This window comes from Phoenix dactylifera, chromosome 18, assembly GCF_051530095.1.
Source record: "Phoenix dactylifera cultivar Ajwa chromosome 18, Ajwa_hap1_PhDact_Kaust_v1.1, whole genome shotgun sequence".
In the NCBI taxonomy this organism is placed as follows: Eukaryota; Viridiplantae; Streptophyta; class Magnoliopsida; order Arecales; family Arecaceae; genus Phoenix; species Phoenix dactylifera.
This window is the reverse complement of record NC_143207.1, coordinates 8,188,301-8,324,483: the sequence shown is the minus strand read 5'-3', so window position 1 is coordinate 8,324,483 and position 136,183 is coordinate 8,188,301. Positions and strand designations below refer to the sequence as shown.

At 38.9% G+C, this 136,183-nt stretch overlaps 3 protein-coding genes and 2 pseudogenes across 6 annotated transcripts; 4 read left to right on the top strand and 1 right to left on the bottom strand.

Annotated features, from left to right (window-relative positions):
* Window positions 1-26,371: 26,371 nt before the first annotated feature.
* Window positions 26,372-27,064, top strand: LOC149750885 (uncharacterized). Its single transcript, XM_089928537.1, has one exon. The coding sequence runs from the start codon at window positions 26,372-26,374 to the stop codon at window positions 27,062-27,064; it is 693 nt and encodes a 230-aa protein (XP_089784663.1).
* An 8,259-nt stretch (window positions 27,065-35,323) lies between these two features.
* On the top strand, window positions 35,324-38,866 carry LOC103696375 (exocyst complex component SEC15A pseudogene; annotated as a pseudogene). The gene is made up of 2 exons (XR_015974662.2): window positions 35,324-35,616; window positions 36,298-38,866. The product of XR_015974662.2 is annotated as an exocyst complex component SEC15A pseudogene (transcript).
* A 150-nt stretch (window positions 38,867-39,016) lies between these two features.
* LOC148699484 (uncharacterized) lies at window positions 39,017-45,029 on the top strand. The gene is made up of 5 exons (XM_088714261.2): window positions 39,017-39,379; window positions 39,480-39,575; window positions 42,714-42,842; window positions 42,917-42,951; window positions 43,075-45,029. The coding sequence occupies exons 1-5, from the start codon at window positions 39,270-39,272 to the stop codon at window positions 43,155-43,157; spliced, it is 453 nt and encodes a 150-aa protein (XP_088570387.2). The 5' UTR covers window positions 39,017-39,269; the 3' UTR covers window positions 43,158-45,029.
* Window positions 45,030-54,347: 9,318 nt separating this feature from the next.
* On the top strand, window positions 54,348-80,743 carry LOC103696376 (E3 ubiquitin protein ligase DRIP2-like). 3 transcript variants are annotated; one of them, XM_088714048.2, is made up of 8 exons: window positions 54,357-54,877; window positions 58,221-58,320; window positions 60,506-60,830; window positions 60,988-61,421; window positions 61,523-61,573; window positions 65,108-65,180; window positions 65,395-65,444; window positions 80,371-80,537. In XM_088714048.2, exons 1-8 carry the CDS (start codon window positions 54,718-54,720, stop codon window positions 80,399-80,401), a joined length of 1,224 nt encoding a protein of 407 aa, XP_088570174.1. In that variant the 5' UTR covers window positions 54,357-54,717; the 3' UTR covers window positions 80,402-80,537. The 3 variants fall into 3 exon arrangements, with proteins under 3 accessions (XP_088570176.1, XP_088570174.1, XP_088570175.2); XM_088714050.2 differs by lacking the exon at window positions 65,395-65,444 and having other exon boundaries at window positions 54,348-54,877; window positions 80,371-80,743; XM_088714049.2 differs by lacking the exons at window positions 65,395-65,444; window positions 80,371-80,537 and adding an exon at window positions 65,304-65,358 and having other exon boundaries at window positions 54,358-54,877.
* Window positions 80,744-100,825: 20,082 nt separating this feature from the next.
* On the bottom strand, window positions 100,826-102,166 carry LOC120104807 (PRA1 family protein F4 pseudogene; annotated as a pseudogene).
* Window positions 102,167-136,183: the final 34,017 nt, after the last annotated feature.

Here is a 136,183-nt window from a genome sequence, read left to right as displayed (position 1 = left end):
TAATTAATCCTTCAATAATTACTTTAATTATTCTATAAGATAATTTGTCAATCAAATTGACCAAATTATCCCTGAATGATTCTTAATCATTCATCAGCTTTCTTGATCAATTAGGAATCTTCTATGCGTGTGACCTCATAGGTTCGAACCTAAGCCGGTAGTATAGGAACAATTTCCTACACTAATCGATGTGACCATCTAGCAATGGTACCCGACGTCCGCATAGGCCGAATATATGCGAAGCAAATATTCTGGAACCCTGAACTATGGTTACTATATAATTGAATCTCTTTGACCCTAATGCCAGGATGACTTAGAGCTTACTGTCAACCCTATAATTAGTACATCCATTATGTGATTAATTTTAGATATTCCGTGACTCCTCACTGGGATTACCCTGGCCAAGGTTTTGCTAAATTAATCAAAAGACATTATCTCCTATTTTCAGGAGGGGTTAATTCCATCTTGACTCACAACTGACTATGCAAGTACTTGACTGCACCCAGTGACCTTCAGTCACTGAATTAGAAATTCACGTAGTCCGGTACCAAAGTACAGTGAGTTGCTTGCTAGTCACAGGTTGCGGTCTCAGGTCAGAGGGCCAAATTTATACCCATATCCACTCGAAACATCTCTCGACAGTAGAGCATTCCGTAATTGGTCACGTTCAGTGAAATGTACTCCTACACTTCACCTATGTGGCATACCAGTGTCTCCACACTCTTTGGTTAAGAGGACAACCAACGTATATGTCACACAATGACCTAATCTCGATAATGCTGTCGTCCTAGTAACAACATATCATTTAGTCGCGAACAAGTTTAAGGACTCAAAGATAAATCCTCCTTTATCATAACATAAGTCCTAATGACTTCATCATATAAGAGTTCACTTGAAGATGAAATGATGAATAATGCCAAATAATACTTTATTAATTTGTCAATTCATTTACAAAATTCAATCATCAATATGCTGACGATTGACATTTAGGATACAAATTCCAAAAGGCATTAGCTTGTTCATGGTGAACATCATTCGGGTGAGTCTCTTGAGCCATGTACTGCCCTCTCGGGTTATTCACTGGTTAGCTTAGAAGCTTGCCCTAACTCGCTAGCTGCCCTAGCTGGATTTCTAATTTGGCAATAGACTGGGTGTGAGAGTGCAACAATTGTGTATTGGCTTCGAGTCCTTGAAGGGCAGTCAAAACTTTTTGCTCAAAAGCCATATCTCTTTAGGGTGCTGGAGGGGGGACATGTTGAAATTGTGAATAGTGAGTAGGAGGACGGTTCGGATGAACATTTTGGAATGGTTGAAAGTTTTGGGAATAAGGTTGGGAAGTATTGGAAGTCTGCTGCTTCCAAGAGAAATTTGAATGGTTACGCCATCCCGGGTTATATGTATTGGAAAATGGGTCATTATCCGGTCTGGACTGTGCTTGGGCAGCATTAACTTATTCTTGCACAAATTCAGGGAATTGAGCTGCCGAAGGGCATTCATGAATAGGGTGAGATGGGCTAGAACAAAGAGCACAAACTTGTGCTTGGGGAAAGTTTGGAAGCTGTTCTCTAGACATTAGCTGGTCCAATTTATGGGATAGTGCATCTACTTTGTCAGATAGACCTATGGATTGGCTAACTTCATACATGGTTCCTTTTCTTTGAGAACTCGGGGGTGCTTGACGAGCGGAGGAGGCATGGTGGAGGAAATTTTCATTGAGGTTTTCAAATAACTGCCATGCCTCATGCTCACTCTTAAGCATGAAAGTTCTCCCACAAGAAGTATCAACCATCTGACGGTTTCGTTCAGACAATCCGTCATAAAAGCATTGCACTAATTGCCATTTGGGTATTTGATGATGCGGGCATTTTTGGAGTAAGTCTCTAAATTTTTCCCATGTTTCATGAAATTCTTCTCCGTCAGATTGGGAGAAGCTCATGATCGTACGCATAAATTGGTTTGTTCTTCCTATGAAAAAATATTTTTTTAGAAATTCATGTTGCATTTGGGCCCATGAAAGAATGGAATTAGCTTCCAATGAATGGAGCCACTGCTTAGCTCTATCCTTAAGGGAGAAAGGGAACAACCTAAGTTTCAGAGCATCATCAGTGAAGTTCTGAATTTTGACAGTGATGCAGATCTCAAGGAACTCATCTAAATGTTTGTATGAGTCTTCATTGTTAAGTCCATAAAAAGAGGAAAGCATTTGGATGACACTAGACTTAATTTCAAATTGTACAGCAGCAGTGGTATCAGGTAGTCGGATACAAGATGAAGAGGTATAAATGAAAGGAGTAAAGTACTCCTTTAACAGCTTGGGTTGTTCTTCAGCCATCTCGACAGGTGGTGTAGATCCTATGGTTCTATAGGTGCGGATTTCAGCTCGAAGGGCCTTAATAGATCGCTCTATCTCAGAATCAAAAGGTACTAATTCAGGAGATCTGGAACGACACCCTAGCATACACTAATACTTTTCTAATCATTCAAGTGCGGTCAAGCATGCATTAAAAGAAAAACACATCAATTCCTTATGTTTGCCCTAAAATTACTAGACAGCTCCTAACTGGTTTGAAGAGGGCACCTAAGCCTCCAATCCGGTCTAATGACTGAGTTAACCAGGTAAGCTCCTAGGTAAGTGGGGGGGTCACGATGCGTTCGCAAAGGTCCCACTTAAAAACCACTTACCTTGAACAGATGAACTGTCTTCCCTAAAAGGACAAAGCTTGCCTAGACATCAACTGAGCCATAGAGCGAAATTGGTGCAACTTTCGGTGATCTTCGTCCTATTGAGCTCGAATGTCCCTAGGGGCCAACGTCTAATTGATTTTAATTAACGTGATGGCTATGTGAGACTTGATTCACCTAATTTGGGCAAGAATCTGGTGATGAAATTCAGTTCTTATCTTGTTGGGATGATTGCCCTTACTGTGTGCGGATTAATTGGTGTATGTGTATCAAGCATGCATTCACACTTTTGCTAAAATTAAAATTAAACAATCACCACAAATTTCAGGCTAATTGGGAATCAATTTAAATAAGAAAGGTTCAGATGTTACTAAAGAAAATTTCTCCAACAATTTTTTTATTTTAAAGCAAACCTCTACAACATTCCTTTTCCAGCAGTTCCTTTTTTGATCGTCCCAAATTTTCTCTTTGATTTCTGATCGAATAATACCAACAGAAAAATCAAAAATTAGTAAGAGAGAAGAAGGAGATAAGAAAAGTAAAAAAATAGAAAATATTTTTATTTTATTTTAGATATATATATATATATTTGAAATTTTATATATATATATATGAAAAGAAAAACAACTATACTAACAATCCCCGGCAACGGCGCTAAAAATTGATAGTCAACTTTAAAGACCACACAATAGCACGTATCTGGTAGGATAGTAATTACGGGTATCGATCCACATGGATTGGGGTACAGTTATTTTTCTTTAAGAATAAAAATATTTAAAAGAAAGAGTTTGCGAAGAAAATTTAACTATGGAATTAAATAAGAAAAAAATGCAATTAAAATGATATCAGTTTGGGGGATACCTAGGGCATGAAATTCATCACTAACATTGGAACAAGGGTTAATTGTATTTCAATTTATTCTTAGATTAACATGCAAATTGACTACAAGCCCAATAAGCATTCAAATAAAAATATCACAAAGATAATTTAGGAACATCCATCTTCGGTCGGCATGAAATGTCTATCCTAAACTAATATGGCAGGACACTGCATCTTCCCTAAGCATGGGTGATCTTCTATTAATTTAGTGATCATGAAGAATAGTTGTATAAACGTCATATTTAAAATCACAGAAATTAAATATGTGATGAAATAAAATATTCATTAAGAACAAAATAAGGTTTATACAATAAGAATAGAAATCAAAAATACAAAAACCTTAGCCTTTTGTTAGGGTTGCATCCGGCCCTAGAGAAGATTAGCCTTCATGGAGTCGTGGGCGACAGCAGCAGTGGCACAGCAGCGAGCTCCGATTTCTTCTTTTCTTCCTCCCTTCCCTGGATCTCTCCTTCCTTTTCTAGCAATTCATTATTTTTTTCTTTTGAGAAGGCATTCCCAAAAAGACCCAAACTTCTCTCCCTCCTCTGTTTCCCGTGGGACTCCACCTCCGAAGAGCTTGTTCCGAAGAGGAGAAATCTCCTCCTTTTATAGCCTCCCCAGCCCACTGTATCACCTCCTATGGCTGTTCCGAAGCAAGGGAGATAAGAACACGGGATTCATGCGAGAGCTGATCACGGAAAGTTAATATGTTGCTGGGATTAGCTGATCCTTGAATCACGGACGCGGGGGAGATGATCTCTGTTTTGGGATGTAGGGGATCCGGATGGCTCTGATTTGGATCCTTGAGGGGGTGGCTGGAGAAATTGGCTCGGTCCTTGGATGGAGATGACAATGTTCACGATTGAGAGAAGATGAGGATCACGGAAGAAGATGAGGATCAGGGAAACTGAAGCTTGGACGTGAGAGGATCTCGGAGGGATGAGATGGCTGGGAGCGAGCTGGGATGCGGACTAAGCTGGGAATCTGGTTGGATGATAAGGATAGATCATGAATCGGGAGAACAGAGGAAGCGGATGGGATGAAGTTTGGCTTGATTCGGAAGAGGAGATCCGGGAGATAATCTATGGAATCAATCTAGAATGCTGGGTGGAACGTTGGAATTGGATTCGGTCGGCTGGAATGAGCGTGAATAGGCTGATACTCTGTTCCGAAGCAGGGGATAATGCGTTTGGATTTGGTTGGGAAGAAGTGAAGAGCCGTGAGCTAGGATTTGATCTCGTCCGGAAGAGGAGTTCTATTTTGAGGCAAGGAATGATATGGATGAAGCTCACGGTTGAGAAGACCTGATCCTTTGATGCTGGAAAATTTGTGGGATTTGATTTTATCCCGTGGGTGGTGATCTAGCGGGAGAAGCTGGGAGATGTCCAGGATGTTGAAGTCACTCTGAAATGCTAGGAGGATTCCTTTGGCTGGGAATAGGGGACTCGTCCACCGATGGGCAGCTGGATGCGGATGAATTCTGTTCCGCTGGGAGAAAGGATTGGAAGCCACGACACGGTAGGGTTGCTTGATCTTATCCGTGGGAGATAGAGTCAATCTGCAAACGGGATGAAGGCTAGATAATCTGGGAAGTGATAAGCTGGGAGGTTTACCCGGGCTTCTGTTCTTTGGACATGGGGTTATGTCTGTAATGAAGAGGTTCATTTGGTTGGTTGACGTGGATGCAGAGGAGCTAATGTGTGAGAGGAATTTTAGGAAGGTTGGACACGTAGAAAGACTTGTTTATAGTGGGTGAACGTGTGAAGAAATTGAATACAAGTGACTGAGATGTGATATAGAGGAGTTGTGATATAGAGGAGTTAGGATGAATGGCTGAATCAGAATCTTAAAGGATCTGATTCACAGGGTGCATGTGATTTGGGTTCAGGGATCATCTCAAATACGTTCCACTCGACCTGCATCCATTAGATTGGACCAAAATTAATCAAGCTTGAATCACTTTTAATAATTTATTAAAATGCAATGATGTACGGAAACATATTTTCTTTAGTTAAATTTACAAAATATGTGAATTAAAATAATGATAAGTGCTATGAATTTATGCATTATTTAGCACTTATCAGCTACATGGCAGTGAAGCTGGATATAAAGAAAGTCTGCTACAGAGTCCGCTGGAGCTTCATCAGGTTCACATTGGAGAGTTTTGGTTTTCACGAGATCTGGATAGCCTAGGTGCTTGGCTATATGCAGAGGTCGTCCCTATCACATTTCTTTTGCTCCACTATCAGGCTTTTTCAAGGTTGCCCCTTGTCCCCATACTTGTTCATCATTTGTGCTAATGTGTTATCTTGTGCCCTGCGGGTTGCTTGTCGGAAGAAGGAGATGGATGCCTATGTGCCAACCCTCAGTGCCCGACTGATCTCCCATCTTCTATTTACAGACGACTGACTACTCCTAGTTAGGGTAAGGACGAGGACACGTTGGCCCTTAGAGGTGTCCTAGAGGATTACTGGGAGGCATCAGGTTATAGGGTGAACGTTCACAAGTCTAGAGGAGAAGGGGTCGTGGAGTTATTTAGGCATCTCCATAATGGGGAGGAGACTACAGGTGTCGAAGTGCCTCAGCAAGGTGCAGTGCATCCAGGAGTGGCTGAAGGTTAGAGACTGGCCTCATCATCCATGGTGGGAAGGCTGATGCTAGTGAGGTTGGTCCTGAGCTCCATGCTAGTATATCTCATGTTCAACACAGTCGTCCCAAAGACTATATTGATGAGGATTGAGTAGCTTCTCCGGATTCTTTTAGGGCTTTTATGGCAGGGGCCACGGGGTGCATCTACTAGCGTGGGAGATGGTTTGTCAGCTGACTCGCGAGGGAGGGCTGAGTGTCCAGTCGCTTCTTATAAGGAGGGAGGCGTTGATTGCTCTGCATGCAGCGAGAGTTGTACTTGAGCCGCAATGCTTCTAGACTCAGATGATGACTGATAAGTACTAAATAATGCATAAATTAATATCTTATTCATAGCACTTATCATTATTTTAATTCACATATTTTGTAAATTCAATTAAAAAATTGTATTACCTTCATCATTGCATTTTAATAAATTATTAAAGGTAATTCGAGTTTTACTTATTTACTGATTGAGCTTAATGTATGCAGGTCAAGTCACGCTTAATTAGGTAAAGCCTAAACTACACTACATCATTTCACAATTTTACATCCTCCAGAGTCGACTCCAAGAACTCTTCTCCAAAACCCAGTACTTAATTCTTGACTCTTCACACGTTCACCTAAATTTCTTCCCACTCGTTCCAACTCGTTTTCCACATGATCCAATTCTCCTATTTCAATAAAATCCCTTCAATTATTTATTTTTCAGATCTCGAAGCATACCATCTAGTTGCACGGATCCCAAAGCCTCATCCCATCTCAGCCATCATCTTGCATCCACGTCATCCAACTCCACGCTTCTCAAACCTATTATTTTTCCCATGCATTGAAACAAGAACAGAGCATCCCCGAATCGAGTTCATCCTTCCGAACTCCACCATCAGCGAATCCCTTGCATTTTCCTCCCCGTGTCCGAATCTAAACCCCCTCAAGAATCCAAACCAATATCCCTCCGAATCACGTTGATCCAGTCTTCATCTCAGCATTGGCCTCTTTCGGTTCCCAGCCAAATGAAGCATGCTCTTATCCCAGCTCACGAGTCCGTTGCTGCATCTCAACCTGCGACGGATTCCTTCCACGTTCCGTCCAAAACCAAGCTGTCAACCAAATCCCAGATTACATCCCAGCATTCCGGATTACGTTCTCCCAGTAGAACAAAGCCACATGGGATAAGCTCCAACTCCAACTTCATCCAAGATCATCCCCTGCTCCCATGTCCAAAAAGATAGTGCCAAATCCAAGCTTCCCACGCGTCTGGTTCACCTCCTCTGCTTCACCTCCACAGCCGTTCGTTAGTCCATATCAATCCTTCATTCCAAACTTCCTTAACTTTCCAGCCATTCCGCTCCCGTCCACAAACAAAGCCACGTCTTCTCCTTCCGAAGTATCTCCCAGCCGTTCCACTTTCCCTGTTCCATCATTATCCCATCTCCCCTTCCGGATTAACTCCCAGCTCATCTTTTCTTCTCCCAACGATCTCCTCCAGCCAAAACCGTTCCATCCATCTTCACGGGATAAACTCAAATCCCATTCCCTAGCCGTGAGCTTCTACCATGAAATCCAAGCTGCCGTGAGAATCAGATCAATCTAACCTTCTTCGGAATAAATCCCAGCTTGCAAAACAGAGCCAGCTCGTTCATTCCATCTTCCCCAACAAGAACCACTTGTGTCACAGCACGTATTCCATATTTTCTCTTCCAAATCCGAACCAGCTTGATCTCTAGCATCCACGGATTAGAACTCACCTTCCGGATTAACTTCCAGCCATCCCCTGTTTCGGAACCACCTCATCCCAACCGCATCGCCTGTTTTGGAACCACCTCATCCCAACCGCATCGTCTCCCGTTCCCGCAACCGTATGCGTCTTCTGGATTTCCTCCTAGCTGCAACCAGCCAATCTCCCGTGTCATAGCTTCCGATTCATCTTCCCAGATTTCACGGAAATAGAACAGAGCAAGGGAGCTTGATCTCTAGCATCTACGGGATAAACTCGCATCCAGCCCATCATTTCCTTCTCCGAATCCCCTGCATCCTCATCCCGTTCGCAAATCAAGCCAATCTTCTGCTGGATTAATCCCAAATTTCTTCCTCATATCCCGTTCGGATTAACTCTAGAATGGATCACATCCTTATCCCATCTCTGCATCTCCGATTTTCCCAGCATCTCCTGCTCAAGTGAATGAGCCCATGCGATGATTACATCTCCTGCATCCCAACAGAATAGAGGTTAACTTCTCCGAAAATCAAACATTTCATCCCGCGTTCATCTTCATCCTCCCAAGCTTCACGGCATCCGAGCTTATCCTCCCACCCACGTGAAGAAACAGAGGAGGATGGCGGCTTATAAAAGGGGAGACGTTTCCTTCTTCGGCATCAATCTCTTCTCAGGAGGGAATACCATGGAAATGAAAAAAAAGCAGAGGGGGAGAGGGGGCTGGGAAAGCTATAGGGCTCGTTTGGTTCGCGGGAAGCATTTTCCTTCCTAGGAATATGATTCCTGGGAAACAAATTTCTAGGAAGAGGATGCCTAGGAAAATACTTTTGGCATGTTTGGTTGACCATGGGAAAGTGACAAATTTCCAAGGTGCTTATGTTTGGTTGGCCATCCACTTTCCTAGGAAAGTTATATATAATTCCTATTATGCCCTTAATAAAAATTAGGTTTTTAATGCCTCTTTAATGCTTCTTTAATGCTGAAGGGACTTTTTGGAAAAAAGTAAAAATGGAGTGATTCCCACCTCATGGGAAAGTAACTTTCCCATGTTTCTCATGGGAAAGACTTTCCCATGAAATGTGGGAATCACATTCCCATGGAAATACAACTTTCCCTTCTCTCTCCTTTGAAAACTCCAACCAAACAAGAGGCATCTCATTACTTTCCCGTTGACCACACTTTCCCCCCTTCTTTTCCCGCGAACCAAACGAGCCCATAAAAGGAGGAGGCTTCACTTCGGTTCGGTTCAATCCCGCTGAGAGGAGTGCTCACGGGAAGAAGAGGAAAGGAGAGATAATACTTTTGGGTATTATGGAAATAACTCCCCGCGGAAAGAAAAAAAAATATATGAGGAAGGGAGTTTGATTTTTATTCAGTTCGTGTTGAGATTAGTCTGAGAGGGAAGACGAAGAAGGGAGGAGCCCAATTATGATGAAGGCCTTCTGCGTCGTTGCTGCTACCTCCCATACCATGGAAAGCTAATCTCTTCACTGGGGCCAGATGCAGCCCTAACAAAGGGACACGGATTTTATGTTTTTAATTTTCTATTCCTGGAGTTGTATAAACTTTATTTTGCTCCTAATGAATATTTTATTTCATCTCATATTTAATTTCTGTGATTTTAAGTATGACGTTTATACAACTGCTCTTCATGATCATTGAAGTAAAAATAAGATAGTTCATGCTTAAGAAAGATGCGGTATGCTGCCACCTTAGATTAGGGTAGACATTTCATGCTAACTAAAGATGGATTATGCCTAAATTACTTTTGTGAAATTTTATTCGAATGCTTATTAGGCTTGTAGCCAATTTGCATGTTAATCCAAGAATAAATTAAAATACAAATAACCCTTGTTCCGATGTTAGTGGTGAATTCCTTGCCCTAGGTTTTTTCCAAACTGATATCATTTTAATTGCATTTCTTATTAAATTGCTTAGTTTAATAGTCTTCACAAACTCTTCCTTTTAAATATTTTTATTTTTAAAGAAAAATAGTTGTACCCCAATCCCTGTAGATCGATACCCGTAATCACTATTCTACCAGATACGTGCTATTGCGTGGTCTTTAAAGTTGACTATCAATTTTTGGTGCCATTGTCGGGGATTGTTAGTATAGTTGTTTTTCTTTTCCTATATAAAAAAAACTTTAATAAATAAATATATATATATATATATATCTAAAATAAAATAAAAATATTTTCTATTTTTGTTACTTTAATTATCCCCTTTCTTCTTTCTTACTAATTCTTGATTTTTATTTTGGTATTATTTGATCAGGAATCGAAAAGAAAATCTGGGGCGATCAAAAAGGGAATTATTGGAAAAGGAATGCTGTAAAGGTTTGCTTTAAAAATTGCTGGAAAAATTCCTCTTGATAACATCTGAACCTTTCCTATTTAAATTGATTCCCAACTAGCCTGAAATTTTGTGGTGATTGTTTGATTTTAATTTCAGCAAAAGTGTGAATGCATGCTTGATACACATACACCAATTAATCCGCACATAGTAAGGGCAATCATCCCAACAAGATAAGAACTGGATTTCATCACCAGATTCTTGCCCAAATTAGGTGAATCAATTCTCACATAGTTACCATTTTAATTAAAATCAATTAGACGTTGGCCCCTAGGGATATTCGAGCTCAATAGGACGAAGATCACCGAAAGTTGCACCAATTTCACTCTGTGGCTCAGTTGATGTCTAGGCAAGCTTTGTCCCTTTAAGGGAGACAGTTCATCTGTTCGAGGCAAGTGGTTTTTAAGTGGGACCTTTGCAACGCATCGTGACTCCCCCACTTACTTGGGAGCTTACCTGGTCAACTCAGTCATTAGACCGGATTGGAGGCTTAGGTGCCCTCTTCAAACCAGTTAGGAGCTGTCTAGTGATTTTAGGGGAAACATAAGGAATTGATGTGTTTTTCTTTTAATGCATGCTTGACCGCACTTGACTGATTAGAAAAGCATTAGTGTATGCTAGGGTGTCGTTTCTGATCTCCTGAATTAGTACCTTTTGATTCTGAGATAGAGCGTTCTATTAGGGCCCTTCAAGCTGAAATCCACACCTATAGAACCATAGAATCTGCTCCAACTGTCGAGATGGCTGAAGAACAACCCAAACTCTTGAGGGAGTACTTTACTCCCACCATTTACACTTCTCCATCTTGCATTCGATTACCTGAGGTAGCAGCTGTACAATATGAAATAAAGTCTAGTGTGATCCAAATGCTCCCATCTTTTTATGGGCTCACCAACGAAGACCCATAAAAACACCTAGATGAATTCATTGAAATATGTACCACTGTCAAGATTTAAAACTTCTCTGATGATGCTTTGAAACTTAGATTATTCCCCTTCTCCCTTAAAGACAGAGCCAAGCAATGGCTGAATTCTTTAGAAGCTTATTCGATTCGTTCCTGGGATCAAATGCAACAAGAATTCCTCAAAAAATACTTTCCTATAGGAAGAACGAACCAGTTTAGACGTGCCATCACAAGCTTCTCCCAAACTAAGGAAGAAGAATTTCATGAAACCTGAGAGAGATTTCGGGATCTAATCCGTAAATGCCCGCATCATCAGATACCCAAGTGGCAATTAGTGCAATGCTTTTATGACGGATTGTCTGATCGAAACCGTCAGATGGTTGATGCTTCTTGTGGAGGAACTTTCATGCTTAAGAGTTAGCATGAGGCATGGCAGATGTTTGAAAATCTTAATAAAAATTCCCTCCACCATGCCTCCTCCGCTCGTCAAGCACCCCCAAGTTCTCAAAGAAAAGGGACCATATATGAAGTTAACCAATCCATTGGTCTATCCGATAAAGTTGATGCACTGTCCTGCAAACTGGACCAGCTAATGTCTAGAGAACAACTTCCAAACTTTCCGCAAGCACAAGTTTGTGCTCTTTGTTCTAGCCCGTCTCACCCTATTCATGAATGCCCTTCAGCAGCTCAATTTTCTGAATTTGTGCAAGAACAAGTTAATGCTGCCCAAGCACAGTCTCGACCGGGTAATGATCCATATTCTACCACATATAACCCGGGATGGCGGAATCATCCAAACTTTTCTTGGAAGCAGCAAGCATCGAATACTGCCCAACCTTACTCCCACAATTTTCAAAACCTTCAGAATTTTTAAACCCCACAAAATATTCATCCCTACCATTCTTCGACTCAATTTCAACACACTCCTCCTCCACCCTATAGAAACACAGCCTTTGAGGAGAAAGTGTTGACCTCCCTTCAAGGTTTGGAAACCATTACACAATTGGTGCACTCTCACACGCAATCTATTGCCAAGCTAGAATCCCAAATGGGGCAACTAGCTAATGCACTGAACAAGCGAGAGGAAGGAAAGCTTCCAAGCCAACCAGTGAGTAATCCTAGGGGACAATACATAGCTTAAGAAAATCAACTAAATACAATTCATCATGAACAAGCCAATGCATTGACTACCCTAAGGAGTAGACGTGTAGTAGACAATAAGATTGGGAAGGATAACAATAAGGAAGGTAAAGAAGAGGATAGAAATGTATCACATAAAAATCCAAAACCTTCTTCAGCTAGTCCACCTTCTGCCAAAACTCACATTCCAAAAGTCTCATTTTCTAAAGCTCTTAATTCACCCTCTTCCTTTGGCAAAAAGGGAACTTCACTAGAGGAGATGATGGAGGTTTTCAAACAAGTTAAAATCAACCTCCCACTTCTTGATGCTATTAGACAAGTTCCCTCCTATGCCAAATTTCTCAAAGACCTTTGTACCCAAAAGCGAAAATTTAGGACACATATGCCTAAAAAGGTCTTCCTAACTGAGCAAGTGAGTTCTATTCTCCAACACAACACCCCTCCGAAATTCAAAGATCCTGGTGCTCCCACCATCTTCTGTGTCTTAAGAAATAATTTCATTGATCGAGCACTCTTAGATCTAGGGGCAAGTGTCAACCTTTTACCTTACTCAGTTTATGAGAAACTTGGGTTAGGTGAGTTAAAACCAACCTCGGTATCCCTTCAATTGGCTGAACGATCTGTAAAAACACCACGTGGGATAATTGAAGATGTTCTTGTCAAGGTAGACAAATTCTATTTTTCAGTAGATTTTATCGTCCTTGATATGGAACATGAGCCTAATCCTAAGAAACAAATCTCCGTGATCCTTGGGCGCCCCTTTTTAGCTACAGCCAATGCGAGTATAAATTGTAGAATTGGGGTGATGAATATATCCTTTGGGAATATGAAGGTCAAGTTAAATATATTTCGTGCCTCTGATCAACCCGCAAGGAAAGTTGAGTGCTTCCTAATAGACAAAATGGATGATCTTGTAGAAAAAATCTTTCCCTATATTTTAGAAGATGACCCTCTGAAAACATACTTGGCCCATTTTGACTTTGATATAGACAAGGCCATAGAAGCAGTCGACTCCTTGCCTGACAATCAGTTTCCCACAAATTTTCTTCCTTGAAGAACTCGGCATGAACTCGGTATGATTTGATAAGGATGCGCTGCGTCTGGCTGAAGACGTTAAACTTAGCGCTTGTTGGGAGGCAACCCAATTCTCGTAGGTTATTTTTGCATTTTTCTTATTGCATTTTTCAATGTTTAACAGGATCCCTCATATTACTAATGCAACTACGGTAAAATGCTTCTATCCTTCATATGCATCATATTTTCGTCCAAAATAAAAATAATAAAAAAAAATAAAAATAAAAAAATAAAAATAACAACATAATATTATAAAAAATAAAAATAAAAAAAAACATTGAGGACAATGTTTGGTCTAGGTTGGGGGGTATAGGATTCAAATTTTTGAAGAAATTTTTCGTATTTTTAAATATTTCATCTCAAAAAAAAAACTAATTTCTATGCTTTAGTGCTGAAATGATAAACATACAAAGTATATAAAATCTAAAAAAGCCCAATAACTATTCAGAAGTAAGTCAATTTGAGTTCTTTTTATTAAAAGTTCTTTTAGTGAGTTGTAAGATAATTTTTACTTTGGAATTTCACAACACACATGGTCTGCACTTTTAAGGGTTAGGTTCAACATTATGTTGTTAAGTCTGGCAGCAACCTTGAGTCCTGATGAATCATACCTATCTAATTCACTATTATCCCATATTTATTTAAAAAAAGAGAGTGAATTTAGTCAGGTACATCGAAAAAGGCTACCAATTATCAAAGGTCAGCGGGCTTGTATGAGGAACCCGAGCATAGGTCCGTAGAGGAATCTTGATGCCTAACACTTTATGCCATCTGGTGTGGGAGTTGCTGATTGAATGCTCGCTACACAAAGGAATCATTACAAGAGTAAAAGTGCATAATAACAAATAAAAAAATAATAATAAATAAATAAAAGGAGAGAAAATAATATTGACCTTGAAAAAGACGATAGTGTGAAAGCCGTCGTTGTAAAAAAAATTCGAGTAAACTGGAATATTACAGATAAAGCCCATGAGGTATTAAAGTAAACATCCACAACTCTCCTGCAAGATAGGATAATTTTGAATCAGTGATTAGGTCTTATCTGACCAATTCTTAGAAACTACTAGCTTTAGCAATATTTTGGGGAATCTTAAGCCTTAGCTTGTGTATGGTGCAGATTTCACCGAGCACCCAAGTATAAAAAGTCTTACAACTCCCTAACGGAAACTTAATGATTTCAACTTGAATTGCATCTTGACCTAGGATTTGGGCTAACTTAGTAATTAAAACTTTGTGTGCTTTTGAAATTTTTGGCACTTATGCATTTGAAATTAGATTTTATAAAACGATAAAATAAATTCTTTGGGTTGAGACAGCAGTTTGTGGGTATCTGAGTCGGAAATCCTTACGAGACAAAACTCGTCCACTAGGGCCACCTAGGGGTTTAAAGCCTTATTGCATACGGTAAATGCAATCGCGATTCCTGCGAAAGTGAGTTAGTTTTTTTTTATTTTGTTCGAGGACTAGCAAAATGTAGGTTGGGGGGTGTGATAAGTACTAAATAATGCATAAATTAATATCTTATTCATAGCACTTATCATTATTTTAATTCACATATTTTGTAAATTCAATTAAAAAATTGTGTTACCTTCATCATTGCATTTTAATAAATTATTAAAGGTAATTCGAGTTTTACTTATTTACTGCTTGAGCTTAATGTATGTAGGTCAAGTCACGCTTAATTAGGTAAAGCCTAAACTACACTGCATCATTTCACAATTTTACATCCTCCAGAGTCGACTCCAAGAACTCTTCTCCAAAACCCAATACTTAATTCCTGACTCTTCACACGTTCACCTAAATTTCTTTCCACTCGTTCCAACTCTTTTTCCACATGATCCAATTTTCCTATTTTAATAAAATCCCTTCAATTATTTATTTTTCAGATCTCAAAGCATACCATCTAGTTGCATGGATCCCAAAGCCTCATCCCATCTCAGCCATCATCTTGCATCCACATCATCCAACTCCACGCTTCTCAAACCTATTGTTTTTCCCATGCATTGAAACAAGAACAGAGCATCCCCGAATCGAGTTCATCCTCCCGAACTCCACCATCAGCGAATCCCTTGCAATTTCCTCCCCGTGTCCGAATCTAAACCCCCTCAAGAATCCAAACCAATATCCCTCCAAATCACGTTGATCCGGTCTTCATCTCAGCATTGGCCTCTTCCGGTTCCCAGCCAAATGAAGCATGCTCTTATCCCAGCTCACGAGTCCGTTGCTTCATCCCAACCTGCGATAGATTCCTTCCACGTTCCGTCCAAAACCAAGCTGTCAACCAAATCCCAGATTACATCCCAGCGTTCCGGATTACGTTCTCCCTGCAGAACAAAGCCACACGGGATAAGCTCCAACTCCAACTTCATCCAAGATCATCCCCTGCTCCCATGTCCAAAAAGATAGAGCCAAATCCAAGCTTCCCACGCGTCTGGTTCACCTCCTCTGCTTCACCTCCACAGCCGTTCGTTAGTCCATATCAATCCTTCATTCCAAACTTCCTTAACTTCCCAGCCATTCCGCTCCCGTCCATGAACAAAGCCACGTCTTCTCCTTCCGAAGTATCTCCCAGCCGTTCCACTTTCCCTGTTCCATCATTATCCCATCTCCCCTTCCAGATTAACTCCCAGCTCATCTTTTCTTCTTCCAACGATCTCCTCCCAGCCAAAACCGTTCCATCCATCTTCACGGGATAAACTTAAATCCCATTCCCTAGCCGTGAGCTTCTACCACGAAATCCAAGCTGCCGTGAGAATCAGATCAAGCTAACCTTCTTCGGAATAAATCCCAGCTTGCAAAACAGAGCCAGCTCGTTCATTCCATCTTCCCCAACAAGAACCACTTGTGTCACAGCACGTATTCCATATTTTCTCTTCCAAATCCGAACCAGCTTGATCTCTAGCATCCACGGATTAGAACTCACCTTCCGGATTAACTTCCAGCCATCCCCTGTTTCGGAACCACCTCATCCCAACCGCATCGTCTCCTGTGCCCGCAACCGTATGCGTCTTCTGGATTTCCTCCTAGCTGCAACCAGCCAATCTCCCTTGTCATAGCTTCCGATCCATCTTCCCAGATTTCACGGAAATAGAACAGAGCAAGGGAGCTTGATCTCTAGCATCTACGGGATGAACTCGCATCCAGCCCATCATTTCCTCCTCCGAATCCCCTGCATCCTCATCCCGTTCGCAAATCAAGCCAATCTTCTGCTGGATTAATCCCAAATTTCTTCCTCATATCCCGTTCGGATTTACTCTAGAATGGATCACATCCTTATCCCATCTCTGCATCTCGGATTTTCTCAGCATCTCCCGCTCAAGTGAGTGAGTCCATGCAATGATTACATCTCCTGCATCCCAACAGAACAGAGGTTAACTTCTCCGAAAATCAAGCATTTCATCCCGCGTTCATCTTCATCCTCCCAAGCTTCACGGCATCCGAGCTTATCCTCCCACCCACATGAAGAAACAGAGGAGGATGGAGGGGGAGCTGGCGGCTTATAAAAGGGGAGACGTTTCCTTCTTCGGCATCAATCTCTTCTCAAGAGGGAATACCACGAAAATGAAAAAAAAGCAGAGGAGGAGAGGGGGCTGGGAAAGCTATAAAAGGAGGAGGCTTCACTTCGGTTCGGTTCAATCCCGCTGAGAGGAGTTCTCACGGAAGAAGAGGAAAGGAGAGATAATACTTTTGGGTATTATGGGAATAACTCCCCACGGAAAGAAAAAAATATATGAGGAAGGGAGTTTGATTTTTATTCAGTTCCTGTTGAGATTAGTCTGAGAGGGAAGACGAAGAAGGGAGGAACCCAGTCATGATGAAGGCCTTCTGCGTCGTTGCTGCTACCTCCCATACCATAGAAAGCTAATCTCTTCACTGGGGCCGGATGCAGCCCTAACAAAGGGACACGGGTTTTATGTTTTTAATTTTCTATTTCTGGAGTTGTATAAACTTTATTTTGCTCCTAATGAATATTTTATTTCATCTCATATTTAATTTCTGTGATTTTAAGTATGACGTTTATACAACTGCTCTTCATGATCATTGAAGTAAAAATAAGATAGTTCATGCTTAAGAAAGATGCGGTATGCTGCCACCTTAGATTAGGGTAGACATTTCATGCTAACTAAAGATGGATTATGCCTAAATTACTTTTGTGAAATTTTATTCGAATGCTTATTAGGCTTGTAGCCAATTTGCATGTTAATCCAAGAATAAATTAAAATACAAATAACCCTTGTTCCGATGTTAGTGGTGAATTCCTTGCCCTAGGTTTTTTCCAAACTGATATCATTTTAATTGCATTTCTTATTAAATTGCTTAGTTTAATAGTCTTCACAAACTCTTCCTTTTAAATATTTTTATTTTTAAAGAAAAATAGTTGTACCCCAATCCCTGTAGATCGATACCCGTAATCACTATTCTACCAGATACGTGCTATTGCGTGGTCTTTAAAGTTGACTATCAATGACTACCCCCTACAGACCGATGACTACCGATGGAGTTGCTTGGAGTGGCCGAAGGTGCTCCTTCCTCCAACGGAGATCTGTAGGTAAGTATCCAATGTCTTGACTAACATCGGGTGGCATATCGGTGATGGGTGCAGTATAGATGTGGTGGAGCATCCTTGGATGGACACTCTCTTGGTGAGGTTATGGTCAACCATGGTCAATATTGAGGCTGCGGACAGACTTTGGGTTCACAATCTTCTTCACCCTGAAGGGGCGGGGTGGGACACCAGCCGAATCAGCTATTTATTTGGAGAGCACCTTGCAGAGAGAGTCTGGTCGCTACCTATTCTAAAGAGTGCTAGTCCGATTGTGAGGGTTTGGTATACGTCCTGCAGCCCTAGAGTTAGAGTGAGAGACATCTATTGCCTCCTTCAGAGTGAGCAACACCCAAGGTAATACTACACCTAGATCTGGAGGTTCGGTCTTCATCCGAGGATTGTTGTATTTCCCTGAAAGGTGGCTTGGGGCCGGTTGCCAACGAGATCGGTGCTGAGCGGCGGGGGCTGGGCATCCAACCTCAGTGCCCTAGTTGCCAGATGGATGAGACTATAGATCATGCTCTATTTCAGTGTGAGCGAGCTAGGAGAGTCTGGAGGCTCATCAATATCCCGTCGGATGCTCGGTGCCAATCGGACTCCTTCACTCAGGCACTGAGATGGTGGTCCACTACCCCTCAGACCTAGCACATGGCCACTACGACGACTTATACGACTTAGCATATCTAGCCGGCCAGGAATGCCTTGATTTTTGGAGAGAGCATCCCTACACCTAGATTCGTCATGGAGTGGGCCCGAGAATAGGCGGTGAAGATCACCCATGTAGGTCCATCAGACATGCCTTTAATAGCTCGGGGCATCTGGGGCTCTACATCTACTCTTTTAGTGCCACGGACGATGTTCTTCACCTGGAAGCCCCCACTCTCGAGCTTCCTCAAAATTAATTTCGTCGGATGCTTGCTAAACCGTGGCAGGAGGGGTGATGCAGGCTTCGTCATCAGAGACCCGAAGTCTATGGTGGTTGTTGCTGGTGGGTGCCAGATCTTTGACATCTCTATTCTAGGGGCAGCTTGGGCTGGTCTGTATCAAGTCTAGCATGTTCTGTGGGCTAGCGCAGTCTTGCTCGAGGGTGACTAGGCAACGGTAATTGGCTGGATCTAGGAGGCACCAACGGCGTGGTTGGGTGCCACCCCTTACTCTGGGATATTCGAACCATGGTACGTAGAGATGTCACTTTTCAGGCCAAGCATATATATAGAGAGGCCAATGGAGCTATGGATTGGGTAGCCTCGTATGTGACTAACCGCTTTGGGGGGCTCTATGGGTTGGTGAGAGGGAGTTACCTAACCACTCCGTGACTTGTTATATTTTAACTTTTTTGGATAGATTCATACTAGAAATATATGAGTCATCCGTTGTACCAAAAAAAAAGCTAAACAGTACGCGCAATTTATATCAATAAAAATGTATTTGTTTTGCTAATAATGTTTGTTTAATATGAAAAAAAAGTGTCATGTCAATACAATTAAAATGTTGGAGGAAATTAGTTTATAAATCAGGCATAGAATAAGTAGTATACTGAAATTCAATCTTGATATACAAGTATTTTGATATTCCACACAAATTTTATTCATTCTACAACATAAATATATAGGTCTTGACACCAGATCTTAACTTATAATGGATGCCCAAAAGCTGGTTAGATAGCGGTTCTAGAAATTAATAATTAGAGGCTCTTGCCTCAGTAACGAAAAATACGCCAAGCATGTAGGTTTAATTTAACAGGATCAGGTTGGAGGCCATTAACGAGAAGTGTGGGATAAGACAACTTATATCATTCCCTTGTTAAAAAGATAGTTCTCAGCTTAAACAAATGTCACATGATCAAGTTTGGGGAAGAACGAAGCAATTAAAGGACAAACTAGGGAAGGACCGAGTAGGTCAATCGAGTTATAACGTGCCATCACATAAGAAGCCAAGCGACATTTAAAGGAGCTGGTTGAACTAGGTCAAGTGATTACTCTAGGTACAAGCCAATCCTAAAGAGGTTGTAGGCACAGGACGATTGTAGTATAGCCTATTGATTTGAAGGCCGATCATGTTCTACGCTGTTCATGCGGTTAAGTCATCGGCTTGATATAAAATGAAGATGCGGCGGCAGAATGTAAGGTGGTCATTAAAGGACTAGGGCATGGGAAGTGCGACATAGACCAATTTTGACTATGGCAGCCGTCAAGAAAAAGTAAAAGAGGTGATGGCAACAGAAAATGATGGGTGTCAATACGAGAGATGGGCAACTATTTGATGATTAATAAGGAAATTTCTATAAACAAAGTTGTAATTCAAAAAACAAGCCCTTCACCGATCAAAGAACCAGCATTTCTAATTTATTATCAATTACTTTTCTTTTTCTTAATTTATGTTTTAGTTCCTTGATCCTAGCATAGTACCGCAATTATCGCTTCCTTTTCTGAGGAGGCAGCACCTAGTAGCTAAAGTACTTGAAGGTCAAGGCTATAAGATCCACTATTTATCCTTTCTAGTTCAAACAATGGTGGCACGTCCACACGCATCAATGGCCCTTGAAGACCAAGTCCCGTAAATGGTCTTAGTGCAACCCTTAGCTGATCTTTGGCCCAAGATCATCTTGTAGCTTTGATTTCATATCGATGAGATACCGATACGATTTGTTGGAAGTAGTAACAAGTCAAATGGCCATTATATCGAGGCTATTTATTGAGAAGCAGGAGTTGCCCTCAGCTTTGATTGTGAAACAAGTTGACTTAAGCTGTTAATAAAATTGCATCAACCATTAGTTATTAATTGATAATTTTCAATATAAATGTTATGATCATTAAGTGAACTGTAAATGTTCTAGCTAACTAGTCATTTGCAACTGCTTTGGTTTTATGCATTAATGATGTTATTATGAAATGTTGATTAATTAAATTTTTATTGCTAACCAGTATATATATGTATATTAACCATTATAATGTGAAATCTTTTGATACAATCAATTAGCAAAAGTTTATATATTTTTTGAGAAAACAAATTATAATTATAAAATAAATGCTCAAGATGTGGATAACATATGGGTAATATATATATATTGAAAACGCTGCTAGGTTTTTGTGAGAAATGTTTACTATATAATATTAAGCATATATAAGCTGTTACACTAGAAAATAGTGGTTAATAATAAAAATAATTATATTACTTGATTATGTTATCAATCTCAAAATAAAAATATGCTATGTTAAACATTTCTATTATAAAAATTATTTTTATATGAAAACAAAAAATATTTTTTGTCAGATAAATGCTGAATCAATGGCTATATCTTACATTTCATATGTCCCAGTTGCTAATAGAAAAACTGCTAAATTAGGTAGTTACTAAAAATTGGACATTGTGATATGACATATTGAAAAGCCTATATTGATATTCCAAAAGCAATGGCTTTAGATGGATGCATATATTTCCATCACGACTTTGTAGTAAATCCAATAAATATCACCTTATTTTAGTCTTCTACTTTTATTTTCTTGGTCATTAATTAGAGAGTGAATGTAGACCTGCGTTTCATAATCTAACTCCGTATTGATGCCAAAGTATTTTTAGTTTAGCATGTGTAGTGCGTATTCAAGCTACCATGAACAATATGATTCATAGTCTCCAAATACAATAACGTAATAATTTATTATTTTGATAGAGACATCCAACTGCGGGATGTGCATTTCTATTTTTTCTTTTTGGTTATAAAGAAACGAATTGATGTCTGGGATTTATTTATTAAGGTTATGAGTGGTTATCAAATGGTTAGATCAACTATGCTTCACCGAGCCTTATTGACATAGTACAACTAGTTGGATTTGAAGCATGAGCTCACAAGACAACAAAAAAGATTTTTGCCAACTCTATATTATCGACGCTAGATAAAAGTGTCGGCAATTTTTTTCTTGCGACAGTGAATGCCAATGCTTTTAAAAAGCGTTGGAAAAAAAAAGGTTTCGTCAACGCTTTGTATAGCGTCAGCATCAGTAGCCCATTACCGATGCTTATAAGTGTCGGAAGATTTAAGCACCGACGCTTATAAGCGTCGTCGGACTTCATTCCTCCCCAAAACAAAACTCGATCGACCCCCTCCCTCCACAGTCCTAAATTCCTAACCCACGCCGACTGACCCCCTCCCTCCTCAGCCTTTTTCACTGATCTCAGCTATTCTCCTCCGCCAACCGACCCTAAATCGCATTCCTCCATCGCATCTCATTCCTCTCGTCTCCCTCTCCGTTGGCCTCCTCTCCATGGACAACTTTCTCCTCCTCTGTCGCAGAGCACTCACACGGCATTTGAAGTTTAGAACCGGTAAGGACAAGGACAAAGCCAAGTTTGGGATCTTTTTTTCTTGTTTGGATCTTTAAATTCTGGATGTTTTGGAATTTCTTTTGTTTTATAATCGGATTGTTTAGAAATTTTGTTCTAGTTTCTCTTGTTTCATGTCAAGCATGCATTGCATCATGCATGAGACATCAAACATCTCAATGAACCTGAGATCCGACACCCAAGCTTTCACATCGCATCATGTATGTGAATGAAACACGAGTATTTCCAGAACATGGTATTTTATCAGTCAGGTTACAGAGAAAACAAACCACAAGGAAAAGCATGCTTCTCTTTTTCAGATTTGCAGCAGTTAGGACACTGTATGAAAAGCAATAAAAGAAAAAAAAAATTATCTTCTCCAAGGCGACCAGCAACCAGATAATTTTGGCCAAAGAAAATATGCTTCCTCCATGATTCAACATCTTACAACAATTCCTAATGGAGAAAATTCTGTGAGGACTTAGGACTGCACCACAAAAAAAGAAAAATATTAGATCTATTGTTTAATTTTATACCAATAGGAATTTCTATGAACTTCAATAGCTCCAGAGGTAGAATCCTGTAGAGCTCGGGGTTAACCAGAGAAGCACTATTTGTGTGTACTGCAGAATGGTCCATGTAATGCGGATCAGGTGGTCCCTGTTAAATCATGAGCCCATGATGACCTCTCTTGTTGAATCCTGAACTGGAGAGGATGCCAAGTCTCATGATCCAGAGGAGCCATTGAATGCTTGTTAACATGGCACAACGGCAGCTATTAAGGCTGTTGTAATTGAATAAAACAAACAAACAAAAAAAAACTCTTACCTCTTCAATATATTATTGAAGTATTAAGGCTTGTGATTTAATATGGTACTAAAAAATCTTGTTCGTAATTATCTTCTTGCATAAAAAGTTTGTGACGAATATTTAAATGGAGTTTGTAATTTGCAGTTCAAGCAATATTTTAATAGAATGGACAAAAGTTGGATAAATAAATCGAGATCCAGTGACGAATATTTGAATGGAGTTCAAAATTTTATTAAATTTACTTTTGAAAAATCTAATATGAATAAAAAGATTTTTTGTCAATGTCGAAAATGTGTAAATACTTCTTCTCTCACTCTGAAAACTGTTGAAGAACATTTGGTGTGGAATGGTTTTACGATAGGTTATACTGAATGGATATTTCATAGAGAGTTCATATTGTCATCTCCATGTAACCAACCCTCGTATATAGAAGACATGGTATTAGAAATTTAACAAATTTTAGTGGAGGATAAGAAGCAACTGGAATAGGTGATGAGCATACAGTTACTGATTTTATGCATATTGAGGAACCTATACACTCTGATGATGACATAGCTCGGTATCATAACTTGCTGAAAGCTTGTGATGAAGAACTATATCCGGGTTGTAAGAATTATACGAAGATTTTTTTTCTTGTGCATTTATTCCATTTGAAGTATTTGAATGGGTGGTCTAGCAAGTCTTTTACTATACTTCTTCAATTATTAAAGGATGCATTTCCGAAAGGTGTTACTTTGTCATCATCTTCTTATGAAGCCAAAAAACTAGAAAAAGAATTGGATCTTGGATACAAGAAGATACGCAGTTATCCGAATGACTGTATTTTATTCCATGGTAAAAATATTAATGAAGAGTCGTGCCGAATATGTGGATCTTCACGATGGGAGAAAGCTAAAGACGAGCATAATTTGTTGAATAAAGTGGATGCTGCACGGACTAAGAAAAAATCGGCTAAAGTTTTGAGATATTTTTTTCTCGTACCTAGATTGAAAAGGATGTATGTATCATCGAAAACGGCTTCCTCGATGAGATGGCATGACGAAGGCCGTACAAAAGATGGAATGTTAAGACACCTAGCAGATAGTTTAGCATGGAAAGCATTGATGATAGGCATCACGAATTTGCTTCTGATGTCGCAGTGTTAGACTAGGTTTGGCTACTGATGGGTTTAATCCATTCCGAACGATGAGTTCTACATACAACACTTGGCTGGTTGTTTTGGTTCCATATAATTTGCTACCATGGATGTGTATGAAATAGTCTTCACTCATTCTGTCAATAGTTATTCCAGGTGATAAGGGCTCAGGCAATTATATTGATATTTTTTTGCAGCCTTTAATTGAGAAATTGAAACAATTATGGAAAGGTATTGATGCATTTGATGCTTTCGCTGGTCAAACATTCAAATTGCATGCAGCTCTTATATGGACTATTAATGATTTTCCTGCATATGCTAATTTATCTGGTTGGAGCAATAAGGGACGTATTGCATGTCCTTCTTGTGGAGATTCAACCCATTCGTATGGGTTAAAACATGGAGAAAGTTTTGTTATATGGGCCATCGTCGATGGTTAGAACCAAACCATCCATTTCGATTTCAGAATGATCTATTTGATGGTACCACAGAGTTGCATTCTACTCCTATTCTACCAACTGGTACTGAAGTTCTTAAACAAATGCATGGCACCAATTACATACCCAGTAAGATCTCCAAATATTCAAAGAAGAGGGGAAGGGAGGATGTTGGCAGCTCATTAAATGAAGGGTTAATATCAGAGGTTTTAGAGGATACTAACTTTTTTGAGAATGATGACAACATATATGGACAGAAAAATGACGATGACACAATGATAGCTTCTACACAGAAGCAGTTATGGAAAAAAGGAGTATTTTTTTCAATTTACCTTATTGGGGTATAATCTTCTTCGGCATAATCTTGATGTCATGCACATAGAGAAGAATGTTTGTGATAATTTGATTGGAACATTGCTAAATCTTGATGGAAAGACCAAAGACAACTTGAAAGTGCGTCTTGATTTGAAAGACATGGGCATATGACAAGAGCTTCATCCGAAAGAGCTTGCCAATGATAAATTTTTTATACCTCCTGCATGTTACATAATGTCTACTCAAGAGAATGATCTTTTTCTAATGGTTCTGAAAAATATGAAGGTTCCTGGTGGGTATGCATCGAATATTTCACGGTGCGTAAATTTTAAAAAGCGAAAACTTTCAAATCTTAAAAGTTACGACGGCCACATTTTGATGCAAGATATATTTTTATTGGCTTTAAGATCGTCAACGTCAAAACAAGTTCTTGTAATTATAATCTTAAAAGTCACGATTGGTAAAGCGTCGCTACATGCTAACGCTTCTGAAAGCGTCGGAAAATATTTTTTCTACTGTTACATTGGCGACACTTTATCGACGCTTTGGAAAGCGTCCAAAACTGTTTTACTGACATGTAAAGGTGTCGGTAATAGCAAAAAAAAAAAAGCGTCGCTAATGCCCCATTTTCTTATAGTGGATCATGAGCTAATATGGAGCCATGTTATGCATGCATATAATAATTTTGTTAATTTATATTTTACTATTAATTCTATACATAGTGATAATAATTAATTTATAACGTTACTTTATCATTATGGTCTGTTTTTATTGCCTCAAATAATCTACTGTAAATATTTTGTTATAGAGAAGAATAGCAAATGTGAGCAAAATAAACAAAAGGTGATTATTTATATGAACATGTACTTTATAAGGTCCTATGCAAATACTTAATCATGTATAAAAGAGTTTACTGAATAAATCAAGCTTATTCCCATTCATTATATTTTTTTTACATTCACTTAGTTTCAAATATCATGTAAAAAATTAATATTTTCATAAATCAAATAGTAATATATTATTATTTTTAAATAAATAATTATTTTATGTTTTATATGTGCAATGGATAGAAGTTATTTAATTCTCTGCATAGTACCAGAATTCTGCATCCAGATACGATATGTATGATATTTTCGTTCTAGCAAAAATAAAAAAAAGGAAAAGAAAAAGGGGACGTTGTTTCTCGAGCGAGCGCCTCCTACAAGCTGGTGTATTCTTTAAATCATGAGTCAATCAAATCAATGGATCAACTCTATCTCGCATAAATGATCTGTGGAGTCAGCTTGCTGGACTTGTCTCTAGCACAAAATTTTTACCATGCCATGCCCATAAATGCACGTTTCAGCCAGCTCTCAGCCTCCATCGGATCAGTCGTACCTTTAAATGCTGGGGGTGCGTATCTCTAAAAATCCAACAGACTGACTGGTGGGAGATGGAGAAAGGGAAGCTTGGTCCAGATGATGCCCCCTTCATTTGGGAAGAATTTAAAAAAGGTTTTCATGAGAAGTATTTTCCCCAGGGTATCCAATTCCAGAAATATAGGAAGTTTGACCGACTGGAGCAGGGTGATATGACAGTTGCCCAGTATGCAGCAAAGTTTGAAGAGATGTCCCGATATGCTCTGACCTTGATATCAGAGGATAGTGACCGAGCAAGAAAATTTGAAAATGGACTCAGGGGACGGATTCAACAACAAGTTGCTGCTTTTGAACTGTCTACTTATAAAGATGTGGTTAACAAAGCCCTGGTGATAGAAAAAGGGCTTGACAATGCCCAAGTTGCCAGAGAAAAGAATATGAAGAAAAGGTTTCGACCCACTGATTCTCCGAGCCAAAATAGTAGACCCTTCAAGTCGAAGGATCAGAGACCGAATCAAGTTGTCACCAGAGACAGAGGTCAAGCCCGAGGTGCCATTAGATGCTACAGATGTGGAGGACCTCATCTCAAGCGAGATTGCACTTGGGTTGGAGGGACATGTTTTTCTTGGGGACAAGAAGGGCATAAGGCTATTGTTTGTCCTAATGGGACCACAGAGGCGACAGGCACCACAGTCCTCTCAAAGAGTTCCTGTAAACCGAGCACCTCAGGAAAGACAACAGCAAGAGAGAGGGCAGCAGAGGCCTAGGACCCAGGGGCGGGTCTATGCACTCACAGAGCAGGATGCCAAGGCTTCTAATTCAGTGGTGACAGGTAATAAATCCATCCCTAATACTCTCTCTTGTTTGGCATGTCATAAATTTTGTTAGGTTATATATGTTTATGCATGTATGGTTAAAGATTGTGATTAGGTGCCTTGTTATTATCTTTACAAGAATGATTAGGTTATTGTCTAATGATGTGAATGTTTTATTTGACTCTGGTGCTACCCACTCATTCATATCGGCCAATTTTGTTAGAAAGAATACTGAAATATTACCTGTGCCATTAGAATTTGATCTCTGTGTCTCAACGCCAAGCGGAGATGTTATATTAGTTAATTCAGTTTGCAAGAACTGTATTTTGGGCATTGAGGACAGAAAAATGAATGCAGACTTGCTGGTCTTAGAGATGAATGATTTTGATTTGATCCTTGGTATGGATTGGTTGACAGCATGCCATGCTACTGTTGATTGTTTTGAGAAAACGATCAAGTTTCAGATCCCTAGTCAGCCAGTGTTTAGTTTGGTGGGTAGCAAGTTACCTCATCAAATGAAGTTAATCTCGGCTCTACAGGCTAACAAGCTTCTCGCAAAAGGTTGTGAAGGATTCTTAGCTGCTGTGTTAGACACCCAGAAAGTGGAGCCCAAGTTAGAGGATATCCCTGTGGTGACAGAATTTCCAGATGTGTTTCCAGATGAATTGCCAGAATTACCCCCTGATAGGGAGATTGAATTCTCCATCGACTTGATTCCGGCACTGGTCCAATTTCAAAAGCTCCATATCGAATGGCTCCAGCTGAATTGAAAGAGCTGAAGGAACAACTACAGGAGTTACTGGATAAGAATTTTATAAGGCCTAGTGTTTCTCCTTAGGGCGCTCCTGTATTATTTGTGAAAAAGAAAGACGGTAGCCTCCGACTCTGTATAGACTACCGAAAATTAAACAGGGTGACAGTACAGAATAAATACCCGCTACCAAGAATTGATAACTTGTTTGATCAGCTGCAAGGGGCTCAGGTTTTCTCAAAGATTGATCTTCGTTTTGGCTATCACCAATTGAAAATAAAGGCAGAGGATGTACCCAAGATCGCTTTCAGGATTAGATACGGGCATTATGAATTTTTGGTCATGCCTTTTGGTTTGACAAATGCACCGGCTGCCTTCATGGATCTTATGAATCGGATATTTAAACCTTATCTGGATCAGTTTGTAGTAGTGTTCATTGATGACATTTTGGTGTATTCAAAGAGCTCACAGGAACATGAAGAACATCTACGGATGGTATTGCAAACACTTAGAGAAAAGAAGCTTTATGCTAAGCTATCAAAGTGTGAGTTCTGGTTGGATAATATTTCCTTTCTTGGGCATGTAATCTCTAAGGAAGGTGTCTCTGTTGATCCAATGAAAGTGGAGGCAGTAGTTGGGTGGTGTAGACCTACCAATGTAACTGAAGTACGCAACTTCTTAGGATTGGCTGGATATTACAGAAGATTTGTTGAGGGATTCTCCCATATTGCCATGCCTTTAAGTCGCTTGACTCAGAAGCGAGTAAAGTTTGAATGGACAGATGACTGTGAATAGAGTTTCCAAGAGCTAAAAAAGCGTCTGGTGACAGCCCCAGTGCTAGCTATTCCATCTGTAACAGAAGGCTTCACCATCTACAGTGATGCATCTCGTAAGGGACTTGGGTGTGTTCGGATGCAGAATGGAAAGGTGATAACTTATGCCTCTAGATAGTTAAAGTCATATGAACAGAATTATCCTACACATGATTTGAAGTTGGCAGCGGTAGTTTTTGCTCTAAAGATATGGAGACATTACTTGTATGGAGAACACTGTGAGATTTTCACAGACCATTAGAGTTTGAAATATATCTTCACACAGAAGGAGTTGAATTTGAGGTAAAGAAGATGGCTAGAACTACTGAAGGATTATGACTTGACTATCAGTTACCATCCGGGGAAAGCAAATGTAGTGGCTGATGCTTTGAGCAAAAAATCCTCAAGTGGGCTGGCAGCATTGATTACTACACAGAAGTATATTTTATTAGATTTGGAGAGATCAGGGATCGAAATACGACTACATGATCCTAAGGTACAATTGGTTACCCTCACAGTGCAACCTACTCTGATTGAAAAGATCAAGATGTCTCAGAGAGAGGATCCAGAGTTACAGAAGATTAGAGAAACAGTAGAGTCATGTATGCAGTCAGAATTCCGAATGCATGAAGATGGCTCTTTAAGATTCGGAAACAGGGTATGTGTGCCGAAAGTAGCAAGAATGAAGAAAGAGATTCTTGATGAGGCCCATAACTCAGCTTATACAGTGCATCTACGAGGAACTAAAATGTACCGGGACTTGAAGGAAAATTTTTGGTGGAGTGGAATGAAGCGAGATATAGCTCAGTATGTTGCACAGTGCTTAGTGTGTTAACAAGTGAAAGCTGAGCATCAGAGGCCTGCAGGACCATTACAGTCTCTTCTCATACCTCAGTGGAAGTGGGAGCATATCACCATGGATTTTGTGACTGCCTTGCCTAAGACCCCTCGGGGTAATGATGCAGTTTAGGTGATTGTTGACCGACTGACCAAGTCAGCACATTTCTTGCCTTTTAGAGTTGGCTTTCCTCTAGAGAAATTGGCAAGTTTGTACATAGAGCAAATTATGAGGCTGCACAGGATTCCAGTTTCAACTGTGTCTGACAGAGATACTAGATTTGTGTCACAGTTTTGGAAGAGCCTTCATAAAGCTCTTGGTACAAGACTGAACTTCAGTATAGCTTTTCATCCACAAACTGATGGACAGTCGGAGCGCACTATTCAGATCTTGGAGGATATGTTAAGGGCTTGTGTCATGGATTTGGGTGGTGCTTGGGATAGTCATTTGTCGCTGGTTGAGTTTGCCTACAACAATAGTTATCAGGCCAGTATTCAGATGGCTCCTTTTGAGGCATTGTATGGCAGGAAATGCCGATCTCCAATTTGTTGGGATGATGTGGGAGAAAGAAAAGTATTGGGTCCAAAGATAGTACAGCAAACTGTGGATAAGATACAGGTGATTAGAGAACGACTCCTTATAGCTCAGAGTAGACAAAAGAGTTATGCTGACAATAGGAGAAGAGAACTAGAGTTTCAAGTTGGTGATCATGTTTTCTTGAAAGTATCTCCTACTAAAGTTGTGATGAGATTCGGGGTTCGTGGCAAATTGAGCCCTAGGTATGTTGGTCCGTTCGAGATCCTGGATAGAGTTGGAGAAGTGGCATACCGTTTGGCTCTACCACTAGCTTTATCAGGTGTGCATAATGTATTCCATATTTCAATGCTGAGAAAATATATTCCGAATCCGAACCATGTGGTAGATTTTGAGCCTGTAAGTCTGCATGAGGATCTAACTTATGAAGAGTACCAGGTACGGATTGTGGATAGAAAGAATCAAGTGCTGCGACATCGGACCATTCCTTATGTAAAGGTATAATGGAGCAATCACTCAGAAAGAGAGGCTACTTGGGAGCTCGAGGAAGAAATAAAAGCCAAACACCCTCAACTCCTTGGTATTCCAGGTACGTTAATTTCGCGGACGAATTTTTTTTTTTAGGAGGGGAGAATGTGAGAACAAAAAAAAAGGAAAGAGTGGATGGGCCGGCCCGAAAAGACCGAGCCTATCCCCCTTATTACGATCATGCCCTAGGCATGATCGTGGAAGAAGAGGGGTGAAGGGGCGGCGGTGGCGTTCGGGGGGGGGGGGGGGGTTGATCATCGAAGAGAAGACCAACCGTCGAGATTCGGCCGGCCGCGGAGGAAGCCCTAAGCCCCTTTCCTTCGGTGAAGATCCCCACAAGAAGAGATCTTGGAGCCGTGTGCGTTGATCCGGGTTGCTCACGGATTTTTTCCACCGATTCCTCGTCGGAAGGGTCGCCGGAGCACCCTGTCGGACCGAGGTACGCGTGGCTCCTTCTCTTGTGCTTTATTTTCTGGATTTGGGGCTGCTTTGGTTGGGGTTTTGGCTGGTGAAACCGTCGGAGAAGGATCCAAAACAGGGTACCCCTATTTCGGCCTCCCTCTTCTGGATTTCGTCGCCGCCGGCCGCCGGGTTGGCCGAGATCCATGGTAGTTGGGTTGAATCGGGACTGTGGGAGGTCGGAGAGGAATTTTCTAGGGTCTATTGGAGAAGAGGAGTGATGGATCCGAGGTCTTCTTCCTCGTGACTCCATCTCCTTCCTTTTCCCCTTTCCCTCTCGTCGGCGGCGACGACAGCTAGCCACCGGCGGCGACAACGACGGCGATGGCGGTTGTGGGCCACTGGGGTTGCCGTCGGGTGGGGGCCAACCACTGCCAGTGGGTCTTCGGTTGATGATGGAGGAAAGGGGGGGGACCCTTTCGGTTCTTAGGGGAAGAAGAAGAAGAGGGATCTCCTCTTCTCTCTTTCTTTTGGCCGGCCACCATCGCCGGCGACTGCAGCAGAGGCGGCCGGCGATGGTTTCGGCCAGTGGTGGCCGAGGGTCGGGAGGATGGTGGCCGAGGGTTGGGCAGGTGGCAGCTGCTGCCCTTGGACCAAGAAATGGGGAAGGGGAGATGTACTCCCATCCGTGAAGAGAGAAGGATCTTCTTCCCTTCTCTCTCGTTCATCCTCCTTTTGGTCTTTTCACCGAGACCGGCCATCGTCGCCGGCATGGCGGCGGCCATGGCTGGCGACGACATAGGCCAGTGGTACAAGGTGGGGAGTCGGGCCTCCCCGACTACCCCTAAATCTGGAGGGGTTGAGATGATTGGGGACCTGGTAATGGGCCCCAAAGTATATGTAAGTTATGGTTCAGAATATTTTAATATTAAATAATTTAGTTCGTGATTTATAATTGATGTTGTAGGGGAAGAGTCAGCAGTGCCAGGAGGTTTGGATCAGGGGACTCAGCACCCCAGCTCGTAGGTTGTGATTCGGATCCGTGTTTGTATCAGTCTACAATTCCTGTAAGAATCCCTACATCTAAGCACCTCTATGCATACATTTGATTTATCATTGGAATTATTTTATAATTATGTTGTTATTTGTTTATGAGCTGCTATGATACATATGAGGTGTGCATTTTGTTTATTATGAAAGTATTGAAATAATTAAATTGGAAAGGAATAATATATTTTTGAGAATTTATGAAAATATGTGATGTGATTGAAATGTGATTAAACATGTAAAACTAGACATGTAAAATGGGTTGGACTAACCTTGTCATGAGATAGCCTCTACAAGCTTATGCGTAGGATAGCTGCCACGAGCTGATGCGTGGGATAGCCTCCACGAGCTTATGCGTAGGATAGCCTCCACGGGCTTACGCATGGGATAACTGCCATGAGCTTATGCGTAGGATTTGTGCAGTCTTGGACTGGGACATAAACTTGGTTAGTCCAAAGCCAGAAGTGAAAAGTCTGAAAACTTGGGAATCAGAGTAATACGGGAATGGATCACATAACGTGAAAAAGCATTTATATATATGAAATGGTTATATATATTTGTTGTTTGTTGAGCCTTTGAAATGATGAAATGACATTTATTTGATGCTTTGATTATTTTATTATTATTACTGTGTGTGGCTGTTGGGATTCTTACTGGACTGGAAAAGCTCATACTACACTTACATTTTTTTTCAGAGGCACTGGATTCATAGAATCTGTCGGGTGGGACAAGAAGTGAGCTCGTCAGACTGCTAGATAGATAGAAGTTAATTTATCTTTTGCTTATGGACATTTGAATTTATGTAATCATTCAGTACATTTTAGTTGGTTTGGTTTAAATGCATTAATTATGGATTTATTGGAATTTTTGTTATCTTAGGCCTTGCATGATCCTTAGGGCACTGCTCTAGGGCTCATGCGGCCGGTCACGTACCAGACCCTGGTGATGGGTTCGGGGCGTGACAGAATGCACGGAGATGAAGGAGACTATCAGCCATATTCTTTTAGAATGTTCTCGAACTATGCAGGTCTGACAGCAGGCGCCTTTTCCTTTCCAATTTATTGAAATAATTAAATTGGAAAGGAATAACATATTTTTAAGAATTTATAAAAATATGTGATGTGATTGAAATGTGATTAAACATGTAAAACTCGACATGTATAATGGGTTGGACTAACCTTGTCATGAGATAGCCTCTACGAGCTTATGCGTAGGATAGCTGCCACGAGCTGATGCGTGGAATAGCCTCCACGAGCTTATGCGCTGGATAGCCTCCACGGGCTTACGCATGGGATAACTGCCACGAGCTTATGCGTAGGATTTGTGCAGTCTTGGACTGGGACATAAACTTGGTTAGTCCAAAGCCAGAAGTGAAAAGTCTGAAAACTTGGGAATCAGAGTAATACGGAAATGGATCACATAACGTGAAAAAGCATTTATGTATATGAAATGGTTATATATATTTGTTGTTTGTTGAGCCTTTGAAATGATGAAATGACATTTATTTGATGCTTTGATTATTTTATTATTATTACTGTGTGTGGCTGTTGGGATTCTTACTGGGCTGGAAAAGCTCATACTACACTTACATTTTTTTTCAGAGGCACTGGATTCGTAGAATTTGTCGGGTGGGACAAGAAGTGAGCTAGATATATCTTTTGCTAGATAGAAGTTAATTTATCTTTTGCTTATGGACATTTGAATTTATGTAATCATTCAGTACATTTTAGTTGGTTTGGTTTAAATACATTAATTATAGATTTATTGGAATTTTTGTTATCTTAGGCCTTGCATGATCCTTAGGGCACTGCTCTAGGGCTCATGCGGCCGGTCACGTACCGAACCCGGGTGATGGGTTCGGGGCGTGACAGAATGCACGGAGACAAAGGAGACTATTAGCCATATTCTTTTAGAATGTTCTCGAACTATGCAGGTCTGACAGCAGGCGCCTTTTCCCTTGCCGTAGGATGTGGTGTCAGCGGAAGACCTTCTGGACCACTTGAGGATGTTGGTTGGCACACCGGGTATAGTAGAGCGAGGCATCATATATGTCCATATGGCATATCACATTTAGTTGGACCGGAATGCTCGCACATTTGAGGACAAAAATCCTCGTCGAGGGTCGTGGTGGATAGAGCTACTTGTTCAGCGATTGAGGTCATTGCCACCACCCGGGCACTCCCACCGGGGTGGGCTAGGGATATATGGGGTTCCCACTTCGCTCTACAGCACCCCAAGTGACTCTTGTCTCTTGGGAACCCTCACCTCCTGGCTACCTCAAGGTAAACTTTGATGATAGCGCCTCGGCAGTTGGAGCTAAAGGAAGGATTGGGTTCATGATTTAAGATTATGAGTCCAGGCTAGTCGTGGCAGGGGGCGGCGTACCTGTGATATGACGGCTATTGGACCATAACTTAGAGCTACATAGGAGGGAGTCATCTATGCGAGGAGGATCTTAAGGGCAGACTGTATTATCCTGGAGGGAGACTTTACTATGGTGACTGAGTGGATTCGCGACATCGGGTGCCGGAGAGATGGCCACCCTATACTCAGGGACATACAGATGTTGGTGTCTGCCTACCGCTCGATTCAGGTTGTTCATGTGTTTCGGAAGGCGAATAGGGCTGTAAACTGGATCACATCCTTTGCTACTCATCATTTCAGAGAGGTTTTACGAACTGAGACTGAAGTTATCTTTTTACCTTTTTGTTGTTTTCTTTCTTTTGATGTTGAGGGCAGTGTTCATGCTCGTTTGACATGAATTACCGATGTACTAAAAAAAAAAAACTCGGCAGATGGATGAGCGGTTTACTCTTTAAAAATATAGTTACCAAGTTGTAAATAATTTTTTTATAAAATTTTTACTTCAAAAAATTTTATTTTAAAAAGCTCTATTTCTAAAAATTTTATTGTCAATATCTCGGCCAACTGGAGCCCTAGATCAAGTTAGAAGACACCCATACCATGCTATTCTTGTTCAAGCTTGAGTTCATCGATCATAGCACTACATTAAGCTAGATTCATCGCGTCGATCTTGACCAATCCTCCACCCGATCCATTTGCATGAGCCATTATTCTTAATAGTAAATACATGATTTGTGTCGAAAAAAGTTGTACAACTCTGGATGGACGCCAAATCATTCGATCACGAGTGACATAAAATATATAAAATATATCATATATTACAGCATATATTTGATAGCTATCTATTTTTATGATTGGATGATAGGGTGGTCATCTCTACAGTACTCGGCAGCGCAAATCATGCACCGTATACTCCAAACTCTCATTGGCATTACATTGGGTTTCTTTTTGGGTTTTCGAATGGGTGCCTATAGAAGTGGAGGGGAGAGGAAGCAGTCTAAAGAACTCATTAATGCGTCTCGCTAAAATCGGAGGAACAAAAGAGACGACAACGGAGAGACTGCAGAATATAATAATTTTTTAAATAAAAAGAAATAAAGCAGAGAGAGAAACTAGAACAGGGGTTGAAGGAGGCTCCTTTTTCTTAATTTCCCTACGCCCTTAAGAAGAAGAGCAAGATTCTCTCGCTTCCTCTTCTTCGCCAAGTCACTGGAGCTCGCCGCGTTCATCTGTGAGTAGATTTTTTTTTCTTTATTTTTTTATGCTTGTTTCTTGATCTTTTGATGAAAAAGGAGATTTCTTTTGACATATTCTTTGAGTGTTCTGAATGTGTTTGTTGATAGAACCGTTTGTGTTTTACTGTGGATTCATTTCATTTGGCTTCAGCTTATAGCTGATCTCAATCATTGGTGGTTGTCCTTTTAATTTGTTCCTAGATTTTCTTTGTGGAGGAGAGTTGGTTGGCTAGTGTGTTTTGTTTGGTTATAAATGAATTTAATATTCTAAAATTATGTGCGAATCAACATAATTTTGAGAAATGAAAAACACAATTTCTTGGTGCCGTAGATCTTATTTCGGTAGTTTCTATTCTTCTGATATGTCGGTTTGCTTAGAGGAAGAAAGAAGTTTGCATCTTTGTGGAAAATCTTGTCAAGAAAAGTGTTTTCTATGCTAATGAGGACATAGAATGCTTAGTTGTATGAAAAATTTCATGGGCCAATCATTTTTTTTCTCTCTTGATGTTTGTATCACGATAATCCAATTATGATAGTTACTAGGAAATATCCTTTAAGTATCATTTTTTATGTAAGATTTACAAAATTTTCTCTTTACTACGTGTTTCTTTCTTTTTTTAGAAAAACTACAAGGCATTTACTTCATTCAAATGATTTCTATATCTTTTCTTTTGTAGTTTAATCAAGACAATGAGTGCCGCAGCCAAGAAGAAAACTGTGGAAGAAAATGGGGATAAGGGAATTGACACAGGCCTGGTTACTGCGATCACAAATGGCGAGGATTTGGGTCCCATTGTTAGGCATGCTTTTGAATCTGGGAAGCCGGAGGCTCTCTTTCACCAACTTAGAACCATTGTCAAGAAGAAGGAAGTTGAGATAGAGGAGCTCTGCAAGCTTCACTATGAGGAATTCATTCTTGCTGTCGATGAGCTACGTGGTGTGTTGGTTGATGCTGATGAGTTAAAAAGCATGCTATCCAGTGAAAATTTTCGGCTTCAAGAAGTGGCAAGTGACCTTTTGCTGAAGCTTGAGGAGCTCCTTGAACTCTATTCAATCAAGAAAAATGTCACTGAGGCCTTGCAGACATTGAAGATCTGTGTGCAGGTCTCAAATCTATGCCTGACATGCAACTGGCACATATCAGAGGGCCGGTTTTACCCTGCACTGAAGACTTTGGGCTTGATTGAGAAGGGGACCTTGCAAAATATTCCAGTCAAGGCTTTCCGAAAGGTTATTGAGAAACAAATACCGGCAATAAAGCTGCATATTGAGAAGAAAGTTTGTTGCGAATTCAATGACTGGCTCGTGTATATTAGGGGCATGGCAAAGGAGATAGGGCAGTTGGCTATAGGACAGGCTGCCTCAGCTCGTAAAAGAGAGGAGGACATGCATGCTCGCCAAAGAGAAGCTGAAGAGCAGAGCCGTTCAGGGGTTGATGATTGTGTGTCCACCTTAGATGTCAAACATATTGATGAAGATTCGGTGCTAGAATTTGATCTTACACCTGTATATCGAGCACATCACATCCATGCTTGCCTTGGTGTTGAGGAGAAGTTCCATGATTACTACTATAAGAATCGGCTGATGCAGCTGAATTTGGATTTGCAGATTTCAGTGGCACAGCCCTTTCTTGAATCCCATCAACCCTTCTTCACACAGATTGCTGGGTATTTCATTGTAGAGGATCGGGTTCTACGGACAGCAGGGGGATTGTTGTCAGAGAGCCAGGTCGAGATGATATGGGATACAGCTATTGCCAAGATGACATCTGTTCTAGAGGATCAATTCTCTTGCATGGATGCTGCAAGTCACCTTTTACTTATTAAAGACTTTGTCACTCTTCTGGGTGCAACCCTTACACAGTACGGATACAGGGTAACACCGCTGATAGAGGTTCTGGATAACAGCAGAGACAAATACCATGAGCTTCTCCTCGATGAATGCCGGAAGCAAATAGCTGACATCCTTGCTAATGACACTTTTGAACAGATGGTGATGAAAAAGGAATATGAGTACAACATGAATGTCTTGTCATTCCAAATTCAGTCTTCAGATATAATGCCAGCTTTCCCATATGTAGCAATCTTCTCTTCATCTGTTCCTGATGTTTGTCGTATTGTGCGCTCCTTCATTGAGGACTCGGTCAGCTACTTGTCATATGGAGGTCGCATGAACTTATATGATGTTGTAAAGAAGTATCTAGACAGGCTCTTGATTGATGTGTTGAATGGTGCTTTGCTGAACATGATCCACAGTGGTAACTTAGTTGCTTCACAGGCAATGCAAATTGCAGCCAATATAGCTGTTCTTGAGCGTGCTTGTGATTTTTTTCTCTTGCAGGCTGCCCAACTCTGTGGTGTCGCGGTACGTCTGGTTGAAAGGCCTCATTCTGGTTTGACTGCTAAGACTGTTCTAAAGGCTTCACAGATTGTTGCCTACAATGCACTGTTGAACTTGGTGAATTCCAAGTTGGATGAGTTTATGGCACTCATGAGCAATGTCAATTGGACAGCTGATGACGCACCAGAACATGCAAATGATTATATCAATGAGGTCCTTGTCTACCTTGATAGCATAGTGTCCACTGCTCAGCAGAATTTGTCTTTAGAGTCCATGTACAAGATTGGAGTTGGTACACTAGGTCACATCTCTGACTCTATTGTCTCTGCTTTCCTTAGTGAGAATGTGAAAAGGTTCACTATTAGTGCTGTGATGGGCATTGACAATGACCTCAAGTTGTTAGAATCATTTGCAGATGAGAGGTTTGAAAACACTGGATTGAGCGAGTTGAAGAAAGCAACCAGTTTTAGAGATTGTTTGGTAGAAACCAGGCAGTTGGTCAACCTTCTACTAAGCAATCAGCCAGAGAACTTCATGAATCCTGTAGTAAGGCAGAAAAACTATGGTGCTTTAGACTACAAAAAGGTGGCCACTATTTGTGAGAAGTTCAAGGATTCACCGGATAGACTATTCGGGAGCCTCTCGAACCGCAGTGCAAAGCCAAATGCTCGGAAGAAGTCAATGGACATGTTAAAGAGAAGGCTTAAAGATTTCAGTTGAAATTGATTATGCTACTTATTCTTGCATAGTTTTCTTACTGGATTCTGTGTAGCTCCTTTGCAAACTCTCTATTTATGCTAACATTTATCTGAATTGCAGATAATCGATAGTTCATGGTCTGTAAAGGATATTGTCAACTTGTGGTGATGCAGCTCATAATTTTGAATTTCTGAGTCCTTTTGTTCATGGTTATTTGGCATTATCCTTGGAGCATTCATGTCTAATTAAAGAACCCTGATTCTGGGTCAACTGGATGTCTCTTTCATTTTATCTGCATGTTTACTGACCATTTGAAATTATCTTACTAAAAATACAAATATTCGGTGGATAGAGAGAAATGAATAAGTATATTATTGGTTATCAGCATCCATTAGTGCAAAAGTTGTGAATTAGACTGCTAATTTGGATAGTTACATGATGCAATTCTGAAAAGGGAAAACTATGCATTCTTAAAAATGCTCTTCACAAATTATTGATGATTATGGTTGGTTTGAATGGTTTTTAGTTATTTCAGGAAGTGTGAGAGAAGAAACAGTGAAGCAATATCTCCGTCATAGCTTTTCCTCCTTCCTCCAAGTCATTATACAGAATGATCTGTCTTGTACTGTTGACGAATTTCACACTAGGAATAAGAACTTATAATTTAGGCTGCAAAATGCAGACAAGACCATCAGTTTGGCAAGCCTCTAAAGCAGAGAAGTGAATAATACTTTTCTTGCATCTTTCTTTTACATTCTGCAACTTGTGTTGTTCTATTTTCATATTAATTTTATTTCCCTTATTCTTTTCTTGACGGTAGTGACTTGCTGCTGATTATTGAGATGGTGGAACCAAACAAAAGATGCCATAGTCTGCTTCTAGAAAAAATGCAACTTGATTCTCAGAGGATTGTCTTGTAAGTGATTAATTAGCTGGTCCATCATATTATATTAACTAATACTTCATCAAGTTATATAGTGATACCACAACGACCGCTAGAAGTACAAGGTACTTAGTAGATAATTACTTTGCTTTCCAACTTTATCAGAAGCACTTTTTTCATTAAATTATTTGTGTTCTGTAGGAACATCATGGTACAGCTATAGGTACCTTACTTCTGATAGCCATTCCAATCAACTCCAAGAAAATGACAAAATTCAGCATTTGATGCTATTTCTTCCAGATAACTTATTCCATTCTACAGTCTTTATCACATGACTATTAAATAAAAGCTTCATACTCAGACCTTTGGAAAAACAATCCTTTGCTTCTCCATATCGATTATCTTTTCTCCTAAATCTTAATCTCCGCTATTAATACTTGAGAATTTCATGGAGATGATGATAGGTGCTGGATGCCTAGCTGTTGTTCTTGATTATTAATTTTTGGAGCCATGGTAATCATCTAACTCACCCTCTCAACTCCATATTCTCTGTCACATATCAATTTCTTTTTTTTGTTTTTTTCTTTTCTTTTCTTTTTGTGTGTGTGTGTGTTGGGGGGGGGGGCTTTCTTTTGTTTTTTTTTGGATCTGTTCCATTGTTCTGTTAATTTTCTGTTCAGGGTCCACAATTTGATGCCAGATACCATGGATTACCAACTGGCTCTAGAGTACACCCAATCATTGGGGGCTCCATCAAATTAGTAGCGTGTAACATTAGTAATATTGCACTTATCCTGCAAATGAAGTTTTTGAATGGTTCTGCAATTCCAAGGCACTATGAAAGTTGTGTGTCTTTGATCTTGAAAAAGTAGTACACTAAATTCTGTTCAAAGTACAGGTGATACACCTCCAGTTTTATCCCTGTTAGTCAGGAAGTTCTTCAATTTGATGGTTGTGTCAGGAGACAGTAATCTTAGAGCAGTAGCTCATGGTAGTATGAGTTTTAACTCTGTCATGAACAATTTAAGGCTCTCTTTCCCTCTGACCAGCCTTCTAAATTTTCCTAGAATTTTCTTTCAGAAGATACAGCATCAATTCACAAAGAGTTTTTGGAACCAAAAAAATATATTTTTTACTTTTCTAATTATTTTTTGAAGTTCTTTATAAATGGGTTCAAAAAAAGAAGGTCGTTTTTGGGGAGAACCAAAAGGAACTTCTGCTTCCATTCCCCAAATTGTTAAAAAACAAAAATTTTCTTTTTTTTCCACCTCAAGAAGTTTTATAAGTTGCGATGGATATCCTTAAAGTTGACTACTATAGATGGGAAAATGCTGTTTGTAGGCAATCCTTTTTTGGTGCTTTTTGAGATAAAAAATATTTGAAGTCTGAGAGAGTTGAATTGTTTGATTGGTTCAAAAAAAAAGTGGGAGAAGTGGGGATCTTGAGCTGAGCATATAGCAGGTTCTGGATTTAGTGCCCATACTTGAGCCATTTAGAAATTTTGGATAGGCTGTGTTGAAATTTGATAACTCAGAAAAATGGTTGTGTTAAAATTCAGAATTATGAATAATGGCCATAGCAATAATGATCATATGCAATTTTTTAATCTTAGCATGTTTAATTTTCATGTTGAGTTTGGAATTACTAGTTGGGCTGAATGTTTATCAAAAGCAACCTGATCTGAGTGGGTGACAATTAGACCCAGATCCAGTTTTTTGGCTTGAGCTCCTAGGATTTTTGGGTTGTTATATCTCTATTTTTTGTTTGGGTAAAGTATGTGATGTAGCACTGCCCATGGGAAGGGAAAAGTTCAGGGTTCGTGGGGCTTGAGGATGCCAGGACTAAACCTATGTATGGCTAGAATTTATCTTCAGATCTAAGTTTTCAGTGAAGGTGAACTATGTGGAAAGTTTCCTTATCGAAAGTATGCAAGGAATGACTACGGTTTGACCCATGATGTTTGTTTCATGTCTAATTAGAAATATAAGGAAAAATGCCGAAAAAAATTATGAAAGGGAGCACATGGTTGTTTAGCTTGGAATCATTCAAAATTTTTGGCATTTTTTATGCCCATTCAGCAAAAATATTCATGCAGCTATGTTACACCAAAATGTGTTCTTTTTCTGCTTCCAAAAATGTGAGTCTTAGTGGTAGGTTTAATCTCGGCTAGATTTCCATTTTACAACTACGAAAAAGAAACTTGATATACTATGTAGTAGATAAGACATAGGTATCTAGTAGCAAAATGAAATATCTCCTTATGATATATACCTCAAGTTCCCCAGTGTAGATGTGTACTGGAGAGATCAAAAAACAACTCTATAGAGATCAAGATGTGAGGAACAAATCCAGGTAGCATTGAGGTAGCAATGGCATGGTCATATCCATAGCATGGCCAAAGTCATTGCATTATAATTGAGAAATTAACCATTATAGATAACTATGGCATTGAGGTATCAATGGAATGGTCATATCCATAGCATGGCCAAAGTCATAGCATTATAATTGAGAAATTAACCATGATAGACAACTATGACATGCAGGCATATTCCTTAGTAAGAACTAGGACCTTCAGGTATAGGTTGATTGCAACTATAAAGTGCTCTTCAAACAACAAATTAAGTTCTCTAGAGTCTAAACAAAAAAGTGTACCAACCAAATAAACATCAACAGAAATGCTCTTCATTTTTGGTGAACCACATAAACAGAAATGCTCAACACTGACATGTGAATATGCTTGAAAACACTAGTAGAGGAGTTGAGGGCATCTAACAAATGACCCATTTGATACTGCTAAATTATCACATAGCTGCCATCTGAGTCCATAATTTGAAGTTTCCTTCCAAACTCGAATCTGAAAAATATGACGCAGCTGGAACTGATCCAAAGCTAGTGTCAGTTTCAGAGTTTCAGCTAAAACTATGGGCCAACTTTGGTAACATGGTTTAGTTATTCCAACATTTTGCATTTCTTCATTTTTTCCGTTAAAACATTGAAAAGTATATGATCTAAAACAAAGTTAAACTTGCAAGTTGTTTGGAAGATTCATAAGCATTGCGATGTTAGAGAGTAAATTTTTGACACAGGTTGGCTATCTTAGAGCTTAAATTTCAGTCTTATTAGATTGCCGATGATGTAGCACCCTACAAATATGTTTTCCCTTTTCTTCAGGAATGGAGGGATTGCAACCAATCATTTTAAAGAAATGAGGCAAGAATTACCCATATCTAATACTTGGGGAAGCACCTTCTGGATTTTGAATATGGGATCTCCATTTAGAAGAAGGGCTGAAACCAGTAGGTGAATGACATACTTGTACTCTGTATATGATGTTGAGCATTCATTTTTGAAAACTAATATTTTTATTGTTACAGTGAAGAAATGATAAGGGTGGGGAGCAGACGGACAGGTGGGGCCTGGACCTCTCATTTATTTTTAGATGCTTGATAGTGCATGATCATTGGACAAGCAGGCCCAGTGCTCTCATTCATTTCAGATGCTTGATAATACATGACAATTGGATCTTTTGTAGGAGCTAGAAGCTTTTGCCATGCTGCTGAAGGCTGTCCCTGCTTTATAGGCAGATGTACATGGAAGAAGACAAGCTTTGATTAAAGTGACTTTACATTTTGAGTCAAATTATCAGCTAAACAAGCAAATAACTTGGAGATCTTGTCCGATGTGCCTTTTCAATTTACTTGAAGGAAATGCTATTTTAGAGACAAAAAGTCTTTCTTCAGGCCTTTTCCACCCTTGCTATCTTCAATTAAAAATATTGTAGAATGATAATCATGCGACTTGTGCATCTATTCTGGTTTTACAGTGAGTTAATAGGATCAGGTGGAATCCTTTATTTTTTTGGTGCAAACCAACTTGGTTGTCAGTCTCAAGGTGCAAAATAAGGGATAAATTGGTTGTATCATAAAGAATGATGTTGGGAAACAGATTTTAATCAATGATGCGCAGATAAAGGCGAGCAAAGCTCAGAATATAAATTATGAAGTTCATATCATTGTTCATGAAGCTCTAATGATGAAGTGAGAGGATTTTGGCCAGGAGCGTTTCAAGTATGTATTCGTCCAATATCTAACAGAAGATTTGTCTGGCCTGCCAGTTTAATTGTCTTTTTTGGTGGAATTTTGTTCGAAGATGACCCATTATATACTGAAGGAAATGATGTTGTTGACCAGTTCTGCTGTGGAAAAGAACCTTCTCCTTGACAGAAGCTTCTTCCTAGAATGGATTTGGCTTATAGGGAGTTCATGTTAGTGTTTTAGACACATACTTGGCTCGGAGAGTTAAAGAGCATAACAATAACACATGGTAGCATAGATGGCTAATTTTCCAACAATCTTAGCACTGCTAGATTTTGTCCCAAAACATAAGTATCTAATGTTCTTTTTTGGGCAAGAAAGTGTTTAATGTTTTTCACTTAATGTAATTAAGTTCTTTATCTAGTTCTCTTTTATTTTCATGTTTTGGTGGAGGTATAGTGTTGCACCAAATTTACATATGAGAAGGTTGTCTTTTTAACTTTCTAATTAATGAGATCATGAAATATCAGATATCAAGAGCTTGAGCTTGTTCCTAATACACCATTAGCTTGGCCTGCAATCATCATCTCTAATCCATGCAAGCTCCAAAAGATTGCACACATTGCCTATCTTCTTAGGATAATTTGTTAGTCAGTCCTAATGTTGTGGCTCTGTGCACAGCCATATCTTTGGTTTAGAAAGACTTGTTTGCACATGCATGTGGGTGGGTGTGCGTGTGCGCGCACACGTGCGACTAGGCGCATGCAAAATTGTAGGGGTTGTTAATGGGCTGAGCTCGAGGGGGCCGAGCATAGCTCAATCTCAAACTTGTTTTATCACGGTTCAGAGCTTGAGCCAGATTATTTGATTTCAAGCCAACTCTAGTTGTTTCGGAACAGGTCCAAGGATCTAGTGTGAGTTTTGAGGTTTCTTGGAGCTTTCTTCTGTTCTGGTTATATTTTAATATTATTGGTGAAATACAATCTATTATATATTAAAATTATATTAATTTACAATAAACAAATATAGGTATTTTCATATATAGAAAATTACAAGAAAAATGATAGATAACACATGTACTATTAATTTATTCATGTTTTGATCTTAATTGAGTCGAGCTTGAGCAAGCTTATTCTTGCTCTAACTCAGCTGATGTAATCGTTCAATCTGGGTTCCTGAATTTCGAGCTGAATACGAGTTCATTATACCGTCTTTAGTCACTTAGCAACCCTGCAGAATAGGAAGAGAATCTTTCTTGACCAATCCTGCACAACCCTTCCACAACTATGGCAGCACATAGAGCCTTATGCATTGTGTATGCATGGGACCAGTTGCTTGTGCATGCACATGCATGTGTGCTTTGCATCCGAGCCTCATGCTGTCCATGTGCATGCATGTGTGCTTCACATCTAAGCCTTATGCTGTCCATGCGCATGCACGAGCATGTCCACTATGGCAGCAAATAGAGCCTGTGAAATGACCATGTCATATGTGCTTTATATCCGAGCCTCCTGCGTCGTGTCTATATGTAACTAGTTGCTTGTGCATGCACATGCATGTGTGCTTTGTATCCGAGCCTTATGCTATCCATGCGCATGCACTACATGCACGAGCATGTCCATAACTATGGCAACAAATAGAGTCTGTAGAATGTGTTGGGATTTGTATCCTAAATGTCAATCGTCAGCATATTGATGATTGAATTTTGTAAATGAATTGACAAATTAATAAAGTGTTATTTGGCATTATTCATCATTTCATCTTCAAATGAACTCTTATATGATGAAGTCCTTAGGACTTATGTTATGATAAAGGAGGATTTATCTTTGAGTCCTTAAACTTGTTCGCGACCAAATGATATGTTGTTACTAGGATAACAGCATTATCGAGATTAGGTCGTTGTGTGACATATACATTGGTTGTCCTCTTAACCAAGGAGTGTGGAGATACTGGTATGCCACACAGGTGAAGTGTAGGAGTACATTTCACTGAACGTGACCAATTCCGGAATGCTCTAATGTCGAGAGATGTTCCGAGTGGATATGGGTATAAGTTTGGCCCTCTGACATGAGACCGCAACCTGTGACTAGTAAGCAACTCGCTGTACTTTGGTACCGGACTACCTGAATTTCTAATTCAGTGACGGAAGGTCACTGGGTGCAGTCAAGTACTTGCGTAGTCAGTTGTGAGTCAAGATAGAATTGACCCCTCCTGAAAATAGAAGATAATGTCTTGTGATTAATTTAGCAAAAACTTGGCCAGAGTAATCCTAGTGAGGAGTCACGGGATATCTAAAATTAATCACATAATGGATGTACTAATTATAGGGTTGACAGTGAGCTCTAAGTCATCCTAGCATTAGGAGTCAAAGGGATTGAATTATACAGTAACCATAGTTCAGGGTTCCAGAATATTTGCTTCGCATATATTTGGCCTACCCCGACGTCGGGTACCATTGCTAGATGGTCACATCGATTAGTGTAGAAAATTGTTTCCATACTACCGGCTTAGGTTCGAACCTATGAGGTCACACGCATAAAAGATTCCTAATTGATCAAGAAAGCTGATGAATGATTAAGAATCATTCAGGGGTAATTTGGTCAATTTGATTGGCAAATTATCTAATAAAATAATTAAAGTAATTATTGGAGGATTAATTAGTAATTAAATTACTAATAAACTCAATTTGATTGAGTAATTGTGCTAAGGATGAGCCAAATTGAATTGGATTCAAGTTTGGGCTCAATCAGGATTTTGACCTGATTGGATTAGGTCAGAACCAAAAAGGACTTAAGCTGATCAAATTAATTCTAAATTAATTTGTTCTTAATTGGGGATTGACCTAATTGGATTAAGTCCAATACAAAGTAATTAATTCAATTTGATTGAGTCTGGAGAGCCAAAAATTGAATTGGATTCAATTTGAGCTCAATCAGGGTCTGACCTGATTAGATTGGGTTCAACCAAATTGCTTTGTTTTAATCCGGGTTTGACCAAATTTGATTAGGTGAAACCCAAGAGGATTAGGCTCAGATGATGTGGCAATTAGTGGTGACATAGAATTGGATTTCATGAATTTTAAATAAACCAAAATTATTGCATGGCGCATGGACCCATTGCTTGACACATGGCGACATTGTTTGTTGTTTGAATTTGAATTCAAACATTAAGCAATATATTAAATGATTTCATGCATCAAATAACTTTCCTAGCTGGCATGTGAACCTCTGAATCATTTAAATTCGAAATTCAAATGAAATATATGCGACAAGAGATAGGAAAATTCTGCTGCATGGATTTCAAATTCCTCCCCTCTTGCACATGTGTTTAAAATTTGAATTCAAATCAGATTTGGTTGAGATCTGATTTGGGTTATTCCTATTTCTTTGCATGTGCCAACTAAAGGAGGTTTTCTGAAAATAAATTTCGAATTTTGAATGAAAATTCGGAGGCCATTAGAAGGGGTCAAACATGGGCACTGAAAACACATCCATTGCAGCCTTCTTCCTCACCCGCCTCCTCCTCCTCTTCTTCTCCATTTTAGATAGGGTTTTCAGGGTGAATATCTTGAAGATTCAAGATCAGATCTGAGTCCTCTACTTTCCTTACAAACCTCATCTCTATCTGCTTCAAGACGATTGATCAAGAGTTGATTGAATCCCGGCGGGCAGATTCAGCTTTCAAGTGTTCTGCAGCTGCTAGCACTGTTGCGGAAGAAGATCCTTCAGGACTTCGCGTGTACTTCTCGTAGAGGCTATTCGTGTGCGTGACTGCGAAGTCAAGAATCAGATTCACAACTTTTATCCATCATAAAAGGTATTAATCTAGCATTAATCATTTATTATGGTGTCAAGGTCTAGGTCCGATTTTTCGAGGTTTTACCCTCTTTTGGGGCTCCTCACGGAGATATCTCCAGAATCCATTCGATGGATATTCGGAGATTAATTGGAATAGAGTTCTTAAGTTTCAGATCTGATAGTTAATCATGCATAAAAGTTTTAGCATAATTGTTTAAACGATTCCGGCATAATCCTATGTGTTCTTAATGTGCTGATTTCTAGATTTGATCTTGTAAGCATGCATGAATTAAATTGTTTGATTCATTTTTCTGCTGTATTTTTGAAACTTTAAAAGAACTACGTGTGGCTTGATTCCCCTTGTGAAGGGGTACGTAGGCAACCCGATCAGGTTCAGCCATGGTTTTAAAAAAAAAAAAAATTCAGCATGCTAAATACCGAAGAACTTAGGAATAACTTTCAGAATGACCATGCCATATATGTTTTATATCCGAGCCTCATGCATCGTGTATATATGTGACTAGTTGCTTGTGCATGCACATGCATGTGTGCTTCGTATCCGAGCCTTATGTTGTCCATGCGCATGCACTACATGCATGAGCATGTCCATAACTATGGCAGCAAATAGAGTCTGTAGAATGACCATATCATATGTGCTTTATATCCGAGCCTCCTGCGTCGTGTCTATATGTGACTAGTTGCTTGTGCATGCACATGCATGTGTGCTTTGTATCCGAGCCTTATGCTATCCATGCGCATGCACATGCACGAGCATGTCCATAACTATGGCAACAAATAGAGTCGGTAGAATGATCATGTCATATATGTTTTATATCCGAGCCTCATGCATCGTGTATGTATGTGACTAGTTGCTTGTGCATGCACATGCATGTGTGCTTCGTATCCGAGCCTTATGCTGTCCATGCGCATGCACTACATGCACGAGCATGTCCATAACTATGGCAGCAAATAGAGTCTGTAGAATGACCATATCATATGTGCTTTATATCCGAGCCTCATGCATTGTGTAGGTATGTGACTAGTTGCTTGTGCATGCACATGCATGTGTGCTTCGTATCCGAGCCTTATGCTATCCATGCGCATGCACTACATGCACGAGCATGTCCATAACTATGGCAGTAAATAGAGTCTGCAGAATGACCATGTCATATGTGCTTTATATCCGAGCCTCATGCATCGTGTATGTATGTGACTAGTTGCTTGTGCATGCACATGCATGTGTGCTTCGTATCCAAGCCTTATGTTGTCCATGCGCACGCACTACATGCACAACCATGTCCATAACTATGGCAGCAAATAGTCTGTAGAATGACCATGTCATATGTGCTTTATATCTGGGCCTCATGCGTTGTGTATGTATGTGACTAGTTGTTTGTGCATGCACATGCATGTGTGCTTTGTATCTGAGCCTTATGCTGTCCATGCCCATGCACTACATGCACAAGCATGTCCATAACTATGGCAGCAAATAGAGCCTATGGAATGACTATGTCATATGTGCTTCATATCCGATCCTTATGCATCGTGTATGTATGTGACCAGTTGCTTGTGCATGCACATGCATTTGTGCTTCGTATCTGAGCCTTATGCTGTCCATGCGCATGCACATGCATGAGCATGTCCATAACTATGGCAGCAAATAGAGCCTATGGAATGACTATGTCATATGTGCTTCATATCCGAGCCTTATGCGTCATGTATGCATATGACCGGTTGCTTGTGCATGCACATGCCCAATCTCCTCAGCTAAGAATCATCTCTACCCACTTTGCAACACATGTTCTCCAAAAATTAATCACAACTGCTATTTAATTGCATATTCTAAGATTAGAGCAAAATGGGATGCCAGTAGAGTTGTCTATCAACTTGGAGATGCAAAGTAGTCCGTCACCCAAATTCTTTAAACCTGAGTTTGACGAATCCATTAATGTTTTAGAATTAAGTTGATAAACAAACTTGGAACTTTTTCATTAACACGAGGACTGGAGGAAGCCTTGTCTAAATCACGTAAGAGTAGGGAATTGAACCCAGGTCGCTGGTATTATCATCTAGTGACTTTATATTGGAGGAAACCTTTCCTATTTTGCGATTGTTGGAGGTTGTTATGAGAGATAGATAAGTGCTAGGATCGGATGATGTCCAAAATGCCATCTTAATGCTGATTTTTGGAAGTATTGGGAATGGAATGATAACCTTTAGGTTTTTTTTTTTTGACAAAGCTTTATATTTTTAAAAATACAAAATATGTATAATATTTTTTTTATTTATTTTTAAAGAGAAAGGGAGGGGGATGCACGACCCATAAATCGAACACATATTTGGTTGCTAAGCAGAGGGCTAAAATCACCAGGCCAATGCTAATTAATAAAATTATGTATAACGCCAAAGAGAGGGTAATCCATTGATTATAAAATATGAGAAGTTTTGTATCATATGTGACATGATGTTCAAGTGAAAGTGTGCCTCACTGATTTTAGATATTAGATATTTGTCATGTATTAAAGGTCACTATCTTTCTTTTAGAGAGGGGGGTTTGCTACTAGCCAAGGTTTTTATTAGCTCCCAAGAAAAGAGCTAGAGAGGAGGAGCAACAGTTGTTGATGATCAGTGAACGACGCCCGAATAGTGAGGGTGAGGGTTGTTCATTTAGAAGTGGTTGGCTAATTTAGGACCTATTTGGATATTCATTTAGAATTAAGCTGAAAATTCTATAGAAATCGAGCCTGATGGTCCATGTAGCTTGCATTTTCTAAGAGTCTGTTCCAAGCCGGCCTAAATCTTAGCCTTTATATTGCAAGAAGAACAAAAAGATTTATAGAGGTTTTTTCTCTTCCTACGAAATTTGGATAGGTGGAGTTTGGTTGATCCAGGGCCACGCTTAAATGGATGGTCTAATCTACAAATTTTACAGAATTTTCAGCTCAATCCTATAGGAATAGCTAAATAGACCTTTAAAGTAAGTTTGGATATTTTTAGACTAGTAAAAATTCATTGACCATCCTTCTTGGCTTTGGCAAACAGGATCTTAGTTATCACTCGATATAGTCCAGTCACCAAGGGAGCTGAGATCTTGGTTTTTTTAGAAAACCTTGCTAGCGGACCACTCAGTTACCTAAGAAAGATAAAGGCCCGTGAATTGGTTGCGAGTTTTTAACTTCTTTGGTCGGTTAAGGAGCTAGAAACTTGGACAATATTTGGCAATGGGGCTGGGCTTGGCTACTAGATCTTGTGTGTATGTAATTATTAGGGAAACTTAACACTCGACCCTCCATTTGACCAAATTTTAAGATGTGATCTCTTGATCATTATTCTTTAATTTTTAGTCCTATACACACTTATGCAGAATTTGCACGTACTTACACTTAGAAAATATTTGGTTGGAGGGAGTTAGGCTTAGGAATAGGAATAAGTGACTCCCTCTCTAGCCGTTTGGTTGGGGGAGTCCCATTCCTATTCCTATTTTAGGGAGAGTGGAAATACCCCAATCTCCCAAAATCTAATTCGAGATCTCTCTTTAGTATTTAAATCTATTCTGCCAAGTTTACTTAAAAATATTCCGATTCTGATTTCAGTCACAAACCAAACATATCGGTGAATGTGGCCATTTTGATTCCAATTCCAATCATTGCAATTCTGGTTGCAAATCAAATGCACCTTTATAATGCACATATTTATACTAGTTCTTGTATATAGTTATATCTCCCTGCACGCAGTCATATTGTCCCTGAACACATTATATCTATGTGTACATAATTATTTATAATTATGTTTGTATTCAAGAATAAGTATGTACAACCATTAGTGTCTGAGAATTAAAGATACTTTAAAACTTGGGGCAAGTGTTAAAGTCCTAGTCAAGAGGGACTAAAAATTATAGTACAGTCAATGGTGGGACCGAATAAAAGTTATTGTTAATTATTATCACATTCTAGCGGTTGCATGTGGATGTGGAGTCATCCTCTATTGGAACTAACCATCTCCACCAACTATATTTGCAGTGGTTCTATCTTTCTCTCAAAACTTTTTCTAGAGAGAGAAGCCCTAGAAAATAAGTTTTACCACTCGGCTCATAGCCTTCTAGATCGATGGCCACTTTTATAATTTATTTTGTAGTTTTACTCATTATTCAACAAAATCAATGGTGCTTGGACAAGTCTAATGTTGACCTAGAAGTTTGGTTTTGATGAATACAAAATAACTTGATTGGTTGGAGAAGCAATTAACTCAAAATGTGCAAGTTAGAGAAAATTTTACGAGTTTTATTGAAGTTCTGCAGTAGAGGAGTTGACCTTGAGACAAGTAGAGCTAACCCTTGAAGGACCAAATGCTTAGACAGAAAGCCAAGATTTTAAATCGTTTCAAGAGTCGACTCTAACACCACTCAAGTCAATCCCAACATGCTGGAGAGGACTAACATGTTTCCATGAGTTGACTCAATAACACATGAGTCATCCCAAAATAGTCCCATAGTGGAACACAAAACTCAATGAAAAATAGTTATTTTCAAGTCGACCTAAGCAACACAAAAGCTGACCCTGTTAACATGGTTTTTTGTTAAGAGCTATCCACTAAACATGGAAAAGTTTCAAATATCCAACTCAATTAATCCTATTTAAAGAAATGGAATGTCACTAGTTGCTTGCAGAAATCTCCTCTAACAAAATTGTCTTATTATATAATGTGTTATATTTCTAAAATGACAAATAAAACTGTCCATATCTTAACTCATATATATTATAACTTAAGTAGTAAACAAATATGGGCTATCGAGAAGATTGTTGCTAGGAGTTTAGATATCTCTTGGAGAGAAAGACTTCTTTAAAACTTGTGTTGGTATGTAATATTTACTTAAGAATATATGGTTTGTATTGCCAAATTGCTTGCTTCATTATATTATTGTCAAAATATTTAATAATTAATATGGTTTAATTATTATTGTAATGAAATAGATTTTGAGATAGGCTAGCACTAAGAAACTAATGACGTGAATGGATGGAGCGAAAAAAAGTTATAAAGAGTGACACACAAAATTAACGGTTGTTTGTGCATAGTAGTTTCCAATATTATATCTACAACAACAATAATTGTGAGTTAATATATGCTTAATTATCTCTTTTTGAACTCAAAGTTACAATTTTGGAGATTATATTTTCCTTTCTTACTTAGGCTCCTTTTTTATTTTTAACTGAAAATTTGATTAGATATATAGAAAAATAGTGCGCAGTTAAGGGAGTGTAGTAGGATATAGAAAAAATATCGTAGTACTTTATGATACTTATTTATTTTTGATTGGTTAGGAAAAAGTTATCCACTGAACATTGTGAAGTTTTCAATACCTAACTCAATTAATACTTCTTGAATAATCCAAAATATCATCAATGGTGTGCAGAAATCTCTTTGATAAAATTATCTTATTATAACATGTTGTTCTTTTAAACAAGCCAGTTGTGTTCTTTGTATCTTAACTCCAATGTATTACAAATAATAACCAACTATGAGTTACTAAGGAGATTGCTGTTTGGAGGTTAGACAAACTCAGAAAAATATTCTTTTAAAAGTTAGGTTTGCATGTACTTAGAAATATATGATTTATATAACCAGATTGTTTGTTTTATTATATTATGAGTTGTTAGAAATATATAATGTATTTAGTTGTTTTCAGATTTTAATTATTTGTTATAGCAAAGTCAATGTTGAAACAAGCAATGTTGAGAAATTAACAATACGAATGGATAAAGAGAAAAAGTTTTACAAAGAGTGACATGATTCAACATCGGATTTAGCAATCTCCAATATTACATTCAACGGTAGCTATGGAAAGTTAACATATGCTTATGTCCTTTTTAACTCAAAGTTACTATTCTAAAGATTACCTTCTTTTTTTTTCACCTAGGCTGCATCATTTTTAAGTAGATGCTTGTGATTTATTAGTCTCCATAATTACATGCAACGATAACTTCTTTTTTTGTTTTCCACCTAGGCACCATTCCCTTTTTGTTAACTAATAATACGATTAGTTTAGTAGCTATTTGTGATTTAGTAGTCTCCAAAATTACCTGCAATGATAACAATAAAAAGTTGATTTATGCTTTTAATTGCTTTAAGAAATCGTCGCTAATAAAATTATCTTATTAAATATGCTGTAATTCTAAAATGGCAAATAAAGCTATCTGTATGTTAGTTCACATACATCATAGTTCACATATTAAATAAATATGAACCAAGGAGGAGATTGTTGTTTACAATTTAGACACTTCATGAGAGAGAGATTTTTTTTTTATTATACTATTAATTATTATATTTAATTATTAACATTATAATTATTTGTTATAATAAAATAGATTTTGAAAACAAGTTGTGGCACAAACGGCCCCAAAAACCATAATAGAGTCTGATTAGCTCAGATGATGGGAGTCTTTTAGGCAGCACATGTATTCGGAAAGATGGATAGGGCCGCAGACTGAGCCACCTTTTTTATCATATCAAGCGTTTCTTTTTTTTTGTATTTCTTATTTTTTCGTGATCTGGCTGGATGTAGCCATTTTATATAAAAAAAAAAAAAACAATAACAAAGCCTGGGCAGTTAAATGACTCAGCGAATTGGTTGCCAGTGGGGTTTTCATCAGGCATCGCTCGCACGTGAGGACTTTGACACATAAGCTCAACCAGGCCCGGCCCGCCATGAGGCACCACGCATACGGGTTGCATCTTGAGCGTGAAAGAAGGATTCACCTTCCTTCGCGCGAATCCGCCGTTGCATGACCCAATGCACATATTTTGAAGCGCTCCGACCCGTCATTAATCAACCTGCACCAATCTCAAAGCAACTGTGGATGTGCAACGGTGAGTCGCTTGAACGAAGGTAAATCTTTCTCTCGCGCGAAAGATGCAACCCGTTCCCACACCACCACTTTGTTTTCCCCACTCGACGCCACATTGTTTTAATTCGCGCAACTCGCGACAACACGAGAAAAATAATTAAAAGAAAACACCCAACCCTCGCTTGCCCTTTGTTCTCTCTCTCTCTCTCTTCCTCGTCCTCGTCGAATCCGACCTCCCCACGGATCCTCCTCCGCCCCCACCTTCCTCCGACCAATCCTAATCCCACCCGGAAATCCCTTCCTTCCCCTTCGCCGCCGCTCTTCTGAACGTTCTACCTTCTCTACCACTTCTAAAATCCAACCTTTCTTCCTCTGCTCCTCGAGGATTCTCGCACTCTTCTCCTCCCCGCTACCTCGCGGTCAAAGCGCGCTCAGGCACGCCAGAAGACCGCGGCCTCTGGTGGGACGAACTGAGAGGAGGCGCCGGCGACGGACGCAGGAGATGGCGAGCGCTGCTGTTGGGGCGAGGTCCTCGCCGCCGCCGCCGCCGCCGCCGGGGTTCGTCAAGGTCAAGCGGGACCTTCTGAAAGCGTGCATAACGTGCCCCCTCTGCCACAAGCTTCTCCGGGAGGCCACCACCATATCCGAGTGCCTCCATACTTGTAAGTCCCGTACCCCTCTTCCCGGCTTCTCTGATCTGGGCCCGTCTCTTTTTCCGGATTTTTTTTTCTTTTCTTGATCATGTTGTCCCGTGTTTTTAAGGGTTTCAGGACGTGAGATTGTCGTGGTTTCGGTTCCTCGGTCTCGGTTTCTCTTATCGGTGGATTCTATTATTCTGGATTTTCTTTTTTACTGTTCTTTGGTTTTATTGGATTCAGGGCTTCGTTTTTCGTTCATAAGTGGATAAAAGATTATATTTTTTGATGATATATCAGTCCATATCCCTTCTGCATAAGGCTATGCATGTATTGCTGTTTCTGTTCTTCACTCGTGTTGTATTTGTTCTATCAAGTTGCGGCATTGAGGCAGAAGCTCAGTGGAGAGCTTGGTTTAGAGAAAGGTGGTGTCTTTCATGGGTTTTTAGATTTATCGTGAACTTTCTGTTACAAAGGAAAAAAGAAGTTCCATGTATGTGGCGGATGACAGTGTTTCAGATGAATATTTTCCAGCATAATACTGGATTTGATTTAACCAGCCTTCATTTCCATGTAATGATATAGACCAGTGATTTAATTATGTTGTATGTTTTATTAAGCTTACGACCCTTTGCCATCCTAAATATGGTATGCCGTTCCGGCCTGAACCGGATGGTATAAAGCATACCGTACTGTACCGGTTCGGTATCGGTATTTGATATAGATGGCGTACTAACACTCGATATGCCAAAATAATTTTGTACCATACCGTACCGATACTATGCTAGTGTGGCACCGGTATGGGGTCCGGTATTGAAATGGCGAATCTTGATCTTAAATATTACTGTAGTAGGAGTGGGCATTGAAGTGGTGGTATTGGATTTGCTTTTGAGGTTTTAAATATATTAGTTTTGTTCTTATTTGGAAATATTCTAGCCGCTTACTGTTCATTTAAAGACTAACACTTGGTAGGCTGTGCATATGTAAAACCTATTTAATCCTTGGTTTTTTTGGCATACATATTCTTCTAAATATTGACATTTGCATCAATACTTTCTTAAAATTGATATTTGCATGTATACTCTTATAAAATACCTGTTTTGCATGTATACCTTTCATTTTTTTCTTGCATATGTGCCCACATGATTTAATGCCGTCAAAAAATTAGCGGTTTAAAATTAAAAATGACCGAAATATCTTTAATGGGTAGATATGCAAAAAGAAATATTTATATGGAGATATATGCAAATAATATTTTGCGAGGGTATTCATGCAATTTCACATATTTAGGAGGGTTTGTATGCAAAAAAATCTAATTTTATTTTTTTCTATTTTAACCTGAGATAATAAAAAGAGTTATGAAAGTTCTTTCAGTAATCATGAAATTATTCTACTTTATTCTTCCTCATTTATATCAACCACTATATCTTCTTTTATCAAAACATAGCTTATAATATTTATTGTTATAAATGTATATATGAGGGCATGTATTAGAATATGGAAAAGAATTAGAATCTCTTAAAGACACACTATAAATTGCAATAATCAAGCTTTCTTGCTACCGCTATGCTTATGGATGGAAGAACAACATCAATCATTCTCCAGCAAAATCATTACAGGATTTTGAACCCTTCAAACTTATTAATAATTTCTGCGGCCATGTGGTAGAAGGCCATTCCTTATATTGTGTATCTTAAGCCACCTTTTTGGAGCTTCAAATTTTCAGAAAAAAAAGATCTAGTGTATGGGGCCCATCTTGTCACAGTAATTTTAAATCAGCTACCAGCCTACACATGAGAAATTTTTCAACTCAAAAAGATAAACATTGCAAATCTCATACACTAAAAAATAAATATTGCAAATCTCTCACACCACTTTTCTTTAAATAATTTATAAAGCTAAAGGCAGGACCTGACCATCTTTATGTAAAAAATGATATAATGAAGGATTGTCTATGGTGGAGAAGGGAGTCAAGGGAATGGTTGTGATTCTGGGCAGAGAAGTAAAAGAGAGAATCGAGAGAGATTGGAAAATTTCTCAAAGGAGGTAAAGATATTAGTTTTCAGTGAGATCTGTTAACTTGTTACTCGTTTCAGAAACAAAAAGATACTTTCATAATTTTAATTAATTTTTAATTTAAATTAATATGATTTTGGCTAATCACGTTAGCTGAATCACTATGTCAAAGGTATTTATGCATGTAAATATCAATTTGGAGGACATTCATGCAAATTTCAATATTAGAAGGGTATTTATGCAAAAATCTAAGGATTTTTTTTTGCGTGTATATCCTTTTAAATATATGAAATTGCATGAATACCCTCCGAAATTGCTATTTGCATGTATATCCTTATAAACGTTTCTTTTTGCATGTTTACCCACAAAGGGTATTTTCGTCATTTCAATTTTAATCCATTAACTTCTTAACGACATTAGATGGCATGGGTAGATATGCAAAAAAAGAAGAAGAAGGGTATACATATAAAACAAGTTTTTGATGAGGATATACATGCAAAGATCAATTTTAGAAGGGTATTCATGAAAATTCCAATATTTAGGAGAATATGTATGCAAAAAATCATTAATCCTTTTATTTGATCATTTAATTTTATAAACAACCTCTCTTGCTGGTGTCATTCCTGATGAATTTTAGTTGAGATTTAGTACGTGGCAATTTTCTAAGTGATTTTGGAACATCTGTAGATCCTCAATTATTTATTTGATTACAAAGCTGTCTTACTATGTATTTTGTCACAATTCTCTTCTTGCTTCATTTTTTGTTAAAATTAGTAGTTTACATGAAATCAAATGCCAATATTAATACTTAAACTTCAGTTTTATCTTCTTATTGAGTTTTGTATGCCCAATGCATTTCTATTTCTGTTCCATTTCAAGATATTCTTGAAATTCTTAGATGGAATGTTAGACCAAGGATCGCATTTGGTTTTGTAATTTCTTTGTTTTCCTGAGTTCATTCCTGGTATAAATTGCCAAAAGTTATAACCTATCTTTCTTTCTCTCTATGTTTTTCTGTTTCCTTTTTCATGCCATCTTTAAGAATTTCTCTATTAGATATTCACAGAAAAAATTTCTTGAAATATGTATATGTATGTGTGAATTACACACGCATACACAAGCATATATACATGCATACATGCATATATGCATACATATGTTATATGTATATACCTGTGTGTGTATCTCTGTGTGCGCGTGTGTAGGCATGTATTTGCTTGACAATTTGTTTATGATAGGCTGCCCAGTACAAGTTATATAACTTTTGTATTACAAGCATGCGGTACTTTTGATTGGTGATAACATAAAACTGACAGTCATTATATGACTCTTTGCATTTCTATCCTTCAAACAGTTTGCAGAAAGTGTATTTTTGACAAGCTTGCTGATGAGGTGTTAGATTGCTGCCCGACATGTAATATTAATCTGGGTTGTACACCGGTGGAAAAGCTCAGGTAAACCTTTCATCTATTGGCTTGATGGTGTACTTGAAAGTATTTCATCCTTTTAATATTAACTGGTGCAGTAACATCCTTTTGTTATTTTCCCTTTCTTCTTTTGCATTACGTAATGAACTAAATGACAAATGTTGATGTCATGCTCTGCAGAGTATATTTAATGTAATTTCTTCCCATTAAGTTCTGGTTATCTTAATGATCTGATTATATGAGCTTTAGATCGTGAGCTTTGGAGATCAAACTTCATTTGTAATCTTATTGCCGTTGCTCTGATGATTTTTTTGGATAATTTTTCAACTTCTATGAATGAGGCAGGGAAGAGCTGTAAACAACCGAGCTGCTCATGAGCAGCCCCAAATCCTCTTATTCAGGCTCAGCTCTGTTGGAAAATGGGCCAAGCTCAAACAGTTCTAAGAGCTTGTCTTGTTTGCTTCAACATGAGCTGCTTGCAAAAGCGTAGGGAAGGTTGCCTCTGCTCGATAAAAGCTTGGTCCGGAGCTTTATGAACTGAGCTTGAATAACTGGAGCTTGGCTCGAGCTCGAGAAACCCTGGTATATACTGAGCGAGCCTGAGTAGCTTGATACTCAGCTCAGCTTGGCTGATTTGCACCCCTAAGGTAGGGGGTGGGAATTATGACAACAAAGAAGACCCTAATCTGGTAAATCCAATTCCACCCAATGTTCTAGGTTATACCTTCTCAAATGTGGGCACCATTATTTTGTCTGATCTGACTGGTGCTGTGCGATCTGCAAAACACTGATTTTGGAGAATAGCACAATGCCTAAAAACTGGCTTTAAATATTTGTTTTCTGGGGGACCTGTACGTTAGCTCAATGGTCGGACCCCCTTGCTGGGAAGTAAGGGGTCAGGGGTTCGAGTATTGAGTGTTGTTATCGCTCAAGATTTTGACCCCACCAGGGATTTCCCCAAGTAAAAATCCTGAGTTTGCAGTTTGTTGTCTTGGACGGGACCAGATGCATCCTCCTCTTAGACTTTCCTCCCCTATCTCAAAAAAAAAAAAAAAAGAGAAAGATATATGGTTTTTGAATGTAATATGAGGTGGGCAGCTAGTTTCTAAATTTGGACAATTTGGACAAAGTAACTATATAAGTTTTTTATTTTATTAAATAACAGGTATTGCTATAAAACTTACAAATGTTATGGTGCTGATATCTACTTTCTTTTGGTCAAAGGGAGGGTATAACCCCCTTAATCTGCTAACAGTCAACAATCTATAATTATGAGAATGTAGAAATTTTAATTATGTCAGGAAGAAAGATTGCTGGTAAAAAAATCTAGGTCATTTTCATGGATTTTAGTGACTAGGTTGCTAAAATGAAAGCAAGAAAAATTTGGTTGAAGGTTGTCTTATTTGAATCAGGATTGTTCCAACTTTTAGTTCTATATTTATAAATTTTGGAAAGTAGTTCCAAACATATTTTGGATAAACTTTCAATCAGCATCGTTTGTTGCTGGTGAAGACCCGTTTGTTGATAATAATAGTTTGTGGAACATGTTTCAGATGAGTTCAATATGATGCATAACATCATGATTGCAAAACGGATTTTGGTACTACAAACCGCTTGGATCCAAATCTGCTTTGTAAAAATTTCTTTTTTACTTTTCTGTTTTTTGGCTTTCTAGGTATAGAATAACATAGAGCAATGTTTTTCAGTTGGCATGGCTTGGAAAAGTTGAACTGTAGGAATCAAAATATGTACTGATTAGGTGCTATAGTTTTTTTTTAGACCTAAACATTACTTATTTAAGTTCTGCATAATTTGTCCTATGTAAATACTATGTTTCTTCTTAGAGAACCTTTCTCTAGTTTTCCTTTTATGTCCAAAATATTGACAATTGTCCTTTTTCAGCTTGTTTATTGCACTGGTAAACAGTTATGACATTTGATCATCCTATTCTCGTATTTGTTTTATTTGAAGGAAGAAATCTTGTTTATTTTTCTCAGAGAAATGTGGGATGAACTGAAACCTTGTCGATATTGTAAACCACTTAAAATGTATGACATATTCAAGCATCTCTAGGCTATGCATCCAAAATTTTTATGATGGCATTTTGTTCTGCACTGTTGTGTGGTGCAATTTACAGAACTTCATCTGTGCTGTCTAAATTTTTGCTGATGTAGAATTTTAAGCTCATGATTTACTACTTGATCATTTTCAGGCCTGATCACAATCTACAGGATATAAGGGCAAAAATATTTCCATTTAGAAAGGAAAAAGTTGATACTCTTGAAGTTCCTTCTGTTCAATTGCCTGTCAGAATAAAGGAGAGATCACTTTCTTCATTGGTAGTGAGCACTCCTCGAGTAGCAAGTCAGACTGGCTTAACGGGTAGGAGAACTAAAGCTTCTAGAAGGGCTGCTGCATTAAGTGGTCTCAATCCTACTACCATTGAGTCCATTAGAAAGGAGGATGATGGTGGAGTCCTAACCGAAAAGACAAATTCATTTGAGACTCTTAGCAAGACGATTAAAAACAGAAGGAAGGTAAACAAAGAAAAATCATGAGTTTGTTGCAATAAGCAATTTCTAGATCTGCAATACTCTTTATTTGCATAGTAGTCCTTCTGCCATGCCTTGGTTTTAATTAGTACCTATTTTGCTCTTTGCTATGATTCTGTACACTGACCCTTTTTTGGTACAGAATGATTCTGATGCCGTACCATCCATTCACTCATCTAATAAAGATAAACAGAACGGTAAAGAATCATATCTGGATAAGACTGAACTATGGGAACCTTTAGATTGTCTGTTTGAAGCTGCAAAAAGAACGAAAGCTCTTTACTCAAGCCGGCAAAGTCCTGTTGTTAAAGCATATCAAGTCAATGGCCCTGACAGTGAAGTGCCTCATCCTAGAACTAACTTAAGGGAGCACCCACATAAATCCAAAGTTCAAGATGCCAAGAATGTAATTGATCCCATTTCTCCATTGTTGGCCAAAGCTAGAAGATTACATGGAGTTAGCCGGAGGAGGAGGGAGCTAGGAACCTCAGCTCAGGCACAGCTTGATGCTGTAGGTGATAGACGTGAAAGGAAGATACAACAGTTCTGGTTTTCATTAGTTGCTGCAGCTGACCAGTGAGATACTGTTACTTTTTTAATTTCAGTAATGAGCTCTATGGTGATTGTATTTTATGATCGTGTGTCTATTAATTTTCTGATATGTTCAAAATGGTTAGGGAAGGAAGCGCCCCACTGCAGCAGTTACGTGCAAGATACTTGAGGATTAAGTGAGTACACTTTCTCCCGTTATGCAGTCTAGAGCATATGCTTGCAATAAACCTCTCCCGTTATTTTTAATGATTATTTTTTCTTTTGATAGTTAGATAATTATCTGTTGCCTAACTGTTGTAGACTTTCCCATTGACTTGTTTATTTACTGTGTGGCGGCATGTTTAGTTACAGAAGATAATGTAATTAACAAACCTAATTACATCTTTTGGGATAGTACTTTGAGATCTGCCTACCTAATGCCATATTCTTGAACATGAGGATCTATATAAAATCTCTTTTGGTAACAAGCACCCAAGTGATCTTCTATCCTACCTCTTTTTTAACCCCTCAACCTGGATTCAAGAATCCTTTTTGCTTAGGTCTACTCTTTCTGACCTTTGAAATGTCTATGCCATTGCAAATGGTTAACTGTTGTATATTCTTTATGCAAAACAGCTCTATAATGCATAGTAATGATGTTCCCCAAAGTTTTAAAAATTCTGGAGTTATTCTTGATTTTTTCTTGGCTTAATGATTCTTTGAATTATTCTTGCATTAACTGATTAACCAAGCATTGCCTAATCAATCACAAATTTTACATTTTATTCATGAATTATTGAGAACATATGCAAGAAGCAGCTATGGATTACAAATTTATGTACGTATCTATTTTTGTTGCTGTTGCATGTTACTAGTGCTTGTTGTTTTAGCCTTTCATGCTTATTTTTGAAACTTATTTTTTTCTATTTTTTGAGTTATTTGAGTTCTTCCAAAAATGTTGACAAATTCTCCACCTTCCTTTGGAATTTCAATTCTTTGCCCCTAGCCAATTTTTCCCTAATGCTGGACTTTTGCTGTCATGTTGCAATTTCTGGCATTTCTTCCTAACCACCCATTAGATACACCTACATTAAAGTTGCCCTTTTGACTGCCCTACATTGTTATCCTTATATTGAAGTTAGTAACATACACTCATGGTCAATCCTTATATTAAGAAACTCAATGCCTCAAAAGAGCTTCCCCATTTCCTTAGCATGCTAGGAGTTATCAAGGTCATGTAATCTCCATCTTTTAGTGTGATAAGGTAAATGTAATGCAAATAAAACAATTTCAGAAATCTGTTTTGTATAATTGTTATAACAATAACCATCAGCAACTGTCGTAACTATTCAGGTTTGGCTTTATGAATTTTCATTACCAATTTTCCTATTTATTGCTACTTTTGATGTTATCGCAAGTCCTTTTTCACCACTTTGTGTTAACTTAGGTCTCCTCTTCTTCTTGAATCATCTAACAAAGATTGGAGTAACTCTATGTCACACACCCATCTCAACCTTCATAATGTTACTACATACTATGTTAATTGCCCTCCATTCTGTGCCATACAACATTGTGGGCTTTACTGCTACTTTATAGGTTTTAGCAACATGCGAAAAGTATTATCCACTTCATATATCAAGCTCTAACTCTATTACATATGTTTTAATTTCTGTCATCATACTTTTGTATAGTAGATCCTAGTAATGAAACTGGACCCTTTTCCATGATTGGGTTCTCATTTTAAGTCCTATTTTCACTAAAACTGCATTACATACTACGTTACTTGGACCCTTCAATTTAGCATAAAATACCTCATTTTGGCTTATTTATTAATTTCATTCCACCTTCTTTTGAATCCAATCTGTCATATAAATTAACATAATAATTTATATTATTATTATGAATTGAATGGATCCTAATTTGATATTTAACAATCAAACAAATTTACAAGGTTGTATATTATGAATTGGCCTTTTCTCCTTAAACTGTATTTGTAGAACTTTGACATGGTCCATTTAATGTTCCCTGGCACCTGAGACTCATCACCTGTCACAACATACATTTAAGTAGCATGCATTATCGAGCCTCAACATAGATATTGTTTATTACTTATTTAAAACTGAGGCTAAAGATTGGTCTCCATAAGTAGCTTTTGTATCTTGGTTAATATATAAAGGCTCTGATTTATATGTATCTGCATGTTGTGTATTTTGAATTATTTTGGTTTGGCATGATAATTTTATAAAGATGATAATTAATAAAATATGAACAAAATGTATAATTGGAAAATAAAGTAGTGCAAAACTTTGAAGAAATCTTTAGAATTAAATAATTTGTGACCAATTGGCGCTCATTTTTTTATAAACTCATTGTCAATATTTGTATCCTGCTACATAACTCACAGTACTTTGTATCTGTGAGCATTAAGTACGAATCAATTTTTACTACGCATAACCATAAATTTGGATGAAATTCAAATGGTTTCACTTGAAACAATGGTGCGCCGTATCGGTCCGATCAAGACGGTACGGGGCATACCATATTGGTTCAGTACCGGTACCTAGTACGGGTGGTATACCGAGTGTCAGTACGTCAAAATCTCCATACCGTACTGTATCAACACTGTGCTATTGTGGCACCAGCACGGGATTCGGTACCGAGACGATGAACCTTGCTTGAAACATATCAAGATCTATGTGTTTTGCAAAAGAAGCAACGACTTGTTTTGGTTTATGAATTAAAATAGGGCGAAAGGTATTCAATTATTTTCTGGCCTCTCCTTTTGTTTGTTTAGGCTTAAATTTATGTTTTTGTATGACACCTACAGTTTTATTGGAATGACGACCTCCACAGTAAAGTGCACCGAGAGCTTAGAGGGATCTGCTACCTTCAATGGGCTTTACATTGTGATGAACTATAAAAGAAAGGAAGCCTAACCATCTTCTGTGACACACCCATCAATAGGAAGGATAAAAAGGAAATATAAATGAAAAAGATGTCTACTTGATTCAAATTCGACAATTGATGTTTCCTTGCAGATATTTCTACATATAGAGGCATCAATGACACTTGGTATGCCTGACATCTCTCTATAAAAAAAATCCTTCCTGAATCCTGATGTAACCTTGTTGTTGGATACTTGGATTATATTTTAGGTTTTTTCTAAAACCTATGTTTAGTGACAAATGATATTACTAAAACATCCCTGTAAATTATTTTAGACTTTACACTCATGTTCTGGACACCAAAATGGAGTCACTGGGAACTTCTTTGATGCATTTGACATTATCAGGATATTTTCTGCTGTCCCATTATGCTCCCGCATCAGGCACTTCCATTTACTCATTCTGGAGTTCTTGGAAATTTCTTCATGACCTTCAAATCAGACATGCGCTGGCCTTGAAACTCATCTATCATAATTTCTTAGGCATTGCGTCATGCACGAGTAGGTAGATTGTCTTGACAAATATGTTCATGGAAGCAAGATCCTGCAGCCATGGATATGCTATATACTATTCTGGAAGACACCCTTGTCCATTTGTAGGCAATGATGTTGTTTATTTATTTTTAAAATCATTTTTAAATCATTTGTACTGTTTTCTAGAGCTCTTGTTTGATTTCTTTATCATATTTTAACCTGAGATACCTGGTTCATGCCTATTTAGTGCAGTTATGAAGACATGTCAATGACTTGTAATGCATAACTTGCACCTTATCTTTTTCTGTTGTAGGGATGGTAGTCTTCCTGTCTCTTTTGTTCAAAAGTATCTTGCCAAGAAACTTGATATCGCAAATGAATATGAGGTGAGTTCTCAATTTTCTTCCTAAAGCAGTAGATGATGCTTATTCTGATTGCAGGTACTTATATTATAAATAATGGTTGCTTATTTTTTTATCCTCAAATGATATTGGGTTTTTTGAATTTAGGGTCGTTTTGCTTTCATTCACATACGAAGTACTTAATTAAATGTGGAAGGCATGCATGTATGATGAAAATGTTCATGAAATGATATTTCAGGTAGCATATCAGCTGGTTCACTTGTATCTATATTGTTGGAAAAAGAAATTGTAAGTTTTATTGAAATCATCATTCACATATATCATATTTTGCCTTAAAAAACTTTTTGATAAGCTAGAATAAATCACTTATGTAGATGGTCAATTAGTGGTGAAAGGGTGGTATCAAATTATAGTACAAGTCCACAGAGGGATGCCTAGTACTATGTATATGTCGAAATTATAAATTAATAAAATACCTTGTGATGATTGTATGCAAGGTATGCTGTACCAACTCGTACAGCCTTGTACCTATCATGCTTGTATCATGTAAGGTAATGGTACAGTACTAAAACTCAGTTTGGTGTATGAGCTGAAACAATCCACCCTGTACCACCTAGTACCGATCCATCCTGCCTAGTTTCAGGAGATACCATGAGTGGGAGGGAGAAAAAAGTGTTAAGAGTCTATTTCGGTATAATGCTTACCGTACCGTGCTGTGCTAAATCAGTGACATAGCGATACAATTCCAAGTACAGGTTTTGCATACCTTGATTGTATGAGCAGAAAATCAAACAAATGAACAAAAATATCCCAGCAAAATAATTCTTTAGTAATAATAGATTCGCTGTTATCTTCGTTAAATAATTTTACAAAGTTAGCAAGGTTGATAGTAAAAATCAAATGTTAAATCAGATTGATAAATCATTAGAAGCTAAACTGTTTACTTTGCCATGATTAATGGAACTTTTGCCCAAGGTTTCAAGCGTCAACCTGCTAGTCCATGCCATTTGGCACATTGAGTGCCACCACGGTACCTATCTTAAAACAATATGCACCGCTCTTGACTTTGATGTTGGAATAGATCTATAGACTTGCTTCTGCTATTGAAAGCCGGTATTGTGCGTTTGGTGGGATATTTGCATAGCTATTATCAGATCATGCGGACAGAGATTAAAGAAGCAATTGCAGGGAAAGTGGCTGTTGTGCTAGATCCACTATTGGAGCGATATGCAATGTTTTCAACTTTGATGTTATAACATGACGACAGACTTGCTTCCATTATTGAAAGCCGGTATTGTGCACTTAGCATGTTCTAGTGCATGCTATGGTGAAATTAGTCGATCCCACCACTTTGTTGGGTGACTCTGCTTAGCAAGTTTACAGCATGAGGATGTTGAGATCCTCAAGAAACATGACTTTCATTATTCGGCCCACCTCAAAAACAAGACTGAAGTTTGCTCTATGAAGTCCTTGGAATCTACAGACTGAGACAACGAGGAAGATCTCTTGTGGGAAAATGCAAGAATAGAGAAGACCGAATAGGCAATTAATAATGCTTTGGTCAATATTAGGCTGATATTCAAGTTTGAGATGGGTTTCAGCCATCTTGGTTCGCAGATGGTTGTTGGAAGAAATGTGGTGAAATCATGGCAAAATATGGCCTTGTCATTGGAACTAGCCATCCTTTTAGGGTGAAGGATGGAGGCTAGCTTCTCAGGCTGCCTATGGTGTAGCCTATCCCTAAAAGGGCTGGGGGACAACCACCTTAGTGGATACCACCGCTTCATCTTCTGTCAGCGACAACCATCTAAGCCTAGTTCATATGCCGGAGAGCAACATGACATTATAAGGGCCAATTCGACTTGATATCTGGCGTTATGTGTAACCAGAGATTCATATGTGGATTCTGGGTGAGACCAAGGTTTGCGGAACCATCCTGAATTGCTTGGTTATGTGTAACCAGAGATTCATATGTGGATTATGGGTGAGACCAAGGTTTCCGCATTGAAATCGAGACGCCATCGCCGGAGGGGGAGGAGAAGAAAAAAAGAGAAAAAGAGAGAGCAGGGGAGGGAGAGGGAGAGGAAGAAAGTGAGGCCGGTCGATGGAGGTCGAAGAGCCTCCATGTGGAGGTGGAGGCGAAATAAAAAAAAAATTAAGTGAAGTCAGCAATGGGTTTTGCCAACTTCAACTTAAAAAATACAAAAATAAAAGGATCCCTGCCTCTGCATCTTCCTGGCCTTCGCTTCCTCCACGCGGAGGCTCCCTAGCTTCCGCTGGTCGGGCCCGGCTGGCCTCTCTTCCTTCCTCACCCTCTCTCTCGCTCTCTTTTTCTCTTGTTCTCCCTCTCCTCTATCTCTTCTATTGTATCGGTACGGGCCTGGCCTGGCACGACGCGGGCCCGTACTGACTCGTCCCGCCGGGCAATCGGTACGGTTCCTGATACTGGTTTTGCCGATGTTGGGTAAGATAGTTTCTCACCAAGTATCTGTATACGCGGATGGTTTGTTTGATCCAGAAGTGGAAATTGAGTAGTATAATAAATTTCACATGATGGTTGCAATTTCATATTGAGAGATAGGGAAAAAAATGTAAAGTTAAAAGAGCCTTGTTATTATATTACTTTCGGCTAATACAGTTACAAGTATGAATAAAAGGCCGAATGGGCTAATACGCTAATGGTGCTCACTTCACTCTTGACCTAAGCTAGTACATTCCTTCGCTGTTGTTGACTTGTCAGGGCTTCATGTCTACTCACTGCACATTATCATCAATTACAGTGGAGGTTGACCAAATGTAGCGTGCCTAAGGCCTGGGTGTGGTCCCAGTTGATAAGAGCGGCAATGTGAGAGGATCCGCCTAAACCTACTTGGGGAAGATGAGGGAATGAGATTAACTGAAAGCCGGGAGTAAAGATGTTGACTTGCTAATTTGGAAGCTTTGAACCAAATGGTAAGCCGTTGGTGATGGTATGCCAATTCGGCAACACAACTCGTTCGTGATGATACCTTGATTCATGACGATGTTCCAATTTTGCAAGGTAGTCAGAAGTCGGTGAATCAAAATCAACAAGTTGCTCTGGCTAATACTCAGACTTGCTTATTATGACAAGTGAAAGAAGATCATAGAGAGGTATAAGTAATCTGGAGGGAGAAGGATGAGTACCAAAGAGAAGAACGCAAGGCTTATTTATAGAGAAGAAAGCGTACCTTACTAGAAGATCAAGCTAGGACCTTGTTAATACAGAAGATAACATTGGATCACCTGTTGGGAACCCGCCCATGCCGCTGATATTTTAAAACAAAATCAGATGGCAGCGGAAGAGGCATGTGCAGGATCGACGTTCATCGCATGAACGTTGTTTCATGAACCGTTCGTAGATAGGTAAGGATTAAAAACTTTTAAATACATTAGAAGATCAGATCTTCACCTTGTGCGGGTAGATGATCACCGCAAATCTGAGTTCGTGGTTTAGGAAGAGGGTTCGCTTGAAGCCGTTCAAGTGTCCGGCCTCTACGGGTATCCACACGAAGCAGAGATCCGATCAAAGCTCTCTAGTCTTCCCGGGGTGCTAGCTCCCTTGCAAACTTCTTTTGATGGCTGATTTCCTCTCTTTCAATCAACCTTTGATTGTGCTTGAGAGGAGGAAGAAGAAGGAGGGATCTTGAAGAAGAACCAAAGCCCCTACTGCAGCCTTTCTTTTCCCTGCGTTGGATGAAGGAAGGGAAGGGGAGGAGGCCGCCAAGGCTTCTTCTTTTCTTCCCTTTGCTTGCGGCTGAACCAAGGAGAGGGGAGAGGGTGGCTACGACTGCAAGGAGGGGAGAAGAATCACTTAGGGCGCCGGCCCCTTTGCCCTCCTTTTATAACCATCTAGGGCTCCTACAAGTTAGGAGCCCTTGATGTATTACCAAGAGGGGCGCCGGCCCCTCTTGTTGCCGCACCAAAGGATCAAAGGAGGAGGGGCGTGAGACCCTCCTTCATGGTTGCCCTAATCCTTTTTAAGTAAGGATTGGGATGCCCTAATGTGGTCAAGCCCTAATCCAATTAGGCTTAGCCCAAGGGTGAACCAATTTGGATCCAATCTAGGTAAGTCCTAATCCAATTAGAACTTAAATCAATTTTGACTCAATTGAACTCTTCAATCCTAATCCAATTAGGAGTCTTATTGATTCATTAGATTAATAATTAATTGTGACTTAAGAAACCCTAATCCAAATTAGGACATATTTAATTTTAGTCTTAATCCAATTAGGACTCTATTTGAATCCGAAATCTTAATCCGATTAGGACTCTAGGAATCCTATTCCAAGTAGGAATCCAATTTTAATTCAAAACTCCTAATCTCATTAGGATTGTAGGAATCCTATTCCAAGTAGGAATCCCAGTCCTACTCCAACTAGGATTCCCAGTTCTAATCCAATTAGGACTCTAGGAATCCTACTCGAAGTAGGACTCTTGTTTCAAGTCCAATTAATTAATTTCCTTTGTTCCTTCTTCAACTTATTTATCAATCGAATTGATTACTCGTGGTTCATAATCACTTTTCAACCATCGAATCGGTCAATACTTCTAGTGTGTGTGACCCCATAGGTTCTATTCTGACTGGTAGTGAGATATATTGCGATCTCTATCACAATATCATTGAAAACTCCTTTCAATGGGTTGGAACGATTCCAACTCAACTCATTAGGGTTTATCGATCATCGAGACAATCCCTATGAGTCCCACCATCCACTAGTGAACCTCTAGGTGCAGTTATCATATGATACAATCCTACTATTGTGGATCCCTACAGGACGGAAGTCATGGACAACTCGTCAAACCCCATCGTCTGTCATATGTGAAGATTTATTCGACTTAAGTTCGAGAGTGGAAAACTCTTTCTCCACTGTGCATACTGCCCCGGCCGAGGTCTTACGAACTCAGTCTTATAAATCACATAGGATCTCTCCTTATCTATCAAGGTCGATAGATTCCTTATAGGTGCATACCCTACTCCTACAGTGAACTTACTGCAGCCAATCTACACTGCATGGACCCATATGGCTAGAGACCATGTATGTGTGCAGTCAAACTACAATAACCTCACTGTGAGTAGCCGAAGCACCGCAGGTCAAAGGACCAGTCACACTACTGCAACATCAAGCAAGTCACTGACGAGTGGATAGACATCCAAGTGACTTCTTGTCTTGGTCACGCTCAGTACCCTTGTTCTCTAACAAGCACCTGCACTATCACTTCAGTATCCCTACACTGTGGACTCCAAGTCTCGTCCATCCAGAAGGAATGTGATCTGTGCACTGATCGGATCGATCACCGTCCTCGTGATGATCCATTGATCAGGAGCATTTAGAAATTAATCACCAATGATACGTGGCTCAAATTCTCAACTCTTGAGAATATGCATCATCATCTTATTAATTTCTTGGACGATTCATAGACACATAAATAATATGAATGAAAAGATGCCTTTTATTTATTCAATAATAAATAGTCAAGTACAAAATTATGTCCTTAGAATTAATAATGTGTCAGCCAGATTGGCTTCTAGGGCATACATCTAACAATCTCCCACTTGCACTAAAGCCAATCAGTCATATATCTAAGCCCCATCTTCTCAAGGTGGGCTTCAGTCTTCTGCTGACTTAGCTGCTTAGTGAACGGGTCTGCCACGTTATCCGCGGAGTCTACTCTCTGCACTTCGACATACTTCTTCTCAACATAGTCGCGTATGAGGTGGAAGCGCCGCTCTATGTGCTTGGACTTCTGATGAGACCTTGGCTCCTTAGCAAGAGCTATGGCGCCATTATTATCGCAGTAGAGTGTTATGGCATCTGATGACATTACATCCAATTCCGCAATAAATTTCTTGAACCAAAAGCCTTTCTTAGCAGCTTCAGAGGCGGCGATGTATTTAGCTTCCATAGTAGAATCAGCAATGATCGGTTGTTTAGAACTCTTCCAATTTACCGTACCACCATTGCACAAGAACACATATCCAGATGTTGACTTCCTATCATCGACATCAGTCATGAAGTCTGAATCTGTGTATCCTTCTACCTTCAACTCTGATGATCCTCCAAAAACCAAAAATAAATCTTTAGTTTTTCTCAAGTACTTAAGAATATTCTTCACAGCTGTCCAGTGTTCTTCACCTGGATTTGACTGATATCTGCTTATGACACTCACAGCAAGAGCTATATCAGGTCGTGTACATAGCATGGCATACATGAGGCTCCCTATTGCCGATGCATAAGGGATCTTGCTCATGCGTTGAATCTCTTCAGATGTGTTGGGGCACATCTTCTTGGAGAGATGAATTCCATGTCTTAGGGGTAAGAGACCCCTTTTAGAGTTTTCCATGCTGAACCTTTTCAGCACTTCCTCTATGTACATCTTCTGTGATAGGCCAAGCATCCTTTTAGATCTATCTCTATAGACCTTAATTCCCAAAATATAGGATGCTTCTCCAAGGTCTTTCATGGAGAACTCTTTTGACAACCAGACCTTGACCGAGGTTAGCATGGGAATATCATTCCCAATCAGGAGAATGTCATCTACGTACAGTACGAGAAAAACGACAGCACTCCCACTAACCTTTTTGTAGACACACGGTTCCTCTTCATTTTTGATGAAATCAAACGTTTTGATTGCGTCATCGAAACGAGTGTTCCAACTCCGAGATGCTTGCTTTAGTCCATAGATGGACCTTTGCAGCTTGCAGACCTTGTGATCTCCATCACTGGAAGTGAAACCCAAAGGCTGCTCCATATAGATATCTTCATCAAGATATCCATTCAGGAAAGCAGTTTTCACATCCATCTGCCAGATTTCATAATCATGAAATGCTGCAATGGCAAGCAATGTTCGAATGGATTTTAGCATGGCTACAGGTGAAAAGGTCTCCTGATAGTCAATGCCTTCGCGCTGACTATACCCTTTCGCCACAAGCCTTGCCTTATAGGTCTCTACCTCTCCATCCGAACCTATTTTTCTTTTGTAGATCCATTTACATCCAATAGGTACAATACCTTCTGGTGGGTCTACTAAGGTCCAGACTTGGTTGGAATGCATGGAGTCTAACTCTGACTTCATGGCTTCCAGCCATTTCTCGGAATCGATATCAGATATCGCCTCATCGTAGGTTTTGGGATCTTGTGTATGATCCCTATCTCCCACTAGGAACATTTCCTCGGTATCCTCTTCTAGTATACCTAAGTATCTATCGGGAGGATGGGAGACCCTACTAGATCTACGAGGTGGTCGACGGACATCGTGTACTGGCTCTGTATGAATGGGTTCGATAGGATCTATGACTCGTTGCTTTTCAGAGACTTTCTCTTCAAGCTCAATTTTCCTCCCACTGCCTCTGTCAAGGATAAACTGATTTTCCAAGAAGATGGCATGACGGCTCACAAACACATTGTGATCCTCTGAGATGTAAAAATTGTATCCTAATGACTCTTTAGGATATCCTATAAAACGAGCACTTATGGTCCTAGCCTCTAACTTGTCTGCCTGTAGTCTCTTGACGTGGGCCGGACATCCCCAAATCTTGAGATGACCAAGACTTGGTTTCTTACCATGCCATATCTCATACGGTGTGGTAGGAACGGATTTAGAGAAAACTCTATTCAGTAGATATACTGCGGTAAGTAAGGCATCTCTCCAAAGAAACATAGGTAAATCAGTGAAGCTCATCATGGACCTGATCATATCCAATAGGGTCCGATTCCTCCTCTCTGACACCCTGTTGAGTTGAGGTGTACCCGGAGGAGTCCATTGTGAGACTATGCCATTGTCCTTGAGATACTCCCGGAATTCTCCACTAAGGTATTCTCCTCCTCGATCTGATCGAAGAGCCTTAAGGGTTTTTCCAGTTTGTTTTTCTACTTCATTCTTGAACTCTTTGAACTTTTCAAAAGATTCAGACTTGTGTCTCATAAGATACACATACCCATACTGTGAATAATCATCGGTAAAGGTAATGAAGTACGAATATCGTCCCCTGGCTAGCACATCGAATGGGCCACATACATCTGTATGTACTAGGGTAAGTATTTCAGTGGTCCTCTCCCCATGTCCTACAAAGGGCAATCTGGCCATTTTTCCTTGAAGACAGGACTCGCAAACTGGATATGACTCGGAAGTCAATGAGCCGAGAAGCCCATCTTTATCCATTTTGTTCATCCTATCCTCTCTAATATGGCCAAGCCTGAGGTGCCACAAATATTTTTGGTTTATCTCATCCCTGGGTCTTTTGGATCCTTTGGCATTCACTACTTGCTCAGACACATTTATAGATACATCCATATGCAAATGATAGAGACTGTCAATCATAAAACCACGTGCGACTATTTTATTTCTTAAATAAATAGAACAGCAGTCTTTGTCAAATGTAAAAACATGACCTTCCTGTGCTAGACATGAAACAGAAATCAAATTTCTGCTAGCAGCAGGTACATAATAGCAGTCTCTAAGTAATAAACTAAAACCAGACGGTAGTCGCAGATGGTAGGTGCCGACAGCCACAGCAGCAACTTTTGCCCCGTTGCCAACCCGAAGGGTTACCGCACCTTCCGCCAGCCTTCTACTTTCCTTTAGACCCTGCATGGTAGTGCACAAATGAGCACTAGAACCAGAATTTATAACCCAACTAGAAGTAGAAGAAACCGTTAGATTAGTTTCAATTATGAGCAAGTCTATACCTTCTGAAGGTGTTTCACCTTTCTTCTTCTTCAGGCTCTCGAGGTATGAAGGACAGTTTCTCTTCCAGTGGCCGTCGACATTGCAGTGGAAACATTTTCCTTTGTCATTAGCCTTTTTCTTTTGAACTTCCTTCTTTGGCTTCTTGTCTTTCTTCTGCTTCTTTGCAGGCTTCTTTTTCTTCCAAGTAGACTTTCTCTTGGAACCAGAAGTCAACTCAGCAGCAAGGACATTGCCCCTTGAACTTTTCAAGGCTCCCTCAGCAGTTACCAACATGTTGATCAGTTCAGTCTTAGTGCATTCAATCTTATTCATGTGGTAGTTTACTATAAACTGACCAAATGAATCAGAAAGTGACTGTAGGATCAAATCCACTTGCAATTCCTTGTGCATGTTCATTCCGAGCTTCTCAAGCTCCTCTAGGTCCTTGATCATAGTCAGACTGTGATCATGGACAGACTGCCCTTCGCGCATCTTTGTCTTGAAGAGCTTCTTGGACACTTCAAAACGAGCTGTGCGACTCTGCTCACCATACAACTCTTGCAGGTGTGCTAGTATGTCCCTAGCAGTCTTGAGATTCTCATGCTGGCATTGGAGTTCATTGGATATGGATGCCATCATATAGCATTTAACTCTAATGTCATCATCCATCCACTTTTGATGCATCTGTCGCTGAACATCAGTAGGACGTGTTGGTAGTGTGGGGCTATCTGAATCGAGTATGTAGCCTATTTTCTCACAGTCCAAAACAATTTTGAGGTTTCTAAGCCAGTCCTTGTAATTGGTTCCGGTCAATCGGTTGGTCTCAAGAATACGGGTCAAAGGGTTTGAAGCTGACATTGTATCTGCAGAGAGTAAAGATTCTAGTTGGACTTTTGTACTTGATCCTAATCTGTTCTAAGGTCTTTTAGAACAAATGTAACTCCCACTATTTTCTCGAATCCCTCACACTCAAATGGTAGGAAAACGGAAATCCTACACGACTAGGGTTTCTAGTGGGTACTGCGGTTCCATCAATTTACATGCCACCTCACCTAACAGTTATTGGTGACACATAGATTGATGAATGTACAACTCTTGTACAATGCTTCTCAAGCATGTTGCAGTGTAACTTGGTCTCTAAGCTATGAAAACCTCACCTAACAGTTATTGGTCCCATTTCTTAGTTAAGTCAGACCCACCGTATAACCGTAGGAATAAAGTCGTCATTGGGTCCTCACCTAACAGTTATTGGTGCCCAACCCCACCTTTACCCTACAACATCTCATGTCTATAGAGAGGTCCAGCCCCCCGATGCAACTTGACCACTGTGTCCAGCCGAGACAAATCAACATCAGAAAGACCTTAGCAGCTCTACTACAGTGGAAGACCTATTGACTTAATATTGGTTAATCAGGTCTTAGTGTTTGCAGCTTGAGCTCTTCATAAGAGGTAATCGAACAATTGGCCAGGTAAGCAGGTGGGAGGCTCCCCTTACTCAGAGAGTAAGGTCCTAATTAAGTAACCACCTTTCATGCTTTCCTAGACGCCAATTAGATCAATTAATCTAATATGACTTGCTCATGTCGGTTCACTCTCGACTTGATTGAGGAGGTTTTGATTTAGGTCTCAATTGGGTTTGCTACATCACATGTAAACCTATCTACCCGACTCTCATTCACATCACATGCAAACGGCACATTGCAGGCAGTTATAATCGCAGCAATAATTAAAGCTAAATTTTAAATAGGTGATGATCATGGATTCTAGTTAGGTCGTATTACAAGCACATGCACGTCAATCGATCAACTGGTCTTCAACTCTTGAATTGGTTCCAAGCCTCCTTGACTCGATCCTTGACCAACTCTTGATCCAATCGCCATCAACCGCTTAGACCCCTGTTCATCTCATGCCTTGTCTTCAACTTGATCGTTGACGTACATCACATCACAGAAATACAACCAGATGTAAAATAAAAATAAAAATAAATTACATCCCCTTTTAGGAGGCACGCAGGCCTCTCAAAACATTAAACAAGATGCATGCAAGCATCTGAAAAATTACATGACATCACAGATCACATCGCAGGTCATTACATTTGATACCAAAAGGGTTTGAATCCTATGATCATCACCATATGCAACAATTATAATTTTCAGATCTGAAAACTAACTGATTATCTCATGACATAGGTTGCTGATCATGCTAATCATGATTCTAAACTTTGTAATCCCATTAACAATGCAATTAGAATCATCTTTTTATCACATAAAAATCAGCATGTAAAAATCAGCACCCTAGAAAAAATCTGCATGCAGAAATTTTCAGCATGCATGATCATTCAATTTTCAGATCTAATAAGCCTTTAGATAATTAATTCTTACCTTAATCTACGATGCCTAGGCTCTGATACTACTGTTGGGAACCCGCCCATGCCGCTGATATTTCAAAACAAAATCAGATGGCAGCGGAAGAGGCATGTGCGGGATCGACGTTCATCGCATGAACGTTGTTTCATGAACCGTTCGTAGATAGGTAAGGATTAAAAACTTTTAAATATATTAGAAGATCAGATCTTCACCTTGTGCGGGTAGATGATCACCGCAAATCTGAGTTCGTGGTTTAGGAAGAGGGTTCGCTTGAAGCCGTTCAAGTGTTCGGCCTCTACGGGTATCCACACGAAGCAGAGATCCGATCAAAGCTCTCTAGTCTTCCCGGGGTGCTAGCTTCCTTGCAAAGACTTCTTTTGATGGCTGATTTCCTCTCTTTCAATCAACCCTTGATTGTGCTTGAGAGGAGGAAGAAGAAGGAGGGATCTTGAAGAAGAACCAAAGCCCCTACTGCAGCCTTTCTTTTCCCTGTGTTGGATGAAGGAAGGGAAGGGGAGGAGGCCGCCAAGGCTTCTTCTTTTCTTCCCTTTGCTTGCGGCTGAACCAAGGAGAGGGGAGAGGGTGGCTACGGCTGCAAGGAGGGGAGAAGAATCACTTAGGGCGCCGGCCCCTTTGCCCTCCTTTTATAACCATCTAGGGCTCCTACAAGTTAGGAGCCCTTGATGTATTACCAAGAGGGGCGCCGGCCCCTCTTGTTGCCGCACCAAAGGATCAAAGGAGGAGGGGCGTGAGCCCCTCCTTCATGGTTGCCCTAATCCTTTTTAAGTAAGGATTGGGATGCCCTAATGTGGTCAAGCCCTAATCCAATTAGGCTTAGCCCAAGGGTGAACCAATTTGTATCCAATCTAGGTAAGTCCTAATCCAATTAGAACTTAAATCAATTTTGACTCAATTGAACTCTTCAATCCTAATCCAATTAGGAGTCTTATTGATTCATTAGATTAATAATTAATTGTGACTTAAGAAATCCTAATCCAAATTAGGACATATTTAATTTTAGTCCTAATCCAATTAGGACTCTATTTGAATCCGAAATCTTAATCCGATTAGGACTCTAGGAATCCTATTCCAAGTAGGAATCCAATTTTAATTCAAAACTCCTAATCTCATTAGGATTGTAGGAATCCTATTCCAAGTAGGAATCCCAGTCCTACTCCAACTAGGATTCCCAGTCCTAATCCAATTAGGACTCTAGGAATCCTACTCGAAGTAGGACTCTTGTTTCAAGTCCAATTAATTAATTCCCTTTGTTCCTTCTTCAACTTATTTATCAATCGAATTGATTACTCGTGATTCATAATCACTTTTCAACCATCGGATCGGTCAATACTTGTAGTGTGTGTGACCCCATAGGTTCTATTCTGACTGGTAGTGAGATATATTGCGATCTCTATCACAATATCATTGAAAACTTCTTTCAATGGGTTGGAACGATTCCAACTCAACTCATTAGGGTTTATCGATCATCGAGACAATCCCTATGAGTCCCACCATCCACCAGTGACACCTAGCAGCATGTAGTGGCTACCCAGCAGAATAGAATGGTGAACCTCTAGGTGCAGTTATCATATGATACAGTCCTACTATCGTGGATCCCTACAGGACGGAGGTCATGGACAACTCGTCAAACTCCATCGTCTGTCATATGTGAAGATTTATTCGACTTAAGTTCGAGAGTGGAAAACTCTTTCTCCACTGTGCATACTGCCCCGGCCGAGGTCTTACGAACTCAGTCTTATAAATCACATAGGATCTCTCCTTATCTATCAAGGTCGATAGATTCCTTATAGGAGTAGGGGGTCGATAGATTCCTTATAGGTGCATACCCTACTCCTACAGTGAACTTACTGCAGCCAATCTACACTGCATGGACCCATATGGCTAGAGACCATGTATGTGTGCAGTCAAACTACAATAACCTCACTTTGAGTAGTCGAAGCACCGCAGGTCAAAGGACCAGTCACACTACTGCAACATCAAGCAAGTCACTGACGAGTGGATAGACATCCAAGTGACTTCTTGTCTTGGTCACGCTCAGTACCCTTGTTCTCTAACAAGCACCTGCACTATCACTTCAGTGTCCCTACACTGTGGACTCAAGTCTCGTCCATCCAGAAGGAAAGTGATCTGTGCACTGATCGGATCGATCACCGTCCTCGTGATGATCCATTGATCAGGAGCATTTAGAAATTAATCACCAATGATACATGGCTCAAATTCTCAACTCTTGAGAATATGCATCATCATCTTATTAATTTCTTGGACGATTCATAGACACATAAATAATATGAATGAAAAGATGCCTTTTATTTATTCAATAATAAATAGTCAAGTACAAAATTATGTCCCTAGAATCAACAATGTGTCAGCCAGATTGGCTTCTACATCACCATAGATGCGAAAGACCTTTTAAATAATGTGCAAGCTATTCCAGTACATAGGATTATTCTGCAATGGAAGACAAGTGGCAGAAGCAGAAAGCTCAGTGGAATCGGAAAAGATGCAAGTAAATTATCGGAAGCAGAAGTGATGCTTCAATCCAAGGGCAACAATTGACCAGCAAATCGAGACCGTAATTGCGAGATTTCTATTCTGCAGGTATCGAGATGGTGATAATGGACATCCCGTTGGCCTCTCGATCATCGATTAATGAGATGTAGGGGGCATTGTTTACACCATATCTGAATAACCCAAAAAGAAGCTATGAGCAAGGACCACATGGACCAATTCAAATGAAGTCAAATCAGATGGTCACGTGATCCTTTCTAGGCTTGATGGAGTGGGCCATACAAAATTCCACCAAGTGGGTAGGCGTAGGCCGAAGGAGGGTTTTTCCGTGATGTTTGATAAGCAGGCCGAAAGATCAAGACATCTATGATCAACCATAGCATAAGGGAAGCTAAATCGGTCTCAAGGGTGTTTCAAGACATAGAAGACGATGCCACGAGATGATTAAAGAGAGATGGATGACATAGGCCGAAGGAAGATTATGATGAACCAAGGCTGATAGAGTATGAGTATCGGTCTGATAGTTGGTGCAGAGTGACTATCATGATAGTCGTGCAGTAGTTGGAAGGTAATCAGTGTCGGTTACCAGAACCGCTAGGAGTGGAGGACGTGAATAGCAACTATCGGAGTGGGTAGTTATTATGTATTAATATGAATGATGAATTTGTACTTTGTATGAGGATCTTTTCAACTCATCAACAATCCAATCAATGCATTTTTATCTTATCTTAGTTTACCGGTAGCTTTTGTCCTAGGAGTAGCTGTAACTTAGTTCTCTACTACCATAGACCAGCACTACATCCTTCTAATGTAGCCCAGCGCTGCAACTCTTTATTGTAGCCCAGTGTTACATCCTTTTTCAGATCCATCTTCTTTAAAGGATGGTGTGATGGTTCAGTTCTTAAAGGTCAAGGCACTTGACCTACCCTACTCTCTACCCTCCCTTTGATTACCATCTTTCCGGCTGATCCAACAGTGGTGGCACACTCGCACACCTATCTATCCTGCCATCAGGCTTGACACCCCTCTTTGTCAGGAAACCAAGTTCCTTAGAGTAAGTAGTCCCTTGGCACATCCAAAACGGGACGGAAACCCTAGAGAAGTAGTACAATGGTTTCTAACTATAAGTACCTTACAACCGCCAAAAATGGTTGTCAATCATTTCAAACTGTATTCTGCAATCTTGCTTCCAAGAAACCCTTTTATTCAATACTTCTTCGATATCAATGGTTCTTTATCACTTAATAATATATAGTTGTACCTTCAGATTTCACTTGCATCTCGCTTATAATTATAATACTCTTAGTTTTCATCTTTATACTAAGCATATTTTGTACCTAGACTTAATTGAAAAACTAAATATGGAACATGCTAACCCATAAAACTTGTATGCACAGACCTTGCATCATTTTGCGTGATAATAGTGTAATGTTTGTCAGAATATCCACGAAGTTTGATACTGTTAGCTTTTGTGAACAAAATAGAATGATACATTCCGTTCATAAAGCATTAGATCTTTAACCGCTTTAGATTCCCAATTAGTGCATACATTTGTAATTTTGCCCAATGCATATGTTATCCAGTTGTGCTCAGTATGATGTTCCTGTCTGATTGGCCGATCCTTGTAATAGGTGGAGATCATGTGCCGGGGTCAAGCAGTGAGCCCAATAATGACCCTGCAAAACTTAGTCGATCTGTGGTTCCAAACTGGATCATCACACAAAATCCAGGCACAGGCGAGCTCTTCAGGCAAGGACCTTGTCATGGTGCTGCTTTATCGCCACAAAGCTCCATCCTCTTAACTGTGCTCATTCTTTCAAATCTCCAATAACTGCAAAGCGTCCCTTGCAATTGGGCCCTTGAGCTCTCATAGCTGGTTAACCTATGGCAAGTGTTGAGTTGTGTAGGCCTTGGTTAATTACATTCTGTGTTTGTGCCATCATACAACCGTTGATGTATGTACATTTCCAAATTATCATTTTTAGTCATTAGCACATATCTTCATCCACCACTCCTTATCCTCACCGATGTGAGACAGTAGTGATTGCAAGCAGGGTATCTATGGTTGTTTTTTCTATGATAGATATTAAAGCACCATATTTTCAGCATTCTTCAAGAATATAGTAGAAGTTATATATTCAGTATCTCCATCTCTGTATTTCATCCACTTTCTTCAGGATTGTGGTTGTGGTTGTGGGTACGGCCATGAGTGTGCGCTTGGGAACTAGGATGTGCAACTAGACCGGCCGAACCATGAATCCAAACCGAACCTGTCTCTTCAGTTCGGTTTATATCAGTTTTTTGAAATTCAATTTGGTTTCGGTTCGAGGAAAGTTTGGATTGAAAAAATTTAGTTCAATTTTGGTTTGAGTTTTCAAAAACTAATTTAAACTGGCTTGATCTTATCCAATCCGACCCAATCCGATTTATATGTATGTATACAAACATATATATTTAAATTAACTAAATTTGATTTTTTAATATTTTTTATATACATAAAATGGAATATCAATTCGATAAGTTTAACCAAACTTAACTGAAATATTTGGATCAATTTTAAGCGATTTTTGTAGATGGCTAGCTCGATTTTGGTTTTTGAATTTTTTGGATTGATTTTAAGCAATTTTTGTAGATGGTTGGCTCATCCTAGAAAAATAGTTTAAATTATTTGGTTTTATGTTTACCTCCAAATGGACCGGACCCGATCCACGCATACTCCTACTGGAAACCCACACTAAGAGCTTGTGGGCTCTCCTGCATTAGCACATTCTGAACATGCCACATTTGAATTGAACTAGACTATTTTGACTTTTGAAATATTATTTGAATCTACCATTGAATATCCCTTGCTGTCGGGCATTTGGAGAATTGCTAAGAACTGTGTATTATTTGTTATGACTCAAGTCTATAGGAAGACAAATAGAGCAGCAGACTGGTTGGTAGTTTTTGTTCCTAAACGCTATATTATTTTTTAATTTTATTGAATATATTCATACTAAACGTATATGAGCCATCTGGTTAGTTAAAAAAGAAAGGAAAAGAAAAAAAAAAAAAGCTTGTTTGAAATATGCTTGGTTGAACCAAACCATTGCTAGTAGAACTACTGCCAGTGTTAATCAGCACCAGTCAACATCTGTATCAAAATTCTAGGTGTGTACTATTGGGAAGATTCATTGCTTCCAATGAACAAGAGGCCAGCATGGAAAATTCGCTGTGAACCTTTGCTTCTGTTGTGATGAATCTGCTAATCTATTTTAAGAGATCTTAGCCTACTTGTGCACTAAAGGCTATTCAAAAAAATTGTACACAAGCTTTTTTTAGGATATTTACATCACTAGCTTGCATCAACTTACATGAGAGCATCTGACGGGCTTAAACTGCGTTACCCATGCCAAACCACATTAAACAATGCAAGAAATGCATTGAAAACTGTCTGCTCGGACCAAAATGTGCCAGGCAATGCCCCTGTAACATCTCAATCATGCAATAACCTTGTGCCATTCATTACCCACGTTGAAACCTGGTGAACGCCTCCCCGCAAGTCGAAGCGTGCAGCGTTCATGTGCCATAGGTGGTTACTCCCGTTGGTGATCTGTCCAGGCAGCAGATCCACCTTATAGTTGTTGAACCTGAAAGTTTTTTTTTTTTTTAATGAAACTAAGACTGCAAATAGGTCAGGTTGACCCGTGGCTCGACCCGACCTGCTTAGATCAAACCCGAGCCATTTTGGAGGACCTGTGGGGCTGGATCGGGTTATAATATTGGACTCATTTCATTTTTCGAGTTGGGTCTGGGTTCACTGAATTCAGACTTGACCTGGCCCATTTGAAATTTGGACAATTTTGGATTTTCAATCCTACGACATGACCCAACCCAGTCCGAATTTATAAAATTATTTGGGCCTGCGGGCTGCAGCTCGCAGGGGTACAAACACAAGTTCTAAAACTATGGATGGGTTGATTCGACCGAACCCGAATCGGATCCATTTTTTTTGGATTAGGTCCGGGTTATACATGGATCTGACCCGACCAGAATGACTTGTTGGATCAAAATTGTAGTGGTGGAGTCGATCCGATCTTCTATCGGATCTGGTCTGGGTCCAAAATTAAGATCCGAATAATAAATCGGATTGGGTCGGGGTCACTTGTGACCCAGCCCGATCCGTCTGGTTTGCACCTAAATGAAACCAAGAGACCCCTTGAATCCATCAGGCAAGAGAGGAACAAATAAATGCTCAACAGAAAATGAAATACAGAGAAACAAAATGCAGACATAAGATAGCAGGTGACTGGGATATATAACTTTACATAGGACTTGCATATGAAGAAGTGATGGATTATTGGACAGAGATTAAGCTTTCCAGCAGCTAATGGAACTTGATGCCACCAATAGCTTTGCATAATAGTTATTTTGTCATACCAAAAATACTTTCTTAGTTTGTTTACCAAACACATGTTAAAGTGGCACAACACTTTAGAAATATAATTACCAAACAGCAAACAGCTTTTTATAAAAGCTCTACTTCAGAAAACTCTACTTTCAAAACTCTACTTCTAAAAGCTCTAATAAAGAAGCTTTTGGAGAGCTAAAAAGCACTTTCTGGCCTTCTAAAAGCACTTTTAGATAACTATTTTTTAGGAGAAGCTCCATTTTGGAGCTTCTTCAAAAAAAAAATTTTTAGAAATTGTCGAAAAGCTATTTTGAGTTATAATATTTTTTTGGACCAAAATACCCATAATAAAATATAATAATTACATAGATAGATAAATGGCCATAAGAAGGGTAAAAAATTATAATATTTTATATCTTTATTATTGTATTATACTATAAATATTATTATATTATATTATATCATAATACATTAATATGTTATGTTAAATAATTTAATATTATGTTATATTATACCACAATACCACAATTATCAAGAGGATGAAAAATTAATTTACGCTAATAATTATAATATTTTATACCTTTATTATTGTATTATACTATAAATAATATTATATTACATTATATCATAATACATTGATATGTTATATTAAATAAGTTAATATTATATTAAATTATTATGCTATAGTATATAATATTATATTACTATATTATAGTAATATTATATTACATTACATTAATATTATACTATATCATATATTTATATATTAATACATATTATACTTTATTATGCTATATTGTATAATACTATGTAATGTCTTTTATGGTCATTTTGTCACACTAAATGTACTTAGTTTGTTTACCAAATACATGTTAAAGTTTTACAATATTTTAAAAATATAGTTACCAAACAGCAAATAATTTTTTATAAAAACTCTACTTTCAAAAGCTCTACTGTCAACAGTTCCTCCAAATAGGGCCTTAATGTAGTATCAAGTAACAAATAGGATTCAGGTCCATGCTTATTGATACCAGTATAGAAATTGGACTCAAATTTTATGAGATTGGATGCTTTTATCATCCTAAACAAGAATTCAAAATAAATGGTTCTAGTAAGTAGTTTCATCAGAACATTATACACTTTCGACAAAGTTGAAACCAAAGCATATATTTGAGCCCATTGAAACATCAATGCTACCAAATTTCATAATTCTCATGAAATCTTACTGAGCATGATAGTGAAGACAAATATGATAATCGTGGAACAAAACTAGAATCAATATTCATTAAAAGAAAAGATATTCATTGGCAACTTCCTAACCATCTGAATTATAAACCCTGAGTTAGTTGATGCCTTTGAATGTCAAGCTTCTTTAACATAGCTACTTAAGGAATTGCACTAACTAGCAATTTTTATTCCATCAATATGGCATAAGCTACCTTACCTTCTTTTGAATAAATTAAGTAGGTCTTTTGAACATGTTTATTTCCATAATACTTAAATATCGTATGAAGACCTCTGATAAATGAGGGTCTTGCCCTAAAAATAAATAATTTTAACTAACATTTATACAAACAATCTCGCTAAAGTAAGGGAAGCATCAAGATAACATGGCCACCAAACTCAAAGGTATGAATGTGCGAAAGAGAAGCATAAAAATAAATCCTAGAATGCATTAAGTGTTGCTTTGTGCAATAACAAGATACATAACAATGACCGAAAAGAAACAAAGAAAATGACCGTTGGTTATTGGAGATTGTAATGTTTGTTAAGCTAATGGTGTTGAAACCAAGGTTTACATGACATCTGAGAGATGGCGGACGACTGCAGAGCATTTCAGGCAGTACATGCATACCATGAGGCGAACAGGATTGTGGACTGGGTCGCCTTCTTTACTGCGCAGCACTCCAGCGAGGTTCTCTGGACACATCAGGGGGGATCCCCCCATTACTTTAGCATTTCTTGTCTTTGGATTTTGTTGGCTGTACTCAAGCTAGAGTAGTGTAAACAACCATTGTAACAAAAAAAAAAAAAAATTAAGATCTACCGAACCGGTACCGAGACCTATACTGGTCGGCGGCCGGTATGGTTCGGTACCGTATTGTGGACGGTACGCGTAGGTGTGTCGGTTCGATACTGGCACACCCTTTTTTTTGGAGTTTTCAAGAGTGTTTAATTGATAATCTCTCTTTTTGAACTTTTTCAACAATTTTAAGTCTAATTTGATTTTTTTTATATTTCTATGATCTCAGTTTAACCTAAATGATGCATCTTATTATTTTAAAATGATGCAAACCATAAAATAATTAGTAAGATATTGCATGCTACAAGAAACAACATAAAATATTTCCAAATCAAGTAGTGATGTAAAAATTATAAGATAATACAATCAATTATATACATTTAAGTTACAACATACATACTGATATCTAAAATTAGGTCGAGTGGCGATGTCTCCCATAAATATTCGGATCATTAGCATAGTCAAGAAGCATATCAGCCCATCCCTCTAATCAAGTGAAATTGTGGTCTTGAATGTTCATCCCATAAGGAACGCACACCGGATTATAAGTACTCTCGGATCTTTCGTTTAAGTTTTAGCTCTCAGAGTTGTACTTTAGCTAATAATACGGTTGTGGAGAGGTTCATCCGAATATGCCGACAGTAAAAACTGACCCGTAAGATGCTCCGAGCTGTGTACGATAGTAGCTATTGGAAGATGTCTCAGACGCACCACATCCATATCAGTATTCGTATGGATCATAAATTGCATATGGCTACGAGTAATAGGATCTAGTATACGACTCAGTATTTTATATGTCTATAAATCTTAGTCTACATACGAGGTTATCTGCAGCTGCATCGTATTCTTCTGAATGACCTCTAGGAGCTCGTCTCCTATATGCAATCATATCCTTGTGGGTAGCTTAGTGGCCTCTCATGTGGCTGTGGTTGATCAACTAGAAGTATGTATGGAATATTATGTTCAGCACATTGTCCTGCATCGACTTTAGCCGTTTCCATCATTGAAGTAGCCTTTCGTCGCCCTACCCTAAGAAAGAAGTCACTATCAAACTCTCGCTGGCTACGAAATTGGCCGATCGTGGAGGCTATCCTCGCTCATCAAGCTCTCGATCCTGCAGCTGGCCTACAAGCAATCCGATCATAGGATCATTCTCATCATCAACGAAAGCACTATGGATTGGATCTGTATACTTGAGTTTCACTTCCTCTTGAATGCATTTCAGCCTCAACCTTAGATTGTAATGAACATATACAAGGTCGTTGAAACGCTTCTGTGTCAAACGATTCCTCTGCTTACTGTGGATGAGGGCAAAGATGGACTAGTTGCTCTCACAACCACTCGAGGGGACCATCTAGGAGACGATCCGAATAGCTAGTTGCTTAATATTTTTCGTGGATAGCCCAAAATGAATCCACAATTTAGCTGCAACAACATTGAAAAAAATTACATATAAGATAGTACTATATTAGTGACCATCTAACGTGAGGTAAATATCTTCCTGATGTGTAACATACTTACATTTATACTTTTCTTACGACAGCAACTGAGACTCCAAAGCTCACTGCCCTCTCTAAATATTTTAGTATGTGAAACAAAACTGTATTGTACTATATTAATAATAGAAGATACCAGTTAACTTACATATATCACTTAAGTTAGCTTACCTCTTTTAGACATAGGGCAGAGCGGTCAGAAGATCGTCATCCATATGGATTCCAGGTACACTTTACTAGAACCGAGGGTTCAAATAGTATGCTGCATATTCAGTTTATTATTACCTTAGTAAAATTGTACAAGTATAGGAGTAGTCTAATTTTAAATGTTATTGCTTACTTGGTAGATGGAAGTCTCTACCCATCTGGTGTTTCACTGCCGCTCAATGATGTTAATGTACTTCTAGGCATGCGTCGGATTTATCTCGATGATCTGAGTTTTTGCTCTCTCCATCATGTGATACAAAAAGCCCATCTGAGGGTTCCTCTCACTATCCACGGTTCGAATCACTTCGTACAATGGTCTGATAGCCTTCACTATCACAGCAGCCTGCTTTTAGAATGTCTGCCTCGTCACCAAATTCTTGACACTGTTTTCTTCAGTGTCGGTTCTCGCATATCTACTCTCCTGCCACTTGGGACTAACAAACATCTGATATAGGGCTGCTTTCTTTTCAAGAAGGCTATCAAGTGCAACGTAGTTGATAGCAAAGCGTGTGATCTCAAGATCTCTCCACCTACATACCTCCTCATTAGTAAAAGAACCTATGTATGGTTATAAATGTACTTGGTGATGGTTTGAGCTATCTTCATTGACTATTACACCCTATGAATTTTTGCAATATCCATCAATATGAAATTGATACAATCTGCTGCACATGGGGTTTAGAAAATATCTAGCCGCCGCTTCATTAAGATCTCTCCGACGGCCTTATATTGTGGCCCATTATTAGTGATGACCAGTACGGCATTCTTTTCTCCTACCTGATCAATTACCTCCTCCATCCATTTAAGGATGTACGCGACGTTGTGCACCTAATCAAAAGCATCAACTGACTTGTGGAAGAAAGTCTTCATATCACAATATTTCAGAAAGATGATGATGCTCCACCCGGTAGAACTGGTCCAACCATCACACATCACCGTCAGTCCATATATAGGCCACTTGCTCTTGTAGGAGGCAATTTATTTTTCTAGCTTCTCTTTATTATTGTCAAGAAGCTCACTATATATGTCTTTCAGGCCTGGAGGATCTACACTGGGACCGGTAGCCTAATAGCAGACCTATAGTATGTATTGTCTGCTATATTTACTGGAATGTGGCTGAAGTAGAACCAAGATCTAATAGCTCGCCATATATCCTTCTGAAAGAGTAGATGCCCTACAAGCCAATCGCAATATGTATTGCGAAGGGTTTTTCTTTTGATTTGTCCAAATCATGTACATGACATTTAAATATGAATAAAGGCATTATATTTTATCATATGCTGTTGATTATATTTATGATAAACTCCTTAGATTAGGGCAATGGTTTTAAGACTATGATGAGATCATACTAGTGAGACTTAAAATCCTAAAATCCTAATCTTAAATATTTCCAGTCATTGGTATATTGAGTCGGGGATCAATGATTACCGGAAAGACTGGCATGTCTTATGTATGCTCGATGCAGAGGATGATTGATCTCACAATCATTTGTGTGGAGACACTAATACAAAGATATGGGTGCTCATTAGAAGAATGAGTTCACTGAATTGACCTACAAAGAGAAATCTTATGAAGTCTTACTTACATGTCAAAAGATGATTCTCTTAGTGGGAGTTGTGCAACTGATCCTTTGACCTGAGATCACCATGGTATCTTGTGCACATGAACCTATGTTTTGGTTTACACTCATTCATGACAATAAGTTATGTACGAGGTCTTCTGGATATGGTGGATTGTGTACGAAGATTATGAGTAGGTCAACAAGGAATTAATCACTTCTAGTAAGAGAAGATAGCATCCTATTTATTCTAATCATATGATAATTCAGGAAGCCTTTGATCAAAGCAGAATGAAAATTAGAAAGAGTTTCTAATGTTTCATTATTTGAATTATCATTAAAAGATTGAGAAAAATATGAATATGAAATTGAGTTTGACATATATTCATACTCATATACATATTTGGGATGCAGTTTGATTAAAGGATTGAATTGCATGGTAACTTGCCACTGAAGGGTATTTTTGGTATTTCCACCAAATTCCATATTTTTCGGGTAGACATGACACGTTGCTAGACGTCAATCTTGTCTTATAGGTTTGATCGAATTAAAGAGTTTAATTCGATCACCAATTAGAAAGGATTCTAATTGTTAAGTTCGGGTTCGCGCAGTTTGGACTTAAATCGATTAGAAGAGTTCTAATCAAGTTGGGTCAACTCGCACTCACACCTATTGCTGGCTAAGTATGGAACCCAATGGGTCACACACAAGAAAACTTATCAAGGGTCTAATTGGATTAGATCATGTTTGCAAGATAAACATCCTAGCAGGTGTTGCAAACCTTAGCTCCTGATTCGAACTGGATTCGAATCTGATTTGAATTGGATTCGAATCTGATTCTTAATTGATCTAATTTGATTAGATCATATTCTAATATGGGTTAGCCAAGAGTTGGCACCTAAATTGGCTTGATTTGAGTCTAATTGGATTAGATTTGATAAAACATTTAATTTTGACCGTTGGATCAACATTTGGATGAAGAGAAGGATCAAATGGATGGCGCCATGGATTAGAGCCATTGGATCTTCATCATGGGATGATGGGAGATCATGATCTCGTGATGGACTTGTGATATTGACTTAGTCAACATCAGATGGCGTGAGAAAGAAGGGAATACGGTGAATTTAGAATGGCGCCTCATGAAGAAGTGCCACTTGGATTGGATAAAGATGACACGTCATCATATCCTAACTACTTTCCCTTCAACCGCATCATTCTCTCTCTCCTTCTTTCTTATGGCGCCACCAATAAGGGCCTTTGGATCATCATCTAGCCTTGATCAATGGTTGAGAATGCTCCCTATTTTTCATGCGTGAGAAGAAATGAAGAGAGGCATGAGTACGGTGGATTTCATGAAGAGATGCTTAGGGAATGGATAAGGATGAAGCGCCATATCATAAGCACTTCATCTTATCCTAACTACTTCTGATATGCCCTCTCATCAAATGACACATCCCTTGATCTCACGCCCCTCTTCATGCATGAATGGATGGCTACAATGCATCCGTACGCCATCTATAAATAGGGAATGCTCCCGGTGTTTTCAAATCATCGGAAATCAATCCAACTCTCTCTCTCTCATATCCCTTCTTTCTTACATTAGTTTCTTTCTTTCTAACATTGCTTCTAGTGTGTCCTAAGCCAAGACAAGGTGGTCTTCATTAGGACAAAAGGATTAGAAGTGATTTTAGAAGGCTAAAGAAAAATAGAAAGGAAGGAAAGCAAGCCGTTAGAGTTCTTTAGAAGAATTCTGCATTAAGGATCAAAAGTCTTTGGAGCTAAAGTCTTGATCAAGTTTTCGTGTGGATCACCATTGGAGGGCGGACACTTGGACGCCTCGTAGAGATTGTACACTTTGGATTAGCGTTTGAGGTATTCTACTAATTCTGCATTTATTTTATATTATTTGATTGTAATCATTAAGGTGATCTAGGCTTAAAAGGGTTTCATGCATAGGGACTTTATTAAGAAAATTTTAAAATCCCTAGCTTCCGCTGCCCATTATGACATGCTAGAACCCTTCAGTGGTATCAGAGCTATCCTTAATTGGTTCAATCAAATAATAATGCATGATGTATGATTATTAATTTACTATGAGATAGTAATGTCATATGCTTAATGAAATGCTGAAATATATGATTCATATATGATATGATATGTAATAAAATATCATGATATGAAATTTTCCATATGAAAATATGTTGAAGCATGTTAATTAGTTGCTTATGATTTATACATGCTATGAGATAGCTATGATGCATGATAGCTTATTTTAGATATGTTAAATATATGTTACAATTAAAGAATGTGCTAGAGACTAGTAAGCCCTCAATAAAAATTATATTAAGTCATAGTGTTAAAAAATTTTGAGCTAACCCATTCTAGAACAATTAATCTAATTGGTGTCTAAGGAAAGCACTAAAGGTGGTTACTTAATTAGGACCTTACTCTTTGAGTAAGGGGAGCCTCCCACCTGCTTACCTGGCCAATTGTTTGATTGTCTATTATGGATAAGCTTAATATTGATATAATACTATTGATAGCCTTCCTTCATGCCTCGATATTATTATGTCAAGATCCATGCTAGTTTGTTGTGCTAACACAAAACTTGCAATGGGGACTGATGTTATACTGTCTTGGTGCATTAAGATGCTTATGGCATATTTTAATATATTGCCTTGTTGTGCAACCACAAGGGCAATATTATTCGAATATGACTATATGAAAATGAAGGGTTTGACTTAACTAAAATATTATTGTTTGTTGTGCTAACACAAGGCAATAAGTATTTTAAGAGGACAAGATAAAGTTGAGAATTGCATGAGATGCAATCGGAAAGAGTTTCCTACCTTTGAACTCATAAAGGTTTGTTGTGTAACCACAAGGCTTTTTATGATGAATTAGGATCTCAACCCTACTAAGAAAAATTATATTTTCACGTTTATCATAGGAGAGGGCTATGATATTCGATAAAAATAGTAGGAGACAAATTAGATTAAAGTCCTTATCTAGTTGCAAACATGTCATCATGATTGGTCTGCTTATATTAGTTATGTTCTTACATATGTAGAATTATTAAATGGCTTCTTCACTTTCACTAAGAGGCATCTTAGATGCCAACAAGTTGACCGGACCAAACTATGTGGACTGGTTGAGGAATTTAAAGATAGTACTCACTCAGGAGAAAATTTCCTATATACTTGAAACCCCTGATCTTGGAGATCTAGGGGATGATGCTACAGAAGAGGAGGTTGCCACACATAAGATGTGGAAAAATGACAGTTTGACTGTCAAATGTATCATACTTGCCTCTATGAGCAATGAATTACAGAGGCAACATGAAGGCATGGACACTCAATCCATACTTCTCAATTTAAAAGAGTTGTATGGAGAACAAAGCAGGACTGCTAGGTATGAGATATCTAAGCAGTTGTTCCGTGCTAGAATGAATGAAGGAACTCCAGTGCAAAACCATGTTCTTATGGTTATAGACTTAATCACTAGATTAAATCAATTAGGTTTTGCTATGGATAGTGAGCTCAGTCAGGATTTGATCCTGCAATCACTGCCTGATTCATTCTCTCAGTTTGTTGTGAACTTTCACATGAACAAGCTGAACACCTCCCTGCCCGAGCTGTTAAATATGCTCAAAACAGCTGAAGGCCATATTAAGAAGGATAAAGGTCCACTCCTTCTTATAGATGGCACTTCTAAAAGGAAATCGGGAAATAAGGGTTCTAAGAAACGATTGAACCCCAAGAGTAGCATCAAAAAGAAAAAAGGAAAGAAAAACTCCGGATCAAGTACCTGTTTTCATTGCGGCAAAGCTGGCCACTGGAAAAGGAATTGCAAGAGTTTTCTTGCAAGTATGAAGACCGATGCAAGAGTTGCATCAAAAGGTATGTTTATGTTACATGCCAACTTGTCATTAAGTTCTTCAAATTCAAATTCATGGGTATTGGATACCGGCTGTGGTTTTCACATTTGCAAATCTTTGCATGGACTACAGAAAATTAAAATTTTGAAGAAAGGTGACTTCGAGCTGTATGGCGCTGGAGGAGAGTCCATCCAGGCTGAAGCTGTTGGAACCTACAACTTGGAGTTACCTTCGGGAGAGCTCCTACAATTAGAAGATTGTTATTATATGCCCAAAATTATTAGAAATGTAATTTCCATTCCTTTGTTGTTAAAGAAAGGATTTGAAATTAATGGAAAGGGCAATGGTTGCTCTATTTATTTTTCTAATAAGCATCTTTGCAATGGCATTATGGAAAATGGTCTTCTTGTTTTATTACTTAATGACAATGTCTTTCATATTAATAAAAGCAATAAAAGAAAGAGAGAGGAAGTAAATAACACCCTTCTTTGGCATTGCCGACTTGGTCACATAAGTGAATCAAGAATCAACAAGTTATACAAAGAAGAGTTCTTTGATCCTTATGATTATGAATCATTAGGAACTTGTGAATCTTGTCTTATGGGTAAAATGACTAAGTCTCCATTCACTGGACATGGAGAAAGGGCAAGTGAGTTATTAGGACTTATACACACAGATGTATGTGGTCCTATGACAACTCCAGCTAGAGGTGGATACTCTTACTTCATCACATTCACTGATGATTTATCAAGGTTCGGATATGTGTATCTTATGAAACATAAATCCGAAGCTTTTGATAAGTTTAAAGAGTATCAAAGTATGGTTGAAAAACAAACCGGAAAGTGTATTAAAATCCTTCGATCTGATCGAGGAGGTGAATACCTTTCTAGTGAGTTTTTAAATCATCTTTAAGAAAAGGGCATTCTCTCTGAATGGACACCTCCGTATACGCCACAATTAAATGGTGTAGCTGAACGGAGGAATCGTACTTTATTAGATATGGTACAGTCCATGATGTGCTTTACTGATCTTCCTATTTCCTTCTGGGGTTTTGCCCTAGAGACTGCTGCACTAATATTAAACAGGGTACCTTCTAAGTCTGTACCTAGCACTCCATATGAGATATGGAGAGGAAAGAAGCCTAATCTTAAGTATCTTAAGATATGGGGTTGTCAAGCTTATGTCAAAAAAAATTTTGGACACAAGCTAAGTGCTAGATCAGATAAATATATTTTTGTAGGTTATCCTAAAGATAGTATAGGATACATCTTCTATCATCCTACCGAACAAAAAGTTTTTGTAGGTAGGCATGCCATTTTCTTAGAAAAAGAGTTTATCTTAGAAAAGGGCAAGGATAGAAAAATAGAACTTGAAGAAGTTCAAGACCTACAAATAGAAACACAAGAAATTCTTCAACCAGATGTACCCATTGATGAGGTACAACCACAACACACATCTCCTCTCCGAAGGTCAGATAGAGTGCGAAGAGCACCTGAGAGATATGGGTTCATCATTGAAAATGATGAAGCCCACATTGTTCAGAATAATGATCCTCTGACCTATTCGGAAGCTGTCATGAGTAATGACTCTGACAAATGGCTAGAAGCCATGAAATCCGAAATAGATTCTATGTATACCAACCAAGTATGGACTTTGGTTGATGCACTAGAGGGTGTAAACCCTATAGGTTGCAAATGGGTCTACAAGAAAAAGATTGGAGCAGATGGCCAAGTAGAAACCTACAAGGCTAGATTGGTGGCAAAAGGTTTCAGGCAAAAGCAAGGAATTGACTATGATGAAACTTTTTCGCCAGTAGCTATGCTCAAATCTATTCGGATTTTGCTTGCAATAGCTGCATACTATGATTATGAAATCTGGCAGATGGATGTCAAAACCGCCTTCCTTAATGGTTATCTTGAGGAAGAAGTTTACATGACACAGCCAGAAGGATTTGTCTCAAGTAAGAGAGCAAATCAAGTATGCAAGCTTAAGAGATCCATTTATGGATTAAAGCAAGCATCGAGGAGTTGGAACATCCGTTTTGATACAACAGTCAAAGAGTTTGGTTTTATCAAAAATGTGGATGAACCATGTGTGTACAAGAAGACTAGTGGGAGTGCCATTGTCTTCTTAATATTGTATGTAGATGACATACTGATCATTGGAAATGATATTCCAATGTTACAATCGGTCAAGACTTGGCTGTCAAAAAGCTTTTCCATGAAAGACTTGGGAGAAGCATCCTATATACTTGGTATAAAGATCTATAGGGATAGATCTAAAAGGATGCTAGGCTTGTCCCAGTCTAGGTATATAGATAATGTGCTGAAAAGATTCAGCATGGAAGAAAGTAAAAGAGGTTATTTGCCTATGAGTCATGGCATACGTCTCTCTAAGAAGATGTCTCCTAAGACATCTGAAGAGAGGAATAGAATGAATTCTATTCCCTATGCTTCGGCAATAGGATCGATTATGTATGCTATGCTATGTACTAGGCCTGATGTTGCTTATGCCTTAGGCATAACAAGTAGATTTCAGGCGGATCCAGGAGAGGATCATTGGATAGCTGTGAAAAATATTCTTAAGTACTTGAGAAGGACTAAAGATATTTTTCTAGTTTATGGAGGATCTGAGTTGAAACTAGAAGGATTTTCTGATTCTAGTTTTCAATCAGATCCAGATGATAGCAAGTCCACTTCAGGGTATGTCTTTACCCTAAATGGTGGTGCAGTGAGCTGGAAGAGTTCCAAACAGCAAACTGTAGCTGACTCAACTACTGAGGTAGAATACATTGCTGTAAGTAAAGCCGCTAAGGAAGCTGTCTGGATGAAGAAGTTCATCTCTGAGTTAGGAGTAGTTCCCGAGATTGCTGGACCAGTCCCAGTTTATTGTGATAACACTGGAGCTGTTGCTCAAGCGAAGGAACCAAGGTCTCATCACAAATCCAAGCACATTCTAAGACGCTTCCATCTTGTTCGAGAGATTGTCGAGAGACAAGACATAGTCATTGAACGAGTAGACACCAAGAACAACCTAGCAGACCCGTTCACTAAAGCTCTACCACAACAGCAGTTCGATCGCCACCTTGATTGTATGGGGATAAAATATAAGAGCGATTGGCTTTAGTGCAAGTGGGAGATTGAAAGAGTAGATGCCCTACAAGCCAATCGCAATATGTATTGCGAAGGGTTTTTCTTTTGATTTGTCCAAATCATGTACATGACATTTAAATATGAATAAAGGCATTATATTTTATCATATGCTGTTGATTATATTTATGATAAACTCCTTAGATTAGGGCAATGGTTTTAAGACTATGATGAGATCATACTAGTGAGACTTAAAATCCTAAAATCCTAATCTTAAATATTCCCAGTCATTGGTATATTGAGTCGGGGATCAATGATTACCGGAAAGACTGGCATGTCTTATGTATGCTCGATGCAGAGGATGATTGATCTCACAATCATTTGTGTGGAGACACTAATACAAAGATATGGGTGCTCATTAGAAGAATGAGTTCACTGAATTGACCTACAAAGAGAAATCTTATGAAGTCTTACTTACATGTCAAAAGATGATTCTCTTAGTGGGAGTTGTGCAACTGATCCTTTGACCTGAGATCACCATGGTATCTTGTGCACATGAACCTATGTTTTGGTTTACACTCATTCATGACAATAAGTTATGTACGAGGTCTTCTGGATATGGTGGATTGTGTACGAAGATTATGAGTAGGTCAACAAGGAATTAATCACTTCTAGTAAGAGAAGATAGCATCCTATTTATTCTAATCATATGATAATTCAGGAAGCCTTTGATCAAAGCAGAATGAAAATTAGAAAGAGTTTCTAATGTTTCATTATTTGAATTATCATTAAAAGATTGAGAAAAATATGAATATGAAATTGAGTTTGACATATATTCATACTCATATACATATTTGGGATGCAGTTTGATTAAAGGATTGAATTGCATGGTAACTTGCCACTGAAGGGTATTTTTGGTATTTCCACCAAATTCCATATTTTTCGGGTAGACATGACACGTTGCTAGACGTCAATCTTGTCTTATAGGTTTGATCGAATTAAAGAGTTTAATTCGATCACCAATTAGAAAGGATTCTAATTGTTAAGTTCGGGTTCGCGCAGTTTGGACTTAAATCGATTAGAAGAGTTCTAATCAAGTTGGGTCAACTCGCACTCACACCTATTGCTGGCTAAGTATGGAACCCAATGGGTCACACACAAGAAAACTTATCAAGGGTCTAATTGGATTAGATCATGTTTGCAAGATAAACATCCTAGCAGGTGTTGCAAACCTTAGCTCCTGATTCGAACTGGATTCGAATCTGATTTGAATTGGATTCGAATCTGATTCTTAATTGATCTAATTTGATTAGATCATATTCTAATATGGGTTAGCCAAGAGTTGGCACCTAAATTGGCTTGATTTGAGTCTAATTGGATTAGATTTGATAAAACATTTAATTTTGACCGTTGGATCAACATTTGGATGAAGAGAAGGATCAAATGGATGGCGCCATGGATTAGAGCCATTGGATCTTCATCATGGGATGATGGGAGATCATGATCTCGTGATGGACTTGTGATATTGACTTAGTCAACATCAGATGGCATGAGAAAGAAGGGAATACGGTGAATTTAGAATGGCACCTCATGAAGAAGTGCCACTTGGATTGGATAAAGATGACACGTCATCATATCCTAACTACTTTTCCTTCAACCGCATCATTCTCTCTCTCCTTCTTTCTTATGGCGCCACCAATAAGGGCCTTTGGATCATCATCTAGCCTTGATCAATGGTTGAGAATGCTCCCTATTTTTCATGCGTGAGAAGAAATGAAGAGAGGCATGAGTACGGTGGATTTCATGAAGAGATGCTTAGGGAATGGATAAGGATGAAGCGCCATATCATAAGCACTTCATCTTATCCTAACTACTTCTGATATGCCCTCTCATCAAATGACACATCCCTTGATCTCACGCCCCTCTTCATGCATGAATGGATGGCTACAATGCATCCGTACGCCATCTATAAATAGGGAATGCTCCCGGTGTTTTCAAATCATCGGAAATCAATCCAACTCTCTCTCTCTCATATCCCTTCTTTCTTACATTAGTTTCTTTCTTTCTAACATTGCTTCTAGTGTGTCCTAAGCCAAGACAAGGTGGTCTTCATTAGGACAAAAGGATTAGAAGTGATTTTAGAAGGCTAAAGAAAAATAGAAAGGAAGGAAAGCAAGCCGTTAGAGTTCTTTAGAAGAATTCTGCATTAAGGATCAAAAGTCTTTGGAGCTAAAGTCTTGATCAAGTTTTCGTGTGGATCACCATTGGAGGGCGGACACTTGGACGCCTCGTAGAGATTGTACACTTTGGATTAGCGTTTGAGGTATTCTACTAATTCTGCATTTATTTTATATTATTTGATTGTAATCATTAAGGTGATCTAGGCTTAAAAGGGTTTCATGCATAGGGACTTTATTAAGAAAATTTTAAAATCCCTAGCTTCCGCTGCCCATTATGACATGCTAGAACCCTTCACCTTCTTCTTTTTTTTCTTCAGCATTGAGTCAACCCTCTGTTGCTTCGAATCTTTGCTGGAAAGACATGTGATCTAAATCATGGATTTCTGCTCGTAGTGGAATCTCTCTAGATGACTTCTTTTTGCACCACAAGCCTCCAACATAGATGCAATCCGACCACCATCTCTGCTGACGGCCTTCTTGACTGAGGAGGTCTTCCTAAAATCCAAATCTACATTGTTGCTTGCAGAACTAGAGCCTAACTCGTAGTACGATGGTTCAATTGAGTCCTATGCTTGGCCACCTCATTCTGCTACTACTAAGTATCCAGGCTCACCTGCATGACAGCTTAGATTTGTGCATCTCTTTGGAGTGATAGAAAGGTGGCTCTGTCACTCGGCGGTCACCTCCACTTTCTTTTTCGTAACCCTCTTCTTCACTGCTTTGAAATTAGCGAAGTGTTTCTTTATCAGTTGCCAAAACTTTTGTAGACATTTTCGGCACATAGATACGTTGAAGTAACTACTAGCTAAATGTTGCTTCAATCTAGTTACCTCTCCTCTATTGAATTTTTCTTAATGGTTCCATTCTCGCAGGTTTATTAAGAACGTTAGTTTATCAATTATTTAAAAATAGCAATATTTCATTATGACAAAAATAATTTTTTTATCTCAAAAAATACATCTAATTTATTTAATACATAATACTAATTTTTTATTTTATTTATTTATTTATATATTTTTTCATAATTTTTAAATTTAAAAATGTGTTTAAATATCATAAATTCAAAAAATATGATTTCTTTCTCAGAAATTACTTCTGAATTATGTAATACATACTACTATTTTTTTATAATTTTTAGTATTATTGATATATTTTTAATTATTTTTAATTTTAAAAATAATATTTATATATTAATATAAAAAAATAATTTTAGCTCAGATTCATGTAGAACCCAATAATAGATTCTACACATATTTTTCTAGGCCCTTGGGAATACATGAAAGGCTACTTATTTCTCAATTTTTTTCAAATTTAGGCTTAGGTTATTGTGCGTGTGATCACATCGAAACTTGAATAAATGGATACCAAATTTTTATGAAGAGTAGGTTGAATATCTCTAGATATGTTTCTAATTATATATATATTTTTAAATTTTTATTTATTATAAAAATTTCTATTTTTTAATCCAAAAATATATTTTTAATTTTTAAAAATATATATAATTCAAAAATTAAAAATTTTTATGTCATTGTAGATCGTCCATATATCTACAACATATAATAAAATCAAGCCCAAATCAAAAATTTTGGCAAGTTATTTTTTCAAGCCAAAAAGTAAGAAAATGAGATAAATGAGAGGAAGCACACCATATTTACGCTTGGATCGATCTTCTGAGCCGTTGAATCACCGAGTTTTTTGAGTGGTTGGGAAGAAAAGGTGGCAAAAGTCAGAAACATTGCTTCCAATTACTATTGAAAAAGTCTTCTTGGGCCTTCAAAACTACAATTAAAGACCAGACAAACCATTATTGGAGGCCTGATTCGGAATCGGATTGACTCGATGCGAAACGGCCAGTTCGCACTAGATTGACTCGATGTGAACCAACTGGTTCGCACTGAGTTTGACTTGAACCAGACAGTTCTGGTCAGTTCGGGGTTGGTTTGCACCGATTCCGGCTAGTTCGGACCCTTTCCGACCGGTTTCGGTTGGTTTGGGACCTGTTTTAGCTAGTTTGGTATTGATTCCTGCCGGTTCAGGGCCGAAACTGAAAATAATAAGCAAACGGATCCGATTTTGTACCAGATCGGCTCGGCACTGTCCAAATCGGACGGTTCGGCTCAGTTCGACAGACCATAGTTGAAACATTTGTTTGTGGTTAGAGTAGGGAACTTCACATGCCTTTTTCTTTTAATTTTATCAATAACGAGCAAATAGGATCCGCTGGCACTGCTTTTTAATTTGCTCATGAAAAATACAGGGTAAAAGAAATGATTAGACAACAACAAAGGTTAAAAAAATAAAGTTAAGGAGAAAATTTTTTAAAAAAGATATCACTACAATAATCAGTCAAACTGTTAAATCATATAAAAATTAACTGGAATATGATTGAAAAAAATTAACAGGGGACGATTGAGAAAGTGTTCATTCATGAAAAGTGCATATAGAATTTCTACTTGGAGCATATACATCCAAAATTTCTACTCACACGAAAAAAATGAAGGGTCACACAATACACCACAAACTTAATTCCACAGAACTTCCATCTGTTTGGTTAAGTTCAACCAATATGTTTTCTATGGTCAAGTATTTTTCTCCTCAAAAGTGAACATATAATAGAAATGAGAGCAATCAGAGAAGGACCTTATTCCATCAAATTAGAAGACCTTACATGCCTCAACAAAGATATGCCCAAGATATTTCCCACCATGACATATTTGTATACATGAAGGATGGAAAGGAAGTTAGCTTGTTTTCCATACATTATAGGGGACACAGCCTATGAGATATCCAAATCTCTTGTTCAAGTGATCACCGGTAAGGACATTCAAGGAGACGACAGGCACTATAACTTTTTAATAGAATTTCTCAGCAACGATGTGGGATTTGGTGTTGTTGCACATAATCCCCAAGGAATGAACTTCTATTATTGATAAATCAAAACCCATTTGCATGAACTGGTCAGCCTTGTTACGTTGGCTTATGCTCAAGTTAAGACAGAATTTAGCATTCAGTAGTCTAAAGGGAGATTTTTCACTGTCACTGGAAAACAAAGACTAGATACATTTATACAGATCCATAAGCTTTCATAAGAACAATCAATATTAATGTCAGAATTTTGGGTGGTATCCTGGTAAAAAAAAAAAATTGTGAAGAAACATATAGAAAAAAAAAATAGAATCTTTCATCAAGACATAGCAATTTAAAAAGCAAATTGTATCATTCAATGGTATAGGAAAAACTATGAAATGTAATTCAACATGGAACTGAAGACAAATTTGGTAGTCATGTTGGGAAATTATATCCAACATTCATTAATAATGTGGTCTTACCACCAGAAAGATTGTTACTTTCTTTTAATATTACAACCAATCCCACCAAAGCATTTAAAGAGAACAGTTGTAAAGAATTAACGACAAAGGGAAAGAAACGATTATAAATATGGAGTAAGACCTTATTTGGATCCAATCTGACCCAAACCTCTGTTTTCCTGAGCAAGTGCAATGCAGGTTAGGAACATCGGTCTCCTCTACAAGCCAAGAAATGATAGCAAGCAGCCAAGCCCATCAACGCTCCCAGCGAACAGCAAAAACACAATCCAATCACAGCCATTTAATCTAAACCATCAACAAATAATTGACACCAAATCTTCAAGGAACAACCGTCCTATCCTCTCGCCCTCCATCGTTCAACGAATGGACCCTAATTCCAGCCTTAATCACATCATATTAGACCACGCGAATGTCGGCCTGCCGCACCACCCGCCGGCTTCCGGCCACCGACAGCAAGCCACATCTGGCGGCTTCCTGCTCGTCAAGAAACAGATCGTCGGTGGTCCTAAAGACCGCATGGATCCCGACGATCGCAAGTCCGACCATGATGGACGCGAGGAGGTTCCACGCGACGTCGGTTACGACGAGGGCGACGACGGTGATGACGGAGAGGGCGGTCAGGACGGTGCCTTCGTCGATGGCGCGGCCGAAGAGGACAAGCGGCCTGTCGTGGGAGGAGTAGAGGAAGAACCAGGCGACGGAGAGGGCGACGAAGGCGATCAGGGAGGGCGGGTGCCAGATGAGGCTGAGGAAGACGGCAAGGAGGATGACGATGGTGTAGTTGGCGCGGAAGTAGGCGATGTTGCGGCGGAGACGGGAGGCGGCATCGCCGGCGGCGAGGGGGCGGTGGACGGCCGCAGGGTCGAGGAGCTCCCACCACGGTCGCCGGGCGGCGATCAGGGACTGGCCCTGCTCCCTAAAGCGGGATATCATCTCGGTGGCGCGGGAGAAGGCCGAGGCCTTCGGCGCCGCCGCCGACGGCGGCGAAGAGGCCGCGGCGGTGTGGATGGTGCCGTAGCCGGAAGGCGAGGTGGTCTTCATCTCGAGAACCCTAAGAGGAGGAAGGGAATCGCCGAGGGAAACGTTTCCCTCCGGCGAGCCGTTAACAAGCTTCTGGGTTCTTTCCCTTTTCCCGCCCTACCCAGAGGAGAGAGGAGGAAGGTATATGCGACGACGGAGAAATGGTAGCAAGATAAACATCTACAGACACTCAGAAAAGAACCCCGAAAAGAACCCAAGAGACGTTACTTCGCAGAGTTCATATCTGATGGCTTATGTACAACGTCTTGGAGTAGTCACATGAATAGTATAAAGAGTTTTTTTTTTTTTTTTTCTCTTAAAACAGGTGCATCAAACAGTACGTGTGTACGTGTATGAATACACCCAATAAGATCAAAATACAGTAACTCATGGAGTGCCAATGGCAATAGTATAAAGAGTTTGGTGGGTGTAATAATGAAGAGGGCCGATGCGAGGGTGTGGACCGGGATTAAGGGCGTTAATTACGATATAGTGAGGTTGGGCCGTTTGTTTTGGTGTCTTAATTAGTTCTTTTTTCCCGCTTGGGAGATGTTTTGGGGCCGGAAGAAGAAGATTGACTGCGACGTGTTGGAAGTGGGTTGGTGCTTTTGTGCCATATTGCATGGAGCCCCTTTACGTATTCATGTTGAGCTACGCACTAGTACTATTTTTACTTTCTCCGCGTCCGATTAGGGCCGGTCACGGGCGCAGTGAAACTGAAACGTTTGGTCCAGCGTGGCCTTGTTCGGAGATCGGCCAGGAGAGGTAAAGAAGTGGACTCGGAAATAAGATATTGGAAATTTTTATTTTTCGGGTGTTCAATGGCAATAGGTTGATTGTTTTGCTTTGCGACTTTCAAAAAGAAAAAAAAAATCTGAGGGTTGTTTTATTGATTAGAGGTTGCTATAGTGGCATGTGCATTAGAGGCTACATGTCCTTGTTAGATGTATGCCCTAAAAGCCAATCTGGCTGACACATTGTTAATTCTAGGGACATAATTTTGTACTTGACTATTTATTATTGAATAAATAAAAGGCATCTTTTCATTCATATTAATTATGTGTCTATGAATCGTCCAAGAAATTAATAAGATGATGATACATATTCTCAAGAGTTGAGAATTTGAGCCATGTATCATTGGTGATTAATTTCTAAATGCTCCTGATCAATGGATCATCACGAGGACGGTGATCGATCCGATCAGTGCACAGATCACTTTCCTTCTGGATGGACGAGACTTGAGTCCACAGTGTAGGGACACTGAAGTGATAGTGCAGGTGCTTGTTAGAGAACAAGGGTACTGAGCGTGACCAAGACAAGAAGTTACTTGGACGTCTATCCACTCGTCAGTGACTTGCTTGATGTTGCAGTAGTATGACTGGTCCTTTGACCTGCGGTGCTTCGGCTACTCACAGTGAGGTTATTGTAGTTTGACTACACGTATACATGGTCTCTAGTCATATGGGTCCTTGTAGTGTAGATTGGCTGCAGTAAATTCACTGTAGGAGTAGGGTATGTACTTACATGGAATCTATCGACCTTGATAGAAGAGGAGTGATCCTATGTGATTTGTTAGACTGAGTTCTAAGACCTTGGCCAGGACAGTAATATAAAGTGGAGAAAGAGTTTTCCACTATCGAACTCGAGTCAAATAAATCTTGACATATAACAGACGAAGAGGTTTGACGAGTTATTCATGACCTCCGTCCTGTAGGGATCCACGATAGAAGGACTGTATCACATGATAACTGCACCTAGAGGTTCATCATTCTATTCTGCTGGGTAGCCACTACATGCTGCTAGGTGTCACTGGTGGATGGTGGGACTCATAGGGATTATCTCGATGATCGATAAGCCCTAATGAGTAGAGTTGGAATCGTTCCGACCTATTGAAAGGAGTTTTCAATGATATTGTGATAGAGATCACAATATATCTCACTACCAGTCAGAGTAGAACCTATGGAGTCACACACACTAGAGGCATTGACCGATCTGATGGTTGAATCGTGATTAGGAATCACAAGTAATCAATTCGATTGATAATAAGCTGAAGAAGGAACAAAGAGAATTAATTAATTGGACTTAAAACAAGAGTCCTACTTGGAGTAGGATTCCTAGAGTCCTAATTGGATTAAGACTAGGAATCCTACTTGGACTGAGATTCCTACTTGGACTGGGATTCCTACTTGGACTGGGAATCCTATTTGGAGTAGGACTGAGATTCCTACTTGGAGTAGGATTCCTACAATCCTAATTAGATTAGGAGTTTTGAATTAAATTTGGATTCCTACTTGGAGTAGGATTCCTAGAGTCCTAATCGGATTAGGACTTCGAATTCAAATTAGAGTCCTAATTGGATTAGGACTAGAATTAAACAAGTCCTAATTGGATTAGAATTTCTTAAGTCCTAATTAATTATTAATCTAATGAATCAACATGACTCCTAATTGGATTAGGATTGAAGAGTTCAATTGAGTCATGGTTCATTCAAGTTCTAATTGGATTAGGACTAGCATAGATTGAACCCAATTGATTCATGATTTGGACTAAACCAAATAGGAGCCCTAGATGCCTTTATAAGGCTTTGAAAGGAGGTGCCCTAATAAAAAGTGAAGCCCTCCTCCTCTCCATCACGTGGCCACCCTCCTCTCCTCTCTTTTCAGCCACCAACAACAAAGGGAAGAAAAGGATCTTGGTGGCCTCCTTCTTCCTCCACCGTTTGGTTCCAACGCAAGGAAGAAAAAGAAGGCTGCAGGGCTTCGTTCCTCTTCTTCTCTTCATCCTTCTTCTTCCTCCTCCCAAGCACAATCAAGGATTGATTGAAAGAGAGGATATCAGCCATCAAAGTTATCTCTGCAAGGGAGCTAGCACCCCGGGGAGATAGAAAGCTTGGATCGGTTTTCTGCTTCGTGTGGATACCCGTAGAGGCCGGACACTTGAACGGCTTCAAGCGAACCTTCATCCTAAACCACGATCATCAGTTTGCGGTGATCATCTACCCGTACAAAGGTGAAGATCTGATCTTCTAATGTTATTTAAAAGTTTTTAATCCTTATCTATCTACGAACGGTTTTTAAACAACGTTCATGCGATGAACGGTTGATCCTGCACATGCCTCTTCCGCTGCATCTGAATTTTTTAAATTTCAGAGGCATGGGCGGGTTCCCAAAAGTGGTACAGAGCCTAGGCTTCGTAGATTAAGGTAAGGATTAATTATTAGTGGGCTTATTAGATCTGAAAATTGAAAGATTATGCATGCTGAAAATTTTCTGCATGCAGATTTTTTCTAGGGTGCTGATTTTTGCATGCTGATTTTTATATGATAAGATGATGATTCTAATTGCATTGTTAATGGGATTACAAAGTTTAGAATCATGATTAGCATGATCAGCAACCTATGTCATAAGATAATCAATTAGTTTTCAGATCTGAAAATTATAATTGCTGCATGTGGTGATGATCATAGGATTCAAACCCTTTTGCTATCGAATGTAATGACCCGCGATGTGATCTGTAATGTCATGTAATTTTTCAGATGCTTGCATGCATCTTATTTAATGTTTTGAGAGGCCTGCGTGCCTCCTAAAAGGGAGATGTAATTTATTTTTCTTTTTATTTTATATCTGGTTGTATTTCTGTGATGTGATGTACGTCAACGATCAAGTCGAAGATGATGCATGAGATGAGCAGGGGTCTAAGTGGTTGATGGCGATTGGATCAAGAGTTGGTCAAGGATCGAATCAAGGAGGCTTGGAACCAATTCAAGAGTTGAAGACCAATTGATCGATTGACGTGCATGTGCTTGTAATACGACCTAATTAGAATCCATGATCATCACCCATTTAAAGTTTAGCTTTAATTATTGCTGCGATTATAACTGCCTGCAATGTGCCGTTTGCATGTGATGTGAATGAGAGTCGGGTAGATAGGTTTACATGTGATGTAGCAAACCCAATTGAGACCTTAATTAAAACCTCCTCAATCAAGTCGAGAGTGAACCAACATGAGCGAGTCATATTAGATTAATTGATCTAATTGGTGTCTAGGAAAGCATGAAAGGTGGTTACTTAATTAGGACCTTACTCTCTGAGTAAGGGGAGCCTCCCACCTGCTTACCTGGCCAATTGTTCGATTACCTCTTATGAAGAGCTCAAGTTGCAAACACTAAGACCTGATTAACCAATATTAAGTCAATAGGTCTTCCACTGTAGTAGAGCTGCTAAGGTCTTTCTGATATTGATTTGTCTCGGCTGGACACAGTGGGCAAGTTGCATCGGGGGGCTGGACCTCTCTATAGACATGAGATGTTGTAGGGTAAAGGTGGGGTTGGGCACCAATAACTGTTAGGTGAGGACCCAATGACGACTTTATTCCTACGGTTATACGGTGGGTCTGACTTAACTAAGAAATGGGACCAATAACTGTTAGGTGAGGTTTTCATGGCTTAGAGACCAAGTTACACTGCAACATGCTTGAGAAGCATTGAACAAGAGTTGTACATTCATCAATCTATGTGTCACCAATAACTGTTAGGTGAGGTGGCATGTAAATCGGTGGGACCGCAGTACCCACTAGAAACCCTAGTCGTGTGGGATTTCCGTTTTCCTACCAGGGGAGTGTGAGGAATTCGAGAAAATAGTGGGAGTTACATTTATTCTAAAAGACCTTAGAACAGATTAGGATCAAGTACAAAAGTCTAACTAGAATCTTTACTCTCTGAGGATTATAAAGTCAGCTTCTAGACTCTTATCTCATATCCTATAGAACAACCGTTTGACCAAACCCAATTATAAAGATTGGCTCAGCAAATTTCAAAAATAGTTTTGAATTGTGAGAAATTCGGGTATATGCTAGACCATGGAATCCCCATGTTACCAATCCGTCCGATCACTGATCAGCGTAAGACGCTTGTTAAGTGGACGAAAATGACAATAAAGTTAGGTGTTGCACAATGGCATCCATGTCCAATGCATTACAATGCCAGCATGAGAACATGAAGACTGCCAGGGACATATTAAATCACCTGCAAGAGTTGTATGGTGATCAGAGTCACGCAGCTCGGTTTGAAGTGTCCAAGAGGCTCTTCAAAGCCAAGATGCACGATGGGCAGTCTGTCCATGATCATGGTTTGACCATGATAAAGGACTTAGAGAAGCTTGAGAAGCTTGGCATGACCATGCACAAGGAATTGCAAACGGATTTGATCCCGCAATCCCTTCCAACTTCATATGAATAGTTTATAGTAAACTACCATATGAACAAGGTTGTATGCACTAAAATAGAATTGTTAAATAAATTGGTAACTACCTTAGGGACCTTGAAGAAGTTCAAGGGGCATCGTTTTCGCTGTCAAGTTGGTTTCTACTTTCAAGAGAGAGTCTATTTGGAAGAAGAAGAAGCCTGCGAAGAAGCAGAAGACTAAGAAAACACCAAGTAAGGAAGTTCCAAGAAAAAGGCCAATTGCAAGAAAAAGTGTTTCCATTGCATCATGGATGGCCATTGGAAGAGGAACTGTCCTACATACATGGGAAGCATAAAGAACATGAAGGGTGACAGACCTTCAGAAGGTATGTCAGATATGCTCAGGATACTTAGGGACTGTTACCTATTGCTAGCAGAAATTTGATTTCTGTATTTTATTTAGCACAGAAAGATTTTTATTTATTTGAAAATTAAATTGATTCAACATGGTTTTAAGATTGACAGTCTCTATCACATACATATGGATGTATCTGTGAATATATCTGAGCAAACAGTGAATACCATAGGATCTAATAGATCCAAAAATGAGATAAATCTAAAGTATTTAAGGCACCTCAGGCTTAGCCATATAGGAGAAGACAGAATAAACAAATTGGAGAAACATGAGCTTTTGGGCTCATTGACTTTCGAGTCATATTTGATTTGTGAATTCTGCCTTCAAGGAAAGATGGCCAAATTATCCTTTGTAGGACACAGGGAGGTCCACTCAAATACTTACCCTAGTACACACTGATGTGTGTGGCCCATTCGATGTGCAGGCTAGGGGTTGTAATTTTTTACTTTATTTTACCGATGATTACTCACGGTATGGATATGTGTATGAGACACAAATATGAAACTTTTGAAAGGTTCAAAGAGTTTAAATATGAAGTAGAAAAACATATAGAAAAACTCACTAAGGTTCTTTGATCAGATCGAAGAGGTAAATACCTTAGTGGAGAGTTCCGTGATTATCTCAAGAAGAATGGTATAGTTTTATAATGGACTCCTCCTGGTACACCTCAGTTCAACGGAGTGTCGGAGAGGAGGAATCGGACTCTATTGGATATGGTCCGATCCATGATGAGCTTCACTGATTTACCCTTGTTTCTTTAGATAGATGCCCTATTTTTAGCTATTTACTTATTGAATAGAATTCTCTCTAAAGTCCGTTCCTACCACACCATATGAGATATGACATGGTAAGAAGCCGAGTCTTGGTCATCTCAAGATTTGGGGATGTCCGGCCCACGTCAAGCGACAACAGGCGGACAAGTTAGAGGATAGGACAATTAATGCTCGTTTTATTGAATATCCTGAAAGAGTTATTAGGATACGATTTTTTCATCTCAAAGGATCACAAAGTGTTTGTGAGACGCCATGCTATCTTCATGAAAATAGTTTATCCTTGATAGAGGCAGTGGGAGGAAAATTGAGCTTGAAGAGAAAGTCTCTGAAAAGCAACGAGTCATGGATCCTATCGAACCCATTAATACAGAGCCAGTACACGATGTCCCTCAACCACCTCGCAGATCAAGTAGGGTCTCCCATCCTCCCGATAGATACTTAGGTATACTAGAAGAGGATACCGAGGAAATGTTCCTCGTAGGAGATAGGGATCACACGCAGGATCCCAAAACCTACGACGAGGCGATATCTGATATCGATTCCGAGAAATGGATGGAAGCTATGAAGTCAGAGTTAGACTCCATGCATTCCAACCAAGTCTGGACCTTAGTAGATCCACCAGAAGGTATTGTACCTATTGGATGCAAATGGATTTACAAAAGGAACATAGGTTCGGATGGAGAGGTAGAGACCTATAAGGCAAAGCTTGTGGCGAAAGGGTATAGTCAGCGCGAGGGCATTGACTATCAGGAGACCTTTTCACCTGTAGCCATGCTGAAATCCATCCGAACATTGCTTGCCATTGCAGCATTTCATGATTATGAAATCTGGCAGATGGATGTGAAAACAGCTTTCCTGAATGGATATCTTGATGAAGACATCTATATGGAACAGCCTTTGGGTTTCACTTCCAGTGATGGAGATCACAAGGTCTGCAAGCTGCAAAAGTCCATATATGGACTAAAGCAAGCATCTCGGAGTTGGAACACTCGTTTCGATGACGCAATCAAAACGTTTGATTTCATCAAAAACGAAGAGGAACCATGTGTTTACAAAAGGGTTAGTGGGAGTGCTGTTGTATTTCTCGTACTGTACGTGGACGACATCCTCCTGATAGGGAATGATATTCCCATGCTAACCTCGGTCAAGGTCAGGTTGTCAAAAAGGTTCTCCATGAAAGACCTTGGAGAAGCATCCTATATTTTGGGAATAAAGGTCTATAGAGATAGATCTAAAAGGATGCTTGGCCTATCACAGAAGATGTACATAGAGGAAGTGCTGAAAAGGTTCAGCATGAAAAACTCTAAAAGGGGTCTCTTACCCCTAAGGCATGAAATTAATCTCTCCAAGAAGATGTGCCCCAACATATCTGAAGAGATTCAACGCATAAGCAAGATCCCCTATGCATCAGCAATAGGGAGCCTCATGTATGCCATGCTATGTACAAGACTTGATATAGTACATGCTGTGAATGTCACGAGCATATGTCAATCAGATCCAGGCAAAAAGCACTGGATAGCTGTGAAGAACAGTCTTAAGTACTTGAGAAGAACTAAGGACATGTTCTTGGTCTTTGGGAGAAGATCAGAGTTGAAGGTAGAAGGATGCACACATATTGATGATAGAAAGTCTACATCAAGATATGTGCAATGGTGGTTCAGTAAGTTGGAAGAGTTCCAAACAACCAATCATTATAGATTCTACCTTAGAAGCTGAATGTTAAGCCGTATCTAAGGGTGCAGTGGAAACCTTCTAGTTAAAAGTTCATTGCAGAGTTAGGTGTAATGTCATTAGATGTCATAACACTTTACTGCGATAACATTGGCACCATAGCACTAGCTATGGAGCCAAGGTCTCATCAGAAGTCCAAGCACATAGAGCGGCGCTTCCACCTCATACGCGACTATATTGAGAAGAAATATGTAGAGGTGCAGAGAGTAGACTCCGCGGATAACATGGCAGATCCGTTCACTAAGCAGCTAAGTCAGCAAAAGACTGAAGCCCATCTTGAGAAGATGGGGCTTCGATATATGACTGATTGGCTTTAGTGCAAGTGGGAGATTGTTAGATGTATGCCCTAGAAGCCAATCTGGCTGACACATTGTTAATTCTAGGGACATAATTTTGTACTTGACTATTTATTATTGAATAAATAAAAGGCATCTTTTCATTCATATTAATTATGTGTCTATGAATCGTCCAAGAAATTAATAAGATGATGATACATATTCTCAAGAGTTGAGAATTTGAGCCATGTATCATTGGTGATTAATTTCTAAATGCTCCTGATCAATGGATCATCACGAGGACGGTGATCGATCCGATCAGTGCACAGATCACTTTCCTTCTGGATGGACGAGACTTGAGTCCACAGTGTAGGGACACTGAAGTGATAGTGCAGGTGCTTGTTAGAGAACAAGGGTACTGAGCGTGACCAAGACAAGAAGTTACTTGGACGTCTATCCACTCGTCAGTGACTTGCTTGATGTTGCAGTAGTATGACTGGTCCTTTGACCTGCGGTGCTTCGGCTACTCACAGTGAGGTTATTGTAGTTTGACTACACGTATACATGGTCTCTAGTCATATGGGTCCTTGTAGTGTAGATTGGCTGCAGTAAGTTCACTGTAGGAGTAGGGTATGTACTTACATGGAATCTATCGACCTTGATAGAAGAGGAGTGATCCTATGTGATTTGTTAGACTGAGTTCTAAGACCTTGGCCAGGGCAGTAATATAAAGTGGAGAAAGAGTTTTCCACTATCGAACTCGAGTCAAATAAATCTTGACATATAACAGACGAAGAGGTTTGACGAGTTATTCATGACCTCCGTCCTGTAGGGATCCACGATAGAAGGACTGTATCACATGATAACTGCACCTAGAGGTTCATCATTCTATTCTGCTGGGTAGCCACTACATGCTGCTAGGTGTCACTGGTGGATGGTGGGACTCATAGGGATTATCTCGATGATCGATAAGCCCTAATGAGTAGAGTTGGAATCGTTCCGACCTATTGAAAGGAGTTTTCAATGATATTGTGATAGAGATCACAATATATCTCACTACCAGTCAGAGTAGAACCTATGGGGTCACACACACTAAAGGCATTGACCGATCTGATGGTTGAATCGTGATTAGGAATCACAAGTAATCAATTCGATTGATAATAAGCTGAAGAAGGAACAAAGAGAATTAATTAATTGGACTTAAAACAAGAGTCCTACTTGGAGTAGGATTCCTAGAGTCCTAATTGGATTAAGACTAGGAATCCTACTTGGACTGAGATTCCTACTTGGACTGGGATTCCTACTTGGACTGGGAATCCTATTTGGAGTAGGACTGAGATTCCTACTTGGAGTAGGATTCCTACAATCCTAATTAGATTAGGAGTTTTGAATTAAATTTGGATTCCTACTTGGAGTAGGATTCCTAGAGTCCTAATCGGATTAGGACTTCGAATTCAAATTAGAGTCCTAATTGGATTAGGACTAGAATTAAACAAGTCCTAATTGGATTAGAATTTCTTAAGTCCTAATTAATTATTAATCTAATGAATCAACATGACTCCTAATTGGATTAGGATTGAAGAGTTCAATTGAGTTATGGTTCATTCAAGTTCTAATTGGATTAGGACTAGCATAGATTGAACCCAATTGATTCATGATTTGGACTAAACCAAATAGGAGCCCTAGATGCCTTTATAAGGCTTTGAAAGGAGGTGCCCTAATAAAAAGTGAAGCCCTCCTCCTCTCTATCACGTGGCCACCCTCCTCTCCTCTCTTTTCAGCCACCAACAACAAAGGGAAGAAAAGGATCTTGGTGGCCTCCTTCTTCCTCCACCGTTTGGTTCCAACGCAAGGAAGAAAAAGAAGGCTGCAGGGCTTCGTTCCTCTTCTTCTCTTCATCCTTCTTCTTCCTCCTCCCAAGCACAATCAAGGATTGATTGAAAGAGAGGATATCAGCCATCAAAGTTATCTCTGCAAGGGAGCTAGCACCCCGGGGAGATAGAAAGCTTGGATCGGTTTTCTGCTTCGTGTGGATACCCGTAGAGGCCGGACACTTGAACGGCTTCAAGCGAACCTTCATCCTAAACCACGATCATCAGTTTGCGGTGATCATCTACCCGTACAAAGGTGAAGATCTGATCTTCTAATGTTATTTAAAAGTTTTTAATCCTTATCTATCTACGAACGGTTTTTAAACAACGTTCATGCGATGAACGGTTGATCCCGCACATGCCTCTTTCGCTGCATCTGAATTTTTTAAATTTCAGCGGCATGATCGGGGTTTTCTAACAGTCCTAAGCCAAAGAAGAGAGATATTTATTTTGAGGATATCGGCAAAGGTAAGCCACCCCCTCCCCTTTCTAATGAGCAAGCACCAGTTCTGGAGTTGAAGCCATTACCCTCACATCTCATGTATACATTTTTAGGTAAGAATAATACTTTGCCTGTGATTGTGAGTGTTTCTTTGTCTGATGAGCAACTTGACAAATTGATGCGTATTTTGAGATTGAGAAAAAAAGCCATAGGATGGACTATATCAGATCTTAGAGGAATTAGCCCTTCATTGTGTATGCATAGAATTTTAATGGAGGATAACCATAAACCTATTGTTGAAAATCAGAGACGGTTAAATCCTAACATGAAAGAAGTAGTTAGGGCTGAAGTTCTTAAATGGTTAGATGCAGGGATTATTTATCCTATATCTGATAGTTCATGGATTTGTCCAGTGCAGGTAGTACCTAAAAAGTGGTGCATAATGAAAATAATGAATTAATTCCCACTAGGACAGTAACTGGGTGGAGAGTCTGCATAGATTATAGGAAACTTAATAGTGTTACGCGTAAAGATCATTTTCCTTTACCTTTTCTTGATCAGGTGCTTGAGAGACTTGCTGGGTATGCGTATTACTATTTTCTAGATGGTTATTCAGGGTATAACAGGATTTCTATATCCTCCGAAGATCAAGAAAAGACCACCTTCACTTGTCCTTATGGTACTTTTGCATTTCGTAGGATGTCTTTTGGTTTGTGTTATGCACCTGCTACATTCCAACGTTGCATGATGGCTATTTTCTCTAATTTTGTTGAAAAGATCATGAAGGTTTTCATTGATGATTTTTCTGTTTTTGGATCTTCTTTTGATAGTTGTTTAGATAACTTGTCTCGAGTTTTGCAGCGCTGTGAGGAGACCAAGAGAAATGTCATTTTATGGTGCAGTAAGGTATTGTTTTAGGCCATAAAATTTCAGCAAGAGGCCTTGAGGTGGACCGAGAAAAAATAGAAATTATTGAAAAATTGCCACCACCTACAAATGTTAAGGGAGTTAGAAGTTTTCTTGGTCATACAGGATTTTACCGGCGTTTTATTAAGGATTTCTCTAAAATTTCTAAACCTCTTTGTAATATGTTGAATAAGGATGTTGTGTTTGATTTTGATAAGGACTGTTTGAATGCTTTTAACAGGTTGAAGCAAGAGTTGGTGTCAGCACCAATTATGGCAGCCCCAGATTGGAGTTTGCCTTTTGAGCTAATGTGTGATGCTAGTGATTTCGCTTTGGGCGCTGTTCTCGGCCAGAGAAAAGACAGAAAGTTGCATGTTATATATTATGCTAGTAGAGTTTTAAATAATGCACAGTTAAATTATGCAACTACTGAAAAAGAATTGCTTGCTATTGTGTTTGCTTTTGATAAGTTTCGATCTTATCTTGTAGGTTCCAAGGTGATCGTATATACGGACCATTCAGCAATCAAGTACTTGCTGAAAAAGAAAGATGCCAAACCGCGCTTGATTCGGTGGGTGCTGTTACTTCAAGAATTTGATCTTGAGATTCGAGACAAGAGAGGCATGGAGAATGTGGTGGCAGATCACTTATCTAGATTAGAGGGGCAGTTAAGAGCAGATGAGGTGCCCATTAATGAAAGCTTTCCAGATGAGCAGTTGTTGGCAGTTTCAGTCATCCCTTGGTATGCTGATTTGGTGAACTATTTGGTGAGTGGCATTGTTCCCCCTGATTTGAGCTATCATCAGAAGAAAAAGTTTTTGTGGGATGTGATATTGGGATTTGTATCCTAAATATCAATCGTCAGCATATTGATGATTGAATTCTTATTTTTTTAATTTAACTCGCTATACTTTTTTCTTATTTTATTAACTCAGAATTGTTGTTTGCTTCTTCTAATTATATCAACGCTTTACTCCTACAATTATTTATTTGTTGAGACAATACTCCAGGAAAGGAAGGACTGTTTTGAGGATGAGTAATTACTGGATCGAGTTCATTCTTCAAAATCGTAATCGCTTAGTTGAATTGGGTCTTCTTATGCCAAGAAATCTAGCGTACGTGAATCTTACTCATTTTTGTACTTGCTGTTTTATTTTCTAATTATTTCTTCAATTGAGAGAAAGAATTTTGTAAATGAATTGACAAATTAATAAAGTGTTATTTGGCATTATTCATCATTTCATCTTCAAATGAACTCTTATATGATGAAGTCCTTAGGACTTATGTTATGATAAAGGAGGATTTATCTTTAAGTCCTTAAACTTGTTCGCGACCAAATGATATGTTGTTAATAGGACGACAGCATTATCGAGATTAGGTCGTTGTGTGACATATACGTTGGTTGTCCTCTTAACCAAGGAGTGTGGAGACACTGGTATGCCACACAGGTGAAGTGTAGGAGTACATTTCACTGAACGTGACCAATTTCGGAACGCTCCACTGTCGAGAGATGTTTCGAGTGGATATGGGTATAAGTTTGGCCCTCTGACCTGAGATCGCAACCTGTGACTAGCAATCAACTCACTGTACTTTGGTACCAGACTATCTGAATTTCTAATTCAGTGACGGAAGGTCACTGGGTGCAGTCAAGTACTTGCGTAGTCAGTTGTGAGTCAAGATGGAATTGACGCCTCCTGAAAACAGAAGATAATGTCTTGTGATTAATTTAGCAAAATCTTGGCCAGGGTTATCCCAGTGAGGAGTCACGGGATATCTAAAGTTAATCACATAATGGATGTACTAATTATAGGGTTGACAGTGAGCTCTAAGTCATCCTGGCATTAGGAGTCAAAGGGATTGAATTATACAGTAACCATAGTTCAGGGTTCCAGAATATTTGCTTCGCATATATTCGGCCTATCCGGACGTCGGATACCATTGCTAGATGGTCACATCGATTAGTGTAGGAAATTGTTCCTATACTACCGGCTTAGGTTCGAACCTATGAGGTCACACGCATTGAAGATTCCTGATTGATCAAGAAAGCTGATGAATGATTAAGAATCATTCAGGAGTAATTTGGTCAATTTGATTAGTAAATTATCTTATAAAATAATTAAAGTAATTATTGAAGGATTAATTAGTAATTAAATTACTAATAAACTCAATTTGATTGAGTAATTGTGCTAAGGATGAGCCAAATTGAATTGAATTCAAGTTTGGGCTCAATCAGGGTTTAGACCTGATTGGATTAGGTCAGAACTAAAAAGGACTTAAGCAGATCAAATTAATTTTAAATTAATTTATTCTTAATTGGAGATTGACCTAATTGGATTAGGTCCAACATAAAGTAATTAATTCAATTTGATTGAGTTTGGATGAGCCAAAAATTGAATTGGATTCAATTTGAGCTCAATCGGGGTCTGACCTGATTAGATTGGGTTCAACCAAATTGCTTTGTTTTAATCCGGGTTTGACCAAATTTGATTAGGTGCAACCCAAGAGGATCATGCTCAGATGATGTGGCAATTAGTGGTGACATGGAATTGGATTTCATGAATTTTAAATAAACCAAAATTATTGCATGGCGCATGGACCCATTGCCTGACACATGGCGACATTGTTTGTTGTTTGAATTTGAATTCAAACATTAAGCAATATATTAAATGATTTCATACATCAAAGAACTTTCCTAGCTGGCGTGTGAACCTCTGAATCATTTAAATTCGAAATTCAAATGAAATATATGCGACAAGAGGTAGGAAAATTCTGCTGCATGGATTTCAAATTCCTCCCCTCTTGCACATGTGTTTAAAATTTGAATTTAAATCAGATTTGGTTGAGATCTGATTTAGGTTGTTCCTACTTTTTTGCATATGCCAACTAAAGGAGGTTTTCTGAAAATAAATTTTGAATTTTGAATGAAAATTCAGAGGCCATTAAAAGGGGTCAAACATGGGCACCGAAAACACATTCATTGTAGCCTTCTTCCTCACCTGCCTCCTCCTCTTCTTCTTCTCCATTTTAGATAGGGTTTTCAGGGTGAATATCTAGAAGATTCAAGATCAGATCTGAGTCCTCTACTTCCCTTACAAACCTCATCTCTATCTGCTTCAAGACGATTGATCAAGAGTTGATTGAATCCCGGCGGGCAGATTTCAGCTTTCAAGTGTTCTGCAGCTGCTAGCACTGTTGCGGAAGAAGATCCTTTAGGACTTCGCGTGTACTTCTCGTAGAGGCCATTCGTGTGCGTGGATGCGAAGTCAAGAATCACATTCACAACTTTTATCCATCATAAAAGGTATTAATCTAGCATTAATCATCTATTATGGTGTCAAGGTCTAGGTCCGATTTTCCGAGGTTTTACCCTCTTTTGGGGCTCCTCACGGAGATATCTCCAGAATCCATTCGATGGATATTCGGAGATTAATTGGAATAGAGTTCTTAAGTTTCAGATCTGACAGTTAATCATGCATAAAAGTTTTAGCATAATTGTTTAAACGATTCCGGCATAATCCTATGTGTTCTTAATGTGCTGATTTCTAGATTTGATCTTGTAAGCATGCATTAATTAAATTATTTGATTCATTTTTTTGCTGTATTTTTGAAACTTTAAAAGAACTACGTGTGGCTTGATTCCCCTTGTGAAGGGGTACGTAGGCAACCCGATCAGATTCAACCATGGTTTTCAAAAAAAAAAAAAAATTTAGCATGCTAAACACCGAAGAACCTAGGAATAACTTTCATGTGAAGCATTATTTTTGAGAAGAACTGCTACTCTATAAACACTGTGCAGATGGGATGATTAGAAGATGTGTGCCCCAAGATGAGATGCAGGATATACTTGACCATTGCCATTCCTTGGAGTGTAGTGGACATTTCAGTACCCCCAAGATAGTTGCAAAGGTATGGCAGTCTGGTTTTTACTGGTCGACCATGTATCAAGATACTAGACAATATGTGAGCATGTGTGATAGATATTAGAGGGTTGGCAACATTTCAAAAAAGAATGAGATGCCCTTGACCAATATCCTGGAGGTTGAATTGTTTGATTTATGGGAAATTGATTTCATGGGCCCATTTCCTTCTTCCTTCAATAATCAGTACATTCTGGTAGCAGTGGATTATGTGTCTAAATGGGTTGAAGCTACTGCAACTCAGACTAATGACTCTCAGGTGGTGATGAGATTTGTGAAGAAAAAATATTTTTTCAAGATTTGGTGTGCCGAGAGCTATTATTAGTGATGAAAGCTCCCATTTTTGTAATCAGTCATTTGAGGCTTTGTTGAAGAAATATTGGATTACTCATAAGGTGGCACTTGCCTATCATCCCCAAACAAATGGGCAAGTAGAACTTGCAAATAGGGAATTGAAGCAAATTTTGGAGAAAATTGTGAGCAATTCTAAAAAGGATTGGGCGAATAAGTTAGATGATGCACTTTGGGCCTATAGGACAGCTTTCAAGACACCTTTGGGTATGTCTCCTTATAGACTTGTCTTTGGAAAGTCTTGTCACTTACCAGTGGAATTGGAACACAGGGCCTATTGGGCAATCAAGGAGTTGAACATAGATTTGAAAGCTGCGGGAGAAAAGAGATTGTTACAGTTGAGTGAGTTGGAGGAGTTTAGGTTGGATGCTTATGAAAATACTCGGATTTACAAGAAAAAGACAAATCATTGGCATGACAAACATTTTCATTTCAGAAACTTCGAAATTGGGCAGCAAGTATTACTTTTCAACTCAAGACTTAAGTTATTTCCAGGCAAGCTTCGTTCTAGGTGGTCTGGCCCATTCACGGTAACGAAAGTGTATCCATATGGTGCTGTTGAGATGCATAGTGAGGTCACTGGTGCATTCAAGGTTAATGGGCAGCGTTTGAAGCCTTATCTTGCTAGTAATGCGGTTCCTAAAGGAGTGATTTACTCTTTGAAGAATCCTACCTATGGTTGATGGTGTGGAAGTCAAGCTAATGACTGTAAACAAGCGCTTCTTGGGAGGCAACCCAATCACAAAAAAAAAAAAATCCTTTCTTTTGTCTTTTGTTATATGTTTTAATTGTTGTTTTATTTAAGTCTTTGAATAATTATTGTTGTGACCCCTTTCTTTTTGGTTGTGTTGTGTAGGTGCAGAAAAATCAAGCAAGAAGCTAGTTCGTGTTCAATTCAATCGGACATTCATTGTGTTCAGCCTTGCTAAAAGGGAAGTATTAGTCTTCCATTTTTCTTTGCTTTCACATTGAGGACAATGTGAAAATTAAGTTTGAGGGAGTGGATATTTGATTATGCTGAATGCTAGTGCTGGTTATGTTTGTTTGAGAAAGAAATTTTTTTTGAAATTCTGGTTTGTTCACTTTCATGCAAGTTAATTGGTGATCATATCCATGTCTTCCAAACCAAATTTTTATGTGAAAGATTAGGAGAAATGAACATGCATTTGCACTTGTGTGAGACTTATCTAGGATCAACATTACACTTTTGGGTTCTTTATTGTGTTTAAGCATTGAATTTTGATTTAGGCTAGGCAATATCTTATAAAGCAAGAGTAAGCATATTTGTTTTTCTTTGGAATTATTGAAGTACATCTTTCCTTACAAAGTTGTATGAGTTGTGTGATTATGCATAAAAGATGAGTGTGATGCTTTTCTTTTGATTATCCCCTTTGATCTAGTCCTAAACAGGGTTTAAGTAAATAGAGTGATAATGATTAGACAGTCGAATAAATAAATGTGTATAAAGTTCTATCTACTCCAATGTTTTGAGTTGCTTAGTAACTAGTGTTAGCATCCCTCATATGCCATGAAAATTTCGAAATAATTTTCAGATTGCAGCGGAAAAACATATGCGGGATCTGTTCATCGCATGAACGTATTTTAAAACCTTTCGTTTGTAGATAGATTAGAATTAAATTATTTTAAACTATTTTAAAATCATTAAGAAGATCAGATCTTCACCTTGTGCGGGTAGATGGTCTCCGCAAATCTGATTTACGTGGTATTTGATCAAGGCTCAGTGGAAGCCGCACACGCGTCCGGCCTCTACAGGTATCCACACGAAGTACTGACTCGATCGAAGCCTTTGGATCTCACCGGGGTGCTAGCTCCCTTGCAGAGATGGCTATGGATGGCTGAAGTCCTCTCCTTTGAATCAACCTTTGATTGGCTTGAGAGGAGGAAGAAGAAGGAAGAACCAAAGGAACAAGAACAAAGCCCTGCAGCCTTTTTCTTTTTCTTCCTTTTGGAACCAAGATGAAGAAGGAAGAGGGCGTCTTAGGCTTTTCTTTTTCTTCTCTTGATTGTGGCTCAAAGGAGGAAGATGGAGGAGGGTGCTCACGGCTGGAATGAGGAGAAAAACATCCATTTTTTTTCGAAATTCCATGCTCCCTTTTAATTAGTTAAGAGATAAGGATGAGTTCCTAATTTTTAGGAACTCATCTTTATCTCTTCTTTTGGCTAACAAGGAGGGGCGTGCGCCCCTCCTCTTTCTCCCACGCACACCCCAAGGGGAGGGGCATGGGCCCCTCCCTCAAGTTCATTTAAATCTGCTATTTAAATAAATTAAAAGGGGTTTTAATTTGGGTCTAGAGCATGAGTCCAATCCTAGTCAAAATAGGACTTGTATGGACCTATTTCAATTTCCTCCCAATCCTAATCTAATTAGGACTTAATTGAACCATAACTCTATTGAACTCTTCAATCCTAATCCAATTAGGAGTCATGAAATTAATTAGATTAAATTTAAAATTAATTAGGACTTAAGAAAATCCTAATCTAATCAGGACTTGTTCAAATTTCAGCCCTAAGATAATTAGGACATTAGAAATCCTATTCCAAATAGGATTCTAATTTAATTTGAAATCCTAATCCAATTAGGACTCCAAGGATCCTACTCCAAGTAGGACTCGTGATCAAGTCCAATTAATTAAATTTAATTAATTAAATTAAATTGCAATTCGATTGCAATTGTTCCTTCTTCCAACCACTAACTCTTAGCGGGTTATCCATTTATCAATCTAATTGATTATTTGTGATTCCTAATCACATTCAACCATCGGATCGGTCAATACCTCTAATGTGTGTGACCCCATAGGTTCCATTCTGACTGGTAGTGAGATATATTATGATCTCTATCACAATATCATTGAAAACTCCTTTCAATGGGTTGAAACAATTCCAACTCAACTCACCAGGGATTATCGACCATCGAGATGATCCCTGTGAGTCTCACCATCCACCAGTGACACCTAGCAGTATGTAGTGGCCACCCAGCAGAATAGAATGATGAACCTCTAGGTGCAGCAATCGTATGATACAGTCCTTCTATCGTGGATCCCTACAGATCGGAGGTCATGGAAAACTCGTCAAACCCCGTCGTCTGTCATATGTCTAGATTTATTTGACTTGAGTTCGATAGTGAAAAACTCTTTCTCCACTTTATATTTCTGCCCTGGCCAAGGTCTTAGAACTCAGTCTAACAAATCACATAGGATCACTCCTCTTCTATCAAGGTCGATAGATTCCATGTAAGTGCATACCCTACTCCTACAGTGAACTTACTGCAGCCAATCTACACTACAAGGACCCATATGGCTAGAGACCATGTATACGTGTAGTCAAACTACAATAACCTCACTGTGAGTAGCCGAAGCACCGCAGGTCAAAGGACCAGTCATACTACTGCAACATCAAGCAAGTCACTGACGGGTGGATAGACATCCAAGTGACTTCTTGTCTTGGTCACGCTCAGTACCCTTGTTCTCTAACAAGCACCTGCACTATCACTTCAGTGTCCCTACACTGTGGACTCGAGTCTCGTCCATCCAGAAGAAAAGTGATCTGTGCACTGATCGGATCGATCACCGTCCTCGTGATGATCCATTGATCAGGAGCATTTAGAAATTAATCACCAATGATACATGGCTCAAATTCTCAACTCTTGAGAATATGTATCATCATCTTATTAATTTCTTGGACGATTCATAGACACATAAAAAATATGAATGAAAAAGATGCCCATTTATTATTCAATAATAATAAAGTCAAGTACAAATTTATGTCCTAGAAGTAATAATGTGTCCGCCAGATTGGCTTCTAGGGCATACATCTAACAATCTCCCACTTGCACTAAAGCCAATTAGACATATATCTTAGTTCCATCTTCTCAAGGTGGGCTTCTGTCTTCTGCTGATTTAACTGCTTAGTGAGCGGGTCTGCCACGTTGTCCGCGGAGTCTACTCTCTGCACCTCGACATATTTCTTCTCGAGGTATTCGCGTATGAGGTGAAAGCGCCGCTCTATGTGCTTGGACTTCTGATGAGACCTTGGCTCCTTAGCAAGAGCTATGGCGCCATTAGTATCGCAGTAGAGTGTGATGGCATCCGATGGCATTACATCTAGCTCTGCAATGAATTTGTTAAACCAGAAGGCTTCCTTTGCAGCTTCAGAGGCGGCGATATACTCAGCTTCCATGGTAGAATCAGCAATGATCGGTTGTTTGGAACTCTTCTAATTTACCGTACCACCATTGCACAAGAACACATATCCAGATGTAGACTTTCTATCATCAATATCAGTCATAAAGTCTGAATCTGTGTATCCTTCTACCTTTAACTCCGATGCTCCTCCAAAGACCAAGAACAAATCTTTAGTTCTTCTTAAGTACTTAAGAATGTTCTTCACAGCTGTCCAGTGCTCTTCACCTGGATTCGACTGATATCTGCTAGTGACACTCACAGCAAGGGCTATATCAGGTCGTGTACACAGCATGGCATACATGAGGCTTCCTATTGCAGAAGCATAAGGAATCCTGCTCATGCGTTGAATCTCTTCAGATGTGTTGGGGCACATCTTTTTGGAGAGATGAATCCCATGCCTAAGGGGTAATAGACCCCTCTTGGAGTTTTCCATACTGAACCTCTTCAGTACCTCCTCTATGTACATCTTTTGTGATAGGCCAAGCATCCTTTTAGATCTATCCCTATAGACCTTTATCCCCAAAATGTAGGATGCTTCCCCAAGGTCTTTCATGGAGAACTCTTTTGATAACCAGACCTTGACCGAGGTTAGCATAGGAATATCATTTCCTATCAGGAGGATGTCATCCACGTACAGTATGAGGAACACGACAGCACTCCCACTAACCTTCTTGTAAACACACGGTTCCTCTTCGTTCTTGATGAACTCAAACGATTTGATCGCATCATTAAAACGAGTGTTCCAACTCCGAGATGCTTGCTTTAGTCCATAGATGGACCTTTGCAGCTTGCAAACCTTGTGATCACCATCACTGGAAGTGAAACCCAAAGGCTGCTCCATATAGATATCTTCATCAAGATATCCATTCAGGAAAGCAGTTTTCACATCCATCTGCCATATTTCATAATCATGAAATGCTGCAATGGCAAGCAATGTTCGAATGGATTTCAGCATGGCTACAGGTGAAAAGGTCTCCTGATAGTCAATGCCTTCGTGCTGACTATACCCTTTCGCTACTAGCCTTGCCTTATAGGTCTCTACCTTTCCATCCGAACCTATCTTCCTTTTATAGATCCATTTACATCCAATAGGTACTATACCTTCTGGTGGATCTACTAAGGTCCAGACTTGGTTGGAATACATGGAGTCTATCTCTGACTTCATGGCTTCCAGCCATTTCTCGGAATCGATATCAGATATCGCCTCGTCGTAGGTATTGGGATCCTGTACATGTTCCCTATCTCCCATGAGGAACATTTCCTCGGTGTCCTCTACTAGTATACCTAAGTATCTATCGGGAGGATGGGAGACCCTACTAGATCTACGAGGTGGAGGAGGTACTACGTGTACTGGCTCTGTATGAATAGGTTCTATAGGATCCATGACTCGTTGCTTTTCAGAGACTCTCTCTTCAAGCTCAATTTTTCTCCCACTGCCTCTATCAAGGATAAACTGTTTTTCCAGAAAGACGGCATGTCGGCTCACAAACACATTGTGATCCTCTGAGATGTAAAAATTGTATCCTAATGACTCTTTAGGATATCCAATGAAACAAGCACTTATGGTCCTAGGCTCTAACTTGTCCGCCTGTAGTCGCTTGACGTGGGCCGGACATCCCCAAATCTTGAGATGACCAAGACTCGGCTTCTTACCATGCCATATCTCATACGGTGTGGTAGGAACGGATTTAGAGGGAACTCTATTCAATAAATAAATTGCGGATAATAAGGCATCTCCCCAAAGAAACATAGGTAGATCAGTGAAGCTCATCATGGATCGGACCATATCCAATAGAGTCCGATTCCTCCTTTCTGACACCCTGTTGAGTTGAGGTGTACCCGGAGGTGTCCATTGTGAGACTATGCCATTTTCCTTGAGATAATCCCGGAATTCCCCACTAAGGTATTCTCCTCCTCGATCTGATCGAAGAACCTTAAGGGTTTTTCCAGTCTGTTTTTCTACTTCATTTCTGAACTCTTTGAACTTTTCAAAAGACTCAGATTTGTATCTCATAAGATACACATACCCATATCGTGAATAGTCATCGGTAAAGGTAATGAAGTATGAATAACGACCCCTGGCTAGCACATCGAATGGGCCACACACATCAGTGTGTACCAGGGTAAGTATTTCAGTGGTCCTCTCCCCATGTCCTACAAAGGGTAATCTAGCCATTTTTCCTTGAAGACAGGACTCACAAACTGGATATGACTCGGAAGTCAATGGGCCAAGAAGCCCATCTTTCTCCATTTTGTTCATTCTGTCCTCTCCAATATGGCTAAGCCTGAGGTGCCACAAATACTTCTGGTTTATCTCATCTCTAGATCTTTTAGATCCTATGGCACTCACTACTTGCTCAGACACATTCACAGACACATCAATATGCAAGTGATAGAGACTATCAATCATGAAACCACGTGCAACTAATTTATTTCTGAAATAAATAGAATAGCAGTCTTTGTCAAAGGTCAAAACATGACCATCCTGTGCTAAACACGAAACAGAAATCAAATTCCTGCTAGCAGCAGGGACATAATAACAGTCTCTAAGCAATAAACTAAATCCAGACGGTAATCGCAGAGGGTAGGTGCCCACAGCTACAGCAGCAACTCTTGCCCCGTTGCCAACCCGAAGGGTCACTGCACCTTCCGCCAGCCTCCTACTTTCCTTTAGACCCTGCATAGTAGTGCACAAATGAGCACTAGAACCAGAATCTATAACCCAACTAGAAGTAGAAGAAACCGTAAGATTAGTTTCAATTACGAGCAAATCTAACATACCTTCAGAAGGTGTGTCTGCCTTTTTGTTCTTCAGGCTCTCGAGGTATGAAGGGCAGTTCCTTTTCCAGTGGCCGTCGACGTTGCAGTGGAAATATTTTTCCTTGTCATTAGCCCTTTTCTTGTGAACTTCCTTCTTAGGCTTCTTGTCTTTCTTTTGCTTCTTAGCAGGCTTCTTTTTCTTCCAAGTAGACTTTCTCTTGGAACCAGAAGTCAGCTCAGCAGCCAGAACAAAGCCCCTTGAACCTTTCAAGGCCCCTTCAGCAGTTACCAACATATTCGACAATTCGGTCTTTGTGCATTCAATTTTATTCATATGGTAGTTTACTATAAACTGACCAAATGAATTAGAAAGGGATTGCAGGATCAGATCTATCTGCAGTTCCTTATGCATGGACATACCGAGCTTCTCAAGTTCCTCGAGGTCCTTGATCATAGTCAAACAGTGATCGTGGACAGACTGCCCCTCACGCATCTTTGCTTTGAAGAGCCTCTTGGACACTTCAAAGCGTGCAGTGCGGCTCTGCTCACCATACAACTCTTGCAGATGAGCCAGTATTTCCCTAGCAGTCTTTATGTTCTCATGCTGGCATTGAAGTTCGTTAGTCATGGATGCCATGATGTAGCACTTGACCCTAATGTCGTCATCAGTCCACTTCTGATGCGTCTCACGCTGATCATCAGTAGGACGTACTGGTAGCCTAGGGATATCATTCTCGAGCACATACCCTATTTTCTCACAATTCAGAACAATTTTCAGGTTCCTAAGCCAGTCTTTATAGTTGGTTCTGGTCAGTCTGTTGGTCTCAAGGATTCGGGTCAAAGGGTTTGAAGCTGACATTGTGATCTGTAGAGAGTAAAGATTCTAGTTAGACTTTGTACTTGAACTTAATTTGTTCTAGGGACTTTTAAAACAAATATGCTCCCACTATTTTTTCGAATTCCTCATACTCCCCTGATGGAGAAACAAAAACCCTACGCGACTAGGATTTCTAGTGGGTACTGCGGTCTCACCGATTTACATGCCGCCTCACCTAACAGTTATTGGTGACATATAAATGGATGAGTGTACAACTCTTGTACAATGCTTCTCAAGCATATTGCAGTGTTACTTGGTCTCTAAGTGATGAAGACCTCACCTAACAGTTATTGGTCCCATTACTTAGTTAAGTCAGACCCACCGTATAACCACGGAAATAAAGTCGTCATTGGGTCCTCACCTAACAGTTATTGGTGCCCAACCCCACTTTTACCCCACAACATCTCATGTCTAATAGAGAGGTCCAGTCCCCCGATGCAACTTGCCCACTGTGTCCAGCCGAGACAAATCAACGCCGGAAAGACCTTAGCAACTCTACTACGGTGGAAGACCTATGGACTTAATATTGCATAATCAAGTCTTAGTGTTTGCAACTTGAGTTCTTCATAAGAGGTAATCGAACAATTGGCCAGGTAAGCAGGTGGGAGGCTCCCCTTACTCAGAGAGTAAGGTCCTAATTAAGTAACCACCTTATAGGCTTGCCTAGACACCAATTAGATCAATTAATCTAATATGACTAACTCATGTTGGTTCACCCTCGACTGATTAGGGAGGTTTCGATTTAGGTCTCACTCGATCGTGTATTCACATCTCATGCAAATATAAGTCTACCCGCATAATCATAAGCATTAAACATCCAGGCATTTATCAAAAATAAAATTAAATGGTGATGATCATGGATCCAAGATGGGGTCATTTTACAAGCACATGCACGTCAATTGGTTTGATCGTCTTCAACTCTTGACTCGATCTTGATCCTCTAGGTCCAATTGTGATCAACTTCTTGATCCATCTTCAATCAACCCTTGATCTTGATCCGCGCATGTTGAGCTTGTTGATGTACATATCGATCAACCATCGACGTGCAACACACATCACAGTTTACATCCCAGATTGCTTTAAAAATTAAATAAAAATAAAAATAAAATTACAACCCTTTTCATTGAGACACGCAGGTCTCTAATACATGAATTTAAGATGCACGCAGGCATCTGAAAATTAAAACTACATGCATCACAGAACATCACAGAACATCGCAGAACATTTCAGCACATTCAAAGGGTCCATCCATGATCATCACCATACGCATCACATGCATAAAAATTATTTTTAGATCTATAATTTAATTGATTATTCCATCTCATGATTTGCTGATCATGCTAGATTTGACTCTAAATATTTGTAATCACATTATCAAAGCTTTAGAATCATTAATCTAAGCATCTAAAAATTAGTATGCAGAAAAATCAGCAAGCTGAAAATTCTGCATACATAAATTTCAGCAAGCCTAATCCCTTAAATTTCAGATCTAAAATGCCTTGAAAAATTTAATTCTAATCTTAATCTACATAACCATGGCTTTGATACCACTGTTAGCATCCCTCATATGCCATGAAAATTTCGAAATAATTTTCAGATTGCAGCGGAAAAACATATGCGGGATCTGTTCATCGCATGAACGTGTTTTAAAACCTTTCGTTTGTAGATAGATTAGAATTAAATTATTTTAAACTATTTTAAAATCATTAAGAAGATCAGATCTTCACCTTGTGCGGGTAGATGGTCTCCGCAAATCTGATTTACGTGGTATTTGATCAAGGCTCAGTGGAAGCCGCACACGCGTCCGGCCTCTACAGGTATCCACACGAAGTACTGACTCGATCGACGCCTTTGGATCTCACCGGGGTGCTAGCTCCCTTGCAGAGATGGCTATGGATGGTTGAAGTCCTCTCCTTTGAATCAATCTTTGATTGGCTTGAGAGGAGGAAGAAGAAGGAAGAACCAAAGGAACAAGAACAAAGCCCTGCAGCCTTTTTCTTTTTCTTCCTTTTGGAACCAAGATGAAGAAGGAAGAGGGCGTCTTAGGCTTTTCTTTTTCTTCTCTTGATTGTGGCTCAAAGGAGGAAGATGGAGGAGGGTGCTCACGGCTGGAATGAGGAGAAAAACATCCATTTTTTTTCGAAATTCCATGCTCCCTTTTAATTAGTTAAGAGATAAGGATGAGTTCCTAATTTTTAGGAACTCAACTTTATCTCTTCTTTTGGCTAACAAGGAGGGGCGTGCGCCCCTCCTCTTTCTCCCACGCACACCGCAAGGGGAGGGGCATGGGCCCCTCCCTCAAGTTCATTTAAATCTGCTATTTAAATAAATTAAAGGGGGTTTTAATTTGGGTCTAGAGCATGAGTCCAATCCTAGTCAAAATAGGACTTGTATGGACCTATTTCAATTTCCTCCCAATCCTAATCTAATTAGGACTTAATTGAACCATAACTCTATTGAACTCTTCAATCCTAATCCAATTAGGAGTCATGAAATTAATTAGATTAAATTTAAAATTAATTAGGACTTAAGAAAATCCTAATCTAATCAGGACTTGTTCAAATTTCAGCCCTAAGATAATTAGGACATTAGAAATCCTATTCCAAATAGGATTCTAATTTAATTTGAAATCCTAATCCAATTAGGACTCCAAGGATCCTACTCCAAGTAGGACTCGTGATCAAGTCCAATTAATTAAATTTAATTAATTAAATTAAATTGCAATTCGATTGCAATTGTTCCTTCTTCCAACCACTAACTCTTAGCGGGTTATCCATTTATCAATCTAATTGATTATTTGTGATTCCTAATCACATTCAACCATCGGATCGGTCAATACCTCTAATGTGTGTGACCCCATAGGTTCCATTTTGACTGGTAGTGAGATATATTATGATCTCTATCACAATATCATTGAAAACTCCTTTCAATGGGTTGAAACAATTCCAACTCAACTCACCAGGGATTATCGACCATCGAGATGATCCCTGTGAGTCTCACCATCCACCAGTGACACCTAGCAGTATGTAGTGGCCACCCAGCAGAATAGAATGATGAACCTCTAGGTGCAGCAATCGTATGATACAGTCCTTCTATCGTGGATCCCTACAGATCGGAGGTCATGGAAAACTCGTCAAACCCCGTCGTCTGTCATATGTCTAGATTTATTTGACTTGAGTTCGATAGTGAAAAACTCTTTCTCCACTTTATATTTCTGCCCTGGCCAAGGTCTTAGAACTCAGTCTAACAAATCACATAGGATCACTCCTCTTCTATCAAGGTCGATAGATTCCATGTAAGTGCATACCCTACTCCTACAGTGAACTTACTGCAGCCAATCTACACTACAAGGACCCATATGGCTAGAGACCATGTATACGTGTAGTCAAACTACAATAACCTCACTGTGAGTAGCCGAAGCACCGCAGGTCAAAGGACCAGTCATACTACTGCAACATCAAGCAAGTCACTGACGGGTGGATAGACATCCAAGTGACTTCTTGTCTTGGTCACGCTCAGTACCCTTGTTCTCTAACAAGCACCTGCACTATCACTTCAGTGTCCCTACACTGTGGACTCGAGTCTCGTCCATCCAGAAGAAAAGTGATCTGTGCACTGATCGGATCGATCACCGTCCTCGTGATGATCCATTGATCAGGAGCATTTAGAAATTAATCACCAATGATACATGGCTCAAATTCTCAACTCTTGAATGATTCATAGACACATAAAAAATATGAATGAAAAAGATGCCCATTTATTATTCAATAATAATAAAGTCAAGTACAAATTTATGTCCTAGAAGTAATAATGTGTCCGCCAGATTGGCTTCTAGGGCATACATCTAACAACTAGGGGTATTCATCACCAATGTTTACTTTTACGTCAAACGACAACTTGAAATATGAGTATGCAAAAGCACTTTAAGTGTGTGACTTGTTGAGTAACCGGGTGCATCCATCACAAATGCTTGTATTCGCATCAAAAGGCAAGTGACAACTTAAAGACAAAGAATAATTCGTCAAAAACAAAAAACTCTCTAGTTTGCTACCTTGTTTGTAGTAGTGAGAAGGGGTGATTGCAGGTTGAGTTGTTACATGATTCAATTGTGTTGGTCGTATGATAAAGATGATTGAGTTTGGAATTATATATGGATATTTGATCTAGAGAATGTGAGTATGCTTAGTTTTTCTTTATTTGCTATTATTTATGTACTAAGTTGAAGATTTGATGTTTGCATGATAGGTCCTTTGGGTGGGATGAGTTGAGCTTGACTATGGTTATTATCCTTTGTTTGTATGGTTTTTCTTTTGCTCAAGGACAAGCAAACATTCAAGTTTGGGGGTATTTGATGTGGAAATTTATTTCACACATTTTCTTAGTCTTAATTATTTTGTTTTAGAGTGTTTTGTATGTTCTTAGCTCATTTGTATAGAATTTAGGTGTCTTTTACATTTATTTAATTCTTGAAAATTTTTGGTATTTTGCTGGTGTTTAATTATTGAATTCGGTTGAAATTGGGCTGGTCTAGTCAACCCAAAATACTGTTTGGTTTTTAGATTCTAACTGGAGCTACAGACCTCCGTTTTATATGTTGTTTATTTTTCTGGAAAGGTAAGATGTAGACCTAAAACTTTTATGAAGATCACAAAACCACGTTCTGCTGTTTTGAAGTCCAAAACTTAGCCGAAACGGAGAAGTCCGAATCTGTCCAAAATTTTACTGCGGCCCAGACCCTGTTTCGGTTTTCAGCTTGTATCTGGAGTTATATAAGTCAGAATAATACAAACCTAGGTGAGTTAGAAAGCTGAGAACGATATCTAAAACTTTCATGAAGGGTCCAACTCAAAAATATATCATTTTGGTGCTCTAAATTCATCTGGGAGTCGAGTCTAGAAATCAGCCTAGATTTTCGGATTTCAGCTAGCAGATAGGGAGGAAATCTGTTTTAAAATTCAAAAAAGAAGGAAATTCTGAGAAGAGGAGGGGGGCAAGCATATACGAAGAGGAGGACAAGCAGATAAAAAAAAAAATGCAGAGAATCTGAAATTCCGAGAGGAAGAAAATCTGAAATTCCGAGAGAAGGAAAAAGCTAGAATTTTGGGAGAAAGAACGGAACGGAGGATTTTTGCAAATACAGAGTTCTTTTCTTTTCTCTTATATATATTATTATTTTTTTATTTGATGAATTGTTATTAAGAATGTTGAATGCGAATATATGTTTGAGAAATAATTGGATTGATTTATTAGTTATGATTTGCTAGTTTTCTTATCCTAGGGCTAGGACGTAGTCATTGAATTTTTGATATGAATTGAGTATGGTTGTATTGAATATCTTTTGTTAATTGCAATTTCATGATTTCGGTTTTCATTCTTGCAATTTACTGGCTATGAATTGCATGCTTAAGATGTTGAATGAAGTAACAAAAGTTGAAGTTCAATATTAGTTGGTGAATTTATCAAACATTGGCGGTGTAGTTTAGAAATAAATGCACACCCTTGTGACCTACAATCAAGAATTTTACAGATCATAATGAATTTATATTAATTTTTATGATCACGAAAGTAGACATAGGATTAATATAGGTATAGGTGTTATGCCTTGAAAGAGGATATCACATAAAAAAAAAGGATTTGGTCATTGTAATTAGCAGAATATTAACAATCAGATTTAAATTCATTGAAAGAATTCAATTGATGAAATCCAAGCCCTAGGAACCTTTCATATTTGTTTTTTCAAGTTAAAAAATTGCAGTCAGTAACATCAATTTGGGGTCATCTAAATAATATAGAAAATTTATAAATTGGTACTTGAATCGCCTCCTTGTGGAAACAATACTCTTTTTGCCTTATTCTACTTTTCATGACCCATGCACTTGTGGGAGAGTCTAGGGACTATCACAGTGACACCTAGCAGCATGTAGTGGCTACCCAGCAGAATGAAATGATGAACCTCTAGGTGCAGTTATCGTATAATACAGTTCTTCTATCGTGGATCCCTACAGGACGGAGGTCGTGGACAACTCGTCAAACCCCATCGTCTGTCATGTGTCAAGATTTATTCGACTTAAGTTCGAGAGTGGAAAACTCTTTCTCCACTGTGCATACTGCTCCGGCTGAGGTCCTACGAACTCAGTCTTATAAATCACATAGGATCTCTTCTTATCTATCAAGATCGATAGATTCCATATAGGTGCATACCCTACTCCTACAGTGAACCTACTACAGCCAATCTACACTGCATGGATCCATATGTCTAGAGACCATGTATACGTGCAGTCAAACTACAATAACCTCACTGTAAGTAGTCGATGTACCGCAGGTCAAAGAACCAGTCACACTACTGCAACATCAAGCAAGTCACTGACGAGTGGATAGACATCCAAGTGACTTCTTGTCTTGGTCACGCTCAGTACCCTTGTTCTCTAACAAGCACCTGCACTATTACTTCAGTGTCCCCACACCGTGGACTCGAGTCTCGTCCATCCACAAGGAAAGCAATGTGTACACTGATCTCATCGGATCGATCACCGTCCTCGTGATGATCCATCGATCAGGAGCATTTAGAAATTAATCACCAATGATACATGGCTCAAATTTTCAACTCTTGAGAATATGCATTATCATCTTATTAATTCCTTGGACGATTTATAGACACATAAACAATATGAATGAAAAAGATGCCTTTTATTATTTAATAATACTAAAGTCAAGTACAAAATTATGTCCCAGAATTAATAATGTGTCAGCCAGATTGGCTTCTAGGGTATACTTCTAACAGCCGGGTGGGAAGGAAAAGGCACAGCCGCCATGGCTGCTGCCCTTGGATCAAAGGAAAAACGAGGGAGTCGTACTCCCATCCGTGATGAGAGAGGGATCTTTTCCTCTCTCTCTCTCTCTCGTTCACCCTTTTGGTCTTTTCACCGGGACCGGCCATCGTCATCGGCATGGCGGCGGCCACGGCTGGCGACGACATAGGCCGGTGGTACAAGGATGGGAGTCGGGCCACCCCGACTGCCCTAGATTTGGAGGGATTAAGATGTTTGGAGATCTGATGATGGACCCCATAGTAGATGTGAATTATGGTTTAGAATATTTAAATATTAAATAATTTATTTTGTAATTTATAATTGATGTTGTAGGGGAAGAGTCAGTGGTGCCAGAAGATTTAGATCAGGGGACTCAGCACCCCCAGCGCGTAGGTTGTGATTCGGATCCGTGTTTGAGTCACTCTACAATTTCTTGTAAGAATCACTACATCTGAGCACCTCTATGCATATATTTGATTTATCGTTGGATTTATTTTATAATTATGCTGTTATTTATTTTATGAGTTGATATGACACATATGAGGTGTGTATTTTGTTTAATATGAAAATATTGAAATAATTAAATTGGGAAGAAATAACATATTTTTGAGAATTTATAAAAATATATGATGTGATTGGAATTTGATTAAACATGTAAAACTAGACATGTAAAATGGGTTGGACTAACCTTGTCACGAGATAGCCTCTACGAGCTTATGCGTAGGATAGCTGTCACGAGCTGATGCGTGGGATAGCCTCCACAGGCTTACGCGTGGGATAGCCTCTACGAGCTTATGCGTAAGATAGCCTCCATGGGCTAACGCGTGGGATAGCTGCCACGAGCTTATGCGTGGGATTTGTGCAGTCTTGGATTGGGTTATGATCTTGGTTTGTCCAAAGCCAGAAGTGAAAAATTTTAAAACTTGAAAATCAGAGTAATACGAGAATGGATCACATAATGTGAAAAAAAGATTTATGTATATGTACTGGTTATATATACTTGTTGTTTGTTGAGCTTTTTGAATGATGAAATGATATTTATTTGTTGCTTTGATTATTTTATTATTATTAGTGTGTGTGGCTGTTGGGATTCTTACTGGGTTGGAAAAGCTCATACTACACTTACTTTCTTTTTTAGAGGCACTAAATTTGTAGAGTCCATCGGGTGGGACGAGAAGTGAGATTGATATGGAGTCAGACTGCTAGATAGTTAGAAGTTAATTTATCTTTTGCTTATAGATATTTAAAATTATGTAATCAATCAGTACATTTTAGTTGGATTTGATTTAATTTCATTAATCATTAATTTTGGCATTTTTGTGACTATTGTACCTTTTTAGGCCTTACATGATCTCTAGGGTTTTACTTTAGGGATTATGTGGCCGTATCACGTGGTCGACCCGAGTGATGGGTTTGGGGCGTGACAACTAATAAATTGATTTGTATTGATTTGAACTCTTAGTTTGACAAGGACGTCAAAGCTTAAATGGAGAGAATATATAAGAGCTCATTCGGGCATGCGATAAGTTTTACATCAGTTATGCATTAGAATGAGATTCTAGATTGTAATAGAACGAGATTATAAAAAAAAAAGGAGAAAAATTCGGAGGATAGGAAGGACTTTATTATGTTAATAGTAAGTCTTTAAACCAGCCAAACCGGTTAAAATTTAATATTCTATTTTGTCATATCAATAAAATAAAAAAAATGAATTGAATTTTGATTAACTAGTTGATATGCTAAAATTTTTTGTTGGCCTGAATTGTTACATATAAATATAATTTGACGTACTACTTCGGCTACATCAATTGAACATTAGGATCTTGATGATGGACCTTAAGATAAGACATTTCTAACGATATTCTTCTTTTAAGTTCATTTATACTGAGTCTTTGGAATTGGCTTGGTAGAAAAGACCAGTTTTGAGGTGCAACACCAAAAGTGGCGCTTCTCTCAACTAAATTAGGATACATCTTAATTTTGTGTCCAAAAAAAAATCATACTGGGGAAAAGATGCTTATTTTTTCAAAATATTAAAATATTATTATTTGAAAACAATAAGATATCTTCGAGAAGCACAAAATAAATCTTTCCATTTTTTTTTTTGGCTAGTATTATCAGATTTAGGTTTCTTGTTGTACTCTTGAATATCTTCTTTCTCATTGTAGCACAATTTTTTTTGTCGGGAATCTATTTACATTTAAAGCGAAAATTCTTTGTTATAACCTAAAAGTATTTTTGGTTCAAAGATGGCGGAGGGAGATTGGAGAGAGGAGAGGAGAGGAGATTGTTTCAATAATCTCTCCTATGAGATGGTTAGGAAAGTTTTGGAAAGCTTATGAGAGTTACTAAAACTATACCAAGTAATTATCATTCTATAATAACTCTCGCATGAATCATGGCTAGAATCGGTATGGTCATGCCCTTATGGGCATCCAACCTTGGTTGCTAATATATTCTATGCAATTTGGATTATAATATACTTTTATGTTCACCCTTAAGGCACTTGGGATGCTTACTTCTAGTAGTGGTGTTCTATCAAATTGCCAACATGTAGCCTTGAAAACTATTGTGTCAAAATGTCAATTTGCTATGTATCAAATTAATTAGTTGGATGCCACAGGCATCATAGGAATTTTTTTCTTTTATGTTTTACTAAACCAAAACAAAAAGAAAATATTGATTTCAAATGATAATTTCATTTTGGCATATCTAGAAACTTTTTTTTTCATTTTTAATAGCTAAGAATTATCCCAAAAGAAGCTTATTTGATCTCAAAAGATACTTTAAGATTGATTTAAATATCATTGTCTATGAAAGAAGTTCCATCTATAACAACTTGAATATCAATGGTTAATGTAGCTAAGAAAATTTTTTCTTCTTTAATCTTGGAAGCATCTAATGTGTTTTAAAAAAAAAAAATTGAATTCAAGCAATCTTTCTATGTCTCTGTGGTTTTCTTGAATCCTGAAATTATTTTTTAAAAATAAATAATGCAATTATGACATTGAAAAATAATTTTAAATATCAATGATTTAAAAAAGTAAAAACTGATCAATGTGATGCAGTCATGGATTCCAATATCTACTAGTTTTTGAACCAAGGATCTGGATGCCTAGAATGAGGTCTCAGTAGGGTAGCCCATGGAGGATCATCAAAGTTTAAAAGAAAAGCATGGCTATATCAAAAGTTGTGTTTGAACAAGCTTTAATGGTGATCCTTTGAGATCCGTGCTAAGTAAGATGATGGGATGGAGCGTACTTTGGAAGACCTCTAGAATGATATACACTCCTTCAAAGAAGAACAAAAGGTGCTCCTTTACTCAGAGGTGTCTAGTAGCTTTAAATTCTAAAGTTCATGTCCAGTGGTATTAAGAAAAGTAGTCCAGCACACATCAATCTAAAAGTAAGCTTCCCCCGAGTTATCTTTCTAATACATCTTAAATCACCCAAAATAAAGGTCCTATGTGCAAGTTATTGATGTTTTATAGAAGAGATATTAGTGCTGATGAACTTCCCGAAAAGTACGAAAATACTATTTTGTGGTCCATAACTTTTGCCCAAATTTCTTTTTTTTTAAGAAACTAATTCTTGATGAATTACAAGTGTATAAGAAGTTACAAGTCTATTTTTACTATTTATTTAAAATTTATCTCTTTATTTTTTTAGAAAATCTATATCCTATGAGAGCTAGGAAAACCTATTGACTTTAGGAGATCTCACCTATAAATTGATCCTAGCTATGCTCTCTTGACATTAAGTAACT

Excerpts from the sequence above, each read along its gene's own strand:
- LOC149750885 (XM_089928537.1), top strand. The coding sequence starts at position 26,372 with ATGGAGAAAGGGAAGCTTGGTCCAGATGATGCCCCCTTCATTTGGGAA.
- LOC148699484 (XM_088714261.2), top strand. The coding sequence starts at position 39,270 with ATGATCTGTCTTGTACTGTTGACGAATTTCACACTAGGAATAAGAACT. Across the intron at positions 39,576-42,713 it reads GATTCTCAGAGGATTGTCTT|GAATGGAGGGATTGCAACCA; the intron begins GTAAGTGATTAA and ends CCTTTTCTTCAG. Across the intron at positions 42,952-43,074 it reads GGTGGGGAGCAGACGGACAG|GAGCTAGAAGCTTTTGCCAT; the intron begins GTGGGGCCTGGA and ends GATCTTTTGTAG.
- LOC103696376 (XM_088714050.2), top strand. The coding sequence starts at position 54,718 with ATGGCGAGCGCTGCTGTTGGGGCGAGGTCCTCGCCGCCGCCGCCGCCG. Across the intron at positions 58,321-60,505 it reads ACACCGGTGGAAAAGCTCAG|GCCTGATCACAATCTACAGG; the intron begins GTAAACCTTTCA and ends GATCATTTTCAG. Across the intron at positions 61,574-65,107 it reads GCAAGATACTTGAGGATTAA|GGATGGTAGTCTTCCTGTCT; the intron begins GTGAGTACACTT and ends TTTCTGTTGTAG.